Below are 144,179 nucleotides of genomic sequence, written 5' to 3'. Positions count from 1 at the left end.
ACTCTAAAATAACAATCTCATTCATTTGGTGGCTTCTTTCCGCAGCAAAAATACATCCGTTTGGTGTACTTTCAGCCTATATTCATTATGTCGTACTTCTGCAGTTTTAGGTATAAATGGAGTTTTTCACCCCTTATTAATACCATGTTCCTCTACAAAGCTAGCCAGCTGATGTGCTATTTATATGTTACCGATGGTTCCCAAATTTGGAGTTCCTTTTACTAATACTTTTGGGTGTCGGTGACTAAGACTCAAATGAACCTTACAGTTACCAGCCATGTTATTTTGCTTTCTAAGCAGACACAGAAATTTGAACCCCTCAGTAAGGTAGCAATTAATGTCATTTCCCATTTAAACCACCACACACATTTTTGCTTACTTTTGGATGTAATTTTTTAAAGAGAGAGAAATTAAGATAATTTGCAACAGTTTTCAGTGTTGGTGATTTATAACTAATAAGAAAGTCATGATTCATTAGTCTTCACTGGTGACAACTCATTCATGTTGATGTGTTTAGAAGCCACAGTAATTCTGTTAGTAAAGTTGTTTTGTGTTGTTTTTGTTTGTATAATTGGAATTCTTACTCAGTCATCAAAGTGAGGATGGATGGAAAGAGCCAGATGTGGGGTCTGGCCCATAACATACATGTCACAGCTAATAATCACTAGCTATCAAATGCTCCCTGGCAATGAATAAAGCTATAATGATCTCCTTTGTTGACATCACAAATGGTTGCATTTCATCCGAGGTCATCATCACACAGGATAAGGATCATCCCCATGTGCTGTAAGTTGTGGAGGTAGCATGGGCTGGACCTGGAGTCAGGAAAAATCCACGTTCAAATCCTGACTCTGATGCTTCCTAGTTATGTGGCCCTTGAGCAGCTCTGACACTCAGTTTCTTTAACTGTAAAATGGGGGAAAGAATACGTGTTCTACCCCGTGGTAGTGGGTGGGAAAGATGGTGGCTGTTGTGAGCAGAGTACTTTACAAACCCTAAAATACTACAGAAGTGAGCTATGCTCGTTCCTAACCTACAATTACCCCCAGGAGTGGGGTAGAAGTACAAGCAGAAGCATGTTAGCAAGCTTACCAAATACCATTTTGCTATGCTAACAGCCTCTAGGAATCTCTGACTAATCTTTACTTTAAGACTTAAAGAGCAGAAATTTGCAATTGGGAGCCATAGAATTGGTCTTATTAAGGTCCAGCTGCTATTGACACATTCAGATGAGAAGATGGGGCTTCTCCACTGCCATCAATTAAGCAACAAGCTCTCAATGGGACCCTTGCCTTCCCTTGATCTCCTGATAACTTTGAACACTATTAGTCAGTCTCCTCTCCTGGCTTTGTCTGCTTTGGCCCTCCTCCCCCTGCCTATCTGACCATTCTTCCTCAGTCTCCTTTGCTGGATCACCATCCACACCCCATTAGCTAGGTCTGAGTAATTCCAAGACTCTCTGGGATCTTCTTTTTCTCCAATTATCTCACTTGCCCCTATGGGCAAAATGGTCATTTCTATATAAATATAAATAAATATAGAATTTCTGTCTCTGGTTATATCCGACCCTAATCTTTCTCTTGAGTATTATTCCTGCTTTTATTTCACCCCATAATTATCTGTCCTCCAGGCTTCCCTTTTATGCTGTGGCACCCCCATGTTAAAATCATCCAGCTTCACAACTTCCTACTCATTTGTGATTCTATCTCCAAGATCCAATCACTCACCAAATCCCGTCAATTCTACTTTCACAACATCTTTTACATCTGTTTCCTCTTCTCCCATTCACAAACACGACCCCAATCTTTTAACTTGTGTCCCTACTTCAAGTCTTTCCCTTCCCCAATCTGTCCTTCACCCAGCTTCTAAATCAATCAGTATATAGTTCTGATTACACTGGCTCATTCTTCAACAGCTCCCCATTGCCTTTAGAAGAAGATACAAGATCCTCAGCCTGACATTTGAAATCTTCTATAAACTAGCACCCATCTATCTTTTCAGATTTTTTCCCCAGTTACTCTTCTTCATACACTCAGTCTTCTGGTCCAACTGGTCCAATATCAACTCAAATCCAACAGTTCATCTTCCGCCACTGGGGGACAGACAGCCTGTCTGTCCCCACGCTGGCAATGCTGTCCCTTCTGAAATGTGCCTTTTAGGATATCTGACTTTCCTCAAGGCTCAGCTCAGGGCCATATCTGAGATCTTTCTCAGCCTCTGGCTCCAGTTGTTAGTACATTCTCCCTACTGAAATTATTTTGGAATTATATCCTTACCAGTAGATTATAAGCTCCCTGAGGGCTGAAAATGTTTCAGTTTTATTTTTGTATCTTGTGCTCATCGCAGTGCCATATAGAGTAGGCACTTGATAAACCTTTGTTGAAAACAGTTGGACTGAATTGGAAAAAAAATATGATCAGACCTTCTACTGGATAATCCTGACATCCATCCAAGTTTGAATTTTAGCTGTAGCATTTATATACATAGATGGTTCTTTTTCCTCTGGCTGAGCTATGGAAACCAACCTACATTACAAGATATAGATGCTCAGATGACATTACCAAGAAGAGATTTTTAAAGAATCGACTTAAGTTGAAGTGGTGTCCAAACTGTAGATAATATATACATTTTATCCGTCCTTCCAGGCCAGCTGGAACGCTACATCCTCCGAAAAGTCGGAAGTTATTTCTCTCTCACCACATCTCATAGCATTCCTACATGTTTCATGTAGTCCTCTTCCAATTTGTTTGGTATTCATCTACATTCATGTCTTGGGTGAGGATGGAGAGGGAGGGACTGTTTTCTACATCTCTTTAGATATGGAGAGAACTACAATTGATTTTCTAGCCCACCTCCTTGATTTTGGACAATATGGCAATCACCTTATTATTGAGTCACCCCAGACAGGGAAGGTGAGCACGTTGTATGAATTAGTCAATGAACGCGTGATTGATCGAATGAATGAATGTGGAGTGGCGAACCAGTGGGGAAGTGGCTAGAAACTCTGCTTGTGAAATCTGATCAGTTTTATGTGAGGAAATTCTCTAATGGGAGATTTTTTCCGGAAAGAAGGATTTCTCAAGTTAAAAAGGCTTTTCTGTCTCTCTCTGGTGGCTTCTGGGTATGTGGACTTTGACTCCTGTATCTACGTGCATAAACAAAATACATGGTATGCCCCATGATCACAAAGAAAATGGAAATGAACACCAACAGCCCAAATTGTTGAGGAGCTGGGGCCAGGATGACGAGGATGAAATGGATGAGGTCCATCAGGTAGTTCATGGAACACTGCACGCCATTCACGGTGCCGCGTTCCGAATCTGCGATGTTTTCCTGAAGGAGCTGAGTTACCGTGAGGTCAAAGGACCAGAGACCTGCAGGAGAAAGATTTGGAATAAATCAAAGAAATAAAGTGACTTACCATAACCCTTTCAGAACCTGTAATTTCATCTTACAAGATCCTCACTCCATTCCCTTCCCCTCCGATGATAGGGACGCAGGCTTATTAAGCCCTCAGTCCTTCAATAGTTCCAGTGGCCAAAATATTGATTGCCTCATCCTGATAAAGCTTTAGAAATTTAGCTGAGAGGGCCTAAGAAATGTTAGCTGTTGTTATGAAGCGTCTCTTAGGGAGGGCTTGAGGGGAGTCACAGGGACCCCTGAAAAAAGAAAAGGCCTGTCTGGGTGAGATGGCCGGGCTTGGGACAGAAAACAGTGAACTGGGTTCCTCATGGGCTCATCCAGTACTCCATCGAAACCCAGCTCTAACAAACCAGTCACTGGCCCGGTAGGGAGAAAAAGCATCACCTTTCCCTTCCCTGACTCCCAAGAATAACTGTTGTGGCTGCAGGCAACCTTCGGAGGAATAACTTCTTACCGATTCTGGCCAGGATCACCCCTGAGAAGAGCAAGATGATGGAGATGTAGGACTCGGGCTCGCTGCTCTCCTGGGCTCCATCCATCAGAACGGTATTGTTGGTCCAGTGGATGGTGGAGCGGCCAGGAAGGATAGGCTGGTTGATGTTCCTCTCAAAGGGGGAACCACGTACTGGGCTCCCTTTTAGCATCTTGTGACTTAGGGAAGAGTTCTGGCTTAGTGGAAGAGAGAAAATACCCAGATCAAAGGGACTCCCGGGGGCGAACACGGAGAAGACACAGAGCAGCAAACAGCCAATGTGGAGGCAGCTGGAGATGAGGCCCGTGTGCACCAAACCATAGGACCTCCTCAGCCTGGTGAAGAGGAGAGTGCCGACAAGGCCCGAAAAGGCGGAGATGGCCATGAGCAGGCTGAGCAGGGAGCCCCCGATGCCCTGTGTGTAGGCGTAGCCCGTGGTGATGCAGTCAAAGCCCAGCACGGTCGTGTACAGGAAGGCCAGACCCAGCCCCGCCAAGAAGACCGTCTGCCTGCAGTAGGTCTTCCAGCCCTCGCAGCACGTTCGCACTAATCTCTGCATCTTCCGCAGGCCCAGGGGAAAGCGGGAAGTCGTGTCCTGCTGGGCTTCCAGAGGAGACGGCTGGTCCTCCGGGGCTTCCGAAGTCTTGGGCACGTCGGCGAACTCGTCCATGGCTGGGCAAGAGTGAATTTCCCCTAAAAAAATCCAGAGATGAAATGGGTCACCTGAACTTGCCGCCTATTTTCCAGCCAGATGAAGGGGACAGCTGCTGACGGAGGATGCCGAGAACTTGTCTCCAGTCACCGTCCTTGCCTTAAGTCCCTGTCCTCGCCTTCTCTGCACAAAACGCTGGCACTGCGCTCCATTCGTGGCTCTCCTTTCCTCAGATTTCCAGTCATTTCCCAAGTTCCGTCCATTTTATGTCTAGCTTTTGTCCCCCTCTCTTCTCCTCAGACCGCCTTAATTACTCCTTGTCTGGTGATTATTGTGACATTCTATAAAAGGGTCTTCCTTGGATCGCTCTCATCTCCAATTCCTCGCCCACAGAACTAGAAAAAGAATTGGCCAAAGGCCCGGATCTGATCTTGTTACTACTCCGTCAGAGGTTTTAGTGATTTCCCATCATCTTGAACAGTGGTCTCCAAAGTGTTCTGATTGGCCATTTTATGGACCTATCATATATAAATCTCAGATCTAAATGTGGGTCAGGAATCGGGGCTGATGGGAAGAAAATTGGACATGTTTTAAAGACAAGATCCTACCTTAAAGGCAGGATCAAATACAATTTTTACATACATATGTATAAGCACTTTACACACACATATGGGTAGATGTATACATGTATATGTACCTATATATACCTGTTTACATATATACATCTACCCATATATGTATGTATAATGTTTTTCCTGTAGTGCGACATAGATGTAGTCTATTATAATGAATAATAAATTTCTTGAAGTCATAATGCTTGCTTACTTTTATGGTTTTTCATTAAGGTAAGATATGGATTTTTTTCAGAGATAATAGCCAAGAGAACAAAATCATGTGAGTAATCAAAAAAAAATAGATTTTTAAAAATATTTAAAAGGGAGTCCAAATAGTGGCCAATCCTGGAAGGAGCCATAAAGGACTATAAAGGAGAGATGAGTAGAATCTTATAAATGCATTCATTGGTTCATTCATAAAGCATTTATTAAGTGCTTATTGTGTGCCTTGTCCAAGAATCTGGGGACAAAACTGTCTAACATCTGATGTCACCTAGTCTAAACACTTCTCCAAATCCCATATCATTCTTCACAAGTGGTCTCAACTACAGTTCTTCCCGTGATAAACTCTCTACCCCTGGAGACAATGCATATTACTTTTGAACATAGAAAGCAGAGCTAGAGGAGGCAACCAGGATCAATAAAAAAACAGCATTTTGGGAAGGAAGGAAGGAAGGAGGGAAGAGAAGGAAGGAAAAGAAGGGAAGGAAGGAAGGGAGGAAGGAAGGAAGGAAGGAAGGGAGAGAAGGAAGGAAGGAAGGAGGGAAGGAGGGAAGAAGGATAGAGGAGGGAAGGAGAGAGGGAGGAAGGAAGGAAAGAAAAGAGGATAGGAAGAAAGAGAGAGAAAAGAAAGGAAGGAAGGAACACATTTTTTAAAATGGTGGTTACAGAAATGCCATTGCCCTTTTCTGTAAAAACACACTATTCCTGTTATAGAGACGGTATATTGCATTGTACTATATGAGGCTGGGCCTGGTGTCAGGAAGCATTCTCTTCCCAAGTTCAAATCTGGCCTCAGATACTTCCCAGCTGTGTGAACCCAGGCAAGTCACTTGACCGTGTTTGCCTCAGTTTTCTCAAGAGGGAAATTATAAACCACTCTAATATTTTGCCACAAATGAGCTCATGAAGAGTCAGACATGCATGGCTGAAAAAACTGAGCAACATCGTTTCCATTTTTTGGAAAAAATGTTTTGTACTGATGTCTTTGTCCACATATCTGGAATCCCCCACTTTATCTCTGCCTCAGAGAGTTTCTCTTTTCCTTTAAGATGCAACTCAAATACCATTTTAATTAAAAAAAAAAAGCTTTTCCTGATTCCTTATTGTTCTCTCCCCAAATCATCTTGTATTAAAATAGTCTGAATATACTTACTTAATATTTATTCTGTATATATTTTATATATACTTATTATCTTCCCCATTAAAAGTTGTCATGAGTAGAGATTAGGAAATTCTTCAATAAACTTAATTAACACTTAATAATTAATAATTAATTAAGACTGATTGATTGATAGATCCCTATCAAGTGGGAAAGGATTTGTTAGGTTTCGCTGGTACCCCATTGGGTAACTCTCTAAGCAAGCAGGTAGGGACATCGATCGAAAAAATTGCTCTCAACAGTTACAGTTTCTAAAGTGACTAAAATATCCATACTTTGACCCAGAGATCCCACTGCAAAGTATATGCTTCAGAAAGTCATTGGAAAAAAGGATCTCAGACCCAAAATAATGGCATTTTTTTGTGGTAGTGAAGACCTAGAGACAAACGTGTCCATATATTGGGGAATAGGAGAACAAATCATGGTCCATAATTATAATGGGTTTGTACTGTAAGAAACAATGGACATAATAAAAACAAAGAAGCATGGAAGGCTTATATGAACTGAAATAAACAGACTCAGGAAAATAGCATATACAGTAGCTTCAATTCTGAAGATGATAACAACCACAAAGCAATCTAAAGTGAGAATGCTCTTTGCAAAACTTCAAAGAATAAGCCTGATCCCAACAAAGAGACATGAGGAGTCCCCTCTGTAACTCTTTCACATGGGTGGAGGAGGGATATTAAATATCACATCAGCTTATTTTCAGTATATTGACTAGTTTTAATGAATTTTGTCTTCATTTTTTCTTTTTAAATTTTTTTAAAATAAAGGATGACATTAAAAGATTGAGAGAGAGGGATTCAAGGGAAATGTAGGTGATGGAAAAATAAAAGATATCCATAAAAATCTATTTATAAAATGTCACATTTTTAGATGAGAAGTTGAGAGGGAATATCTTTTAAGGGACAGAAAGTAAAAGCCATTGGAATGAGAAAACTCAGGGAAGAAGACCAAGTTGGGAACTACAATGAAGGGAAAATTACCTTGAGAGCTGACAAGTTCCAGTTGCCTTTTGAGAAAGCTGTCCCCTGTGCACCGCCGAGGTTTGACGGCCAGCTGAGGGACAAACTGATAAACCTTCGACAGAAAGAGGAACTCAACCAGCAGAGACACCAAGTTCCATCCCAGGATGAAGCCACAACCAATGACGTTAGATGCCCACGTCATCACCTGTCCCACAGAGAGAGGGGCAAAGATGTTGATGATTTGGTCCATTCTTCGAATCATTGCATTCATCCCTAGAAAGGAGAATAAAACAAATCATCTCGCTGCCTGGTGGTGGGAGATCTCTACACCTGACATCCAAGAAGATACTTTCTAGTGTTCAAAGTCTGTGGCCAAACTTATTCACCAGAGGCATGTAGGGCATGGAGATGCTCAAGTATTCTACAGTTTTTATTATAGCTTTCTATATACAAAACATATGCATAGGTAATTTTTCAACACTGACCCTTGTAACATTTTCTGTTTCAACTTTTCCCCTCTTTCCCCCCACTCCCCTAGATGGCAGGCAGTCCCATACATGTTAAATATGTTAAAGTATATGTTAAACACAATATATGTATACATATTTATACTGTTCTCTTGTTGCACAAGAAAGATCAGATTCTGAGAAGAAAAAAACAAAAAGCAAGCAAACGATAACAGAAAGAGTACAAATGCTATGTTGTGTCCACACTCACTTCCCAGTGTTCTTTCTCTGGGTGTAGCTGGTTCTCTTCATTACAGATCAATTGGAACTGATTTGGATCCTCTCATTGTTGAAGAGAGCCACGTCCATCTATTCGACATTTTTATGGAGAAGGAAACTCAGGCTCAGAAAGGAGAATCGATTGTGGAATTATTTAGTGGCAGAGCTGGGAGTGAATTCCAAGTGCCATGACCCCTGCTCAAAGGCTAAACATTACTTTGGTTGGCATGATGTGAAAATACAAATATAAGTGAGTTTAATATCCACAATCCAAGTGTTCATCACCTTAAGTGTGGTTTACAAGCCAAGACCAGAAATTAAGGGACAATCTTGCACTGTGGGAAATGCTTTGTATTTTAAAAAAATTTTTTTTCACAAGACAGTTGGGGTTAAGTGACTTGCTCAGAGTCACACAGCTAGCACGTGTTAAATGTCTGAGACCAGGTTTGAACTCAGGTCCTCCTGATTCCAAGACTCGCGCTCTATCCACTCCATCATCTAGCTGCCCCCAATGACTTGCATTTAGCCGGGAGTCTTAGACTCATAGATCGAGATCAGGATGGAACGTTAGAGATGAAGGCTGTTCAGTCCCTCTCCAATTCATCCTTCTCTTAAGGGAATGCCCGGGGACTTTCTAAGGAGAGGCTTTAATCATGTCATCCCTCTGCTTGATGGACTCCCTGTTACCTCTAGGATCAACTAACATTTAAAGTTCTTCATGACCTGGAACTTTGGTGCCTTCCCAGGTTTACGTCTTCCATAAACTGCAGCCCTCCACACTAGCCTATTTCCAGTTTCTCAAACACAACCCTTCACCTCCCATCTCCACGCACGGCATGTGCTCCACGCCTGCCATCCCCACCTCCTCCTTGCCAGCTCTGGTTCCTTCCAGACACAGCCCAAGCCCCCCTTTCTGCCCAAGTCTTTCCTGGTCCCCTGTTGCTCGTACCTTCCCTTGGAAACTACCGCCACCTATTTCCCTTTGATCTTGTAGGAACAGTTCTTTGCACAGCGTCTTTCTCATTAGAAGGTGAGTCCTTGAGAACAGGAACCGTGTCTGTACTTTTGCCTTTCTTTGTACCCCCAGCACTTGGCCTGGTGGCTGACACATAGTAAACACTCAGTGCTAGTTAGCTAAGCCTAAGTTAATGACCGCTTCTATTTCCTCATCTGTAAAATGGATGTGACGATGCTCATAATGCCCACCCCACAGGGCTACCAAAAGACTAGAGGACACAACGGACACCAGTGCTTTCAAGTTCTATAAAATGCCAGCTTGCCAGCCAGTCCAGACTGAGCAGAGCAGGATCAATGGCACCATTTATGGTTCTACATGAGATGGGTCCTCAGCTCCACAGAAAGCTGGCTAATGTGCAGCCCAGCCTCCAATCTAAAGGGGGAGCAGGTTCAAGCCAAGCTCCCCAGAAGCTGTACCATGTCTCCTCTGTCTGAGGGGTCCCTTCTTTCCCCTCCCCCACAACCTCCTCTTCTCACCTCCATCTGGGTACTGTCTTCCCCTCATCAGAACCATAATTGCTGAGTCCAAGGTAGGACAAGTAGCACAAGAGGGAACCTCAAATCAACTCTTCGAAACAAATTCAGTCGGGGGATGAGGAATAAACCTCGGGGAGAGAATTTGGGCCTTATGGCAGAGGGTCCCCTCCCTGTAGCACTTGGATTACCCTGGAATGAGGGAAGCCCCTTAAGAGCAGGAGTTGTCTATCTGGACCCAGAAATAAATGTTTCCTTCCTTTCAGTCTTTCAGGAGGAGCAGGGTAGGGCTAACTGAGAAGGAGAGCTAGGTTGTATGGGACAGGAAGCTGGTATCTTCTGATTACTTCCTATTTTCCTGAATTATTCTTGTTAACAAGGTGCTAGAGGGGTAGCATGGAGCAGCTGGGCTCAGAGCTGGGAAACCTGGGTTTGAGTGATTCAGTAACATACTAGCAAGGCCGCTCAGGATCCTAGGCAATTTTTTTTAGGGGCAAACCTGCATTAATGGAGGGAATTTTCTCCCAGATGAACTCTGTTCTTATTTTTCCTAGCTCATGAAAGTAAGTTCTTGCAGTTCAATTGGTATGGCTCTGGATAAGACTAATTTTGGTAGAATTGTCATAGGAGGGAATTTTTCGCCAGGAATTCCCTGTGATCAAGTCTGCCCCTTCTCTCCCCCATAACATGTCAGCATCCTGAGGAGAGGTCCAGTCACCCTGCACTAGTTATGGCTCTCACAGCCACAGTTATTCCTCATGGACCCCACTGAATTTACACATCATCCTTTTGAGATGATTCATTAAGATCCAGGGCATAAATAACTGTTTGGACATGTATACATATATTGTATTTAACTTATACTTTAATATATTTAACATGTATTGGTCAACCTGTCATCTGGGGGAGGTGGGGAAGGAGAGGAAAATTGGAACAAAATGTTTTACAAGGGTCAATGCTGAAAAATTACCCATACATATTTTTTTGTAAATAAATAGCTATAATTAAAAAAAAAAGATCCAGGGTATTCCTTAATCGCTCAGGGTGATAAAGTCATGGCGGCTTGTTCATAGGTGGAGCAATGGCTTGGACTTACCAGCAAGCTGGCTTCTGTTGTCCCCAGTGATGACCACAATCCAGTCTCTCTGGATGGTGATGGTCAGGGCTGTGCTGGCCAGGTTGGCCAGATCTGCTAAGATTATCACTGCCACGTAGCAGGCCACCTAAGGAGATGGGTTGGAAAGCAGAGTTTACCATCTGAGAACAGATTTTTCTATGGTTTTTTGATCCAACCCGGGATGAATAGCAAGGGACAGGTTCAACTTAGGGGAGGAGGAAAATACTATTCTGCTGACTTGAGTTTTCTTCCTACCCACTCCATCAGCCCAGATCTGATGCTAATTTTGGTCCTGCCAACGGGAGCCCCACAATTCTGTTGTCATTGCTTTGTCTGTGATTTAGGGTCTGATTTACAGCTTCAAGGTGAAAAGCAACATAGCTAGGTTTAAAAACCCCAAGTCCCCCAAACACTGCTGACCAGCAGGAAGATGCAACCCAGACTTCCGAGGATCATTCCCTTGTGCCAGAGAGAGAGAAGAGTCCACACGTACCATGAGCCAGCCCTGCCAAACGCCTTCGATCTCACTTTTGTAAGAGAACACCAGCATGAGGACCACACAGCAGGCAGTGACCGAGGAGTTCTGAAGGAACAGGGATGCGTGGGCAACTGGCAGTAAAGGAGATAATAATTCCCTGTCATGCAACATAGGCTCGTACGTTTAACCAGATCCCTGTGCCTGCCCCAAGTGATATTTCAATCCTTTATCTGCTACACTGTGATACAAAAGCAAGGTTACATTTCTGATCAAGCAGGTACAGCAGAAAAACAATGCAGTGGTTTGGAGCAGCATCTTATACCATGTACCATGATCCATTCTAAATGAACTAATAGCTAAATATAAAAGATGTTAGAGAAGAAGGGAAGCTCTTTTCTTTCAATACCATGGTTGGGACCAAATTCATAACCAGATGAAAGCTAGAGATGATCATGAAAGGCAAAATAGACCGGTTGGGTTATATAAATGGGAAGATATGCATGAACTTAGCCTGACTATGGAGGGGTATCAGCTAGTAATAACATTGGTCTTTCAGTGCCATGGTTAGGACCAAATTCATAACCAGATGAAGGCTAGAGGTGATTATGAAAGACAAAATAGACAACTTAGGTTATATAAATGGGAAGATATGCATAAACTTAGCCCGACTATAGAGGGATCTCATAGCTAGTAATTAAATTGGTGCTGAGGTGATCAATTCTTTGACCAAGAAACAAAGTAAAATTACAAAGTCATTTTCAGGCCTTCTGGATGGTGATCGTGTGCCAAGGAAAGAGGACAGAAGAAAGCAAAACTTTCTGACCCAATCAGATTGCAAATCAGCTAAGCATGAATGGACCAATGCTAGCTGTGTCCATCCTGGGGGACCCTGAAGTCACAGAACTGACTGGTCACCAGGAGGAAAAAATAAAGACTGAAGGTGCCCAGCATCTGACCACTCACAATCCCCCTCAAATCACTTTGCATGTATTTATATGTCTGAGTCTATCTGTTATTTCTACTAGAACATCATTTCCTTGAGGGCAGGTGCTAATTATCCTTTCACCTTGTATTCTAGTGCCTAGAAGGGCTTTGTGAAGGCTTGTTTTTTGAAACTGATGAATAGATTGACTAGACTATTTCAGAAGAAGGTGACAGAAGCTCTTAAATTGGCTAAGATACAGGAAAAGATAATGACAAATGTTGGAGAGGATGTGGAAAAACTGAGACACTAAACATGTTGGTGGAGTTGAATAGTGGGTTGGTGAAGCTGGTGGAGAGCAATCTGGAACTATGACCGAAGGCTATAACACTGTGCATACCCTTTGATCCAGCAGTATCTCTACTGGGTCCGTATCCCTAAGAGATCATAAAAGAGGGAAAAGGACCCACATGTGTGAAAATGTTTGTGGAAGCCCTCTTTGTAGTGGCAAGAAACTGGAAACTGGATGGATGCATCATCTGGGGAATGACTGAATAAGTTATGGTATATGAATGTTATAGAGTATTATTGTTCTATAAGAAATGATCAGGAGGATGATTTCTCAGAGAGTCCTGGAGAGACTGACAGGAACTGATGCTGAGTGAAATGAGCAGAACCAGGAGATCATTGTACACGGCAACAAGATTATGTGATGATCAAGTGTGATGAACTTGTCTCTTTTCAACAATGAGGTGATTCAGGCCAATTCCAATAAACTTGGGATGGAAAGAGCCATGGAACTATGGACTATGGAACTATGGAAACTGAATATGGATCAAAGCATAATATTTTCAGCTTTTTGTTGTTGTTTGTTTGCTTGTTTTTCTCCTTGTGTTTTTTCCCCTTTTGATCTGATATTTTTGCCCAGCATGACAAATATGGAAATTTATTTAAAAGAATTTTTTATTAATTTTTAAATTTAATATTAAAAAGAATTGCATGCTTAACCTAAATTGGATTGCATGCTGTCTTGGGGAGGGGAAGGGGGAAGGAGAGGAAGCAAAATTTGGAACATAAGGTTTTGCAAAAGTGAATGCAGAAAACTGTGTTTGCAAATATCTAGAAAAATAAAATACTATTTTAAAAAGAAAAAGAAGATGAAATAGTCAACTGCCAAAAGCTCTAGAAAGACCTGTGTTTAATTAGATATTAATTAATTAAATAGATATTAATTATATATAGTTAGATATATCCAGAAACAAACTGAGTTACCTGATGAGTTAACATAATAACATAAATACATATCTCAAATATTGGTGGTTCTAGGATATCCATGTGGGTATCCCATCCAAAGGTGCAAATAGTAGCCTATGCAAGTCTTTTCATCTCATGACTCTTGTCCAAGTCTTCCTGTAAGTGACATAGCCAACACATAGCAGGCCTTCTGTGGATACCAATGGAGTATCCAGACAATTCATCACTTGCTGGACGACCATTGCATTTTTTTCCAGTCTTTGGTCAGATGTGTCCTTGATATCTCTTACAATTCTTGTTGGTAATGAGTTACTCTCCATACTTTTCTCCATTGCTCTTTGGAAGACTTTGAGTTCTGTCTGACTGTGAATTCTTTGTTCTTTGCCTTTTTTATATCACCAGAACATACCACATAGTAGGCATTTAATAAAAAATAAATGTATTGGGTTAAATTGAATTGGAACCCAAAGTCATGGTATCCTAGACCTTCAGGTAGCTAAGGAGCATAGTGGATAGAATGTTGGACTAGGAATCAAGAAGATGTCACTTCATATGTCTCTGACACTTAGCTGCATGATCCTGAGCCATTCACACAATCTCAGCCTCAGTTTCCTGATCTGTAAAATTGTGAAGATCCAGTAAGAAAACATGAAAATCACTTTGCACCCCTTTGGGAGGTTTAGAAGTGCTGGTTATTATTATTATTATTATTATCAATCTTAACCTCAGTTAAGTCATGTATAAAATGTAGATAATAGTAACACCTGCTGGAGTTGAGATTCAAACACATTTTCAGGCATTAACTATTCTTGGTTCTACATCTGTTCTGGACAGGCACTGAGTGAGAATTAGAGAATGAATTACCTTTATTTCTTGGTTTTCTGTCAATCCAATCTCCAATTAAAACCCCAAACATCAACACTGAGCCGGCTACTACTAAGCCAAAAACTGCTGTCAGAAGAAGGTTGCGACCATATAACTCTATCAGGAACACAGACAGAGCAAAGTGCCACATCCGGTCTCCCTGCAAAGCAGCAATGGAAAAAGAGGCTGGGTTAGGGATTGTTCTTCCTATGGTCATCAATGAGATGAAATTGTGAATAAGACACATCAGCATTGGGGACAAACCATCTTTCTGCAATTTCCCAGAGCTATGAAGGAAGGATATTTTCCTACAATACAGCCAGCTCTCATTTATCCAGGGCAAAGAATTTGGAATCAGAGGACCTGGGTTCACTTTCCCTCCCTGGGCCTCAGTTTCTCCATCTGTAAAATGAAGGGGTCGGAGCAGGTGGCCTTGGAGGTCCCTTCTAGATCCTAAGTGCTAGAGCTATGGTTCTAGGTGGGGGCAAGATAGTTCCCTTCCTCAGTGTCTTCATCTATAAAGGGAAGGGGTTGGATTTGACCTCAAATCCTATTTACTCTAAATCTAAAATCCTGAAACACACAGAAATGGCCCAATATCACAATCTGTCCCTGAAACTCTGGTTGTTCTCAACCTCATAGCTCCCTTGACCATTTGAAACACAAGAAAAATGATTTGATTTCACCTTACCCATATAGAAAGCGCACAGCTGACATAGACCAAGAATCTTGGCCCCAGGCGGCAGGTCAAAGTGGCCCCTAAAACACACATAACCAAACCATGAACGACAGTCCCATGCAAACCTTGTCAAAGACACCCTTGGTTTATTTCCTCAATGCAAAGGAAAGCCCAGGAGGCTCCTGCCCAGTGGCGGGGAAGGATGATTTGAGAGCCCGGATGAGGGTGTTCTCGTGTGACTACTGAGGGCCTCCTGAAGGTCTGAAGCCGACTCCTCTGGATCCCAAGAAACGCCCTCAGGACCCTCCCCAAAGCCCACCAGATGTTGCTGGGGCCTCATCCTTTGGGCTTCCCAAGGCGGACTTTCCCTTCCAAGATCACAAATGGGCTCATTTAAGCATTTAAAAAATCCCCAGTTTTCCAGCAGGGGATATCGCTCAGGAGTCAGTATCTAGAAGACCTGAGTTCAGGTACTCTGACATTTCCTAGGTGCATTTGTTCCCAAGAAAGTCATTTATCAAACAATCAACACTCACTAAGCACATGTTTACTCTAGGCCAAGTACTGGGGAGCACTGAGGAGGCAGTTTCTTCCTCTGAAAACTGGGGACAATAATAATACTTGTACCATTTACCTCACAGGAGAGAATGTGGCTACAGTTCTCTGCAAACTTGGAGTTCTCATATAAATGTCAGTTATTCTCTCCTGGGAGACAATAAATGGAAATGAAGCTGATTCTGTCAGAGGCATCTGCCTCTTGTGCCTTCAGGAGAGCTGGAGGCACAAAGGGTGAGTTTCAAATTTGGGAACTCTGGCTCCCAAGAGGCTTTGCTCACAACAAGCCTGTGACACGGGGGTATGGCCATAATTCTTCCCATTTTACAGATGAGAAACTAAGGCTCATAGGGGTGAAGTGACCTAATCACAGTCAGAGGGCGAGTTAGCTGAAGCAAAAATCTGAATCCACATCTTCTCCCTCCAAGGACCGCGCTCTTTCCACCATGCCATACTATACTTCAAGATACCTTGTGACAACTGTAGAAAGACAGATTGTGGTACTATCATTTAATAGCACAGAACACTGCAAGTGGAGGAAGAGGCTGAATTTTGTAGATTATTTAAAGAGAGTTTCCCTTACACCAGGATAAACATATGTGGAAACTCTGTGGAGTCTACTCCCCGACAAGAGGGGAAGTGAAGACAATTTCTGGCAACTGGGATCTCTGCGTGTCTTTATGTGTGTGTGTGTTTGTATGTCTTTGTCTCTCTATCTCTCTGCTTCTCTGTCTCCCTCTGTCCTTTCTCTTTCTCTGCTTCTGCCGCTGTCTCTCTTTCCTTCTGTCTCTTTCTCTTTTTCTATCTCTGTCTCATTCTCTGTTTCTGTCTTTGTCTCTCTCCCTCTGTCTCTTTCTCTCCCTTTCTGTCTCTCTTTCTCTCTCTCCCTTTTTCTCCCTCTGTCTCTGTCTCCATCTGTGTCTCTCTCCTGTGGGTGTCTCTGTCTCTATCTCCCCATAGCCCTCCCCACACTCAGCCCTGTGTCAGGGGCTGTCAAGGACATAGCCCAGACCCAGGTAACAGGCTGGTTTTTAATTTAAAGGCATTTTCAGTTATGGAGTGAAAATAAACAGTTTGCCCCCGAGTGAAATAGGCAACAGAATCCACTTTGGCAGCTGGAGCCTTCCATTTAAATGGAAGTGATTGAATTGAGAGCTCACAGCATATTTTCGTTAATAATTAAGCAAAGGGGCTTTTTTTCTCCCTCCATTTCCTTGTGGCCACTAAGATCACGCTTCGCCCTCCACTTTCTCGAAACCCAACAGATCTTAAAAGAAAAGCCCCGGCTCTGAACTGCAGGGAGAGACCTGATTAAAGCATTAGCCTCGAAGGCCGCGGTCAGTCACCGAAGTGTCTCACCCATTTATCTCCCTGGGTGGGAGCCCTGCAGGAATTCACATTTGTAAAATTCCCCGGGATTGTCAACTGGAAAGTGCTTCTGTTGCCTTCGGTACCATTTGAAATCCATCATGGAGAGAAGCCTTCCCCCGTGAGCGACGGATGCTAGGCGGACTCTTCAGACATGCGAGACTCTTTGGATTGGGGATTTCGCTTCCCCCTAAACCCCGTGCTTTGCAATTTAATCTTACAAATGAAAGAAAGCAGGAGTCACTGGTGAAAACAGAACAAGAGATGACATTTTACAGTCGTTACTCTAACTAGACACTAACAAGGTATTTTTAATATTCAATTCAATTAGGCAAGAAGAAACCACTCCAAGAGAGCCTTTGGAAAACAGGCCAAATTGCTTAGTGACATTTAAATTAGAGAAATTCTGTTTTTGCGGCACATCATTACCCAAAGAACAAATGCATGAAAAAAACACTATTCATTTTCCTTAATCAAATCCCCCCATGCCCAGTGGCGCTGTGTAATTTCAGACTGATGATGTTAACAGAGCAATATTTCCAACCCAGAGAGAGATCGCTTCTTTTCCCAACCGAGCTAGCTTCGGAGAGGGGAGCTTTATTGGCGACCTACCTAAAGGTCTCTTTTCTCTCCTAATTTGTCTGGTGCCTAGGATTTCACTCAATTTCTCTTTATTTCCACAGTCTTTGATATCGTTGCCTTCTCTCATCATTATTGCAGACTGTGAACGAGAGATTTGAGAGAATGACAGATTTATTCAGGGGACCGCGCATTGTCGTAAACTGTGAGAAATGAACAAGCTCTCCCCTTCATTCCGATTGGATTTCCCCTAAAAACCGCTCCCACTTGATTCTTTCAACTGGAATAAGTTAATTGTACAATCTATTATAAGGTCTACTGCATAGGAATAAAGTCGAACTACTTGTCAACAAACGAGGCATGTTAATAATGCCCCAAACCAATTACTCAGGGGAAATAAATCTCCGTCAGCAGCAATCAAAAGCCCTCCCAGTTTTAATTTAGAGAGAGAGAGAGAGAGAGAGAGAGAGAGAGAGAGAGAGAGAGAGAGAAATAGTTGAACAGTAAACAGCCCTTCATTAAACACATTATGTTTCCATTTTAATTATTCACCAGGGTAAATTGATTACATTTGCTATAATTAATGAAAGTTTTAAAATGAAAAGAAAACCACAAGTGCATTTACAAGAGCGCAGCCATGAGCCACAAATGTTTGCTCCCACCTGCTAAGAATTTTATTTAAAATAAGAAGCATCGGAAACTCTGTGAATTGTTTTACTCACCAAGTGCAGGCAGCAGGGAGGAGTTTTTCATGTGTTCCAGCTTGGAGTCTGATCTTGGTTTCCATTCACTCCCCAGAGACCACGTGCAAAGATGGAACTGGTCAGTGAAAGGGTTCTAAAACTTACATGTGCTCTTGTCCACACACATACCCCATTGTGCGAAAAGTGCTGGGTGTGCAAATGCTTCCTGCGGGTCATCAGATGAAAAGCCAGCAGTTTCTGCTCCCCGTGACAGACCAGCAGAACATAATAAAAACCGGGCTCGTCGGGCTCGTCGGCCCCGTCTCCATCTAAGTGCTGGGCCCAGGAGAGTCCCAAGGCCGGTCCCGCTCGTGCTGCGACCTCCTCAGGCAGAAAACCGGGGAAAGGCCGGCTCAGGCCCACAGGCCGCCTCGCCTTGGGTGTGTTCCCAAAACGTGCATGTGAAGCCCAGAGCAGAGACTGAAGGAATACCATTAATGTAGCATGGAATAAGACACCAGAAAGGAAGCGTTCCACAAAAGTTAGCTCTCAAGCAGGAGGCCACACAGACCGTTTCTCCAAGGTTGGCTGGGAGAGGAGAGGAGAGGAGAGGAGAGGGTACTTTCTGGGCACCCTCAGAACAGCTCTGTTGTTCATAAAGTGACACCTTTTTTATCTCTATTCTAGAGCTGAGAAATCAGGGTTAAGAGGGGTGAGGAGACTGACTGGTCCAAGATTATGCTACTAGACAAAGCCTGAAGTGGGATTGGACCCATCTTCTTAACTCCAACCTCAGTGCTCTCCCTGCAACCCCATGCGGGGAAGAACCTGGTCAATAAAGAGCATCCTCCTAGGCTGGAGGGCACGGAGGCTGCACCATTCAGTTGAGCCCAGAGTGGGGCTCCCTAGGAAGGTGTGGGATGGTTGGAACCTTGGCCTTTGCCATTGCACTGAGCCTCGTCCTTCCCACTACCCCGTACTCTCAGTGGCCCAGGACCGCATCAGGGCCCCCTTGTCAGACTTGGCACACACACTCTGCCCACTCTCCCCGGGATTCCCGCTTGCTTTCTCTGTACCTCATTTGCTGTGTTCTCTTGCTCCTTTCTGCTCAGTGTTGATTGAAAAGGTTTTAATAAAGGAACCCAGGCTAAAGTGTACACATCTTCATGGATCACCCCTCACAGGAGTATTTACTCTAAAAAGGGGTATTGCTCTAACTCAAGGGAACTGACAGTCAGAGACCACCCAAAGGCCACTCAGACCACCAATCGGAGACAGGCCATTGAGTTTGTCGGCGGGTGGGAAGCATCCCGGCCTCTCCCAGCTCACCCATCAGAGGCAGCGACTTTGGCTGGGCAGCTCCTCCCAAGGCCCGGATTATGAGTCTTACCCTCCAGGACTGAGACTTCATGGCTTGGCCAGGGTCACAAGGCCAGTGAACGTGCCTTCCCGGCTCTGTCTTCCTCTGGCCATTATGCAGGATGAGGGGAGAGAGGGAACCATACCTTGGATGGGAGCGTAACTATGTTCCCAAGGCAGCAACACTTCCCAAGCCCTTCCCACACTTCCCAAGCCATCAGGCTGGCCTGGGGAGAAGCAGGGAGCGGGGGGGGGGGGGTTCACTATGCAGGATCTAAAGACACTCACTGGGAACCCTGAAAAGAAGAGGTACAGGGGCCTGGAGGTGGAGGCAGCTCCTCCAGGAAGTGCATGCCTCTGCTGGATTAGAGAAGGAAAGGAGAGAGGGCGACTGATGGAACTGCTGTCCTCTACCCTGCTCAGGTCACGCCAGCCATCTGCCTCTTGGGGGACAGGGACCAGACATTGGGAAGCCCCCCTCCTCCGCTTCTGGCTGGGACTCACTCCACTTTACTTCGTTTGCATCTTCTCTGCTTCTGGGTTAGAAAGAGTGAAGGTCTGGAAGCCATGCTGAATTTTGCCTTTCTTTGTAGCCCCCATGCTCGGCGTGTTCCCCCACAAAAGATATCTTGGAGAATGCTTGTTGCCTTGGCCCGGAGTACTGAGATATGAAGTGACAGACCCGCTCCCCTGCATGATCTGAACCCAGGTTCTCCTGCCTACTTGGACAGGTGGGATTTTAGCTGAGCCGTGAAGGAAGCCAGGGAAGCCAGGAGGTGGAGAGGAAGAGGAAGAGCATTCTAGAGGAGAAAAGAGAAGAAGAAGAGAGGAGAGAAAAGAAGAAGACAGGAGAGGAGAGGAGAAGAAAAGAAAACATGGGGGAGAGAAGAAAGAGAAGGAAAGAGGAGATAAAGAAGAGAAAAAAGAAAAAAGAAAAGAAGAAAAGGGGGAAAGAAAAGAGAGGAGAAGAGAGAACAAAAGAAACAGAAGAAGGGAAGGGAAGAGAAGGGAAGGGAAGGGAAGGGAAGAGAGGAGGGAAGGGAAGAAGGAAGGGAAGAGAGAAGGGAAGAGGATAGGAAAGGGAAGAGGATAACAGAGGAGAGAAGGGAAGGGACAGGAGGAGAGGAGAGGAGAGAAGAAGAGGAGGAGAGAGGGGAGAAAAGAAGAGAAGAGAGAAGAGGAGAGGAGAGAAAAGAAGAGGGGAGGAGAGAAGAGGAGAAGAGAAGAGAAGAGAAGAGAAGAGAAGAGAAGAGAAGAGAAGAGAAGAGGAGAGGAGAGGAGAGGGGACAGTGGAGTTTTGGGAAAGTAGAAGGGAGAAGAGAGGGGAGGAGGGAAGAGCAGCAAGATCATTGATAGGATGGGGGAGAGGGACTTGATGGAGGGAAGCAGCATAAAGTGGAATTGGTCAGGGGAGGAGAGTGATCAGTGCAGGAATGGTGCCAGTGTAGGAGCTGAAGAGTGGAGGGATGGGAGAGCACTGTGAGGACCCAGATAATCTCCCCAAGTTCTCCTCCCTTCTCCCTGGTCTCTGTGCCTCTAGGCTGTTCTTCTCAAAAGCTCTCCTTCACATAGCTGCCCAAGTCTACTTCTTAAAGCTCCCATCAGAACACACCTCTCCCTCCCTCAATTGCCTTCAATGGTTCCCCATTGTGTAAGATAAAATAAAAACTCTTACCTTGATATTCAAGGACTCGGGCTTCCACTTATAAATGCAGAGATTGAAAATCTTCCAAAGAAACCTAATTTTCCTATCACATTCTATTCTCACCTCAGTGTTAGAATACTTTTGTTATTCAATCATAGAGATCTTGGGCAAGCAACAACCCCTCTGTGCCTTAGTTCCCCCATCTGTAAAATGGAGATACAATTAGCACCTACCTTACAGAATTGTTCTGAAGATGGAGCAAATAAGGAAGACTCTGTAAAACACTTGGCTCACTGCCTGGCAGGTGTAGTGAGCACCTAAATACTCGTCCCTTTCCCCTTAGAAAGGCACTGATCCACAGAGTCCAGGAGAGAACTAAACAGGAGAAAAGGATCAAGAATATTCCACGTCTCCTTTGGCCACATGGATTCCTTACAGCGTTCCTCACTCTCTCTTGAACCTTTAAGGCTGGGCCCTCTCTTCCGATGGACCTTGTTTGTGGACAAGGAGAGAATGTCCTACCCTTTAGGAAATTTTTTTATAACTGTCCTACTTGGTAAATACCCTTTCTAAAAAGCTAATTGAATGATAATCCAATGGGAAGCACATTTATGGGGACCCTCCAATGGCTGTTCTCAAAACTCCATCCCCTCGGGGTTATCCCTAGAACTTAGATGGGAGTAGTTGGCTACCCTCCCGGGGATTCAGCCTGCCAGAGTAACCACAGAGGGGGTGTTACATACTCTTAAACTAAATCCCTTCCTTGCTAAATAAAATCTAAAACTTTCAAGGCCTGAGATAGCTTGTGGGATGGGGGTAGGGCTGGGGATGTTTCCACTGCCCGCGCCCCAACGTCTCTCTGCCTTAGCAAACGGGTTTTCCTGTTTCTGGGGCCAAGCCGATTTTGGCAGGTGGCTAATCTCTGTCCCTCTGATCTTCCCAGGCTTCTCTTTGGGCGATACAAACAAAGGGTCATTTCTGGGTCTTTTGCTTAGGAGGGCTTGCTCGGGCTTGGGGTCCATGGGCAAGCCCCCGAAACCCCTTTGAAGTCAGTCACTGCCATTGTGGCCCCTCCTGCAAAAAGCAGCCTTGGCCGTCACAGGGCTTGTTCAGTTTCTGAAATTTCAAGGCTCAGTTCTAGAAGACAGAACATAAGCCTTCTGGGTAATACTCTGGGTTGGAGCAGACTCCTTCAAGTTCTAGAGTAGGAGGGAGCTGATGATAAAACAGCCCCAGAAGAGCGTTTGGGAGCAGGGGGCCGGCAAGGCAGCCGCTTAGACTGTCCTGAACATCAGTACCAGGACAGGGTGCTGCTGTAGCCCAACGGTGACCAGCCACTAGGGCGTGAGCCCCTCCCACAGGCATTGAAGCAGCAGCTTGGGTCCTGCGGGACAAGGTCAGGGCATTTTGGTCCAAAGCACACGGGAGAGAGAAGAACAGGAGAGCTCTGTGGTGTGCCCCACCCCCCAGGGACCCAGACAAAATGGGCAAAAGTCATGGGGGGGGGAGCGTCATTTATTAGGAAGAGGAATGGGGTATTCTCTGTGACGACTGAGCAGCCCAAAGGGAATTCATTCTGTTCCTTATTGTTCTGGAGGACGTCACCAAACTTGCAGCTGCGCCCATTCTCAGCCCAAGAGTCACCCAGGTGCTTCTTTCATTGAATCAAGTCTTTGGATTCTGCCTTACTGCTCTTGATCCACCTTCTTCTCTCCAGTCACACAACCTCCAACCCACTTGATTTTCCCTGGACAATCGCTATAACCTAATCTTCCATTCTCTCTCCTTTTTAACCCCTCCATCCAATCCACACATCGGACAAACTGAAGCGAACTGGGATATGAATCTGACCAGGTCACCCCCATTCTCAAATATCCTCAATGACTCCCCCTCGCCTCTGAGATATAACAAAAGCCTCAGGCTCATACTTTGGATTGTCCTAGTCTGGACCCCATCTATTTTCGCAGTCTTATTTCATTTTCCTTCCTTTTCCCTATGGTCCCTATCATGGTGACCTTCCACGACATTTTGTCTCTTGTCCCTTTGTCTTTGAAAGGTAGCCCTTTCCCACAATTACCAGCTGCCCCCTTCCCACCTCTCCCTCTGGAATACTTCCTTTCCTTTAGAATACACGCACTGCATTAATTACCTGATTCATCCCCCATGATAAAAACAGAGAATTACTCTATTTTTCAAGTATGGTCTGGGCCAGATGGTTCATAACGTCTCACCCAGCCTCACCATTCTGTGATAAACCTTCTGGTCCAGCTTCTTTCTGAAGGTACCTAAATTTAAACTGATTTTCTTCTCCAGGATGGTCTTGAAACAGAGCCAATGTGAGCAGCAACATGATTCTCCCTCTGCAGGGTAAGATTCAAAGCTGTTCCATGCTACGTTCACCCTTCCTTTCTGTGACCTCCCTGTGGCGTCCCTCTGCCCTTCTTCCCCTCACCTCGGCCTACCCTCCCAGAGAGGTCCTATGGGCTCCAAAATGGTCCCCCCACCTCATCTTTGTCTCATCCGGGAAACACCACCGGTTAAGAACAGCACCCTGGGCACCCTGCTTAGGGCATCTGCTTCAGGAGGGAGGGTGCCCTTGGCATCTCCCTTGCTGTTTCTCCTCTAGACATACTCTACCTCCAATCCCTGACCATTTTCCCCGGCTGTCCCCCATTCATGGAACGCTCTCCCTTCTCGTCCCCATCTCCTCCCCTTCCCCGATTCCTGTCCCACTTAACATCCTGTCTTTCCCAATCCCCGAAACTCATGTCTTCTCTCTACTGGTTGTCTCCAATTTATCCTGAGTCTATCTGGTTGTCACAGAGATGTCTTTCCCCATTTGACCGGGAGTTCCTCGAAGGCAGAGGCTGCCTTTCGTCTCTCTTTGTATCCCCAGCCTATAGCCCAGTGCCTGGCACGTAGGAGCCATTAATTAATACATCTGGAACTGCTACCGGCCCTGTTCCAGATCACACCCATGTTTGACTCCTTAGAACCCATTTGGAGTTTCCGTGGCAGAGATACTGGAGCATTTTTGCCATTTTCTTCTCCAACTCATTGGGCAGATGAGGAAACTGAGGTAGACAGATGACTTGCCCAGGACCACACAGCTAGGAAGTGTCTGAGGTTGGATTTGAACTCAGCTCTCTATCCATTGTGCCATATAGCTGCCCTCCCCACCCCTTAGGATCCCTAATTTCTTTCAAAGCTCAGTTCAATGGGCCCCTCTATCCATGGACCTTTTCTGATCTTTCTTCTGGTTCCCAAGACCACTAGCAGATATTACACCTCTATTTACTCTGCATGGGTTTCTCTTTCTACTACTATGTGCACATACATATTGTTCCACCATCCTCCTACTCCCATAGAACCTAATTTCCCTAAGAGTAAGGATTTTTTTTCTCTCTGAATCCTTAATATGTGGTACATGGTAGGTGTTTAATAAATGCCTATGGAAGAAATGAATGAATGACCTTTCAGCCCCCTGCAAGAATCCCTTTTCAGAGTCTCTACCAGCCAAATATTCTACCTTTCTTCCTATTCTAATATGTGCATATGTTCCATTCCTCCAGTAGAATGGACTCCCCTAGAAGGCAGGGGCCACTTTGGTTTGTGTTTATGTATTCCCGGCATCCCACATGGCACCTAGTCCTCAGCAAGCACTTATTCAATGTTTGCTGACTACAGTGACCACTGAAAAGCTACCAGCTTCTCTTTTTTTCCTTGTAGGTCAGTGTCCTCTCAGCAGGAAGGGGCCCTCCTGACTCTCTTGACCGCTTCTTGGATCCTCCCCAACTCTCTTAGTCTTGCTGTCCCTCTCGCTAAAGAGTCCCTGAGAAAGAGCCCCAAACAGCAAGGCGGGGAGTTAGGGCTTTATTTTATCTTTCTATACAGACCATGATGACTAGCTGAGACAGCTCAAAATAACGAAGATTCAGTTTGGAACCTATCATTCCAAAGTGATTCCAGGTCCTTCCAACGTCTTTGTTCTTGCAGCTTCTACTCTTGAATATCTAATTTTAAGGAAAGATCTTCTAACTAGAAAGATCAGATTTAAGCTTGTTTTGTAAAATGCAGCAAGATATCGACTCCACGTCGTACTCCATTCTAATCTGCCGGGCTCCCCTGGCTGGCCCTGGCCAAAAAGAGAAGCCATTGTTCATAGTTTACAGTCAGTATGTCTCCAAGAATAGAAATCAACAATTTGCAAATAAGGTAGAACACCCTAGACTTACTGGGAGTAATACATGAGAAGGGAAAGGGAACTGATTTAAAAACAGTATGAAAACCAATTCATGTGTACCATTAAAACAGTTATATGGAGCACCATGTTGGTTAGCTTTGTATCTTAGGCTGTTTTCTTGGACTCGTAACCAATTTTTCAGTGCCTCATTTTCTCCATTTGTATATACTTTATGGAGCTATTTTAAGGGGAGATGGCAAACTTTGAAGGTGAAGTGCCTTCCATTTAGCAATTTGATTAGGGGGCTATGATTAGGGGATTGTGAAATGGAGTCCATCTCAAACACAACTTTCAACTGTTTCAAATTTCAACTTGAAAAATACCTGGAAATCTTCATTTTTATCACAAAAGAGGAAGCATGAGATGCTGAGGCATTTTATTCTTGGGAACAAAAGATTTGCTTTTGAATCCCATCCTGCTACTAATGAGGTGGGGGGTGAGTTTGGACATGGTGCCCAAAGATCCGCTTCCTCGGCAATAAAATCAAGAAAGTGTGCCCGCATGATGGGGGAACAGGGAGGAGAAGGTTTGCCCTTGATGACTAATGTGTTCAAATCCTACTTTTGAAACTTCCTAGTCCTATGACCTTGGACAAGTCATTTTTCTCTCCATAGTCTCACTTTCCCCATCTTTATAATGAGGATAATCCTCGTACTCTTTCTCCTATGGGGCTATTCCAAAGAAAGTACTTGCTTACTTTCAAGATCCCTTAGAAATGAGACTTTTTATTATTTAACCCAAAAGTCATATGGACTTTAAACTCATGACTGTATATATCACCATTAAAAAGCAAAAACAATAACAACAACAAACCTTTGTAAGGTAACACAACAGAAATTGGTGTAGAGTTGTAGAAAGCTGGACTACTTTAGAGTTGTAGCTTAGAAATGCTCTATTTCTAGTCATTTTAACCCTTTCCAAGGATCCCATCATAAAGAGAAAGGTTTTTGTTGGTTCTAAGGATCTTCAGTTACTATTCGGGTCTTTTTCCATTTATTTTGGGCATCACTCCTGCAGTTCATGATAATAAATGTTTCAAGAATATACAGCCCATGGGAGAATAATGTCTTCGGCAATGGCATAGAAATGACTTTTTTTTCCAAATGAATTTGATTTTGTCCCTCATGCCTGAGCAACCACAGTGGGAAAGTTTAGCTATGAAAGAACAAATTTAATTGATCCGACACTGCCTGCCATTCTTACAGACAGGACAGAGTTGCCCAATGCACATGTGTTTTATACTCAAGAGAGAAACAAGGTAATTTTGGCCCAAATGTTAATGTGAAAAAGGGGTGAAAGCAGAGGTCATTGATCAGGAAAAAGGGATAAAAGCAAAGGTCATTGATTAGGAAAGAAAGCACAAGAAAGTGTCCATTGATGCTAATTACTCTTGCTTTTCCGAGTTTTCCATTAAAATCATGATGACTAATATTATCTACTTGGATTTATCTGAAGCTGGCAGAGCCATCAAATTTTGACATTATTCCATAATGTTCTCCTTTTGTTTTTCTCTTTCAGAATTTCACTCATCATATAAAGGTCTCTGGTTACATGGGCTCCACTTTAAAGGAAGTACTAGAACAATACAGAAACTACCTCTTCCTTGTTATTGTCTAAAACTTTTAAGACTCACTAGCTATAATATTAGGGGAGCCTCGTAAATTAGAAATGTCTCCACAGGCTCCAAAGAGCTTATGGATAGAAGGGATGGAATCACTGATTTCATAGGAAAGGATCAGAGAGCCGAGCACCAGCTTTGAAAAGTAGGGGTGAGGGAAAGCGGGAGACAACTAGACTTGGAGCCAGAACACTCATGTAGCTTCAAGCCTATAGCCTTAGTCATTTAGCAATCACATCAGGAGTTTTGGGGATTATAAAATGGAGTCTATTGATTTCAAACCCAAAATGTAAATGTGTTTCAAGTTTTAACTTGAACAATCACTGCAAATCTTTATTTCTTATCACAGCAGGAAGCAGAAGACAGTGGGGGTATTTTATCATAAGTTCCTTAACTTCTTGGGGTCCCAGTTAACTCATCTGTAAAGTAGGGGTGATAGCACATAAAAGTCTATTTTAAGTCTCAGATGGAAGGTCCATGATCAACCTCAAGGCATTAGACCCTACTGTTAGGATAGTTTGGGTGGGAATACAAACACATACATGCAATGCAGAAGCTGTTGTTTCTAGGGATAAACAAGCTTTATTTCTGATCATTCCTATTTACTTCTGCTCCCTCTATCAACAAGGTTGAACATTAGATGAGTAAGAATAAAAAACAAATGGTCAACAGGAAACTAGAAGCCAAGATATATAGGGAGTAAAGTGAGGAATAAACTAGTTGCCTTCATGATGTTGGGGCCACACTCAGAGAGAAGTGCCCATTTCTACCCTTCCTCTTCTTGGGTAGGAATGGGGAGGCACAGGGAAGCATGCAGGTAAAAACATAGATAAATAAAAGTGCCGTGCATCTATTTTTTTTTTGAGAGGGTGAAGAGTGGAAAGGGGACTAATCTGGAGTCAGATCGGACTATGGAGGGGCTAGTATGCCAGAAGGGTTTGAATTAATGTGATGACCACGGGGAGCCACTGAAGATTCTTAAACAGAGGAGGGGGCAGGGCTAGATCAATGTGTGAGAAATATTATTCTGGCAACATTTCAAACAATGAAATGGAGTTAGAGTAGGGGTAGGAGAAAAGAGGAAAGAAGAGGCAGGAAAAGTAGAAATAACTCAGGGGAAGGATAATGAGAGTTTATATATAGTATAGCATGGGACCAGCAGGAGCAGCAGGAAAGGGATGGATTAGAGAAATGCTCAACTTTCCTGAGTGCTCAGTGGTTGGCAAAACACTTTCTCCCGCTGCCCCGTAAGATAAGTCATACATAAGTTTTTATATCCTTTTTTATGGACAAAGAAACAGAGAAGCGGAATTGAGGTTCTTCCCCACAATTGAGGTTGTTGCTAGTAAGTACCAAAGCTAAGCACCTAATTCGGGTCATGAGATTTATATCTGGGGTCCTCTCTACCACTTTGTGCCTTTCAACAATGCCAGATGTAGTTCTACCATTTTATTTTATTTTAGTTTAACTAAAACTTTTTAATTTTCAAAAGATATGCATTTTTCAACATCAACCCTTGCAAAACCTTTTGTTCCAATTCCCTGCCTTTCCCCCATCCCTTTCCCTAGATAGCAAGCAATCCAATATATGTTAAACATGGCAAAAATATATGTCAAATCCAATATGTGCACATATATTTACACAATTATCTTGATGCACAAGAAAAATCAAATCAAAAAGGAAATAAATGAGAAATAAAATAAAATGCAAGCAAACAACAACAAAAAGAGTGAGAATGTTAAGTTGTGATCCACACTCAGTTCCTATAGTCCTCTCTCTGGGTGTGGATGGCTCTCTTCATCTGAATTGTGTCGTTATTGAGAAGTGCCACGTCCATCAGAATTGATCACCGTATAATCCTGCTGTTGCTATGTACAATGAAATCCTGGTTCTGCTCACTTCACTCAGCATCAGTTCATGTAAGTCTCCCCAGACCTCTCTGAAATCATCCTGCTGGTCGTTTCTCATAGAACAATAATATCCCATAACATTCATATCCCATAATTTACTCAGTCATTCTCCAACTGATGAGCATCCACTCAGTTTCCAGTTTCTAGACATTATAAAGAGGGCTGCCCAAACATTTTTGCACATGTAGGTCCCTTTCCCTCTTTTAAGATCTCTTTGGGATATAAGCCCACTAGAATCACTGCTGGATCAGAGGGGATGTACAGTTTAATAGACCTTTGGGCATAGTTCCAAATTGCTCTCCAGAAGGGTTGGATCCTTTCATAGTTCCACCAACAATTCATCAGTGTCCTAGTTTTCCCACATCCCCTCCAACATTCATCATTATCTTTTCCTGTCATTTTAGCCAATCTGAGAGATGTGTAGTGGTACCTCAGAATTGTCTTAATTTGCATTTTTCTGATCAACAGTGATTTAGAGAACCTTTCCATATGACTAGAAATGGTTTAAATTTCTTCATCTAAAAATAATCTGTTCATATCCTTTGACCATTTATCAATTGGAGAATGGCTTGAATTCTTATGAATTTGAATTAATTCTTTATATATTTTAGAAATGAGGCTTTTATCATCACAACCTTTGAATGTAAAAATGTTTTCCCAGTTTATTGCTTCCCTTCTAATCTTGTCTGCAATAGTTTTGTTTGTACAAACTTAATATAATCAAAATTATCTGTTTTTTGTTTAGTAATGATTTCCTGTTCTTCTTTGACCACAAATTCCTTCCTTCTCTACAGATCTGAGAGATAAATTATACTTTGTTCTCCTAATTCGCTTATAATATCAATCTTTATGTCTAAATCATGAATCCATATTGATCTTAGCTTAGTATATGGTGTTAGGTATGGGTCAATGCCTAGTTTTTGCCATACTAATTTCCAATTTACCCAGAAGTTTTTGTCAAATAGTTTTATTATATTAACTCAGCCTACCCATGAGCACTTGATGTTTTTCCAACTTATTAGATCTGACTTATGTGGAAAGTGTTTTATAATTGTGTTCATATAGTTCCTGACTTTGCCTTGGCAGGCAGAATCCCAAATATTTTATATCATTGTCAGTTATTTTAAATGGAATTTCTCTTTGTATCTCTTGTTAGACTTTATTGGTAACATATAAAAATCTGATGATTTATGCGGATTTATTCTGTATCCTGCAACTTTACTTAAGTTGTGAATTGTTTCTAGTAGTTTTTTAGTTGACTCTCTAGGGTTCTCTAAGTATACCATCATATCATCTGCAAAGAGTGATAATTTGGTTTCCTCATTACCTACTCTAATTCCTTTAATCTCTTTTTCTTCCCTTATTACCAAAGCTAACATTTCTAGTACAATATTGAATAGTAATGGTGAGTAACCTTGTTTCATCCTTGATCTTATTGGGAATGGTTCTAGTTTGTCCCCATTACATATGATGCTTGCTGATGATTTTAAATAGATGCTATTGACTCCATTTATTCCTATACTCTAGTGTTTTTAATAGGAATGGATGTTGGATTTTATCAAATGCGTTTTCTGCATCTACTGAGATGATGATATGATTTTTGCTAGTTTGATTATTGATATAGTCAATTATGCTAAGAGTTTTCCTAATATTGAACCAGCCCTGCATTCCTGGTATAAATCCTACTTGGTCATAGTTATTATCCTAGGGATGACTTTCTGTAATCTCTTTGCTAATATTTTATTTAAGATTTTTGCATTAATATTCATTAGGGAAATTAGTCTTCTTTCTCTATTTTCACCCTACCTGATTTAGGTACCAGAACTATATCTGTGTCATAAAAGGAATTTGGCAGTACTTCTTTCCCTATTTTTTCAAATAGTCTGTATAGTCTTAGAATTAATTGTTCTTTAAATGTTTGGTAGAATTTACATGTAAATCCATCTGGCCCTGGAGATTTTTTCTTAGGAAGCTGATTAATAGCTTGTTCTTTCTTTTTCTAAAAACTAAGTAATTTATTTCCTCTTCTGTTTATCTGGGAAATCCATTATTTTTGAGGTATTCCTCTATTTCACTTAGATTATCATATTTATTGACATACAGTTGAGCAAAATAACTCCTAATTATTGCTCTAATTTCCTCTTCATTGGTGAAAAGTTCTCCTTTTTCATTTTTGAGATTAACAATTTGATTTTCTTCTTTCCTTTTTCTAATCATATTAACTAAAGGTTTATCTATTTTGTTGGTTTTTTCATAAAACCAATTCATAGTTTTATTTATTAATTCAATAATTTTCTTTCAATAGTTCTACCATTTTAAAGTTCTCTTGTCAATATGAATAATAATCAATGTGATCCTAAGAACACAAAGTTAGAAGAGACTTTCTAGATCCAGTATTCTTAATGGGGAGAGGGGAAAGGAATGGTCAACTTTTTTTTAATGTTTAATAATTGTTATTTCAATATAATTGGTTTCCTTTGTAATCTCGTGGATTTTATTTTATGGATTTAAAACAATATCATTCTGAGAAGGAGTCTATAGACTTTCCCAGATTGCACAAAGGACCCATTACACAGAAAAGTTAAGAACCTCTGCTATAGAAGAGATGAAGGAAAGGAAATAAGCATTTATAGAGCATCTACTATGTGCCAGGCACTATTCTAAGCACTTTGTGAACATTATTTCATTTAAGCTTCACAGCAACCCTGAGAGGGGGATGTTGTTATTATCCTCATTTTAAATGAAAAAAAAAAACTAAGGTGAAGTGATTTGACTTAATCAGTTTAGTTAATTGATCTAAATCATCTGCTCCAATTCTCTCAATTTTATAGGTGGGGAAACTGAGGCCCAGAGAGGCCCACAATCAAATCGGTAATCTCTCTGGTAGATAACTCAAATACCACTTTCAGGAGCAACCAATAGGAAACATGGTTATCATCCTAGGAATATTTCCAAATGTCTTCTTGACATCCAAATTCAACATACTTTGGCAATTCTGAGGTTAAGAAGACTTGTTCTTGAAGTTCTGCTGTCTGAGGAAAATGCCCATTTTGCTCATATGTAAATCCAAATATAAGTAACTTCCATTTCTACACAGACCCCATTCTTTTAGTCTAGATTCAGATCTTGAAAGGTAATATATCCCATTGATTAAAACACTAATTTGCTCGTCAAATTCTGTCAAATGGGAATAAGGGAATTTTAGTTAAATTAATTTTAAGAAATTAATTTTAAATCTCTTAAAATTTGAGAATTAAATGTAAGACAAATAAAAGGTGTTACTTCAAATTGTAAATAGATGACTCAGTAGATGGAGGGTGAGACCTGAAGCCAAGAAGTCAAATCCAGTTTCCAATCCTTAAATATTATTTGCCTCAGTTTCCTCATCTAAAAAAATGGGGATAATAATAATAATAGCCTCTCCCTTCTATGTTTGTTGTGAGAATAAAGTGAGATACTTATAAAAATGATTTGCTAATCTGAAAAATGCTATATAAATGCTAGCTTTTATTATGATGATGATTGTCATTCTCCTATTCAATCAATTCCTGCAGTCTCTAGGATAAATATAAACTCCTCTATAGTCATTTAAAGGCTATCTCAATATGGCTCCACTCAATCTTTCTATTCCCTTTGAATCTTATTCCCCTTTCCCAAACTCCAAAATCCAAACGGACTGACCTTCCCTCTGTTCCTCACATACTGCATTGCATCTGCATCTGCAACTCTTCATACCTAAAATGTCCTTCTTTCCTTCCTTCAGGATGAGCCTCAGCCCCATCAGCTGCATAAAGCCTTTCCTGAGTCCCAACTGCTTATTTTCCATTCCCATCCCCAGCTTGCAATGAACTGGTTTGCATTTATTACACACACACACACCCCTCCATTAGAAAGTAAGCTAATTAAGAGTAGGAATTGTTCATTCATTGTACATGGATCCCTAGCATCTAGGTAGCACAGGTCTTGGTACATAGTATACCATATATGCTTATCGATTGATTAATTAAATTAATTACCTCCAAGAAATACTATAGACTAGAAATATGAATAATTTTAGAAATGATTCAGAGAAAATAATCAACAACAGAATCACAGCTTATTGGAGAATTAAGATATTTTGAAGCACTCACCTAAGATTTTAGGGAAAATGATAAATGGGTGGCCATTTTCTTTCACAGTCTACCAAGATAGAAGAACTTCATTCTTGGACCCACAGGTCTTAGTATGGGAATTTTCATGTTTTGATTTGTGGATTGGACAGAATTTGGAAAGTTGTATGATCTCATTCTGGCCCTTGCATAAAAACCCATCTTTAAAAATTTTTTTTTGAAAATTAAACAAATATTTCCCTAATAATGTTCTATTACATAATGTATATGTATATGTATGTGTGTGTGTGTGTGTGTGGTTGGAAGGAGCAAAATAGTGGGTGACCCTAAAGGTGATGTGAAAATTCATGGTAGGCATGAGTAGATCATAAAATACTCTCAGTGATGATTAATACATAAGAAGATCCTGAGGGATAATTTCATAGAAATGTTTGATTAAGAAGGGAAATGAACAAATTATATAGCAATGGAGGGAATCTTAAATAATAATATAAATAATATAATATTGTATATCATAATAACATTCTTACCTATTACATATAATATATATAATAATAGATAGCTCGGATGTTGTATGGGAGCCCACAGAATGTAAAAAGATCTTGAAGGCCTCAAGCACATGGCAGATGCTCTGTGAAAGACCTGATAGAATCCTAGATCCACTGAAGTAGAGATGTATAAGTACTATTTATTCAAGTATTTGTCTTTAAAAAGTTTCTGACTTTGGTTGCCCCTAACAGTGACTTGATTTATTTCACTTGTAGATTTATGCACAGAAATAGACATTTGTTTAAAATATGATTTTAAAAACTTGATAACTACAATGAATAAAAACAATCCCTCAATTACAGAGGTTCTTAACTTTTTGTATGTTTGTATCATGCACCCTTCTAGCATTCCAGTGAAGCCTATGAACCCCTTTTCAAAATCATGTTTTAAATAATTGGAAAAAATGCTAGAAGTTAGGAAAAATAAAGATGTGATTATTTTCCCATCCACATTTACAAGTCCCAAGTTAAGAACTTCTGTTCTCAGATGTTCATCAACATCTGAGAATGATGATTTGTTGTTGTTGGTTTGAAAAATGACAAACATGGATCTTTGGGGCATCAGGGAAAAAAATAAGGTTAGCACTCAGTCTCTCCAGTTTTTCTGGCCAGGGAAGGATTTCTGTCCCAACTACACGGGTGATTGTTTCAATACTATCTCTTCTTAGTGTGTGATGACCTTGTCTTTCATCACCTTATCAATCTGAATTTCTACTGGTTAAGGTCATGATTGACACCTGCCACACTTTCAGGTGAGGAAGTGATCCCTTGAAAGAGATGGTTCAAAGACACAGGATAAATCTCCAAACCTTTAATGGCGGGCATGATTCATATCTCCTTATCAGGAATTTGGTTAGGCTCTTCTGGCAGAATGCACAGAGCTCATTCATCAGTGTTAATAGATCTAAAAATGAAAGGAACCCCAAAAGCTGAACCTAATCCCATCATTTTATAAAAGGGAAAACAGGTACAGAGCAATTTAAGTGACTTACTCAGGGTCACAAACTAGAGAAAGAGAATTATAGGAGATGGCTCTAGATGGATTTAAAGACAGTAATGATAAGAAGAATGACTTGAAGGTGGGGTTGAGAGAGAGTAGACATGCAATTGATCTGGGCTAAAAAAAGAAATTTTGGTTAAATATTTTGAAGAAAAACTACATTAAATAAAATGATTTGTGCTTCCATTTAGTTGTAGAAGACCCTAAATGTGAGGGTGAAAACAATTTAAATTTGATGCAAAAGGAACCCAGGGAAGTAGCCAAGAAAGTAAAAGAGAAAATGCCCTGAATTGAGGCAGGATTTTTCCTAGAACACTTTTTATGAGGATTTGAGGATTCCTTAGTTGAATTTAATTCAACCAGTGCTGTCCATGTGTTAGAGTGACAGATGCCATGGATGGATTTTAGAGAATAAAAAGAAAAAGCAGGAAAGGAAATGCTAAGTCGCCGCCACCACCACCACCACCACCACCACCATCATCATCATTATCATCCTCCTCCTCCTCATCATCATCATCATCCTTATCCACATTTATCTATTGCCCCAACATCTTCAGAGTGCTTTGCAGTCTTCTCTGATTTGAGCTTCACAATGACCCCCACAACAAGGGAGGTGCCATCTTTAGCTGGATTTTACAGAGAAGGAAACTGAAACTGAGTGACCCATGGCGTGTCAGAAGCAGGATTCAAACTCGGGTCCTCCTAAGTCTCGGTCCCTCGTCCTACCCATCATGACACACTGCCCCTGAAGTCATCCCAGAGAGTTTTAGGGCCGGAGGATCTTGTGACAAAGTACACAAAAGTGGGGATCACAGGGTCCCCGGATCTGCAATGAGAAGGCTGGGCTCTGAGCTCTGAATTTCCCATTTCGGAATCGAAGGGCTGAGACTAAGGTTCCTTCTACCTCGAAATCTGGTTAAAGCAAGTGGACAAACATCATTGTGCGTCAGGTGCCATCTTGCCCGATGAAGCCCGCCAAGCGCCTCAGTTTCACTGGCAAGAGCAACCTCAATCCACAGAACGGGAAAATTTGGGGACAGGCCTCATGGCACGAGGAGGTCACACCTGTGTGGGGTAAAGTGGCAGCTCGGAAATGGGGGGCCAGCTGTGCCATTCCCCACACTCCCCTATCTCTAAGCCGTCACCAATTAACCCCATATTGTTTAAAATATGATTTTAAAAACTTGATAACTACAATGACTAAAAACAATCCCTCTATTACAGGGTTTCTTAACTTGTTCCTAAACAAGGCTGTGTTCCTAAAGGACTTACAATGGAGGGCCTGCTTTTTGAAACACACACACACACACACACATACACACACACACACATTTAAGGATGACCTGCTCCGAAGTGTTTAAGTGGATCGCTCTTTGAAAACCCGCTTGTGGGCCCGAGGTTTGGCCTCCAAAGCTCTTTCTCCCCGGTTTCTCGGGTTCATTTGCTGCGCGGGTTTTCCTCTATGGGGATGGATGCCATGGGTGCCCAGGGCCGTGGTTCTCCGGCCGGCTGCTTCCTCTCTCTGGCCCAGCGAGCGAGCGCCCCGAAGGCGGCTGCTTCCCGCGTGATGGATGGCGGGTCCCTCGCTTGTCCCCCGGGCTTGGCGCTGCTCCGGAAGACCGGCCCTCTCATCCCATCTTGCCGGGGGTCCCCGGTGCTCAGCCGGTGCTCGGGAGGCGCTGCACGGAGCACGCCCTGCTTTGAGCCTCACTGGCTGGGATCACGTCCAGCCTCGGACCCGCTTGCCTCGGTTTCCTCCTCTGTAAAATGGGGATAACCGCAGGCACTAACTCCAATCCGGGGCTCACATCTACGCGAGGGCGCAAGGGAGTGCAGCCTGCCGGGACACCCCGTGAGATAGCCACGGCCAGAGCCAGCCCGCGATGCTGCTCCCGCATCCAGAGACAAGGAAGCCAGAGACCCACCTGAGCGGCAAAGCCAAGAGACCCCCACGGGGGGCCGGCCCTACCTCCCTGACCCTCGGCAGGAAGCGCTCCGGCTGCCCCGGGCAGAACCGAACCCACGGTCACGGTTAAGCAGCTTCTGGGACTCAAAAACAGTGGCTGCCTGAAGTCCTATGATATTAGAAGGGAACTCAACAGGACTCTGCCCGCGCATCACGGGGAAGCTTCAGGGCGACTTCTAGCCTATTATTTTACACCAGCGCTCGTCTAGACGGCTGTGAGTCTGAACGATTCAATTATTTATTAACTTCCAATAAACCCCCATTGTAGGAAATTGACTTCGAGTTTTCCTTCTTATAAAGTTCGCAGAGCCAGAAAATCCAAACTTCCTTTAAAAGCTGCAGAGATCATTGCGCATTTGAAAATCCTCTTTAACAGATTTCCCATACAGCCTTTTGGGGTTTTGTCTATAGCAGTGGTTCTCAAACTTTTGTTTTCAGTATCTTTATCCTATTAAAAATGAATGAGAATCTCTCCAAAATGTTTTTGTTTATCTGGGTTATATTTATAGACATTTACCATATTGGAAATAAAAACTGTTTTGGAATTTGTAGACCCTCTAAAAGGTTTCAGAGACCCCCAGGATTCTCCAGACCATACTTTGAGAACCACTGATCTATAGTATCTTGTAGATCCTTTATGGTGGGGGAGGGGGCAGGGCAGACCATAATGGTTGATTGCCCTATGACAGGCCTGCTCCCCCTCCCCAGCCTCCACGCCAGCTGTGACGGCCCTTCTGACGCTCCTTTGTGCAAAGGCAGATCACTGTTGGAAATGGCCTTCAGTCTACTGACATCCACTATGTATTCTCTGTCATCTCTGCCACTGGAATCCCTCATGATTCTGCATCCTTAGGAGACAAACCTATGGCGTCCCCAGTAGAAAGGAGCCTTATTGCTGGATCGGGCCATTTCCCTTCTATCTTGGGGTATCCGGCCTGACCAATACAGTTCCAGCACACAGTAGGCATCATATGGCTATCGGTTAGATGACCTGTCGTAGGAAATGTCTTAGTTTGCCTATTTTCTTCTCCTTTTCAACAAGAATGCCTTTGCTATCTGTGAAGACCCTTTAAGAAACAAGAACTTGGTCATGTGTGTGGATTGCTAGTGGCTGATAAGTTTTTCTTAGGTGTCTTTTTTCCATTCTTGTAATTATCTTCTTCCCTTGAGAGATCCAGAAAACTGATTCCTCAATGGGTTTTAAATTGTGTCACCAAGGAGTTTTTCTATTTGTTTTTGGTCTGGTCTAGTCACCCTTTCCAATGTTATGCTCCTAGGTGCCATTTCTGCTTCCTCATAGAGCACAAATGTGATTCTAATATTACAAATAGGGAGGATAGTTCAAGAGAGAAATGTTACCAAATCAATTCCATTTTAAATTTCTAAGGCTCTCGGGACAAGCTGGCTTGGATGGTCTCACACCAAGTTTTTATCAGGCGTGTTTTTGCTTTCACTATTTAAGACTATATTCTATAAGTTTCAATGATCTTCCTCCTCAGTATGTTATAGATAAGCCTAAACTATAAACAACTACTGTTCTTGTCTACAAGACTATTTGGTGAGACTGAGGATTTGTTGAAAAAGATAGTTCTGGGCTTGTTTTGGACTCATTGTGGTGATTGTCTTAATACTGCATTAAATTCTCTTAAAAATTATAATAATCAAAAATTTTACCTTTATCCATTGCCTATTTTTCAGTGCTAAAAACTTACATAGGTTGTTTTTAGAGCTGTTTTAATTAAAGTTCTATTTTCTAATTATTATCTGTTCCTTAATATTTTGATTTGTCCTAATTAGCCAATCATCTGACTGCAAAAAGTCAGCTTATTCTGAAGTGACACATGCTGATAACTGTTTCCCTCTGAGATAGACAGCCAATTTCATGTGTTTGTGTGTGTGAGAGACAGATAGACAGACAGACACAGAGTGACAGAGACACAGAGATAGACAGACAGAGACAAAGAGACAAAGAGACAGACACAGAGAGAGGGGAAGGGAGAAAGGAAGGAAGGGAGAGAGAAGAAACAGAGAGACAGACAGAGAGACAGAGAAAGAAAGTTTGAGAGTCTATGTCCACCAGGTCTAGAAGTTTTTGATTCTCTTCTTTCATAAAGTATTCATGATAAACAGATGATAAAATTTCTGAGTAATATATAATTTTAGTTTGGGCCTCCTTTATTTTTTAATCTTGAATCATTATTTTCCAATCTGTTCTTTGCCATCTTCCCATGTGCCTACTTGCTTAACTCAAATCAATAGATCCATTTGTACTACATCTGAGGATTCTGCCCAATCCTTGTAGGATTTTCTGTACTGCACCGACCACAACAGGTGTTGATACATATCCTGAAGATGTCTTCATGTTGGTCTTTTTAAGATCAGCCTGAACCATACCACAAAGCGATATTGTTGCTTTAGGGTGTTTGAAGCAAACAGCTTATTCCCTCTTGGAGACCCTATGAACCATCCTTCCATTTCGCTTTAGCTTCTTTATGCCTTTTCATTTAAGTTAGACAGACCATAAAGCTAGTGCTGAAGGGAACTTGGTGCTGATCGAGTCCAGCTTCATCGTGTTACAGATGAGGAAGCCGAGGCCCCTGGGTGCAAATTAACCTGCCCAAGGCCACTTAGAAAGTAAGTAGCAGAGAAAAGATTCGGAGCCAGGGCATCCAGAGCCAACACTGTTTCTGCTCTTCCACGGTGCCTTCCAATGTTATTACTGATAGTCTTAAGTCTCCCATTGGACTAGTAATAGTTAAATTCATGCTTAGTGATGATCTAGGAACTGTATGATTCTTAGTCCCCCCTTTTCCACAGCTCTAACTGATCCTAAAGAAACAAAAGGACGCTACATCTGAGGTGTCATTTTGTATCTTTCTTGTCCAGTAGTCAAAGAATTCATCATTTAGGAAGTGGTTTGCTGGGGATAGTTTCTGAGTATTTAGCTTGGCTGGTCCTTGGGAAATAAACAGGACAACCACATAGGTCTGTCTGTCCAGCTACACATTTATCTCTTCAGCTTGGTAGAAACTACCAGAATTTGCTCTACTGTAAAAACCTCCAGGAATTTATGATCATTTCTGGGTCACGATTAGGCAAGAGAGTTAAGCCTATCATGCAGCTTAAAAATATAATTTCTGTTTGTATAGCTCCTACCACATTTCTAAAGTAGAACTACTTAATGAAAAATAAACAATTTTTATTCTGGGTGAAATCTAGTCGAGCTAGTTAGAAAAGGAAGAAAAAGACACGGCTTCCTTCCCTACCTCTTTCCATTGTTTTTGCCTGGAAAAATGATATGTGGTTTGCATATATTGATGTTTAGATGTTGAGGACAGATCGATTAATCAGACCCCCTCAGGTGATTTCCTCTACACATTCATGTTAGTTAAAGCCATTACAAGAAATATTTCAGCTGACCAGTATGACCCTTACTAAATAAATTATACTTGGGAGTTATTTCCAGAATAAATACATTAGTTATAAAAACACTTCTAATTCTTTGGATAAAAGATAATTTTTTAAAATGGAGTTTTACAATATAATTAACAAAGTACTGTTATGGTGCCTAGTTAGAAGTTTCCAGTTGTCTCCAGATATACACATTCATTTCTACATAAGAATAAGACTGTTAGTAGCATACGAGACCCAGGTCCAAAGATGACATTTTAAAAGAATTTCTATTCCCAATAAACTGCAAAATACTGGCTCACACGTCTGCTTGCAACCACCCAAAAAGAATGCATCGAGTCCCTGTAATTTGTAAAGCACCATGTGTGCCGAGTAAAAATGGGAATATAAATCATCAATTATGGTCCCTGCCCTCTAAGAATTTACAGTACTCTTAGGGGAAAAAGATCCTTGCAGCAGAATTAAGACAAGACAGAAAACACAATTACTCTACATGTGTTTTTCTAATACAACTTGTCAAGCTTTTAATATTGTCAAGTACTAACAAATGTCCCAGGGATCATTCAGTTCACTTCCTTTTTCTGAATCAAGGCCCTGACTGACACATTAAGTATGACTCCTTACAGTACATGTCTCCTAGGGTGGAACATCAGTTCAGCCATCTGTCTTATCCCAAAGACCATCCAATGAATGGCTTACCCCGGGAACTAATTCTCCACGTTAACTCAACTCATCTAGATTCCCTTCCTTTCTTTCCACTTTCCTTAAATTCGACTAATTTTCAGTAATGGGGATTTTTATAATTAATACATGATCTGGAAGCAAGATTTTAGTTCAACTTTTATTTTATTAAAACCTATTTATTCGCAGCAACATTCTGCTATAGAAAGGACTATGGATGGAAAACATACAATATACAAAACTTCAAAAAACTAAACTCCAGTTTATTTTCATTGCCATAAAAAGGTAAGTAGCACATAAAAAGTATTTAAACTTGTGATTGATTCTTGATATACAATTGAAAACAAAATCTTTACTAAGAAAAGGTTAGTATCACTACATGATCAGAAGAGGTAACAAGGGAAGTGGTGCACAACAAAAATGATATGAGAAAGCAATTTAAAGAAATAAGATCTTAGATCTGACTTATTAAAAAAAAAAACCAAACTTCACATCAATGTATATATACTCTTACACTAACTGGTCCTCTACTATTTAAAAAAGTAACAATACATTTTCCACTTTGTCCAGTGACGTATCGTAGTCTCTGTAGATATGGAGTCGTAATAAAATACAAGAGAGTTACATAGTACAAAAAGACAAAATATATTTTATATCTCTAATGGGGAATTCCAATGTACTTATAACACTGATATGAATAATGGACAGTACTGAGAGTAATTTTACTAAGGAAACCTGGAAAAAAATCCATCCCAATCAAAAGTCATCTTCCTTTTTCCCACAACTGGGGAGGTTCCATCATACAATCTTTATAAACTACGATCTTTAGTAAGAGTATCTAAAGGGCAACAGATTATTTTCTCTTCAGAATCAAAAGACCACAGAATAAAACACCTATCTACATAAATGGTGAGATTTTTAAGCCACAAAAAAAGGTTGAGCAATTTAAAAGTTACAGATTTTTGCGGACTCTCAATGGTAATGTATCTCTCAAAGTCTTGCCCTTCCACAAAGTGGAACTTGGGGTCAGCTTCCTAAATTTGAGTGTCAAGACTCCATCACTTTCCCAAGTCTTTATAACTGCAACACGCCTTCTGCTCCAGATTACTAATAAAACTGACCACAGTGCTACTGCTCTCATTTTGATTTTCCAAAGAATCTGTAATCCCTTAAAACTCGGATGGATTCCAACTGCTTAGGTTCAAATATATATTTCCTTTTACTTAAAACATTTCAAATAATGTTTAAGAATGAGTACTATCTGATGAAAGTTTCAAATGAAAAAAGGATAAAGAAAATATTCCTTCTCCAAAAGGACCTTCAGCCAGGCTTTCAAGGTGAAGGGTCCCTAGGAATCAGCCCTCTTCCTTAAGCCTTGGCTTAAACTCTCATTTCCTTCTGCCTGAGAGCTCCTGGTTTCTCTGGGATGGCATATAGATCCTGTTCTTCCTACCACCTCCGAGAACCTGCATGATGCTCTCTTGAATCTCCCACTCAAGAGAGAACTGCTTTATTCTCATACTCTCATGCATCCTCTAAGCTGAAGTGGAAGGAGAGTAGCAGGGTGGGAGGGATATTCCTGGAGCCCCTATAGACTGGAACCAGAAATGTCCTTAAGTCCTTCTGGGTGATGAGTGCAAGATCAGAATCTTGACCAGTATCTCCGCTAGTTGTCAGAGACCATTACTGTAGCCTGGAGATAGAGTCCTGTAACTATATCCCCATGTCAAGATAACCATAGCCCAGCTGTCATGTTTTATGTCAACTTGCCAAGAATGAGATCTAGGGGACTATTATCTGTTATTTTACTGCTGTAGTTGTTATCATTATATGCTAAGGTAATGTCAAACAAATGTAACGTATATGAAACTACTCTAAAATTTTCCTATGTTTTACTCTCAAGTAATTTTTCCATGATAGAGCATGAGAATAATGGGATGAAAATACTGAGAATTCTAAAGTGAAAGAGCTCTAATCATTAGCCTACTGACTGCTCTGCATTATTATTCCCAATACCAAAATAAGGCTTCATAACAGTGTGAGAATGATGTCAGGCCTACAATTTGCACCTCCTCAATATCAGTGCTTTCTGAGAGTCTGCAGCCTGGGGCACCAACCACCAAAACGTCCTTAATCTGCATGAATTTCCCTTATGAGACTCCAGCAAAGTAATAAACTGCTTGAGATTAAGACTAAAGCTATGAAATCATTAAGGAAACAACCATGACAATTATGGAAAAAGCCCTGCAACTCTTTGTTTTCCTTACAGAGGAGGAATAGGGAGGGAATCCCCAGTGCTTGGTCAAGCACTTGTAATAGCCCCCAGCTCTCCTTGCCGAGGGATACAAATGCCTCCTTGGCCCCAGGAGCTTTCCCCCCCTGGACCTCTTCTGTTCATTAGCTGCTCTACAGGCCTAAGAGCTCACCCCAAGTTTAACACCTGAACCTAAAGAAAAGAAATCTCCATAATATTCCCAATTCAATGGTATTCAGGGCTGAAAGTCACCGGTTTGTGCTTTGGTTTTTATAAATTTACTTCTGACCTAGGCTTTATTAAATCAATACTTTAATGGACACTCCCCCCTTCCACAACATGTTCTTCTCATGCTTTTGACCCAGGCCTAAAGAAAGACTGATACAGGAAATATCTGAAATCATCATTATTTTTCTTTGTAAATGACATTTTACTTTTAGTAGAAGAGGCTCCAGAGAGGAGCAGGTAAAAAGCTAGAGGGGGAAGCCCATCCTTTTGGTCATATTTTCCCCAAATAAATATAAGGACTATTTAAACTATAAACAATCCATAAAATGAAGCAGGAACAAACACAAAGCCACCACTTGTCCCTATGTGGTGATTTTAAATTTATGGGCCCAAAGCAGGAAAATGATAAAGCTCAGTTAGTCACCATGTAAATACCTCTTGTTCTTTTATACTTTTTTTTTGTTCTTTATTCTTTTCATGAAACTGTGCAATTGTAAAACTTTTAACATCTAAATTCCTTTATTTGCATAGAAACTTCACACTGTACAAGAGTAAAAATGGACAGTTATCTTGCCATTTAAAAATCTTTTTTTTCTTTCTTTTTTTATGTTTTTTTTTGTTTTGTTTTTGTTTTTTGCTGGAATGATATTCAGAGATTTACAGTGATTTTCCAGCCATCTCCAGAAGGGCATTTTCCTAACTAGAGGATCAAACTAACAGGAATTTCCAAAGTAGAAGAGCTGGACAAACGTCCTCCTCTTCAGCTCCAGGGCCTACTACAACACGAAGGAAACCATGAAAAGAAGGTTGACCTGCTCGACCGCAGCAGCAAACACAACAAAGCAATGGGCCCTCAGGCAGGTGCTCTAGGGCTCCAGCTGGTGCCCACTATGGCTACATCCTTCCTTCACCTTCTGGGGCCCAACCTCCAACAATACAGCCAGTCCCTAGGCTTCTGATCAAACTCTGGTCCCAACTGAGGGAGAGACTTTCCTGTAGGCCAGAGGCCCCCGAGCCCCACGCTTGCTCCTAGGCCTGACGCTTCTGCCCAACAGACGCACTAAGAGGGAGGTAGGATTCCTGGTGTTTCACTACTGCTTCCCCTTTTCATCACCAGTAAAAAGCATGGGGAGAAGCCTTCCCTCCTCAATGAAGGTCACAATCCAACTAATGAACAGTCAGCCTCAGTCAGGCTGTGGCCAAAGTCATCAGACAACCCGCCAGAACTGCTCCCCAACTTCCTTCCTCAAGCCGGGGGGCCAGGGAGAAAGGGGAGCCGTCCGGGAAAAGCTAAATAAACTAGGCTGTAACGCAAGGCAGAGGAGACACCGCTGGCCATTCTAGCTGACTTCCAGAATTTTCGACAGCTGTGACTTCTTGTCAGAAACAGGATGAAGGACACAGAAGGGAAGGAAACCACCCAATTCGCTGCCTGGCGGGCACGTGTCCCAGACGCTAGTCACTTGACAGGGTGATGCTGATGCTGGGAGGTCTCGGCTGACTGGGCGGGTGTTTGAGTGGAGCTTGAGGCTCGGCTCTTTCCGAGATGTAAATCAGCTTTTCCTCCTGCAGACTGCAAGCAGAAAACCTATTGGCATCTGTCCCCGACCCTCCACTGCCCATGGCACCCGGGTGGGGGGCAGTGCCCCCACTGACTTGTTCAAAGGACTTGCTGAAGACGGTGGCGGCGGTCCTGGCCAGGCTGTGGCTGCCAGGCTTGGGCAGAGATTGGCTGGTGGTCAGAGTGAGCCTCTTCAGAGACAGCAGCTCGAGGTTCTCACTCAGGGCTCTTGGGTTTTGTTTCCGAGCTGAGTGCTCTCTGCCCGATTCCTCCTTTTCCTTTCCTCCAGTTCTGCTTCCTCCCGACCTCCGTGGATTCTTTCCTAAACTGGTCTTGCTGGTGGTGGTGATATTTGATAAGGCAGCCTGGCTGGTGCTAGATGCAGCCCTGGAATAAAATCCTTCATCTACTTCAGATATTTCCATTAGCTCCTCTTGGCCTGTTAAATCTGTATTACCTAAACAAAGAAACAACATTAAAAAAAAAAAAAAACCATTAGCATTCAGTAATTCACATAGGATGATTGGTTTTTTGAAATCATAGTAGATTTGAGGGGTTTTAGTGAAAATCCCTAAAGCAACAGACTACAACAGAGCAAATTTCAGAGAATGAATCAAAACAAGCACTATTCTACTACATTGTGGAAATGTTCCTATGTGATTCAAATGGCAGCGATTAAAGATGTATTGAACACAAAAGCAAAAAAGGCATGCTATTATCACACTCCATGGTATTTTGAGAAAGATCTCTCCTACAATTCATGCAAAAGATTAGAAAAATATCATGAGTAAAACTAGGGGCAAAAACCCTATTAATGTATATACTCTGATTAGCAAATCTTCAAAATACCCAATCTCCATTCTTAAACTCTTAGTAAATACTTTAATCAAAGACTGAAAAAATGGGAAAGTCTCTTTCTCGGTTAGGCTTGGCTGTGTCAATAGATTGGTATTTCAAATATAATCTGGCCTATGAAAATCAGAGTCATATTTACTTGTTTTTGTTTTTTTCATTTCCCTCCATTATTGAAGGTAGATCCTACCTTAAAAAGTACTTTGAAGTTTTATCTGTCATAATTTGAAATAGACAGCCTTCCCAGCAATGGTGATCGGTAATATTCTCGAAAACCGAAAGCAGAAAATGCCTGCTTCCCTGTCACTTTCTGCCTGTGTTTTTCCAGATCGGACCCTTCCAAGAACTGTGCAGAATCAGGGGAAGGTGCTGCCTCTAACCCATGCAATTCATGTTTAGTGAAGACATGCAAGGTGTCTGTGCCTGTGCCAACGCTCTCCAGCATGCAGCAGTGCCCTCGCCACCGGGCGGGTACCTGGGAGGGCAGCTACACAGAGCTCTGCTAAAGCGGCCCTCTGCCGGGCGGGGTCAGTCCATCCTCCATCACTCTCCTCACAGACTTTTGCCTCCTGAGCTCTGGCAAGCCTTTGCTCTCGGCTCTAGGGTCTGGGGCTGGGTCCTGCACCCCCTGCACATGCTGGGCATCATTCTCTCCCAGGGTTTTGCTTTTTTCCCCATTCCCCGGTCTCTCTCCGGCCACCTTTGTGACACTAAGCTCAGGTATGACCAGGATGCCTGGGTCAGCAGAGTCCTGACTGTTGTCATCTTGCTCTAGAATTGAAGATGATAAGACAAAATGATGGCTGCAAACAAACAAAACAAAAACGCAGAACGAAAAAAACAAAAGGGACCAAACGGAAGCCGGATGCCTGCAGACGGATGGACTGAGCTTCTATGATTCACAGACTTTGTCACCATCCAACCAGAGGGGGGAGTTTGGACACAGAGTCACACTCACGCAGCTGTCAGACACGCTTAAGGGAGAAACCCACATTGCACACGAAGAGGGGTTCTTAGTGAAAGCCCAGAAGGAGTTTTGAGCCTATTGGGGCCCTTGGACTGCCCTGGTCTGCTCTAGGAAACATGCCTTCGTGCATCAGCCTTGAAAAACAGAGCCACAGGGACCACGTAGAAACGGAGACCTTGGGGGTCACCCCATTCAGGGCGTCTCCCTCTGACACGGGAGGAACCTGGGACCCTGGCCCAAGCCTCTCCCAGGCTTCCCACACAGCCTCCCTAGGAAGGTTAGTGATGTTTATGGCTCAAGGTACTTGAGCCTACCTTGCTGCCTCACCTCTCAGATTTTCTGCTAGCTCACAGAAACATTCTATTTACCTCATATGTAGATTAAGTGTTTTGAAAAAAAAGACAAAGCAGGTTAGAGGGTCTGTTCCCTATTTTAATCTACTTTAATAATCACTGTTTTCACTTAAGAAGAATGTCAAGTAGGTTCAGTGGAAGAGTTCTAAGAGATTCACTGACCAATGGAGCGAAAGTCCGACAAAATTAAGTTTCATAATAGAACCGCTTCACTGCTACATATTTCGGTCCAGCTCAACATACAAACTTTTTCTGCTTAAAATCATCCTTCCAGGATGCTGGCAAACCTCTCCATTAGCTTGTGTAGCACAAGCCCAAAGCTTCTTTCTTCTACCCCCCATGTTTGCCAGCACCTTGAGTCGGTTATGGTTTTTCTTTATCGTAGGAATTCTAAAACCATCTCAACATAAATTCATTTTGTTTGTTTTCCAACACAAATGGACAACCTTTGCTCAGGAACTATGTTAAAACTCCACTAACTGCCTCTGCCATGCTCCCTGTTAAGGGGTTCATTGCATTTTCTTTAAGAGTATAATTTCAGAAAGGCCTGGAGAGACTTACATGAACTGATGCTGAGTGAAATGAGCAGGACCAGGAGATCATTATATACTTCAACAACAATACTATATGATGACCAGTTCTGATGGATCAGGCCATCCTCAGCAACGAGATCAACCAAATCATTTCTAATGGAGCAGTAATGAACTGAACTAGCTATGCCCAGAAAAAGAACTCTGGGAGATGACTAAAAACCATTACATTGAATTCCCAATCCCTATATTTATGCACACATGCATTTTTGATTTCCTTCACAAGCTAATTGTACAATATTTCAGAGTCTGATTCTTTTTGTACAGCAAAATAACGTTTTGGTCAGGTATACTTATTGTGTATCTAATTTATATTTTAATATATTTAACATCTACTGGTCATCCTGCCATCTAGGGGAGGGGGTGGGGGGGTAAGAGGTGAAAAATTTGGAACAAGAGGTTTGGCAATTGTTAATGCTGTAAAGTTACCCATGTATAAATCCTGTAAATAAAAGGCTATTAAATTAAAAAAAAAAAGAGTATAAACATCTCTGTTGGGAGCCACACAGCTGCCCCCTAAGAGTGTGTATAGGAATGATGGAGGCCCTATAGTCCACAATCTGATGAGTAATGATGAGAAAGTCCACTCCCACTGGGTCAGCATTGTCAAGTCCATAGTGCTTCCCACTGACCTTTATGCTGACCCCCAGAGCCACATCGGGTCACAGTCAAGGCTGTCTACTGGCACATGCTCTCCCACCTAAGTTACAACAGCAAATTAACCAAACATAATGAACTTAAAGTGGACATGAGGTGAGTTAAGATCAAGACTATATTGTAGAAATACTAATCACATCAAATCATATCATTTAAAACAGTTAAACATTTACATTCTCTTCTCACCATACCTAATCAAATTGCTTAGATAGATTTCAATAGTACTGTTCAGCTGTTTTTTTAGTTGAAATAGAAAATTTAAGTATTATATTTATTTTTTGTAGATTATAATAGGAGAGATTTCATTTTATTTTTAGCAAGGCAATTGGGATTAAAAGACGTGCCCAGGGTCATGTATGTCAACAGTCTGAGGCTGGATTTAAACTCAGGTTCTGCTGACTCTAGGGCTGGGGCTCTATCCACTGTTCTATCTAGCTGCTCTATTAGGTCTTTCTTAAAAAAACAACTAAGGCAGTTGATTAAATAGGCTGTGAGGTCAAAGTTTGTGTAAGGCACAGAAATGAGTATTATTTAAAAATTGATCCAAAAACTATTTCTACAAAATATGAGTTATAGATGATATTTTGAAAATGAGCTTTGAGGTGAAAATGTTCAATTTTTAACAAATTCTAATGAGAGATGGACAAGAGTATTACCAAATAATTTAATTTTAACTACAGTTATCTGTGTAGAGATAAAAAGATCAGGAAAAATAAGAGAGAAGCATCCTTATTAAAAATGAAGCTAATTTATAAATAGAAATATAAGAATTCCTATGTTTTTCTATAAACATACATTTAATTAAATGAAAAAAATGTACATGGGAAATAGTGAAGTAGGGGGATACAAAGTAGGTACTTGATTTTTTTTTTGGAAATGGTAGTGCCTTTTTAAAAAATATTTTTCAATTTATTTTTTATTTTAAAAATGTTTTTCTTTTTTAGATTCTGAATTCCAAATTCTCTTCCTTCTTCTCATTCCCTGCCCTATCCACTGAAAAGGCAACCAATATGATCTCAATTATACCTGTGAAATCATGCCAAAAAAAATTCCCTATTAACCATTTTTTAAAAAGCAAGAAAAACAAAGAAAATTATATTCAATTTATATTTAGACTGAGGAGTTTTTTTCTCTGAAGGTGAATAACATTTTTTCATCATGGGTCCTTTGGAATTGTCTTGGATCATTGTACTGATCAGAGTAGTCAAGTCTTTCACAGTTGAACATCATTACAACATTGCTGTTACTGTGCAAAATGATCTCCTGGTTCTTCTTATTTCACTTTGCATCAATTAATATAGGTCTTGACATTATTTTTTTGAAACCAAATCCCTTATCATTCCCCACAGCAAAAGAATATTGTAATCATATACCACAACTTGTTCAGTCATTTCTCAACTAATGAGCTTTCTCTCAATTTCCAATTCTTTACTACCACAAAAAAAGCTTCCATAAAAGTCTCTGTACAATTAGGTCTTTTCCTTTTTTCTTCTTCTTTTTTTTTTTTTTTTTTTTTTTTTTTTTTTTTTTTTTTTTTTTTTTTTTTTTTTTTGTTCTCTTGGGGATATAGACCTAGTAGTGGTCCATATTACATCAAAGAATATGAACTGTTTTATAGTCCTTTAGGCACAATTCCAAATTGTTTTCCATAATGGTGAGACCAGTTTACTATTCTACCAACAACTTATTAGTGTACCTATTTTTTCCTCATCTCCATCTATCATTTGTCATTTCTAATAGCTATAAAGTGGTACCTGAGAATTATTTTAATTTGCCTTTCTATAATTAATACTTATAACATTTTTTTCACATGATTTTAGATATCTAGCTTTAATTTCTTCATCTGAAAATTATCCATTTATATCCTTTGACCATTCATCAATTGGGGAATGGTTTATTTTTATAAATTTGATTTAGTTCTATACTCCATATATATTTGAGAAATACGGCCTTGAGTCAGAAAACCTAACTTTTTTGTAACATTGCCTATGGTATCTTTTAGCAAAATGTAATTTCCCTGATTATTCCTTTTAATTAGGTCTATTTTTACTTTTGCTTTATCTGAGATCAAAATTTCTGTCTTTTTTTTTTTAACTTTAGCTGAAACATAAGAGATACTGCTCAGGCCCTTTATGTGTATCTTTTTTTTAAGTACGTCTCTTGTAAGCAGCATATTGTTAAGATTGAGTTTCTAATCCATATACTATCCACTTGCATTTTATGGGTGAATTAAACTGGTTCACATGCAGAGTTGTGATTACTAGCTGTATATTTCCCTATGTCCAATTTACTTTTGTTACTTCTCTCCTCTTTTTATGCTGTCCTTCCTCAAAAGTCTATTTTTCTTCTAACTACTGCCTCCCTTAATCTGTCTTTTTTATTGTTACCACCAATCCTCTTCTTTCTCTTATCCTCCTCTCCTCCCCTCCCTACTTCCCTATTAGGTAAATTACATTTTTAAACACAAGTGAGTGTGTATGTATATATATATATATATATATATGTGTGTGTGTGTGTGTGCGTGTACATATATGTACACGCACACACACACACACACACACACACACACACACACACACATATATAGTCTTCCCTCTTTGAACTAATTCATATGTGAGGTTCAAGATACCTCACCCCCCATTTTTCCCTTCATTGTAAAAGGTCTTCCTTGTGTACCTCCTTTATGTGAAAAAAATTTTCCTCCTTGGACTTCTCTTCCCCTTTTTCCTAGTACTATTTCTTTCTCATCCCTTCATTTTTGGAGAGGAAAGAGGGAAGATATCATTCCAGCATAATCAACTTAAACTCATGCCTTCTATGTAAATTCCTTTTAATTGCCCTAATGATGATGACATTCTTGGAGGAGTTACGTGTATCATTTTCCCATGTAGAAATGTCAATAGTTTAACTTTTATCAAGATCCTTAAAATTATTCTTTCATGTTTATCTTTTTTTATGTGTCTCCCGAGTCTTGTGTTTGTATATCAAAATTTCTATTCAGCTTGGGTCTTTTCATCAGAAATTCTTGAAAGTCCTCTATTTGATTAAATATTCATTTTTGCCCTGAAAGATTACACTCAATTTTGTGGAATAGGGTATTCTTGGTTGTAATTCTAGCTTCTCTGCCTTCTGGAATATCACATTTCAAGCTCTCTGATCCTTTAATGTGGAAGCTGCTAAATACTGTGCGATCCTGACTAAAATACTTCCACAATATTTGAATTACATTTTTCTGGCTCCTTGAAATATTCTATGTGACCTGGAAACTCTAGAATTGGGTTTAATAGTCCTGGGAGTTTGCATTTAGGGATCTCTTTCAGAAGATAATAGGTAGATTCTTTCATGTTTACCCTCTAGAACAAAGATATCAGAATACCTTTCTATGATAATTTCTGGAAATATGATGTCTTGGGTCTTTCTTTTATGACAATTTTCAGGTACAATTTTCAGGTATAATATATTAATCAATAAAATATCTCTCTTTGATCTATTTTCTAGGTCAGTTATTTTTACAATGAGATATTTCACATTTTCTTATTTTTTCATTCTTTTGACTTGGTTTTATTGTTTCCTGAAATTTCACTGAATTATTCGTTTTTATTTGCTCATTCTAATTTTTAAGGAATTATTTTCTTCAGTAAATGTTTCTTTTTATCATTAGGCTAATTCTGCTTTTTAAGGTTCTATTTTCTTTAATATTTTTATGCCAAGATGTTTTTCCCCATAATTTTTTTTGCATTATTCTCATCCCCCTCCCCAATTTTTTTTTCTCTACCAGTCTTATCTTTTTCTTTAATTCTATAGGAATTCTTGTTGGGCTTGACTTCAATTAGCATTTTTCTTTGAGGCTTTGTTTATAGCTGCTTTCACAGTTGTCTTTCTGAGTTTATGTCTTGGTGCTTCCCTGAGCAACTTTTTTATGCTCAAATTATTTGGCTGTTTGTTCATTTTTTTCAACCTATTTTTTGACTTTGAACTACATGTGAAAATTGAGCTCTGCCCCTTTGGGATATCCCAAGCTTTAGGCTTTTTCATGCTGCTGTTTTCAGAACCACTTCAAAGGGCTACAAGTTTTTAGTGCTTCCTTACTTGCATTCTGGCCTTTATTCAGAAAGGGTCCCTGGTCCTCTGAAGTCACAAGCACTAATGCTCTCCTTGACTTGGAACTGTGAACAGTACTCCTGCTTCCTTGTGCTCAAACCCAGCCAGTATTCCTTTCTGCCCTGAAAATGAGACTCAGAACTGCATATGGCTACAGAATTACCAATCAGTGTCAGCTGTACCTAGTTCCAGTGCAATCTCTTTCTGACCAGTTGTCCAACCCCCTTACCAGCTCTGGGCTGAGATTTCCCAAAGGTACTGCGGCTGCTCTTATTGATGCTATATGTATAGGCTTTGTACAGGCCTTTACCCTGGTCTCATAAACTTCTCCTGCCCCTCTTGGATTTTCTTTGGGCTGGAAAAATAGCTCACTCTGACCCTCTGTTGGTTCTGCTGCTCTTAAATTTGGTGTGAACTAGTATGTTAAAATTGTTTGGAGGGGAATGATGAGAGAGTTCAGCTGGACTGCCTCTATTCTGCCATCTTGGCTCCATACTCCCTCCCAAATAGGTACTTAATAAATGACTGTTGAGTTGAATCAGAAAAAATAACAACTTTCTTCAAGGGAAAGAAGCATTGATTTTAGTTATGAAAAGGGAACAGAAATAGATGCAAGAACTTCCAAACAGCACTTTTTGTTATAGCAAAGGATTGGAACCAAAGTAAATTCCTATAAGTTGGATTACAGCTAAAGTGTCAGTCAACAAGCATTTATTAAGTACCTTCTGTGTACCAGGTTATGTTCAAAGTGCTAGAAATAGGAATTCACAGACTATTGAGGGAAACAACAAGCAAACTGAAGTATAAACTAGCTACAGAGGGGGTAAATAGGAAATAATCAACAAAGACAGGCACTAGGATTAAGGAGGATTGGGGAAGATTTTGTGTAGAATAAATTGTGGCATATGAATGGCATATAGAAAGCACTAAAGAAATGTTCATTGACTTGTTTTTCTGCAGCATAAGAAATAATGAAATTGATAGACTTAGAAATAATGGAAAGACCTGGTTTGACTTGTGTGAACCTAATACAGAGTGGAATAAGCTAAACCAAACAACAAATTGAGCAATGATCACAATAATAATGTGAAGAAAAATAACTCCGAAGGATTTTAGAACTCAGGTCACAGCAGTGATCCATCTTAATTTCCAAAGAGCAAATTAATACAGAGGTAGAGAAGGGAAGATCTGGAGGCATGCCATAAGACATATTTTTTCAGACATGGCCAATGGGCTAATTTATTTTGTTTGGTATATATATATATGTCTGTTATAATAGAAAGCTTTTATTTGGTGGAGGGAAAAAGCAGATGTTATGTTAGTGGATAGTGACAGGAGAAAAGGACATCAATAATTTTTTTAAACCACCAAAGAAAACAAAAAGTATAGAAGAGGACACAGAATAATTCTGTTACTATCTTGTTAACTTACTACATATTATATATATATATATATATTTTTTTTTTTAGCTTCATTTTTATAAGATTTTTCATTCCAAATTTTTCTCCTTCCCCTCGCTCCTCCCTAAAGTGGAAGGCAATTTGATATAAGTTATATATGTGATATTATTATGTAAAAGATAATTCTGTATTAATAACAATTATAAAAGAAGAAACAAACCAAAAGGAGGGAAAAAAATACAGTGAAAAATATATGTTTCAATTTGCATTCAGAGTCCATCAGAGTTCTTTATTTGGACATGAATAACATTTTCTTTCATGAGTCCTTTGTATTTTTCTTGGATCATTTTGTTGCTGAGAAAAGCCAAGTCACTCATATTGATAATTACACAATATTGCTGATACTGTCTACAATGTTTTCCTGGCTCTGTCATTTCACTTTGCATCAGTTCATACAAGTCTTTCCAGGTTTTTCTGAAATTTCCCAATTCATCATTTCTTATTACACAATAGTATTCCATTACATACATTTATACTATAGTTTGTTTAGCCATTCATCAATTGATGAGCATCCCTTCAATTTCCAATATTTTGCCACCATGAAAAGGGTTCTATAAATGCTTTGCAAAACATATGTTTTTTCCCCCTTTTTATAATCTCTTTGGGATCCAGACATAGTATGTGTAATTTGGTGCCCTTTAGGCATAGTTCCATACTGCTCTCCAGAATGATTGATTCAGTTTACAAATCTACCAGTAGTCCATTAGTGTCCCAATTTTCCCACATCCTCTCCAACATTTATCATTCTCTGTTTTTGTCATATTGGCCAATTTGATAGGTATGAGGTGGCTCCTAAGAGTTTTTTTTTTAATTTACATTTCTCTAATCAAAAGTGATTTAACCTACTTCTTCATATGACTATAGATAGCTTTGATTTCTTCATCTGAAAATGGTCTCTTCACATCCTTTGGACATTTATCAACTGGGGAATGGGTTGTATTCTTATAAATTTGACTGTTTTCTATCTATTTGAGAAATGAGGCCTTTGTCAGAGGTCCTTACTGTAAAGACTGTTTCCTTGATTTCTGCTTTCTGCCTAATCTTGGTTGCATTTATGCAAAACCTTTCAATTTAATCAGAATTATCTATTTTATATTTCATAACACTCTCTATCTCTTGTTTGGACATGAACCTGTAATTCTATACCACTTAGTGCATGTATGTTTAGTACTGATATTATTTCATTGTCTTTGGTACTCTTTAGCAAGATGTAATTTTCCTTCCTCATCTGCTTTAATTAGGTCTATTTTTGTTTTTGCTTTGTCTGAGATCAGGACTGCTACCCCTGTATTTTTTTTTTAATTTCAGCTGAAGCACAATAGATTCTGCTTCAACCCCTTACTCTTTACTCTATGGGGTGTGTGTGTGTATGTGTGTGTGTGTGCTTCAAGTATGTTGCTTGTAAACAATATAATGTAGGATTCTGATTTTTGACCCACTTTGCTATCTGTTTCCATTTTATGGGAGAGTTCATCTCATTCACATCCACAGTTATGATTACTGTGTATTTATTACTGTGTATTTCCCATCATCCTCTTTTTTCTCCTATTTGTCCTCTCTTCTTTCACCCTTTCCCTCCTTCTGTCTACTACCTTCTCAGTCTCCCCCACTCCCCACCCTTTATGCAATCTCCTCCTTTCCTAGTTTCCTGTTGGGATAAGATAGATTTATATGTTCAATCTATTGTGTATATTGTTCCCCCTTTGAGCCAATTCTGATGAAAGTAAAGTTTAAGTGATGCCCATCCAACCACCTTTGCTTTCACTGTAATAGGTTTTTTTGTACTTCCTTCATGAGAAACAATTTATCCCACTCCACCTTTCCCTTCTGCACACAGTGTACTCCTCTTTCTCATCCCTTAATTATTTTTATGTCATTCCCTCAAATTTACCACATACCCATACCCTCTATTTATGTATAATCTTTCTAGCCATACTATAAAATGGTAAAATTATTAAGAATTACAAGTATCATCTTCCCTTGTAGGGATGTAAACAGTTTAGCTCTACTGAATCCCTTATGTTTTCTTTTCCTTTTTTCCCTTCTTAGGTTTCGCGTGGGTCTTGATATTAGAGATCAATTATTTTTTTCCACAGTATATCAAGTTCTTTATTAATACAGCCAGTGAATAGATTCATTTGGAGACAGAGGATAGAAATGGTTATGTCCAGTAGTCCTCCTGCCCACCCACATTCTTTCTCCATAGTCCCTTTCAACTCTAGTCCTCAGAGTCCAATAGACCCAATAAGAATTCCCAAGATGTATACCTAGAAGTTGGAGGAAGCCAAAAATCAATGAGATTTCCAAGACTGTTAGCAAGAAATCCATTCATACTCTACATAGTGTTCTGGTTAGGATCTATTTTCTTTCTTTTCTTTCTTTTTTTTTAGATTTATACAGGTGCAGTTATGTAGTCATGCAAAACATTTCCATTTGCATAATATTTATGATCTCTATCTATCTATCTATATATACATATAAACATATATATGTATATCTACATAAAAACCAAAAATAGAAAGAATTCCACCAGTTCTTTTTTTGGGGATGGATAGCATTCCTGATCATAAATCTTTCAAAGTAATTCTGAATCACTGATTAGTGAGAATAGCCAAGTTGTTCACAGCTGGTCTCTTACCATATTGCTGTTACTTTGCATATTACCTCATGGAAGTCTTACCAGGTTTTTCTGAGAGCATCCTGATCATCATTTCTCATAACCCAATAGTATTCTATCACAATCACATACCTCAATTTGTTCAGCTATTCCCCAATTGATAGGGATTCTATAATTCTTTGTCCCAGAAAAGAGTTGCTATGAAAATTTTTTCATAGAAGTTCTTTACCTTTTTTTAATCTATAATCTTTAATCACTACCTAGTAGTGGTATAGTTTTATAGCTCTTTGAGCATAGTTCTAAATTGCTCTACAGAATTGTTAAACCAGTTCACAACTCCACCACCAATACAATAAATATATCATTTTCCCCCCACACACTCTGTCCAGCATTTATCATTTCCCTTTTCTGTCCTATTAACCAGTCTGATGGGTAGGAGATAGCACCTCAGAATTGTTTTAATTTGCATTTCCCCCAATCAATAGTGAGTTAAAGCATTTTTTCATGACAATAGATAGCTTTGATTACTTCATCTGAAAACTTCATACCTTTTGATCATTTGTCAAATTGGCCATGGTGTTATTTTTATAAATTTGACTCAGCTCTCTACATATTTGAGAAATGAGGTATTTATCAGAGAAACTTCAATTTTTTTCACAATTACTATTGCTAATTATATTTCTCCTCCTATTTATTCTATTCTCTCTCCCCTTCCCCAATCTGCCTTCCTTTCTATAACACTCCCCTTTTCTTATCCCCTTTCCCTATATATTCCTATAGGGTAAGATAGATTTCTATATCCAATTGAATGTGCACGTTATTTCCTCTTTTGAGTCAATTCTGATGAGAATAAGGTTTGGTTACTTCCCCTTAAATTCCCCCTCTTCCCTTCCACTGTAAAATCTTTCCTGCCTCTTTTATGTAAGAAAATTTATCCATTCTACCTGTCCCATTTTAGTCCTTTCACCCCTTAATTTTATGTTTTTAGATATTATCTTTTTCTACTCAACTCACATCTGTGCCCTCTGTCTATATATACATCGTCTAATTCCCCTAATAATGAGACAGTTCTTATGAGTGGCATCTTCCCAAGTAGGAATGTAAACAGTTTAACCTTATTAAGCTCCTTATGATTTCCTTTTTTTTATTTAACTTTTTATATTTCTCGAGTCTTATCTGAAAGTCAAATTTTCTATTTAGCTCCAATCTTTTCATCAAGAATGCTTTTTTCATTGAATATCTATTTTTCCCCTGAAAGATTATACTGAGTTGTTGGATGGGTGATTCTTGGTTGTAATTCTAGCCCCTTTGCCCTCCGGAGTATCATATTGCAAGCCTTCCAATCCTTTAATGTTGAAGCTGCTAAATTTTGTATTATCCTGACTATGATGCCATGAAATATGAATTATTTTCTTCTGGATGTTTGCAATATTTTCTCCTTGATCTGAGAACTCTGGAATTTGGCTATGATAATCCTGGAATTTTCATTTGTAGGAACTTTCAGGAAATGTTCTGTTTTGTCCTTCAATTTCTATTTTATTATTTGGTTCTAGAATACTGGTCTAGTTTTCCTCGACAATTTCTTGAAAGATGATATCTAGGTTCTTTCTTCCTCCCCCACCCCTTTTTTTTAAAGTCATGACTTTCACAGGAAGTTCAAAGAATTTTAAATTATCTCTCCCAGATCTGTTTTCCAGGTCAGTTGTTTTTCCAGTGAGATATTTCATATTGTCTTCTTTTTTTTCTCATTCTTTTCATTTTGTTTTATTGTTTCTTGAGTTCTCATAAAGTTATTAACTTCCATTTACTCAATTCTAATTTTTGAGGAATTATTTTCTTCATTGAACTTTTCTACCTTCTTTTCCATTTGTCCAATGTTAATTTTAAAAGTTTTTTTCTCCAGTGAATTTTTGTCCTTTTTCCATTTGGCCAATTCTGTTGTTTAAAGCATTCTTCTCTCCTTATTGGATTTTTGTACCTCCTTTACCATTTGGTCCCCACTCTCCACAGCTTGGCTACAAGCTCTGTCATGCTAGTACTCCTCTTCACCTATCACCCAGGACTGTGATCTGGATCTGAACACAAGTAAAACAACACAATCCTACCTTAGTGCTAATAAGAGATCCCTGTAATCTCTTTTTGACCAGCTGTTCAATCCCCTTACCATATGTGGGATGAGAGCTCCTGAAAGTCACTGCTATTGCTAATTCAGTGGCTGCCAAGATCTGCTCCTGGTATGCTAGGGCAGGAGCTGTGGTGACATGGTCTGTACTGGACTATGCTCCACTCTTACCCAGGTGTGACAGACCTTTCCTACTGAACTTCTAAGTTGTCTTTGAAGACTGCACTTGAAAGGTCTGCCACTGATTAAGTCACCCCAAGGCCTACTCCCGGTCCACAGTATTCTGGTCTATGCAGATGCAGCCTGCAGCTTCTTTCTCCCCTGGTACAAAAGAGCCCTGCTGCCCTTCTAAGTTGTCTTAGGCTAGAAAATTCACTCCATCTTTTTCTGGAGTTCTGCCAGTGAAGAATTTGTCCAGAGTCATTTACTTAATGGTATTTGGAGGGGCTTGGGGGAGACTTCAGGCAAATACCTGCTTTACTCTACCATCTTCAGAGATGGAATTTTTTTTATGTTTGTTTAATTCTGTTCTCCTTATGAAAGCTTGAGATCTATTTCATCAAGTGACCATTTTTTTCCCTTGGAGTATGATGCTTAATTTTGCCAGGTAGATGATTCTTGGTTATAGTCCTAGCTCCTTTGCCTTCTGGAATATCATGTTCCATGGTCTCTGATCTTTAAAAGTTGCAGTTGCTGAGTCTTGTTTAGTACCCTGATATTTGAATTGTTTCTTTTTGGCCATTTCAGTATTTATAGTTCTGTAACTTGGCTATAATATTCCCTTAAGTTTTTATTTTGGGATCTCTTTCCTGAGATGATTGGTGGATTATTTCAATAACTATTTTACCCTCTAGCTTCTAGGGTATCAGGGCAGTTTTCCTCAATAATTTTTTGAAAGATACTGTCCAGATCCTCTTATTGATTATGGCTTTTAGGTAATACAATGATTCTGACACTGTCTTCTCAGTCAGTTGTTTTTCCAGTGAGGTATTTTACATTTTTTTCTATGTTTTTTATTCTTTTGAATTTATTTGATTGATTCTTGATGGCTCAGGAGTCATTATAGTCTACATGTCCAACTATAACTTTTAAGGAGTTGTTTTCCTCAGTTAGCTTTTATACTTCCTCTTCCATTTGGCCAATTGTTCTTTTTAAGGAGATGTTTTCTCTTCAGTGGATTTTCCATTTGGCCAATTCTACTTTTTAAGTAGTTGTTTTCTTTTTCTAAGCTATTGACTTTGTTTTCATAATTATCTTTTATCATTTTTATCTTTTTCTAATTTGTCTTCTTTAGCTATAATATCACATATGTTCATTTGAAAAACTGTAACTTGCATGTGAAGGACATTTATTCAGTCTACATCTAATCTATTTATTCACTATAGACTCTGTCCCCCATCCTAGGTTTATAGGCCCTACCTCCTCTAGAAGATATCCTGCAACCAATGAGGAAGAGGCCCTAAAGGTTTTCTCAAAAAGGAAAATTACCTGCATATACCTATGCAATGTGTCTGGGGGTACTTTAGGATAGAGACCTGACCTACTAGGAGCAAAAGTTGTGAGTCCAGTAGAATAATGAAGATGAGAAAATGAATGAAGGGGCTGAGCAAGGGCAATGGGTGGAAGATGTTTGCAAGAAAAAACTTAAAGAGAATTTTTAGTTTTTAGAGCAGTTCTAAATTCATTTCAGCTGCTTGGAAAAATTGGGGTACCAAAGCAAGGTGTCTGTAACATAGAAAATATTCTCTAAAGTTCTCAACCGACTAGAAAAAAATGGGTACAAAACTTGAATCAAAAAAATTGTGTTGCACCAATTTAACTCCAAATTCCCCTCCATCCTTAAAAGACTGCCTATATTAGGGCCACGGTCACCACCTGCCTAAACAAAGCCAAGTCTGGTAATGGCTTTGCAGCCTGAAGGGCAACTGTGCAGCCAAGGGACCAAATGGATTCAGGGACTAAGGCTAACAGAGTCTAACAGAAATGAATCCAGTTTGCTCCTCTTGCTGCTTTCTTCTTTAGTTCCATAATCCAGTTAATGTTTAAGTCCAGGTAGGGTGTGTGTGTGTGTGTGTGTGTGTTTGTGTATGGTGTGTATGCATATATACATGTGTATACTTATCTCTGTGTATATATATATATATATATATATATATATATATATATATATATAATATGCATGTACATGTGTGTGAATGGAAATTAAAGTATTTTATGTTAACTCTATTCTTGTCCCTCAAAACTATACTAACCTATTGCCTAGGTAAATAGCAAGTCATCACTAATTATAGTTTGTAAATGGGGAAACTGAAGTACTGAAAGCAAATTTTTTTTCTAAAAATCACATAAATACCAGTCAAGATAAATTAAGACTGATATGTCTTTATTCACTAGAACCTGCTATTCTTTAATTAATATTTTAAATAATGTTTCTAAGCCTGTTTTAGAATATATTTAATACAAATAATTCTATTTGATTTTATAAATAAATCGCAGCAGTCATTACAGCTTCACATAACAAAAACAAAACAAAGCAATTACAAAGTAGGTTCAAATTTTTCTAGAATAATAACTTTACATAAGTGCCCAGTTTGACCAGAGCTTATTAATTAGCATGAGAATTATGATTTTGCACACATTCATTTTTTTCTATAAAAAGTTAAGGAAAGTTTTTTAAAAATTAAGAATTATAGTGGTCCATATCAACTCCCTGAACAGTACTGAGTTACATTGGTCCTATAAAAACAGATGTCAGATGTGGAAAGCATCCCCATCAAGATCCTGAGGTTGTCTTAAGCCTAAACATCACCAAGTAGGAGTCCCTTAGGAGCCTTAGCCTTTGCTCCTAGGAGGCAGAGGCAGAAATGGACTAAGCAGCTTTTTTCATTTGCTGTTTGAAGTTCTAATTCAAATGTTTTCCTCCAACAACATTTCTTCCTGCCACCAAGACCTACTCTCAGTGCAAACCCAAGATCCTTGTATCTTTCAGGGTCTTTTCTCATTTCTTCACTCTTCCAAGTCTGTGCTTTTTCACATTTAGAAGTGTTCACTTCTTTAATAAAGATGCTTTCTGTTCATTATTAGTTCTTTTTATTTTTTAGTTGTTTTTTTTTTTTTGGCAGACAATGGTTAAGTGATTTGCACAGAGTTATATAGCTAGTGAGTGTGAAGTATCTGAAGTCAAGTTTGAACTCAGATCCTCCTGACATTTGCCATCACTGCCCCCTTATTAGTTCTTGTGACTGTAAACAACTGGCCATCCACTGATCATTATGCAGGAGGCAGAGACTTGGAACTGCCTTTAGATCCAGAAGCTCTTTTGATCTGATTGAAATGGTTTTGCTTGTTTTTTTGAACTTCCAACATCCCAGGAAATTAAGCATCCTAAAACTCAGAGAGCTTAGACTGAACTGTCAAATTGGAACACACCAAAAGAGTAGATTTCTTACCTTTGGATTGCTTTTCCCTAACTGCAGCAATGACAATAGATTCCACAACTGTGGTTCAGGCTCCTGAGGTTGTCTAAACCTAAACATTCTCCTCCTCTCTCTTCAAAACAACTCAGTTGCACTGAGTATAACCGTCAAAGAACAGGATAAAATTCCATATCCAATCATTGAAAAAAGGGCCTCTTTTCCATCTAACTCTGCTCCTGCAGTGAATCCTGCTCCCAGATCCAGACTGCATTTCCTATAGACAAGTCCTGTGCAGGCTTATGTTCTTGTGCAAGCATGTCACTCACTTCCCCAAAAATGAAGTAATAGATAGGAAAGGCTTCTGAAAAGTCATGTGCATAATGCTTTGCATTATAACAAATATTAGATAATCAAATTAATAGAATGATCTCTTCTACAGCTGCAAACATATCACTACTTAAATCTAAAAGATCACTACTTAAATGATAATCCTAGTCTCATGGATAGTACTGGGCTAGATGATCCTTATGTGTGCCCTTCTTTAAGCAAATTCAACATATACACATCCAAAATTACAGAGGGGGTGTATTGAATTTTTTTGGTCTTAAAAAAGAATTTACTATAAAATCACTTTGAAAAGTAAGCTCCCCCAATGATTTCAAAATGAGACTTGATTTCTGAACACCTAATTCATAGACCATCTCACAGAAATAACTATACTGTGAAAAACAAAAACAAAAACAAGGCATACCTAAGCAAAATCAGTGAAACACAGTCTATACTCTAGAGCAAGGATGAGGAACCTTTTTTCTGCCAATGGCCATTTGGATATTTATAATACCATTTGCAGGCCATACAAAATTATCACCTTATAGAACTCAAGCAATGAGAGGTTTTTGTACTTAGTTTTCAGTTCATCATTGCCTGCAGTTGCCTTAGCAAATGATTTCATGGGCCTTATACTGCTCACAGGCCAGATGGTCCCACCCCTGCCCTAGAGGCACTGATACACCACAACCACAATACAGATATTAGCATCCAAATTACAAAAAAGACTGAATAATAATCAAGACTTGGGGTCCCATTTATTTCTTATGTGAATCTTTTGGCTGGAGAATAATCTGGTAAATAAACATATACCAATCTTTTCTAAATATACCTTAACTAAGGCAAACCATAATTTTGACATTCAAATATTTCTTGAAAATACTTTAAAAAACACAAAGGAAGATATTTAGAACATTAGAGGCATAGAGAGCAGGATTAGGAAAAAAAAATGACTGAACAGGAAAGAGACAGAGAGCACAGAAATGAACAATACAGGTTTAGGAGTATGAGGGAGCAGAAGATGAATGAGGATGACTTTATCTAGATAGTGCTCAAATTGGGAGGCATTTAGGATTAATGCTTCTTTTCTTCTATTTTTACCCTTTTCTCAACCCTTTTGTACCTTCATAATCTGTCTTTCCTGCTACTAGCCTCCCTTCCATCTAGAGCTGCCTTGAAAAGCTAGTTGGGTATTTCCCTCTCTCAGAAAAGTTTTTTCTCTCCCCCAATCCCTCTTCTCCACTCTTGAAGAAATAAAATAAACAGAAAAGTGTTAATAATAAAGATAACTCTTAAACTGTCATTTAGAGGTAAAAAAAAAATGACCATTCTATGTTCTAATGCTATTCTGCAAACATCTGCACTGAAAGAGAATTATTTCATTTTAAATAACTTCTCAAACCTTCAAATTAAGAAAAGCTTTAAAAATCAAGATTGAATAGTTATATCTAAACTACATTGTTTGAAAAGTGAAAAACTCTGATGATGAGTTCAATTTCCTGACACATGGTTCCCAACCCCCCAAAAATTGCTAGTCTGGCTATTTCCCTCTCTCAGAAAAGTTTTTCCCTCCCCCAATCCCTCTTCTCCACCCTTGAAGAAATAAAATAAACAGAAAAGTGTTAATAACTCTTAAACTGTCATTTAGAGGTAAAAAAAAAAATAAAATAAAATGACCATTCCATGTTCTAATGCTATTCTGCAAACATCTGCACTGAAAGAGAATTATTTCATTTTAAATAACTTCTCAAACCTTCAAATTAAGAAAAGCTTTAAAAATCAAGATTGAATAGTTATATCTAAACGACATTGTTTGAAAAGTGAAAAACTCTGATGATGGGTTCAATTTCCTGACACATGGCCCCCAACCCCTCAAAAACTATCTCTCGGAAATAAATACATGAATGCACCCTCATACATATGCACATACACCCGCACACGTGCACACACACATAATGCAGCAGCAAGCTTCAGTTAATGCTGAGAAGACCTGTGAGAACATAGGACACACAAATATATGTTTAGCCAGATGGTGCCTACTGCATCTAATGCCACTTGCCCGGCAGTTGGGACTGGAAAGGGAGAGATAGGGTATACATGGTCAGAGAATGGAGTAAGGCAAAATGTAATATTAAGGGAGTGAAATGCAGAGACATAACAACTACCCCAAGAAGTAGGAGCTATAAAACAACATGAGCACTCCAACACTTCTTGAAATCTGCTGTAAAAAAGGCTTTTGGGGAATGATAGATGTGCTTTCCTCTCAGAGATACTGTTTAAATGGTTAAATTCCTAAAGATGCTTGGGTCCTGAGTTCCAGAATACATTTTTAAATAGTCATGGATTAAAGTAATTCATAGGAATATAGTTTAGAAGGTTAAGACTGAAGTACATTTTCAGAAGCCACAATAATAAATGGCTTTTCAGTCCCTGAAAATCACATGTCCTCTAATTCATGGACCCACGTGTATGACAATCTTTTGTGGTCCTCCAATCTCAGACACAGGGCCAAGGCCTCTTTTCAGAGGAAAATCACCTTTTCTCCCTCCTTTCTTTCCCCTTGCTCTCTTCTGGCTGGAATTTTTGTCCTGGCTATCTCCCTATCTCTTTCACGCACTTCTCCCTTTAAATCAGCAAATGTACAGCAATGGGTAGTCTGTGAAAAGAGGGAGGATGGTAGAGAGGGGAAGGGAAAGAAGGAGAAGAAATGAGAAGTGGAAAAAGTGGCAGAAGGGTTTGAAGAAAGGGCGAAAAAATGGAAAGAAGTGAGGAGAGGGAATCCTTTAACTTCCTGAATAGGGAATCCTTTAACTTCCTGAATAGTCATCACAGCTCCCAGAGGCTGGAGTTTAGCGGCCCTATCCTTCAGACCACAGAGATAAAGACCATAATAGGGTCAACTTTTGTAGTTCAGCAAAACTTGAAGACCAAAAGTGACAAAGGAAGCTCAAAAAAGGGAAATAAGGTTAAAACTCTACCCAAAAAGGAACAGCACAAGGTGCTTGGGGAATCAGGAGAAAAGGTCCTGGGTACAACAGAGCAGAGGCTCCAAGAGAAGGAGCTGGACCTCAAGGCCAAACAGGCCCTCATTGCTGAAGAGCTTCCTGTGCTCCAAAGGCTAAGCTAGCCTGGACAATGGACGTATTCTGTGGGACCAAAATCCCTTTAACTGTATACAAGATGAGTCCTCACAGGTCTTTACCAGTAGGACTGTTACACTTCAGAAGACCAGCCTCTGTGCTTTGGCTGGAGGGAATGACCAATTAAAAGCAAGAGGGATGTGGGAGAAAAACCACAGCCATTTTTCTTAAGCCACACAATAAGAAAGAGCCCCACAAGAACTAGCAATGATGACAAGGCACTTACTGCCCCTAAAACGGGATCTGTACAAATCTGATAGATAAAAACAAAAAATACATGGAAGAGGTGACTGATAAAGCAATCTCTTCTCTCTTGAAAAAATTTAGGCTTGGAAATAATATTTAATTCTCATTTACTGTGAATAAATGTTTTCTACATATGTGGCTGGGTTTAAATTCTCCGGGGAGAGGAGGGGACTTTTTTTTTAAATGAAGATGTTTAGTCTAGAAAAGATTTCCCTTAGCAGGGAAATAGAATGATAACTCAGAAATGCCAGAAGGGATGACGTGGAGAAAAAGAACCAGTCTTATTTTACTTGATCCCAGAGAAAAAGAGCAGAACCAAAAGGAGCAAGCTTCAGTGAGGTCAGCCACTCCCACAATGGCACCGGGTACCTCGAAAGGTAGGGAGCGGGAGCTCCCCGTCACCAGGGGAGCCCAGACATGGGCTTGCTGAGCACAGGTCAGGAATGTTAAACCTCTGACCAGGTCACTTCTGGGTCTCTTTCAATACTGAGGTTCCAGGTACTGGTTTCTAGCACCTGGGAAAATTTCACTTGCAATATGATTTCTCTCTCTTCGTCTTGGCAAGATGATAAAGCAGAAAGGAAAGGCAACATTCCTCCTGCGGGTTTCTTTGGTAGAATTTCCAGCTAATCTCCTGGAAAATGAGGCACTTGTGGATCCTGGGGTGGGCAGCTCACCATCGCTGACTCAGACTAGATGGAATCTACAGCCATACTTGCCAATGATTACATCAACATGCAAGCCAATGTGCAATGTGATATCCCCAATAATCAAGTGGGTTTCCATCTTTTATTCTGTTTCCTGGGTTTAAGACAATAGCATTGTTTTCTAAAATGACAAATGCTTGCAAGGAAGTATCAAAGTTATCTCTAAGAGTATCTGCTGTTTTAGAATCAAGAGCCTCATCTGACTTGGGTGGTTTAAATCACCAGATGATGTCTTACTAATGGGATATATTACCGTTTTTATACCTTTCTTGAAGTGCTTTCAAAAATCTGGGGCACTATTTTAAATTGTGGAAGAATTCATTTAAAAGAGAAAACTTCTTTACTTCAATAGTCATTTAATCAAGCTACACAGTTTTATCCATTGATCACTGTCCACCTCCTCACTCACACCCTCCCCCCCAGGGGCAGTCCTTATTTTCCATTTATCAGCACACTCTCTTTTGTCTTCTTTGCCTATTTTCCTTCAGCCCCAGAAAACAAGACAGCAGCTGAAATCAGATTCACCACCAAGAAGAGGAGCAGCTACTGTTACCATCTTGGTCAATAGAAAGAGGTTGGGAAATAGATTATTTCATTTTTTTCTGTCTCCAAATAAGCCCTTTCATAGTGCAATCTGGTCCCTAGGAAGGTCTTGTTCCTTCCTCTAATCTGGGATCATTCTTTGAAGAAGGGGGAGGGGTATAATGATGAAGAGGAAGAGGAGGAAGAAGATGATGGGATGAGAAAGAGAAAGAGGAAGCAGAAAAGGAGGAGACCCACTAAGGAAAATGAAGAAAGGTAGAGAAGAGAGCCCTAAGAAAGACTGTGGCAAACACCAGCAAAATATAAAATAAAAGTTATGAACTACTGAAACAATGATAGATTTTACAAAGAAAAATCTCCTTCCAAAGAAACAGAAAGGCTCAAAGCTACTAATATATTGTGATATTCTTTAACTGCAAAAAGGAAAAAAAAATCTCAAAACCACTGCTATTTGTTCTGTCTTAACCCCTATGTCTACCTGCAGGTGTGGCTATTTAGCAATCAAAATCATTATTAAGCAACATTGAGTGTGTAGTCATTCACAGAAGCACAAAAGCCAAAATATATAATGAGAGCAATTACATTTTTCCATTTGAATTACATCTCTTCCATTTGAAGTAAAAATATTTGTAAAATAAATCAAAGCTAATTTTCCTTCCCAAACATGTTATGCAGAACACACGTATGCACAAGGCGTGTGAATTCTCCCTGGTGCCTCAGGCATGTTCTGGTCAGAAAGTAAGTAGATACTCAGAGCATCATTAACACTTTCCAGGTCTCTAAGGTGCCATTTATTTACATAGTAACAATATATAAGGAAAAGCTAACTGGGCTTATGAATATTTTGCAATTAATAATACTCCTGTTAGAGCACATGTTTCTCACCATGTCTTTTCCATCTATGCCCTCTTATTGACATGCTGGTTACGGCATTTCTGGATATTCTCGATGAAGTCTGGGTAATTTCAACCTGAATGCTTCTTTTACCCTCCTTACTAGATTTCATGGCAACTGCAGGCAACGAAGTCTTTATTGCATTAGCAACCTGAGGAGGAAAAAAATGACTTCAAATTATCAGTATCAAATAAATAAACAAACAGGGATATAATTTCAAGCCCATTACACTATTAAGGAAATGCACGTGTGAATAAATATTCTCCAGAAAACATGAGCATTCAAAGATGATGCTAAAATTTCTATATGTTAATTAGCTGTCAGTACTTGTGGACAACCACACATACACACACATGCGCCCGTAGAAAATGTAATGACTTATTACAGAGTCAGGAGGGCCCTCAGTGACAGGCTCAGGACACTTTTAATAATGATGGAGTTTCTTTTCATGAATAATAATGCATTGCCCTATAAGCCAAGGTGCTAAATATCTGAGAATTAATTAACAGTGTATTTCATACTTTGTGAACACTGGCTCCACTGCTTATCATAATTCAAAGTGAAAAAGTCCCTGTGTCCAGTTAGACTCAACCAAGTCACGAAGCACGTACCAGCAGTGGTTCAGGATACAACTCCAACTGGGCTCTGTACAGGACATCTTCCAGGGCCGTCTGAGCCATATCCCATTCTCCATTATAACTACAAAAATTAAATCCAAAGAATGTAACTTTCTTCATTAATTCTCTCTATACCAACAAAATCACAATTAGCCATTTAGCGTTAATCTTCCGTGAGAGTGATGACTAGCAGAGTGGTTGTACTGCCTCTCCATTCCATTCCCTGAAATAGTTTTAAACCTTTGAATTCCTTTCTACCGCAGTAAGAAGCCTGATGTTCTCTTTTTTCTCCAATGTTTTTCTATTTATAGAAGGAAAAGTCAGATAAACAAGGTACAACTTCCAAATGGTCCAAAATGTAGTGGATTACATATCTTTTGAATGAGCATTCAGAACACTGTGTGGTGCCATCATTTCCCATAGCCTTTAGTAGGATATGACCTGTAAAATTTTGACTTTTTGTTCCTATTTTGACAAAATCCTGAGGAAGTGCACAAGGATACCTTTTAACTGATATAGTAATTATTCCAACTAAATACAAGCTGCAAGTTTTACAAAGATATAAGGGAAAGTCCACCAACAGTAGACATGAGAGGACCACCTTCTGCACCTGAGTCCGAGGGAGCAGGCTGGCCTGGGAGCAGAAGGGAACATCCATTTTATGCCCCCCTTTCTATGGCCATGTGCTGTTCAGGGGCAGCACTGGCAAAGGGAACCATTAGTCACCCACTTAGATTCACTAGGCAGTCCCTGGGTGCCATGCACTGGGCAAGCCCATAAGGACAGAAAGACAAACATAAAAGAATCCTCCCCTCATGAATCTTCCATTCTGTTGGAGACAAAAACGATCTACACACAGAAAAGTAAAACCTAATTTTGGAGATCGGGGGAGGCAGCAGAGATGGGAGGCAGCAGAGATGGAAGGCAGCAATGCAGAAAGGCCTCCTGGAGGAAGGGATGCTTGGGGAAGGGGGATGCAGACCTCGGGCCAGGAAGAGAGGCCGGAAAGAAGGCTGCACATGGGGAAGGGGAAGGGCAAGGGGGCCAGCAGAACCAGAAAGCAGAGCTTGTAAAGGGCAGGAGTGGGCACTAAACCTGAAAGCAGAGGCTGGAGGCAGAGACTGAAGGCAGGATGGAGAGGGCTTTAAACGCCCAACTTAAGAAATGAGATTGAATCCCAGAGGGAGCCAATTAAGCTTCTGAGTGGGAGGATGAGGTGGCTGGCCTTGGCTTTAGGGCTGGCAAATTGGCAGCCATGTGAAGGATGAAGTTTTTAACAAAAAGACTTTTAAAAACACATTCTCCAATCCTCAAGTGGGGATTGGAAGAGCTCTAGGTGACAGGTGGGGAGGAAGGGGGACCCCACAAGAAAATCTAGAAGATGATATGGCTCCAGGTGATGAACAGTTTCAGAATTTGTCCATGGGCCTGGCCCAGGAGCATCAGCCACTTCTATAGCAGAGTTTTCCCAAACTTTTCTGAGAAACGGGTTGAAGGGGAGGGTCTGTGAAAGAATGTTGACCCTGAGTGTGCTTTTCCTGCTAAACAATGAAGCACATCTCTGCCTCCCCTGGCTTCCCGCCAGGCTCAGGCCAAATCCCTCTGGGAAGCCTTTCCCCAACCACCTTTATGCTAGCACCTTCCTCCATGGGACTCATTCTCCATTTATGCTGTGTATGGCTTGTTCCATGTTGTCTCCCCCATTGTCGGTGCCTGTCTAATTAGACTCCCTGAAATCAGGGCCTGGTTTTTTATTTTCTTTGAGACCCTGGGTGCCTAGCACAGTGCCTGGTACTTAATAAACCCTTTACAAATACTTGGTGACTGACAAATTATGTACCAAAGTACTACAAACAACCAACAATCTGAGAATACAAAACAGGTTTAATTTCCTCTGTTTGACTTTAAAATTTCTGACTTCCTTTAAGCTCAGGTTATTATGTAGCAAGATCCCCTGGGTAGGCATTTTTGGATGTGAAATAAACTGGACTGGCAGAACTCCATGTGCTTGGTGGTCAGGTTTGTTTGTAGCCGGAAGGGAAACTAGGAACAGTAAGAAGGGGACGAAGGATGGCCAAAGGTGAGGGGGAGGGGGAGGAAAAGAAGGGAGGCAGGACCCAAGGATGGCCATGGCAGGGAAGGAAGAAGGAAGGCAGGGACCAAGGAGGTAACTTCAGTTGTGACAATGGTAAGAATGGTTTAGGGTATTCAGGCTTTGGGGACCTCATGGCTTTATGAGAAGAGGAGCAGACAACCTTTCACACTTTTCATCAGCATCTTTCAATCAGGAAGCCCAAGGTTTGTGCCCATTATTGTGGGGAGTCAGGGCAGATAAGACTTAGGAAGGACAGGAGAGAGTCAGGGTCCTTAGGAAGGACCCTCCTTTTGAAAGTCTGAAACCTCTGGATGAGACTTACTCTGCCTGGCTCTAGGGTAGAGAGACAGGAATGGGGGGAGGGAGTGCTGAAGGGTGGCAGGTCCTCCTTCCCCAGAGGTCTTTGAGCTGAAATTGGACAGACATTGTGGGGGAGACTGCCAGAATGCAGCCTTATTCAGATGTGGGCTTGGCCATCTCTGGTTCTGGGAGGTCAGGCAAGGTCCTGTGTCTTGGAGGCCTTCACTTCTAAGAACCTGAGAGGCAGAACTGATGGAAGGCTGAGAAGGACCCTGTGGGTGGGAGTGCTGGAAGTAGGAATAGGTAAGACAGGGGACTACCTAGGGTGTATACTCCTATATGAGGAGGGTCACTTTGGAAGACAATTCTTAAAATAATTGCATGTGCTATAAGGATAGAAAATTCTTCTCTCTATATCATGTATAGACCTCATAGGTAATTGATAAATACTGGATTGAGGGGAAGCTAGGTGGTGCAGTGGATAGACTGCCCTGAAGTCAAGAGGACCTGAGTTCAAATCTGACCTCAAGCACTTAATATTTCCCAGCTGTGTGAGCTTGGGCAAGTCACTTAATCCCAAATACCTCAGCAGCAAAAAATAAATAAATAAATACTGGATTGACTGATATAGGTTATGTTTGTATATATGTTCCAATAAAGATTCAAAGCTCCAAGTGAACAGTAACATAAATGAGGTATAAGTTTTCAAAATCTTGTCTGGGGCAAACAAAGGCCTCATCTTGGTTCTGATGGCTGAGTGCTCTAAATACACAGCTCTCAGGGAAGGTAAGAATAATTATAAATGACACCTGTCATATCTTGGGGAGGATCAGAAGATACTTCTACAAATCACATGAAATATGTAAATAAATAAGGTTTGCGGTATTCCCAAATTGCAGAAATATGAAGCAAGTGCTCGTTAGCCCAAGTAAATATTGCTCTCAGTAAATCAATGAAGACTTTTTTTTGCAGAACTAACAGCAGTACTTTTTTTTCCCTTAAGCCCTGTCCAGACTTAAATGTGATTTCAATGACAGATCTTCCTAGATATAGCAGGATGAAAGGAATAAAGAGACAAAAGAGAATAAGATTTTTCACTTCCACTGCCATACTAATGGTACAATATCTCATTTCCTCCTGCTGGCCAAATGTCCCTTTGTTCAACAAACATTTATGAAGCATTTCTAGGAGGGATAAATTCCAACTAACTAGAAATTCACTTATGTTATATAATCATGACAAACAATGGGCTATAAGCATACTGAGCTATTTATGCTCTTAATTTGTTACATAATCAAGAGAGGTTTTGGAAAGCTATAGAAAAGATTATAAAGAGATCCTTGTAAAAAGCAAGGTACCTTTGTGAAAAACTTGTAAAATAAATGAGAGATAGAAAAGAAGAAAAGAGTTGTATGGGTATTTAACTAACCCTTAATAAGACTTATGTTATCCCTGAATGGTGCAAGATGGCTTAAAATTCACATCACAAAATATATTAATATTGCTATAATCTATTTCTTGGTGAGATATGTAATCTTTCAAACATCTTTAAAAAGTTCACTGAAGCAAGCTTTGTCAAGAGTTCAATTCTATATTCTTCTATACAAAAATACTTAAAATGTAAATTGAAGAAGACTAATTGAGTCCTTCGACCTTACTAGTGTAATCTAACTTAATATAGATTATATTACGTGAGAACATTTTTTCTAAAAGATCAAAAGTTGTATAATTTGTACATGGGATAAACTTACAAGGCAAAATAAACTCCTGTTAACAGTTGCACCATGAATTCTGAAGAAACTGGAATCCTGCTGTTTATACCTTTGTATTTTCTTACATGTTGTCGAGGGTATCCACAAATGCAAATTCTAGAAAAAATAAAATATCATGTTCACAAAATTGACCAATTAGTTCATGCATTCTTTAACATTTATAAGATAATATACTTAGTATATTTCTATCAGAAATTTAAAATTTATGACCTTTTCCAAAAAAGTTTATTTCTTAAATGAATTCAATTGTATACATACCCACACATGTGCATATGTACATGTGTGTATAACCATATGCTTTTATAGATGTGCCAGCTAAGGCCATCTTAACATATTCGAGGGGACCCAGCCTTTGGTATGACTGATCATTTTGATGGACTCAAATAATCAATATTCCTGGCTGCAAATAAATCAACTGAATGGGGATCAATAATTAATGGATCAATTGAGCCATGACTCAGTTCCCATGAGTGGGCAGAAAAGTGACTTCTGCTGGGAAACTCAACATCTTCTGTTCCACATTAGGTCCTGCTCTCAGAAGAAAACTTAGACAAAGGAGATTATCATGAAGTCTAACATGCAGGCCTTCCCCAGAATAAGATCTTTTCCTAACAAGCTCCTGCAGAAGGAGGAAGAGGAAGAGAGAAGAAGAAGGGTAATGTATGTATTCTCCATTCTCAGTGTCACTAGGACACATTAATGGAATCCTTAAGTCTTCATTTATTTCCATTTTCTTAGCTTTTGGCACTCATTAAATATGAATAAAAATGTACAGACTATCTAAAGCCTTTCTTCAGAAATGCAGTCATGAATTTTGTTTACATGATCTATAATATTATATATGCTAAGCAAACTACAGCAGGTAACACTTGGAATTTTTTGTTTCTCAAAAAAAAAAAAAACAACCCTTTAAAATCAATGTTAATTTATTTCTTTAAATGATCCCATCTTGCTTCCTAGAGGCATTATTAAACAAACCCTAAGCTTCCTCTTTCTGTACTTCTCCTTTCTAGTTCTTAAGAATTCTAGAATCTCTTCCTTGTATCCCACTTGCATCTTTCTTGGGGATTTTCCTAGGAATCTGTCCGGCCCCTCTGGTTCCAGATTCTCCATTTCTTCAATGTTTTCACAAAATATCATAGCCACTTGATTTCTGTGTTAAATTCCCATATGAGGTTCCCAAAATAAAGCCTGAAATCATGGAGTGAAATAAGGCTTTTGGAAAGAGATTTCAGTGGCCCTGCCAGCAAACTCCAAAAAGGAACTTTGGGGGGAATTTGTGCCTCCACAGAAGAAGGGACTCTTCTGGTGATCATTGTCAGCAACTTACCAGCTCTTGGAGCAAGCTAGCAAAGACTGCCTAACTGAGTTTTCTATTTGTATATTTGACAAACTCATTTAGAATTAAGATACATTCCATTCATTTGTGACACAGATAAGAGAAATAGAGCTCATTGAGACACCAAGATAATGCATTTTCAAAGCAAAAACTGCCTCTTTCTTTTTTGCTTCCCTAGTCTTTATTCTCTCCCCTACTCCAAAAGAGCTCCTACCCAAACTACCCCATGGGAGTTAGTAAGACTTCCTCTTTCCATTTCTCGACTTCCTCTTTCTATTTCTCCTCTTCCTGCATTAAATGAGCAGTTTTCAATCAATTCCATTCTACAAACCATTTCTCAAGAGACAGATACAGCCATAGGCCTAAGGCGCACAAAGATGCTGCTGAGCCAAGCCTGATACCTAATGTCATCTCCCTGGGACTTGCCAGATATAAAAGACTGGGCTGCTGTGTGCAGAAAAACAGCAACGCCCGCCAAAAAGGTCTCCTTTATTGTGGGTTCATGTTAAAGTGGCCTGATTCTGAACCTGAGACCAAAAAGCCATTCCAAAGGAGTCAGTCCTGCCTGCACCTCTTTGGAGATCTCAGACTCCCAGAGCAGAATCCAGGCTCTTTTCTCAGAACAAACCAGAGGATCAGCACAGGCTATCCAGCCCCAAGCCAGACCTCACAAAGGAGTGGGCTGAGCTTGCCAGATTCGGGGAGAGCAAAGTAGCCTCGAGCTGTGACTTCAGGGAAGCCTTTCAGGCAGGAGGCTGGCAAAGGCACTGGGGCAATAGTCGGGACATACTTTGGGAGCAGAGAGGAAAACTGCTGAGGGTTTGGGCCCAGACTGGAACACCTGCGTCCTTAACAGTGGAAGAAGCAGAAGAGGACAGACTCATCCTTTGTGGCCTGCTTTCATCTTATAAGCACAGCATTCTCCCAGGACAGAGTAAAGCATATGGAGGCAAGGGAGCTGAATTCAAAACCTGTCCTGTGACCACAGAAAGGACTCTACTGGGTTAGAGGTGATGATGAGAGGAAAGTTCATGCTGATGGAACCATGGGTCCTGGAAAAACTGGCATCCACATATTTGGTAAAGAAATACAAAGGATGTAATTTCATATCATTTTAAGAAGAGGAAACATTATTACATTCTATTAAGGAATCATAAAAGTTAAGGCATGAATCGAAAAACATGGTGAAATTTTCCCAAGAGTTTTCAGTTGTTCTTGGCTGCTGACTTCCTGCTCTGCCTTCTCCTCTGATCCTCCCATTCCTCGTCCGCTTTCTCTGGATTTGAGTGCTGGCCAACGCTTTCTCCCTCTGGCTAGCGTCCAACGCTCCACAGCCTCCACAAGAATTCCCAAGATCCAAATTATCTGCTCACTCCTTAAACTGACTTTCACCGGTGCCAGGTTAAGACAAATCAAGAAGCTTTTGTGAAGGCTCCATTAGGACACTGTGCTAAGCACAGCTGCCAGTGTCCTCCCCACTCTCACCCTACAGCTCTCTAATTGGCAGGAGAGTTTAAAAAACAAAACAAATACCAGTCATCACCCATCTTCTCACTTCTATCATGGTTCCTAACAAGCACAAATTGGATCCAAAAACATTACTAAGGGAATACAGCAATAACTCAATTGAATCAACATTTGTTAAGAGAGCCTTCTATGTGCTAGGCACAGGGCTAAGTACTACCAACCATATATATTTGGTATGTTTTCTTTATTTAGCTAAATTTATGCCTCTTTTTTTGGAATTTTTAAAATGTTGGAAAAAGTTTAACAAGGAAGTTATCATTGCAAACAGTGAATAAGCATAACATGTAAAAACTGATATTTAGTTTTACCTTGAACAAATTTGACACAGCGATTGAAGAGAAACACTGGGCATATAGGTTAAGGCAGCATTGTAACACAATAAAAGGAATGTCAACACTTCAAACCTAGAGAAAACAAAAAAGATTTCACAAAATGTTAATTCCAATGTAATAAGAAGAAGAATAGCTAGCATTTATATAGTGTTTTACATCTGTGTTCAAAACTAAAAGGAAGGAGCAGAATAGTATACAAATACTATATTGAAACTCTTCAAAATTCATGCTAACTTTCTGAAGAGAATGAACAATATGACAATTTTTTAAATTAATTTTTTCCAGATGAATTCTGAAACAAGAGCACAATGATTTAAGATGAATTTTCTCTTACAATTTTCCCTTACAAATTTCCCTTACAAATACAATCATATTTAAATTGTTCAAATTAATAGCATGCAATGGACAAATTGTAAGTGTGATGAAAAATAATTTTCTGATTTTTATACAACAAATTCTATTGCTTAATCTTACTTATTCTGAGCTGTTAACATCTCTCTTTGAGGATGAGGTCCACTGTAAACAACTTTTGATAAACCATGCTGGCTTAAAGCACTCTCTGTCAGAGCCATGGAACCAATGCTGGAAGGCTAAAGAAAAAACATATTTGAATAAAGTAATCATAACAAATGCTTTTGGAAAATATGTTATTAAAGAAAAATAATATAATAGGCATATTGTGTACTGAAAATAAGCACATAGTTTAATAATCAATGTTTTACTTTTAAATTTTCTTTGATATTGACTAATAAATACAAACTAAGACAATAAAAATTCCAGGTTGATAAAATTCGATTGCTTCAAAATATAAAACTATCAACTTGACAGAAGATAAAAGAAGATCAAAAACGTCATCTAGTGTGTGAGCTATTCTTCTCTTAAGCTTTGGCTCATCTGTGAACTGGGTAAATATGACACCTTTGTGAGATATTTTCCTAAAGGCCAGAAGACTTGTGCATGCTATGCTAAATGACTCTCCTTAGGCTCCAGCCATTCAAAACTCTTCTAAATCTGTCTCAATGTACTCTCATCTCACCCATATTCATTCATGTTTTCTGGAAGGTGAGCTTTATAAAGAAAGATTTTATAAAATATTCCACTAAAAATATGGGGCAGCTCTCCCATTCTCCTGACCCACCTCCAACACAGATGATTCTACTGTGACCTGTTCAGAAAATCTTGCTGGCCCTTTATAGCAACTTTTTTCCTTTGATGTTCTCTGACTATCTCTGAATAGTTTCTTATAGAATTTGGCAAGGAATTAAAGTCAGCGCTCCCTGTGCGTATCTTGTGATGTCTGAAAACTCATGGGGAACATGAGGATGTTCCCAAAATGGAAGGCCAATGTTCCAACCAAAGAGACAATGTCTGCCTTTTTCTCCGTCTGCAGTCTCTCTCCAGTTGCCCATGATCTTTCCCATATCCCTGGGAAATCCAACAATCACATCTGCCAGTGCTGGGTGGGCTAAGGTGGGCTAGCTGACTTGAACTCAATAAGGGAAAACTCCTCTTGGGTGTCGGCTCCCTACCAGTCACTTTGCCCATTTTTTCCAGTGACAGAGTCTCCTCTCTGGCATTGGTCAGCACTGTTTCATTCACTCTCTCTTTCCAATGTGGGATAGTGGTTATGGCTGCTGCTGCTGCTGTTTTGGATGCTTAGCTTTCCTCCCCTCCCTCAGATCATTCTGACCTTTGTATTATTCATTATGTTCACATAGGATTATGATGTACAGCTCTTTAACTTCTAAATTGGTTGTGTTCAGTCAATTCATATTAATCTCTTTAGATAAATAACTTAATCTTTTCTTCTTTAGTGGAACTGTTTCCTTTTTTTTTTAAGGTCTTCAGAATTTAATTCTTAAAAACTTCTCATTCATTCTACACTGACTTCCCCTATAGAATTTTGACCCTGGCATTCTATGTATCCTAATCACTTTGAGATCTACTTTACTAAAATTCATAGGGTACATCACTCTATTTTCAAATTTCTTTTCCTACTCTATTAAAAGTTCTAAGAAGGAGTAGTGACTTTCCTCCAGGATTTCTATCATTTCTATCTCTAGCAGGTAATCCCCCCTGACTGATGAGAATCAGATCCAAAATAGAATTTCACCAGTTGGAGGCTTTCTGAAGACAACATTTCACCTGACTCTCAATAGGTAGACTGACTTTTAATAGTAACAATGAGAAGATGACAATTCCAAGCATAAAGAATTGCTAGAGCAAAGGCGCAGAGGCCAAACAAACACATGGCCTATTCATGAACTGATAAGTAATTTGGTTTCTTTCAGGTGGAGAATATGTTTGAGGGATACGTAGGATAGAGTTGGAAGCACGATTGGAATGATATCACATAGAGCCTTCAATGCCAGGCTAAATCAAGAACACTGAGCAGAAGCCATCATACAAGCAAGAGCAAGAGATGACAGAAGCATATCTGGATATAGAAAGAGGTAATCGGTGAGCAGATACACAGAAGAGATTGGGAGGAGACATAGTAAGAAAGTTCATCTATGCTTGGAAAGCATTTAACTCTGGGCAAAGCCCAAACATCAGGACCTTCCTATCATGCCAAACCTGGTGAGTCCCTCTTTTCTGCCCTATCCTGGCCATAGCAATGGAATGGAAAACTTCAGAGGCCAGAAAAGCTACATTATCTTGGATCAAAGTCACTTACTTCATGATATATTGATGGCTTAGATAAAGATGGGATTGTAAAACTCAACACTTTATTATGTCCCTGTTTGTCAACTATTTCCTATAGAAAAGAAGAGAAAAAAAAAGATATGTAGATTAAAGTCTATAAGACAAATATACATATACAGACACATATAATTTCTACTTTGTTGGCCTAAATAATTAAAATTATCTAAAAACTTAAAATGCCTTTCCACTTATTGAACCAGAAAAATAAAGCTGCTAAGAACTTGCATGTGTATACATACATTCTTTAAGTATCATAAATAATCACTTGATTTGTTTAAATTTTCCTGATTTAATACATGTAACGTGTTTACAATTGTTTTCCCCCTTAAATTGGTTAAAATAAAGTAGCTAATGCACAAATTAGAGAAACCTGACAAGCTAATCACCTGCCTTGAAAAATAGTAATAACCTACATTCCTTTAAAGGAAGGAGATAGATTGGAAGCCTTTTTAATTTCCTTACAAATAACTTAGCTGTAGAAAACCAAAACCACAAAATTTAATCTGCTCAAATAATTCATGCAAAATTCAGAAGTAACCCAGAGTTTAAGGAATCTGGGAAAGTGTGATACAATATGTAAAGAATTCATAAATATTCACTTCCCTAGAAAGAATCTCAAATACCCACAACCCATGGATCTTTTATTCATGAATTTCATTTGTGAACAAAAAAGGGGAAAGACAAAAATCACAACAGAAAGTCAAAGGCTTCCCAGATGGAAATATCCAGTTACCCTATAACCCTTTAACATCTGATGTGCTCTTTTCTTCTAATGATGCACGTTGTATGCCTTCACATCACCGGCAGTTTTCATCCATTTTGTCTAATTCATCTTCACAAAGGATGTCTCCAATGTGCAGGAATCACAGATGTGTGAGGGGTAGATGGAACTTCCAAGGCTCCCAATATGTTGCTTGAAGAGTCCAGTGAGGACACACAGCCCAAACACTGAGAGGAGGTATCCAGGTGCCTCAGGCCTTAGCAAGCCTCTGCAGCCAGATTGCTTAGTGTGCTACTGCCAGAGGACAAGCAAAACAGGTTGAAGGCTTCTTCTAGGTGACAAACCAGGCTTCCCTGGGTCAAGCATCCCCACCTCCTTCCTTTTTTGGCAAAAAAAAAATCAAAATTCATTTCCATCTTCTGGTCTCTTTCTAGTTTATCAATGATATTTCTCAAATGTGACGTGCAGCTAGGGCAAGGCAGGGCAGGACAGGGCAGGACACAGCAGCTACTCTCTGGCCAGTGCTCTCCTTAGTCCAATCTCTGAAGGGAAGCTTCTCAAGGCAATCTGGGATCACCTTTGCCTTTCTGGCTCCCCGACACACAACTGATTCATATGAAGTTGAAGTCCACAAAAGTCCAGGCTCACTGTCTTCCTTTAGGGTCCAGCTCCTGCCCTCATAATAGCTAAGATATTGATGCTGATATTGAACACCCTGAAGCCCACGACCTCCTCTTCTATTCTACTGGAGTCACACACAGGGACAGTCACCCCTTACATCTGCCCATTACCTACAAGTGTTTTACTTCCATAGCCAAAAGTTCTGACATTTCTCAAACTGATCACAACCTCTGAGCATCCATTTCTCCCTACGTCTTACCTCTCTACATCCTCATCATGACCCCAATCATTTCACACCTCAGAGTTTTTCCAGAGGTCATCACCCCTCCCAATCTTGACCCTAGAGTTATTCCTATTTGACTATATGTCTTCTACTTTCAAATTCTTTGTCCCCTTATTCTATCATTACTCATACTTTGCCAAAACCCAAACTTGGGTTTCTCCCACCAGTTGCCTCCTTTATGCTACTTCCATGCTACTAAACAGAACTAAAGAAGTTATAAAGGGGCTGACTGGATCTAATCCTAATTTTGCTAGACATTCTTAACTGGGTCCTCCTCAAAAATGCAAGGCTATCCTTTTACTCCTAATTGATTCTCTACCGCATCCCTCAAAAAGGCCATTCCAAGCCTTTTATTCCTTCTCAAACCTCTCACACATCCAATTTTTTGACCCTATAGTCTGACAATCTTGACTGAGATTGTCAAGAAATCTCAGAAAATTTCTGAGAAATTTTGATTTCTCAGAGAAATATGATTCCCAATGAACTGGTTTATTGTGCCTTTTTTATCTCACAATCTCCTGACATCATCCCCCATTTTCTGTATTTTACCCTCCTTGACAAAGCCAACATCTTTAAGTGCCCTCAGTGCCCTCCCCTTCATTTTTCCAGTAGTTCGTCCTTTCCCCCTCTCACCATATGCTGGGTTATTTCCTGCTGCTTACCAATAAAAATATCTAAATCTTCATCTTTAAAAAAAGATCTTGATTGAATTCTGCCATTTCCTTCAAGCTATCATTCTCTATTTCTCAACCAAGATCCTAGAGGAAAAAACAAATTGCCTCCACTCTTGCTACCACTTCCATTCATCTCACTACTCCTGGTACTTTTCAATCTGATTTCTAACCGTATCACTTGGCAGTCAGATTGAATGGCCTTTTCTCAGGCTTCATCCTTTACCGTTTTGCTGGTCACTTCTCTTGCATCATCTCTCTTCTCTACCCCTTTCCACTGTCTGTTCCTCTTGCTAGAAGATTCTCCCTCTTTACCTCTACTTTCTGGCTTCTTTGCAGACTTGGCTCCAATCCTGCCTCTTATAAGAAGTTCTTCCTGGTCTCCACCAAGGCAAGTACTTTCTTCTAAGGTTATTTCCAAATGACTCTATACATCATATATACCCCACATTAGAATGTGAATTCTTTTGAATGCTCATCAGTTGGAGAATGGCTGAATAAGTTATGGGATATTATTGTCCTGTAAGAAATGACCAGCAGGATGATTTCAAAGAGACCTGGAGAGACTTAATGAACTGATGCTAAATGAAATGAGCAGAACTAGGAGATCGATCATTATACATGCCAACAATACCACCAACAACAAGATTACACAATGATCAATTCTGATCTCTTCTCAAAAATTGGACGATTCAGTCCAGTTCCAATGATCTTATGATGAAGAGAGGCATCTTTACCCAGAGAGAGGACTATGGGAAATGAGTGTGGATCACAACATAGAATTCTCACTCTTTTTGTTGTTTCCTTACATTTTGTTTTCTTTCTCATTTTTTTTCCTTATTGATCTGATATTTCTTGTGCAGCATGATAACTGTGGAAATATGTATAGAAGAATTGCACATGTTTAACACATATTGAATTACTTGCCATTTAGGGGAGGGGGCACGGGGAAGGGGATGGAAAAATTTGGAATGCAATGTTTTGCAAAGATGAATGTTAAAACTTATCCATGAATGTTTTGAAAATAAAAGACTTTAATGAAAAAAAAATTTTTAAAAGAATGAGAAGTCTTTGAGGATATGGATAATTTTTGCTTTTCTTTTCACTCACACATTTAGTCTTCCATTTCATGCAGGGCCATAATCATATCTCTATCTGGCCACTGGACTCCAAAGGAGAAAGTGAGGCAGGAGACCTAGCACAGCCTCCCTGACTTCAGTCCAATTCACTCGCAAGTATGGCATCACCTCCCTGATGTCTTTGAGAATGAAAGACAAACAACAGCTCTCACACTTAGTAGAGCTCCTGGCATACAGTAAGCACTTAATAAATACTTGTTGATTTAATTTGGCTTTTGCAACTCTATTTCCTGCTCAGTCACAACTTTAGTGTCTTTTTTACTGGCTCTTGCTCATAGCAAACATGCTAAGGGTGAGTAACTGTCCAAGGCTCCATTTTGGGCCTCTGGTTGCTCATTTCCTCAGTACCAGGAGTTGCATGATAAGCTCAGGGGCAATGACTCCCAGCTACATCAAACTGCCGCCAGTCTCCCTCCAAAGCTTGAGTCCCACAATGCCATAGCACCTTTCAAACATCTTCAACTCGGCATGTCCAAAACAAAGTTATTCTCTTCCCCCAGAACTTAGTCTTTTGGGAATGTCTCCAATTCCATTAAGGGCTCTCATCTCCTAGGCTCAGGGTTACCCCATCACCTCCGCTATCTAATCGGTTGCCAACATCTCCTCAGCTCTCTTTGGCAGCTTGCCTCTCTCTCTTCTCAGCCGAAACCCTGGAAAAGATTCTCTACGGCTGCAATGCCCGCTTTCTTTCACTCACATTGCATCCTGTGCTTCTGCCTTCTGACTGAGTCCCCCCAGCCAGAACTGTTCTTGTCAAAGGTAACCCCAACTTCTTGGTGACCAGGCTTGGGGTCCTTTCTTGAGCCTCATCCTTCTTGACCGTCTGAAGCACATGATTCTGAGGGTCCCCATCCCCTCCTTTCCCCTCACTCTCTCACCACTACGGTGGTGTCCTCTCAGTCTCCTCCGATGTGGGGCTCTTTCCAGGGCACACTTTCCTTCTTGACTCAGCTCTTTCTTTGGTGATCTGCAGGGTTGAACTACCTCTGTGCAGAAGACTCCCAGACCTTGATCTGTCTCTCTGTTCCCTGATCCCTGCTGAGTCCCAAAAGAAGCAAAGGAAAAGAAGCAGAAACCAGCTGGGCCCAGAGCGCCATGGCCGAGGAAGAGCAAGGGCAGACGGGTAGCACAGACTCCCCATTCAGTATAACTGCAGTTAGGTTCATGTTTTGAGACTATCAGCCAATGGGAATTCTTGGCAGTCTGTGGACACTTCACTACCACCGTACTTCTCCCTGCAGAAACAAAGGGGACTGAGGGCTTTCCAAATACCAATAGCTTACAATTTGCATTAGAACATGAAGTTTCAATGTGCTCAGAAAAGAAAAAGCAAAAGATGAGTGGAAACTAATTCTTGCATGTAACAGAAAGTGAAACAAAAGAAAATATGCGATATGTTCATGTAAATAAAGCTGCTCTCAAAACAAGAAGGAAAAAATGGACACCAAACTCAGAGAAAAAGGGAGCCATCGGGAGCAGGGATGGCCACAGACTTTGCAGGCGGGCCCTCCCCGTCATACAAACCAAGTTGTAAACGCCTAAAAGGAGAGCTTCGACACAGCCCGTGCTCTGCCGCTTCCAGGCAGTGGACATGGTCAGGTAGCACCACATCAGCTCCGGGAGAAACTGCAGAGTGAAGAGGAGGAGCTTCTTCTCCCCACTTCTGTAGAACTCAAAGAGCTGGTGACACACGGGTTCGAGTAACTGAGGAGAAAGAGGAGCGTGGTCAGGGACAGTCAGAGCTAACAGATTGAGTGACAGAACAAAGAACTTTCCCTGCTGGAGCAAGACCCTACAAGAAAAAGGGGGACATTCAGAAGCAGACCCTGGGGAATTTTCGTGGCAAGAGCAGAAGCCAGGCCACCAGGTCTTTTCCCTCTTTCCTGTAGAAAAGTGCCCAGCATTCCCCTTCAAAAATAAAACAAAACAAAATTGAGACCACAAAGCCCATAATTACTCTCTTAAGCCAATGAAACACCCAAGCCCTCAGTGAGTGCAGACTGAAGGGGAGCACCCCCACCTATGGGCTGGGCCCCCCAAGTCTTGGATACTCGGTGGGTTGGCGACCCTAAACTTTAACTTTGCCAGCTCTTACCAGGGCACTTACCTGTCAGATAGATCAGCTCAGAATAAAAACACTGCTAATGGTGGGTCAACAAGCCCAGTTAGTCCATTCCAAGTCAGTCAAACACAACATAAATATATTAAGCACTTATTGTATGCTCAGCACAGTGCTGATCATGGAGGATATAAAAAGGATCAAAAATGCTCTGTCCTCAAAAAAGCTTACATTCAGATAGGGAGGTATCATGTAAATAGGTACATTCAAGATACCTAGAGAGTAGTTGAAAGGAAATTTGAGAGGAGAAGTTAACTTTAACTGAGCAGCTAGGGGAAGGTCTACAACCAAAGAGCAGATTTGAACTGAGCTTCAAAAAAAGCCAGAGTAACTATGATGCAGCATAGAAACCAGGAACAGATAGGGAGTGACAGCAAGAACATCTATAAACATTAATTTAACTATTTTTACTTTTAATATGCAATCACTGCCTAAGGACTTCATGTCCTACTCTAAACTAGACAAGTTGATGTTCATCTTAGAAAATAAATCCGAATTGACTAAGAAGACAAGAAAAAGTAATGATAAATGCTGGAGAGAATGTGGGAAAACTGGGACATTAATACACTGTTGGTGGAGTTGTGAAATGATCCAACCCTTCTGGAAAGCAATTTGGAACTATGTCCAAAGGGTTATCAAACTGTGCCTACCCTTTGATCCAGCAGTCTCTCTTCTGGGCCTATAACCCAAAGAGATCATAAAAGAAGGAAAGGACATTTATGTGCAAAAATGTTTGTAAGCAGCCCTTTTTAGAGTGTAAGAGAACTGGAAACTGAGTGTTTGACCATCAGCTGGCAAATGGCTGACTAAGTTATGACATATCAATGTTATGAAATATTATTGTTTTACAAGAAATGATCAGCAGGATGATTTCAGAAAGGCCTGGAAAAAGTTACATGAACTAATGCTAAATGAAGTGAGTAGAGCCAGGAGAACACTGTATACAGTAACAACAAGATTATGTGATGATTGGTTTTGAGGGATGTGGCTGTTTTCAACAGCGAGATGATTCAGGCCAATTACAATGGACTTGAGATGGAGAGAAACATTTGCTTTTGGAGAGAGAACTATGGGGATTGAATGTGGATCAAAGCACAGTATTTTCACCTTTGTTGTTGTTGTTTATTTTTTTCTTTCTCATTTTTTTTCCTCTTTGATCTGATTTTTCTTGCATGTTTAACCTATATTGGATTACTTGCTACCTAGGGAAGGGGAGAACTGGGGAAGGAGGGAGAAAAATTTGGAGCATAAGGTTTTACAAGGGTGGATGTTGAAAACTATCTTTGCATATATTTACAAAAATAAAAAGCTATTATTATTTTAGAAAAGAAAAGAAATCCAAAAATATAAAGAAATTGTGGATAAAGAAAAGAATGACTACAGAAGAACTGATAACAGTATGAGTCTCTTAGAGAGAGAAAAGGATTCTCAAGTTAGATATTTAGAGCTTTCAAGGTCAAGGCTAGTCCAGAGCTCCTCTTGTCCGATCCTTCATTTTTAAATGAAGCACTCAAAGTCCTGGGAGGCCAAATGATTTGCCCAACTCCAGAGCCCTTTCCACTGTTGTGATCTCCCAAAGCTTTTGACTAGACAAAAAGGTCACACAGGCAATTTTACCATATGACCAAAGACAATAAAAAACACTTAATAGAGTCCTGGATCATCTTACCTATTTTACATTCACAGTAAGGATAAACAGTATAAACTGTTATATAAACAGCTCATGACTGTTCATGACAAGTCTGTGACAGGTACCAACAATGGCTGCAGAGAATGAAATTCTACAAAGAATTTAACAAGATTCTTAAGTCCCCATACATACATCCTTATACTCAGGGAGACTTTAATTCTAAGTACAAGGGATGAGGTCTAAAAAGATGATGAAAAATAATCATGGGCATTTAATTGTAAAAAACTCAGAGTCTGTCCACATAGCTCTTATTGAATGTTTTCAGGAGAGTCTGGGCAGCACAACAGATAAGAAAAATGGGAAAGCAGCAAAAGCCTAAACAACCCCCACAAAAGAACCTCAGAGAGGGGGAGGGGTTCTGAGTACCAAACAAGAAACCACCAGTCATAGTCAATGCATCGATCTAGTTTGATTCATTGTATTGTTACAAAGGGATGTTAGAGTGCCCTGTCAGCATGGAGTATGACAATGACATTTTTTTTTAAATGAGGCAGCATGGTAAAGTGGAGGTTCTCGGCTCTGGGCTCTGGAGCCTGGGTTCCAATCTCTCTCTAGGAACCTTGGCTAAGCCACTCCCCATCAGTGGCTCTCTACTTTCTCCTCTATAAAATGAAAAGGGAGAAGGAAATGGCCTCCAAATTTTCATCCAGCTTTTGATCAGTGATGTTAAAATGAGAAAAAAAATGTACTTTTAATGAAACTGTCTAGAGACCAACTGGGTGGTTCAGTGGATAGAGCTGAGCCTGGGGTCAGGAAGTCCTGAGTTCCAATGTAGCCTCAGATGTTTCCTAGCTATGGGACTCTGGGCAAATCACTTAATCCCTGTAAGCCTCAGTTTAGGAAAATCTGTAAAATGGAGATAAAAACAGTACCTATATCCCAGCGTTACCATGATGATCAAATGAGATAATAATTGTAAAGGGTTTAGCATATATGCAAATAATTTTGAGGTTTATAAGTAATCACTTAGGTGAGAAGTAATTAAAATCCAAATTAAATTACTGGAATTGAAACAGAAATAAGAGAATGGAGGAGCTTTGTCCCTGCCTCTGATGTGGCCAAATGCAGCTGTGGCTGTCTGCAGCCCTTGGAAAAGAACACACAGTCAGAGCCAAACTCAGTCACAGGATTGTCAAGCGTTACTTAAGCACCTACTATGGAACAGGCACATTCTAGGGACTGAGAAGGCAGACAAAGATGAGACAATCCTTGACCAAAAGGAGTCTTTGGATAAGAGAAAAAGGCAGCAAAGGGAATCAAGTAAGGTTCTCTTCAAAAGTTAAATTTTATCAGCTTCTAAACAAAATCAGTTTAAAAACTAACCCCAATGTACAACATTATGGACACAACTTTCTAAAGAAATCCAATCACCTACCTCACTTTGTGGCTCCTGGATAACTTTATATAAAGATGAAACCAAAGTACTCTTATCTTTCAAATTTCTGGCATACTCTGATATAGATGTTTCTGGTAGTGTCTAGAAACAAAACAAAAGCACATTTGAATTGATGATATCACCCCATTATTTCCATTGTCAGTGTGGATGTAAATCAACTGAGTGATAAAAATAATCTAAATGCCACCAGCAGTCAACTTTTATGTTCACTTAGGCAACTAAAATGAGAAGAGAAGATTAATAATTGTATACAACATGGAAAGCTGCAAGTTCTATTATTTTTATTTTTTATTGAAGTTTATTTTCAAAATATATTCAAGGATAATTTTTCAACATTGGCCCTTGAAAAACCCTATGTTCCAATTTCCCCCCCCCATTTTTCCCACTCCTTCCCCTAGATGGCATGTAATCTAATATATGTTAAACATGGTAAAAATATGTTAAATCCAATATAAGCATACATATTTATACAATAATCTTGCTGCACAAGAAAAATCAGATCAAAAAGTTAAAAAAAAAATGAGAAAGAAAATAAAATTCAAACAAACCACAACAAAAAGAGTGAAAATGTTATGTTGTGATCCACCCTCAGTTCCCACAGTCTTCTCTCTGGATGTAAATGGCTCTCATCATTATGAGATCATTGGAACTGGCTTGAATTATCTCATTAGTTCTATTATTTTTAAACTGAAGAGATTCAACTGCTATAATTCATGGTATTTAATTTCTGATAATTTTGTAAACATAAAAGTTAGGACTTCAGTTTATTGATACAACTAATATACTTAGAATGTCATATATAAGAAATTTTAAGTTTAAACTCAACGAAAATATCAGATTCTCTATATTTTAGAGAGAATAAGCATTACAATAGTTATGTCAATTACTCTTCTAGTATCAAATATACAGACTGGTTAATAAATCAGGATGTTCATTCATTTCAATTGTATACAGCTCTTTGTGATCCCATTTGAGGTTTCCTTGTCAAAAATACTGGAATCGCTTGTTACTTTCTCCTGCAGATCATTTTACAGATGCGGAAATTGAGGCAAGCAGGGTTAAGTGACTTGCTCAGGGTCACACAGCTAGGAAGTATCAGAATCCCTCTGAATCCAGTCCAGTGGCACTCTATCCACTTTGCCATCTACTCTCAAGGAAACTTCAAAGCAGGAAAAGGTCCTTCTGTCACTAGTACATCTTTGGTAGAGCTATGAAATGGCATAACCAAGTGACTAAAATTTCGCTCAAAGAGGCTATCAATTAAGAAAAAAGTCCTTATATAAACTAAAATATTTATAGCAGCACTTTTTGTGGTAGTTCACTACTGGACTGGAAACAAAGTTTGATTACCCCTAGACTGGAGAATGACTAGCTAAATTGTGGCAGATGAATGAAATGGAAGATGATTGTACTATAAAAATGTCATATGATGAATACAAAGAATCCTGGAAAGATCCCTATGAACTGATGCAGAGGTGAGCAGAGCAATAAAAACAATCTACAACAATGTAAAGGGAAAGAAAAAAATCACAAGTAAATGGAATACAATTATGTTCCTTCAGGGAAGACTAAACTAGAATATTCTTTATTTTTCTAAATTTTAATAGTATTTTATTTTTTCAATTATGTTAAGATAGTTTTCAACATTCATTTTTGTAAGATATTGAATTCTAAATTTTTTTTTCTCCTTCCCTTCCTCACCTCCTCCTTCTCTAGACAGCAAGCAATCCGATACATATACAATCATTTTAAACATATTTACATATGAATCATGTTGGGGGGAAAAATCAAGACAAAAAGGGAAAACCACAAGAAAAAAAACATCCCCCCTCCCAAAAAAAGGTGAAAATAGTATGCTTCAATCTGCATTAAGTCTCCTTAGTTCTTTTTTTACAGGTAGATGGTATTTTCTGTTAAGGACCATGCCTAAGTGAAGGGGCAGATCAGTTCTCCAAGAGCCTCCACAGCTCTGAATCATAACACTTGAAGGAGCTGCAAAGTAGCCCTCACAGATGTTGCCTATGGATTGGAAATGAAATAAATTGGAGGCAAGAGGAGAAAGGTCAGAGAACCCAACTGCCTCGCAGTGTCCTTTTATCATTATCATCATCATCATCATCATCATCATCATCATCATCATCCTCTCACATGACAAGATCCATTAAAGAGGTCTGAGTTAGACCTCCAGCAGCCATTGGCAGGTGGCTCATATAACACAACAATTTTCCATTCAAGGACTATTGGAATTATCTTGTATCACTATATTGCTGAAAAGAGCTAGATCTATCATAGTTGATCATCACACAATCTTGATGTTACCGTTTATGATGTTCTCTTGGTTCTGCTCACTTCAAGCAGCATCAGTTCATGTAAGTTCATGAAGTTCAGTCTCTCCATTATCTCTTACAGAACAACAGTATTTCATTAACATTATTTGATGGGACACCACTCAATTTCTAATTCCTTGTCACAACAACAACAACAAAAAAAGCTGTTACAAACATTTGTGGGTCCTTTCCCCTTTTTTATGATTACTTTGCTATACAGACCCAGGAGTGACAGTGCTGAATCAAAGGCTGTGCACAATTTGATAGCCTTTTGGGTACTGTTCCATATTGCTCTGCAGAATGGTTGGATCAGTTCACAACTCTACTAACAATGATTAGTGTCCCAGTTTTTCCCACATCCCCTCTAAATTATTATTATCTTATCCTGTCATCTTAGCCAATCTGAGAGGTATGAGATGGTAAATCAGAGTTGATTTATTTGCATTTCTCTAATTAATAGAGATTTAGAACTTTTTCATGACTAGAGATGATGGCTTTAATTTCTTCATCTGAAAATTGTTCATATCCTTTGACCATTATTATTTGAGGAATGACTTTTATTCTTATAAATTTGACTCAGGTCTTTATATTTTAGAAATGAGACCTTTATCAGAAACACTCAACCTAGAATATTCTTAATAGTCATTCTGAAACACTACCATGTAGCACTTCCCCTTTCTTGATACTGCATTGATGGGTTTAATCTAATTGAGAAATTAAATGTCCAAACAGAGATAGATGAAATGACACAACTGGGAATTTTGTCATAAAGATATTCAATCATTTCTCATTAAAGATAAATAGAACAAGAACTTGGTCAAGGAAACTATAAGTATCTACTTTCAAAAGATGATTTAGAAATCCTTTTTTTCACATAACAAAATCAATTCCTGTCTCCCATTCCTAAGACAGGCATTTCTTTACCAGAATGCTAAGTAAATGTGAATTAGTTAAGGACCTTCTGCCTTTCTCCAAAGAAGAGAAAATTGTTTGTTCTGAAACTATTTACATAAAGACAAATTAGGACATTCGTCAATATTTCAAAAGCATGTAACAAAAGATCTCTAGGCAACATTCCATTTAAGTCATTTGATCAACAGTAACCTAATAAAGGAGGAATTTATATAAAAGGAAATGGTTATCAAAAAAGAAAACCAGAATGGTTGGATCAGTTCAACCAAGGTTGGAAGCCTCAGTCTGATCCTCGATCCTTGAGCCTAAAAATATATCTAAATTAAGACTACCAAAAAAAAAAAAAAAAACCTGTTACCAATCATAATCATAATTTTAAAAAAACTATAAAATAGATTACACAAAAATTCAAAAAATATTAGAGAAACTAAAATTTTCTGTTTGTAAAAAACAGAAAAGATCTTGAAATTAAATTACTTTCTGAAAAAATTCAAAGTTATAATCTCTAGGAAATATTTTTAGCCCAGAATTTATTATCATTAATAAGAGGAAAAGTACTCTAAAATAGATAAATGAATACAGTCAATACTTCCAGATTTCTTGCCCAATTCTGTTATTAATTTACTTTATGAATATGGAAAAAAGATGCTATGAAAAATGAGAAAAGATGCCTGCCCTGATTATACAGTTTTCAGAATAATGAAAATCTTAAAATGTCATTACATTTAAATATTATAATAATATTACAAAACTTTAAAGCAATAAAGCATATCAAAATTTGTTTCACCAAGTAATTATTATCAACTATCTAGTAGGAGCAAAGCCCTACCCAGAGAGAGTGGCCTTTCATATGAAAGAGGTACTTATCAAGATTCAGAAAACCCAATCAGAAACCTAAAAGTAATGATGGAAAACCATGCTGTAGAAATTAATGCTTGGCAAGATCTGAAAAAGAAGCCAGATGCTCCACAGAAGCATCATTTGGCAGATGGTTAAGAAGCAGACTTAGAATTAATTGCAAGGATGGGGGGGATAGGGGGCATGGTGCAAAGGGTATAGAAAAGAGGAATATGGTAAAGACTGAACAACAACCAAAAAAAAAAAAAAAAAAAACAACCCTTGTCAATCAATCACATATATGATAGGACAAGATTGTTGAGTCTTGCCATATCATCGGCCACCAAGAAACAAGGACAAATTAGAGGGACGAAAACAAGTTAGATGAAATTATACAGTGCATTCAAAAGAGCACAAGCTAATCTGAAAGACAATAATTTAAAAATAGATTTTCAAAAAGCAATCACTTTACAAGCTGGAAATGAAATACAAAAACAAATTATGAAGACCTATTTATATAAAAATTTCACTCACTCATGCTGTGAATGCTTAATGGTTTTCCCATTAAGATAATCTATACTTTTTGAGCTATTTTTCATGTAATGGAAATGTTTCAGTAGTGATCCATCCACTTTAGCCCTTCAGAGATCCTCCTTGGAACTAAAGGCATGCCTTTCCAAAACAGAGACTGACACAAGTCTGATGGTTCCGAACAGGAAAATGGAATCCTTTACCGCTTATTAGCACCAGAACTCCATGGCTCATTAGCACTACACTTGTCCTAACTAAGCTACCCAGTTCAAGATGTCCCTATTATAGGACCCTGAAGGGTAAACGCTCCAGTCAAAGGCTAGGTTTTTTTTGTTCTAAGGCTAACAAACTGGGTCTTTCACACATGCAATGACAGCCATGGGCAAAAATCCTCTTTTTTGCCCCACCCTCTTCCCTATATCCTTCCCTCTGGCACCTGATTCTGCTCTATATCCTCTTTTTCATCTTAGACTTCTTCCTATTAAAATCTTGCCATTTTCTTGCAAACATGGCCCATCTGGAAACTAACTATATCCTTTGCTACCATCTCCTGAATTGGGCACATAAACTTATTCCTTGCTTCCCATTGCTATTACCGGACTTCTCTCTGTGCTGTGATAATTAGGAACTTATCCTCTTACACGATTCGCTCCAACTCAGTCAGAGTCAATCAACATGAAGTGCCTACTAAGTGCCAGGCACCATATTAAATGTTGAGGATATAAAAAAGAGGTAAAGATGTCGATTAATAACTAAAGAACTACTCAATATATTTGGTTGAGTTTTCCTCTTAGAACTTTGGGATTCTCACACACACATCCGTGATAAGCTAAAATCTATAAAAATACTAGAGCTAAGTAGCACTTCATGACCCCATGTGGGGTCACATAACAATGTGAGGGCTGCAAAATTATGATTTATTATCAGTAAATGTTTGATTTGTATACTTAGTTCATATACCTATATACCCAAGGTGGCGTAAAATTTCTGATAAAAAGGATTGAAAGGGGGAACAAGTTTAAGAATCCCTGAACTGATTTTTACCAGTGGCCAGCAACTAATGGCATCACTGGCAAGGCCCACAAGATTCTGGGGGCTATTTACTATGCAAGTCCAGTTTCTCCTATCCTGAACAAAATGGAATTAAAGTATAATTTATATGTGCTATCCTTTCTAACAAACCATGATGAAATTAAAGTCTGATTTTAATATTTTGCAGCACTGATAATGAAGTGAATTTAATTTTCATGACTCCCTTCTTAAAATTATCCAAAAATGAATGTCTTTTTACATTTTTATCGCCTTTCAACTTTCCTTAAAGCATCAGTAAGAATTTCTTCCTCTCCCCCTTTCTCTTACCTCAGTTTCTTCTGAGGGAAAAATAAACTACTAGGCCTAAGGAGAGAAAGAAGTGCTAAAAAAGTAATTCACATCCTCCAGAAGTGATCACCACAAAATGACCTCAACCTAGAAATAACTGCAGGAACAGCCCTACTGGGCTCTTGGGGCAGGGGAATATTGACATCCATGACCATTTAACTGTCCAGGATTAGGATAGGGCCAGCTCCCCTGAGAAATGAGGTCATGTTGTACAACTGTAGCCAGAGCATATCACAGCCCATATAAGTATCCATCAGACATGAGTAAGCTCAATAAGAAAAAGAAAGAATAAAGACTAAACTACACTTCAATTTTATATGAGACTTCCATTTTTTAACAGCTTATTAACATGCAACAATAGTTTGCTGTCTATAAAGAAAGAACTTCTGAACTAAAAATCACTGCAAATGCAAAACTTCCAATTCAAATTTCTAAAAAAAAGATGATATATGACTTCTGAAAGGTTGTAAATCCATATCATCATCATCCATTTGAGTGTGGTTTTAGGTACCCAGTATCCACTAGAAAATACTCTGATTCTTTTCCTTGAAATTTTCAAGCCTCCTTATGCCATCCCAGGAAAAGGAAATCATACACAGAACTATTGCAGCCTGAAGGACGTGAAAGCAGTCCAATTCTGCCCTGCAGAATGGAGAGAATTCTGTTTCCTGAGATAAATGAGCATATAACCTTGCTCATTCTGATGATTACAGGCAGATGGGTAGTGTCTGAGAATCAAAGAAATGAATTATTCCTAGTTTTCAATTATTTGCATTAATGGTTGCTTCTGTTATTATGAAAATAGATGACCATATTTAAGTTTTAAGTTTCACCATTGCAATAAATAGGAAAATAGTCTAAGTAGGATGACATTCCATTGAGCAAACATAACACTTGCAGGCAATCTGCACCACTTCAGCTACTGCCAAGAACTCATGATTCTGTTACAAATGAAGCATTCCTGAAGTGGAAAATAAAGACTAATCATACTTTTAACACAGAGTGCAAATATGTAGACACACATACACACAATGTAAAAATAAAGGGGAGGCACGTATATGATTTTGCTGAGCAATTAAAAATAGACAAACTTCACTCCAGGATAGTGTATGACATTCTAGACTACTGGACCATAAGCAGGGGCACAGCTCAGGAACTGGAATGAGTCTGTGGTCTTAATCATAAGACTCAGAGAGTGACCTGCCCAGCCCTGGGGCACATCCTCCCAGAAATCCTCCAAAGGAGCACCACCCAATGTTGCAGATCCTTGCTCTAGTATCTGTGGAGCCAAACTCAAATAGAAACGGGGGATACTACCTCATTAAGATAGATCCCTTCAGACACACTGACTTAGGAAGCCACACATTAACATATCTATGTTTTATTGTATTTTTTTATATTGGGAGTCATGGGTAGATTACTGAGGTACCAACAGAAGCACATGGGCTGCCCATCAATCATCTGTCTGGTAATGACATGTTCAGCCCATTTTCTCCTCTCTATCGAATGAGATCCTTTCTCCTGTTTCTCCACGTGCAGTGTGCTCATGCCTACCATGTACCTCTCCACTGCTCCTTGAGCAACCCTCAACTTTAATTCTTGGGAGACTGTAACTTCATGTTCAAAGACATGTGTCCCTGGAAGATGGAAGCCCAAGGTGACCAAACAACTCAGTTTTCTGGAAACAATCCAGCCCAGTCTCCTCCTGCTGCTCAATTCTGGTCCCAGCTCTTTTCCTGACTGTACTATTCATGCAAGATCCACATAGCATTGGACAAATGTTCTAAGGAATATTTATCACAGACTAGACAACAAGACCCTCTGCATGCACTGGTGCTTTTCTCTGTGGCTAGAGGTAGGTGAGCCTAATCCCCATAATAGGACTTTGTAAATTTTTAGAGCTTCATGCAAACAACACAATGAATCTGCAAACAGGAGGAAATGGAAAACCTCACACTTCAGAGGGAATCTCACTTCTGAATACTGTTTGGCCATCCATCATGAAAAGGGAAAATACTTTTTCCAAACTGTGTCTCATTTAATATTACTAATTGGAGGATGAACAGGTACTTTTGTTGATATATCTTCCAAGGATTCTTATTTATTTTGGCACATGCACAAGCTAGAAAAGAACTTAAAAGCTAGAAAAGAACCTGTTTTGATTTGAATTAGATGGATTTTTTTTTAATATAAGAACAGAGATAAAATTTTCTATACTTTAAATTATGTGACTATAAAATTGAAGTTTGCTGTATGAATGAATGAAAAAAGCATTGAATAAATACTTATTAGATAGTAAGCAATGGAAATATAAATATGAAAGTCCCTGCCCAGAAGGACAGTCCCCAGATATAGGAGAGAGACAGTCCAGAAGAATTTTTGGATCTTAGAAGTTACAAAGGTGGTGATCAAAACAGGGCAACCTAGACAACGGTCATATTGGCTTGATTACAGTTCTCAGAGCAAGAGTGGACAGGCAAGATACAGTAACAGTGAAGAAATGGCAGGTTCAAGATGAGGATGCCTGGTCCCATGGAGGGCACCACAGGGTAGCTTGTGTCTGAAGTCCAATTTATCTCTGAAGGTCCAATTTGGAGCAGATTAAGCAGTGGGGGGGGGGGGGGGGGGGGGGGGGGGGGGGGGGGGTTGGAAGAGAACATTTAGAACATTTGCAAAAGTCTGTCTATTCTCTTTTTATGTCTTCATCAACTTTTTTTTTTAAGATGGTAAAGGGGCATATGAATTTGTAGTAATTGACATTTTCTTCATTGCCTTTTTGTATAATATTAAGATCTAATATTTTGGGGAATCTTTCACCTCTTTCGAATACCTTAAGAATCAAATTTTCCATGATCTTGACATTGTGTTCTCCTGCAATGAGCTCCTCTGTAAATTTTGAATCTGGCCAGCTGTTCTTCCTAAATTTATTTTCTTCAGGGACATTTTTTGTTTCCCTTATATAACACAACCAGGATTATGATACTAGCATGCAGAGTTTTTAATGCTAGAATCACTTATAAATTTATAGGGATCATTCATTTTTTGCCTGTTAATCTTCTTTTAGTTTCATCCATAAATATTCTTGGAACAACAGCTTAGTTGGAAGTCTTGCCAAGTTTTCTATCTATGCAAATCTATGCAGTCTATCTATGTAAATATTGATTACAGTTCTCAGAGCAAGAGTGGACAGGCAAGATACGGTAACAGTGAAGAAATGGCAGGTTCAAGATGAGGATGTCTGGTCCCATGGAGGGCACCACAGGGTAGCTTATGTCTGAAGTCCAATTTATCTCTGAAGGTCCAATTTGGAGCACATTAAGCAGTAGGGTGGGGGGGAAAACTTTTCTCCACTGTTTCATCTTATTCTTCTAGTTTTTATTGAGATTTTGTTACTTATTTCACTACAGTTATCCTAAATATTCCTCCCCCCTCCATGAGAGCCATCCTATATGACAAATTGTATTTTTTAAGAGAGAAAAATAGGCACAATTGATTGATTCATTGAAAAAGTCTGAAAACATAGGTTCATATGAATTTCCCTACACAAAAGTGTAGACTGAAGGTGTCTTTTTATTTCTCTTCATTGGAGTCCTTGTGATTTTTTAGTGGGTCACTGTTCTCTCCATTTACATTATTGTAGTCACTGTGCAGACTGCTTTTGTAGCTTGGATCACCTCTACATCAGTTCACAGAGATTTTTCTAGGCTTCTTTGTATTCATCACACATATTCGTTCTTATAGCATAATCAATCATCTTCCTTTCTATCACATGTATCACAATTTTTCCATTCATTCTCCCAATCAAGAGTATCAAACTTTGCTTCCAATTCTTCACTATCACAAAAAGTGCTGCTATATATCTTTTGGGATGATATAGAGACTTTTTTCTTATTTCCAACTTCTTTGAGATATAAGCCCAGTTAAAGGATATGGATATTTTACTTTAATTGCATAATTCTAAACTGCTTTCTAAAATGATTGCACCATTTCACAGCTCCAACAAAGATGCATTAGTGTGCCTATCCTTTGAAAACCTTAGTAATTTGATTGGCATAGTTTTTTTTTTAAGTATAAGTCAAATCCAGCATTATTGTCATTTTTATTAAATTGCCATAGCCTACCCATAAATAGTGAATATTCCTCTACCTATTTAGGATGTTCTTTATTTAAGAAGCACGTTGTACCTGAATCTACATGAATCTTTTAGGTGCTATGGGAGGTGGATCCCCATATAGTTTATTCATTTTGTAGAGATTTGTATTATATAGATATTTGGAATTTGTCCTTTTTATTACTGCTTCTTGTGTTTTCTTATAATTACATAGAAATACTATTGATTTTTGAGAATTTAATTTTTAGCCTGAAATTTTGTTGAATGTGGGAGTGGATTATGTGTGTGTTGTGTCCTTTGGTCTGCTAGTACAGCCCCACTGCCAGTAGCCTGGAAGGTAATGAGCAAGCATCAGTTCATAAGTTTGATGGGGTATTTTAAAATATGAGTTCTGCATATCCTAGACCACAGAGATAGTTGAAGTTGCTTCAACTTTGGTGCATAATTTCTTTTTTTTTTTTTTGCAAGGCAATTAGGGTTAAGTGAGTTGCTCAGGGTCACACAGTTAGTATGTGTTAAGTGTCTGAGCCTAGATTTGAATTCAGGTCCTTCTGACTTCAGGGCCAGTGCTCTATCCATTGTGCTATCTACCTGCCTCAGTGCATTATTTCTTTACTGGAATAGGTTTGATATGTTGGAGGTTACAGGGAAAAGATCTATCCCAGTATCTTGTTTCTCACATGACTCAGAAATTGCAATAATCTTCTAATTGGTCTCTCTTCTATAACATTCATTTTTGTAAGATTTTGAGTTCCAAAGTTTTCTCCCTTCCTCCTTTCCCTCCACCTTCCCCAAGATAGCAAACAACTTGACAAAGGCTGTATATGTGCAATCATGTTAAACATAGTCTTTCTTCTTCTTGTTTTATGATACGGATCATAACTACCCACCATTCTCCTCCATATGATTTTAAAACAAATGTATATTCTGAACTGGTATTATCCTCAGCTGACAGATGTTTCCATTTGGCAAAGAGATGAAGCATTTCTTTACTGAGAATTTCTAGATAATTTTGTTCTACTCTTTATGTCAAGTGGTTTACCCTGGTTAAAGTTCTTTAGGAAATCATGATAATATGTATTGGTCTCATTTTTTGGCATCAATAGCTCATTTAAAGCTCAAGACACAGTTTTCTCAATTGAATGCCTTATCTTCTTATTCTTAATCTTTCTTCTAACTTGCTTATTGATTTTGATTTTTTTTGCTACCAAAAGTCACAATTTTTTCCTCATTTTCTACTGACTGCATTCTTGGACTTCATCATTATCTCAAGAAATTCATCATTCTGCAAAACTCTGAAACTTCTACCTCTTCCATGATACTCACACCTCCTCCCCCTCACTCCCTGACCCATTTTCCATTTAGAAAGGTCACAGGAGTAAATCATCTCCTCATTTTTCTGCCTCATTAAACTCCTTTGGACTTCATTGTGCCTAGCTTCCCTCCCCTCTTACCCACCTTGTTTTTTGGTGTTGTTTTCTCCCATTAGCTTGTTCCCTCTCTAAAGGAGTAGGACTTCCTTTATATCTCCAACACTTGGTATAGTACTTGGCACATGGTTAGTGCTTAATAAATGCATATTGACTACTAGTGATTGCTGACTGACTTCTGAAGATCTGTGTTGCAATTACAGGTGATACATGTCCACAGTTGATTCCACTCATACATCATTGTGTTTATTATACAGGCACAGCAATTAGGCTTAGTGAAGATGAGAAAGAGGCTAAGTTCAAGTATCAGAGAGAAAGCAGGCAATAGGAAGAAAGAACTAGTTCTTTCTATTGGTATATGGTTAGTCACATCACCAGAGTATAACTACAGAATTAACCAAACTTAGATGAAGACTTTCTTATTCTTGTTGATTACTTCTAGCATCAGCATAATACTGTTATGAGTGGGAGAAAAGTGAAGCAAATCAACTTATTTTCAACCAGAAGGGAGGGAAAAACAATTGTTCATAGCAATTTTCTAGGCACCCACTCTCATGATTTAGACAGATTCAATTTGCTGGCGTCACAAGCAAAATGATTAGCATTTATTTGGAAATGAACTTTATCTAGTATGTTTATATTATTGAACAGTGAACATTACCTTGAATTCTGACAACCATTCCTCCACAACTCCTTTTTCTGTCGTCAACATTTTTTCACATCTGTTCAAAGCCTTTCACCTAAAATGGACAAAATTGTTAAAACTGAGTGTTTTTCTTATAGCCAACTGACAGAAACTATACAATTTAAGTTATCTAATTCCAATAATTATATCATGTTATGAAGCATAAATTATTTAATCTTTATTGATTTCTTCTCAGTCAAAAATTTTACCCTGGAGATTTTAATGCCCTTTAATCTCCTGAACTTTGGCTTTCCTCTACTATTCCCATCTCAGCTAGTGACTATGTCACCTGGCAGGTTTTTTCAAGCAGGTTCCAGTCATGTGTTACTTTATTACCTACTTCCTTTCTGTTTATCTTTTCCATAGTGTCATCAACAATCTTGTCATCTCACTTATACTCCTTTCTAGTCTCTCCATTCCCTCCAGTTTGAGAACCATGACCACATCAACTCTGCTACTTATCATAGAGAGTATGTCAAACTATTCTCCACATACACAGGATCTCTTGAACTTTCGATCAATCCTCCAATACAGGCTCTATTTCCTTATGCATGTGGTTTCCCACATTATTAAAATGCAAATTATTTTAGAGTAGAAACTATCTTTACTGTCATAATTGTATCATCACAGCTTAGTGTAGTACTTGGCACACAATAATAGTTAAGACGAGTTTTTTCATGCATTCACTATAGATGGATAGTCTTTTTATAGAGTATTTGTAAAATGTATTTCACTGCCACAAAAGACTAAAATATTGTTTTTAAAATAGTTTAAATTTCATTAGTATTTGGTTCAAAATCAATTTTGGATGAATGTTTTTCTTTTTATACATTTGTATTTTCAGTGTTTCCCCTCAACCAATTCCATTAAATTTCCAATTAATTCTGGAATTTTAAAATTGTTATCAAGGGAACACACACACACACACACACACACACACACACACACACACAAGATGGAACTTGTTAGGATCCTAACAAAAGCACCAGTCACCATGCATAAACTGATCCCAAAATTTTTTAGTAAGCTTCAGTAATAACAGCTGAATGGATATTAGACATTTGTTTTCCCTTGATAACAAGTTTTAAATTCCAGAATTCCAGAATTAATTGAAAATTTAATGGAATTGGTTGGGGGAAAACAATGAAAGTACAAATGTATAAAAAGAAAAGCATTCATCCAAAGTTGATTTTGAACCAAGTACTAATGAAATTTAATCTATTTTAAAAGCAATATTTTAGCCTTTTGTGGCAGTGAAAAGCATTTTATAAAAAAAAAGAAAGAAAGAAAGAAAAGAAAAGCATTTTACAAATACTCTACAAAAAGACAAAGGACTTCTAGTACCAGAAGTTATGAGTTATCTTTTGCCATGCATGTACCTCATTACAACTATACCCTATATTGGAATCCATCTTTCCATAGACATCATATTTGAGGGACAATGTAGTCCATGATTTGGGGGAGGTCTTGTACCAACTGGAGCACAAGCTCAGGAGTAGAGTGCAAATTCTAAAAATAACCCAGAGAGAGTTGTTAAATAGTTAAAACTCTGAAGAAAGACTGCTAAAGGCAGAAGCTCACTCTATGAGTGTCTAAAAATACTAAACCCAAGACAGAAAGAATGGCAATAGCCTCTGATAGCAGGCACCTATCAGGAACCACTGTCATAGTTCAGGCCTAAAAGTGATAAGGGTCTGCACCAGGATAGGTCTACATCAGATATGAGAGAGGGAATACACCAGATATGCTACAAAAGTAACAACAAAAATTTAGGAGCAAAAAAGAATAAGCAGTTGAGGATGATACCTAGGCTGGGAGCCTAGTGACTGAAAAGATGCCCATGTCCTTGACAGGAATGGGAAAATCAGAAGGAAGAAAAGGTTTGAGGGGGAACATAACAAGTACATTTTTGGCAATGCTGAGTTTAAAATGTATATGGGCAACTATTTGGTACAGTGATAGATCAGAGTTCTTGGAGTCAGGAAGATCTGAATTGAAATCCAGCCTCAGAAACTTACTGTATGAGCCTAGGTAAGTCTTTTAAACTCCGATTGTCTCAACTTCTTCATCTATAAAATGGAGACACACTGGAGAAGGAAATAACAAAACCACTTCAGTAATTTTGCCAAAAAAATTCCACGGATATGAGTCACATAGAGTCGGACATGACTGAACAATAAATGGGATGTTCCATTTCAGATAGCCAATAAGCAGTTGGAGATGTAAAACAGAAGCCCAAAAGAGGTTAGAGTGGATAAATGGATATGGGACTAAGGATAAAGATGATCACTGAATTCACAGGAGCTGATGAAATCATGAAACACAGAGAGAGAAGAGGCCGTGGACAGAGCCTTGTGCAACCTCCATGGTCAGTGGGCACGAAAATGCAGCAAAGGAGAATGAAAAAGTTAGGACTGAGAATGGGAAGTAGAGCTTAAGAGACAGACATGTCATGAAAAGCTAGAGGAGAATATATACTGAAGATATAATGAGGGGGTCAAAGGCGAAAAAAAGGTTGAGGAGGAGGAGGACTGAGAAGAAGCCAGACAACTGGACTATAAAGAGCTCACCAGTGCCTGGAAAGTGCAGGTTTCCAGGACTGAGGTCAGAAGCCAGATCACTGAGAATAAAGACATAGGGAAGGAAAGGGCCTGAAGGCCACAGCTGTGAAGGACCCACCCAAAGGGGCCTGGCTCAGCCCAAGGAGGGAGGAGGGAGCCAGGGAGAGGCTGGTCAAGCCAAAAGGAGGCCTTGTACTCCAGTGTCTTCAACATGAGCAGCCAAGTGTTTTCCTTAACCCAAAATTAAGCAAACAAAGGTGCCCCCATTTTGTGACACCCTTTTCTAGTACATCCTATAATTTGACTAGGTACAGAATTTCACTGCATCAAAGAATTTAAAACATGGAACGTTGTCAATGGTCATTCCATCTTAAAGCTTTATGATCCAGCTGCTGTCTTAAATAGCATAGGTGAAGACCCTTTTCAAAATGTCTGACTTCTAACCAACGATGTGGCTCTACAAGACTTTGAGAAAGCTGATTTTTCTCTTCCCCTATCCCCCATTGTTAGGCTTTTTTGAAACTGCTATGCTGTGAAAATTCTTTAAAGATAATGACAGTAAGACATAATGACAGTAAGAGCTGCAAGTTTCTATACTTAAATGACTTGTCATTAAAAAACAAAGCTAAGCTCTTGCAGGGCGAGGGCGCAGGGAAGGAGAGGGGAGAGAGAAGAGAGGAGCCTATTACACCCCCAAAACTTTCTTCATACAGGATTTTAATTCTTACAGGATTAGTTAACTATATTACTATATGTCATCTTTCATTTTCAAATACTATGCTGTGGACATCAACTATTATATCTCTAAAACAAAGATGTGCCTGAGAAGACAAGACCAACTAGAGTTAGTAAAGTACATTCTGGTTAAGTGAATGTAGGAGAATGGAGAGAAGAGAATGTTGAAGGAGACAGGAATGGGATTAAAGTTTTTCTTTTTTTTATTAATATTCATTGAAAGGATTTAATTTTTGCTGAGATAGTCAATGTGTTTCTACTCTTCCCCAGTCACAGCCACTATAAAAATGGCAGAATGACTAAAGAGAAGTGGTATATTACCTAGCCATCTAAGAGAAAGGGAGCAAAAAGAAAGGATGGAAGCCAAAGATACGGGATAGGGTATATAAGGAACAAAATATGCAAAGAGGTAATGATGATAACCTCACAGTTAACTAGTATGAAATATGACAAATTCTAATTCCATACATATGATTATTTTAAGTCAACATTCCCTAGTCATTTAAATAATTTCAAAATGAGAATGGTTTCTCCAAAATGACAGCAAATAACTATTCCTAAAGGGCTATAAAACTGCATAAAGTTTGACTTATTAATACCATGATTAGATCTATATCCCAATGAGATCAAAGAAAAGGGAAAAGGACCAATATGTACAAAAATATTTATAGCAGCTTTTTAGTGGTGGCAAAGATTGGAAATTGAAAGAATGCCCATTAATTGGGGAATGGCTAAACAACTTCTAAACTTGTAGTATATGGCTGTGATGGAACATGTGGTATAAGAACTGAAGAAGGGGATGGTTTCAGAAAAACCTGAGAAGACTTAAATGATGAACTCTAAGTGTAGATTAAGGCATCTTTATTTTTCTTTTCTTTTTCTGCAACATAGTTAATACAGAAGTATGTTTTATGTGATACACACACATATACATACTGAGTATTGTATTGCTTTTTTTTCTCAATAGGTGAGGGAGAGTCCTGAAACACAGCCCGGCTCTGAAGGCACTCCCGTTCTAGAAAGAGACAGACATGAAAATAAGATATCACCAGGAAGGAGGAATTGTTCTGTCCCACAGCCTTGCTGCCAGTCTGTCCCCAACAGGTATAAGGGGCTTTCCCATCACCACCAATATCCACTGCCCACCAAAAGAGCAGGAAAACTCACGAGCTTCAGGCTGTGTTGGTGTCCCCAGATCGCTTCCGAAGATGTGGCTTAGTGACTATTTCCATAGATACTTCCTATGGTACAGCTACCCAAGATCCAAAAGGGTCTCCATTTGCCAAGTTCTCTATTACCAAATCCCATGGCCCTACCAAATGGTTCAATGTCAGAAACTGATATGATTTTATTAATGAAAGTGATATTAAAGAAAAAGCCTGACCATCTGCTTTGTTGCTATGCTCTAAGACTATGGGACCTTTCCATTTGACTTAGTGTTACCTCCTCTATTTGAAGCTGAGTTTTTAAAAGGACTGTCTTCCTTTCCATTTATTCTCAGCACTTAACAGAGTACTTTCTGAATTTTTTGTTCATTTATGTCTGATTTTTCATGGTCCTGTGCTTCACAGCACACCAAGACTGACCCCACTGCTTTCCTGGCAAAGAATCTGGAGTGGTTTGCCATTTCCTTCTCCAGTGGATTAAAACATCTGCTTTATAAAAAGTAAAAACTTAATTAACTGCTTTTTCATTCACTCATCTCATCTGAACCTCAAACAATCCTCTGACATAGGTGCTATTACTTTCCCTTTTGACAGAGGGGGAAATAGTTTTCAAGAGGTTAAGTGCCCAGAGTCACAAAGTGTCTGAGGTATAATTCTAACTTGGGTCTTCCTAAATCCAGTGCCTTAATTATTAGGACACCTCATTTCCTCCCCTTAAAATCTCAGTTAAACTATACTTTAGAGCATTGTGCTCATTTTTTATCTGCTATAAAGAGAGTCATAGCCCATTCAGATTTGGTCTAACAGATCAAAGGTAGAGCAGTCAGAATTAATAACTACCTAATTAGGAATCTCTCTTTAAAAACAAACACCCAAACCAACCTTTATTTGACCTTGCTGCGTCCTTACTCCATCATGCTATATCTCTTCTCTCAGCTCAAGTTCTAAAAAGGTGGCTATGTGCACCCAACCCAGTGCACCTCTCAACGGTGCAGTCAGGTTTCTAAACCCACCATGAGACCACATGTGTTGGCAGTTAGCAAGGGGTCCTTCACCTTCCTTTGACTTATTTCTCTTACACCTTCTGACACACCACCAACCTCTCTGCTGCACAGTTTCTTCCTTGGCTTCCATGAGACTGTCACTTCCATTTTCCATCAGGATGGAAGTTCCTTGAAGGTAAACACTCATTTTGGTCTTTGTGTCTGTCACCAGAATACACAGATGGTGCTTAATAAATACTGATTCTGTCTACATGTCTGATGATTACTTCTTAGTCTTTTTTACTGGATTGTTGGGACTCTTGAAGCACCTAGAGTGAACCCTGAGTCACCTTTCTCTTCCCTCCATGCTCTCTCCCCTGATTACTTCAGCAGGGAAGAGGGTCACTTATTTTTATACAAATGATTCCCAGTTCTCTCTGTTTATGGTAGAAAAGGTAGAAGTCAGCAAAATAATCTGATTTGGGTGTGCTCAAGAAACTGAAAGAGACCCAGGGCTTAAGACCTGACCTCATGTTCTAAACTGAGGCAAATGCTAGAATCTTGCTGCTATTTAATGTCCTTAAATATGAAATTAGGATAATATAATAACTACCTTAGTCCAGTAAGAAAATAAATCTGAAAGCATTCTAAAAGAGTCAGTTACAGGGAGTCATGGATACAGAGCTGGGCCTGTGAAGAGATGAGTTTATATCCAGCCTCAGATGCTGGATTCAAGTCATTTCACTTCCCTCCCCAGTTTTCTCATTTATATAATGGGAATAATAATATCACTACCTCCCAAGGTTATTGAGGATCAAATGAGATTACATTTTTAAAGTACTTTGCAAACCTTAAAAACTCTATCCTATTACACTATGAGTTCCTTGAGAGCAGGGACCAATTTTTGCCTAGACACATATATCTGGCATATATTTAAGAAATGATTACTGGCTGACTTATCAATAAAATATAAAGTCTTATACAAGTGTTAGCTTAAAAATGATGGTTATTGTTCTCCTAAAAATCAATGCATCATAAACCAAAAGTTCTTTAAATAAGTGACTAAGTTTCTATCGTCATAATTTTACCTCAGATTCCCATAAAAATAATATCCCAAACTGACATCTATATAATATCTTAAGGTTTGTTAAAAAAAAAAAAACTTTCCATACTTTATCTCACATTTCAAAACGTTCCTGTCAAAAGCATTACAGTTATTTTTGCCCCCTCTTTACTGATGAGGACATTGACATTCAGAGAGGTACAGGTATCCCTCCATCCACTCACCCAACATTTAGTGAGCCCCACTGAGTAGACAGATAATAGGGGCACGAGCAGGGGCATTGGGCTTGCAGTGAAGAGCCAGGCTTTCATTCTGGCCCTTCCATTAGCAGGCTATATTCCTCAATGGAGCTCTTCATTCTAATTTCATCATCCTATCCTGACAGGGCTGTTAGTGGAAAGCAGTTCTAAAATTCTTAACAATGCATCTTTATGTCGCCTTTTATTATTGTGGTGGTTATCATCCTCACTGAATAATATAGTTTTAATATATTTAATTATTAGCTAATAGCACCTTTATATAACACTATCAAAAGAAATAAAATGTTTTACTCTCTAGCAGTTCAAGTCTGCTAAATATTGACTACAAAGGTTAGGCCAAAACAAGAAAAAGGTTAGAATTTTCATTTCTGATATATTTTGGTTTTAAAAACTAAGTTAGTGAACAACATAAAATATTCACAAAGCACATTATTTCCACATAGCTATAAGTATTTTATTAATGTTTCAAACAATAAAAATTGCTACAGTTAAGTTAGCATTACTATTTGAAAAACTGTTACAAAATGGTTAAATTGTAATAGTTTCACAATTGAATCAAAGGAAAAATTGTAAATCTCTCAAATTCTTTGACTCAAATGACTGTTCTTGGTCAGCAATATGAATGTCAATTCCAAAATGATTTCAATTTAAATTTTTAAATAATTCTTTGGGAAGACATAGAAAAATGGCAGACCTAGGGGGGAAAAAAGTCATTTTAAGAGAATGTCATGGGTTCCAAATGAAAATCAGATGTAAAAATTAGCTAAACCTACTATGCAAATCATAGTTATATTAAATTCTCATTTAATTTTTCATGTCCCCAATGTAGGACAAGCCACCAAAACTCCCCAACTTCTACACCCACCTTTCCACTTACCAACCAAGATTCAATTCAATCAGCAAACATTTGTCAAATGGTTACTTTGTGCCACATACTGAATAGCTTGCTTATGATCCCTCCAAACTTCTTTCAACAAATGAATCCACTAAATCTATCCTTGGATAGCTTCAGTGCTTCCAAGAATCCAAATTAGAAGAGATTGAGTTGAAGCAGAAGTATCTACTACAACTTTCCTCACAATAAGTCCTACAAACCCCACTTAAAACTCTCCAGCCCCTAACAGAGAAACACATAACTTCCACTGAAGCTACCCATTTTATTTTTGGACAGCTTTAATTACAAGAAATTTTTTCCTTATCTTCAATTAAAACATGCTGCAGAATTTCCTCTCAAGGCAAAAAATATTCATTTAAAGTCACTAGTTCAGTACTTTAGAATAAGATTTAAATAGTCTAAAAGACAGCATTTAGAATTATAATAAAAATATAAAAATTATTGTCCAAAACACACACAGAGACAGAGTGGAAAAGGAACTAACTGGGTTTGGTGCAAAAGAACTTGATCAAAATCCCTATTCTACTATTTACTAAATTCTATCTCTCGGGTTACATCCCCTTACCTGTAGTTGGAGCAAATGATTTCTAAGGTTCCTTCTAGCTCTAAAACTATAAGCCTTTGAAATAACTCAGCTAGAGCTGCCTGAGACAAGAACTACATATAACAAGATGCTTACGGCTCTTGAACAATCAACTTTTTAAAATTTAAAGTGTTGAGAAGATACAGATGTAAAAAAATGGAATATAAAATATGAATGCATCATGGGGAAAAAATGGAAACTTCATGTGAGACTTTTCAAGACCTCTGTAAGGATGGCAAGGCACAAAATGGTAGGTGATCTACACATTACATTTTTGCACCTGAAACTTGCCTTCTGGTGAACCTGTCCTGTTCCATTCCAGATGAGTAATAGTGACTAAACTGATCACTGGGAGGGACAAAAACAACATTACCAGAATAAACCATATGCTCAATACAAAATAGAAATAAGGATTAATAAACTCTTTGTAATATCTATCAATACTCATAAAGAGACTTCTATGACTGCCAAGTACAAGCCTACAAATTCATCTACATATGTTTTCTTAATCCATTAATATACATGAAAAACCAAAGTATAAATTGGTTCTGCAATTTTGGAGCATTTATAAATGTCAGTTAAGCAAACTAAGCAACTTAAACTACTGCTTCATGTGAAAAAAAAAAATTGGGAAATGAATGTTTTCTTCCTGGGAACAAAGAAGACATGAAGAAGGGTGCCTGCTTTTCACTGTGTGATCTACTTTCTATTTCCTTTTTCTGTTCTTTTAGGGTACAGTTTTTCCAGCTGTTAAAAAGCTTCTTGGGTTTCTGATGAGGTACTACTATGAAGTTAATGATTTTTTTCCTGTATTTTTAAATTCAGATGAAAATATTTCTATATCCATCTTTAAATCACAACCATCTTTATTTAATGCTACATCTATTCAATCAACCAACAAGCATTTATTAAATATTTATGAGATATCCAGGTATTCTAAGCAAATAAAACAGTTCCTGTTCTCCCAGCATTAGCAAGAAACAAACAATTCCTGCCAACAAGAAATTTACATTCTAATCCAGAAGTGATGTATAAAAACACGTGAAGCATAAAAATAAAGTGAATATAAACAAATATGTCACCCAAGGTCACCTAAGGGTGAGAGAGAGATGGCTCTCTCCATCAAGTCTAAAATAGTTCTTTTCAGCTTACAGTAATGAGACTGAAATCAGTCTTACAAGCTTTGTAATGTTTCTTGGAGAGAGCCATCTCCATCCAGAGAGAGAACTATGGGAACTGAATGTGGATCACAACATAAGTATTTTCACCTTTTTTTATTGTTTGCTTTTTGTTTTCTTTCTCAATTTTTTTTCCTTTCTGATCTGATTTTTCTTGCACAGCACAATAAATGTGGAAATATGTTTAGAAGAATTGCATATGTTTAACCTATATTGGATTACTTGCTGTTTAGGGCAGGGGATGAGGGAAGAGAGGGAGAAAAATTTGGATAATAAGGTTTTGCAAGGGTGAATGTTGAAAACTATTTTTCCATATATTTTGAAAATAAAAGGATATTACTTTAAAAAGAAAAGAAAGTTCTACTTTATAATTTAAAAATTATAGTTTTAAAAATGTAATCCTTTTGAGTAAATAAAGAAATAGGTAATGACACTGATTACCCAGAATCTGAAAAGCTACCAAGAAGCCAGTTTATTTCCTTTCAAACAAGAAATAATTAAAGTACTGATTTTTAAATTAGTACTGTTAAACTATATACAACACTCATTTGAATTTCAATTATCAATCACAAGTAAGATTTGTTTATTTGGTGAAAATGTAATGACTTAAAGCTGTCACTCCTCATCTCAAATTCAGTTTTCATGCTGTAAAAAGTATTCCTACGTCTGTAATATAAAAATCCAAATGTAATGATAATTCATAATTTATATTAAGGAAGTTTAAAATCATTAATCAGTCATAATTTCATCGCTTTTTTTTAACAAAAGGTATAGTTGTTTGACATAGCCTTATAGAAAATGATTTTTCAGATAAAGATTTCATTTTAGAAGATAAATCTATATTTCAGAACAGTGTGTTTTAATTTTTAAAAAATTGTTATGTGATAAAATCAGAAAGTAAGTAAAACGTAGGTTCATTTCTAAAGCAAGTTGGGGCAGATACCCCTTGGCAGAAGTCCTTGGGAAAGAAAGGATCCTAGATTTAAAGATTACAATGACCTTTAGCAGTCATTTCTGAAGTAACCTCCTGATCACTAGAGTGATCATTAGAGGGAACTAGTTAAATCCCCTCATTTTATAAGATGAGCAAAGGGCAGGTGAAAGAGGTAAAGTATCTTTCACTAGCTGCTCCCCTCCCCTTCACCCCCAGTCAGGTCCTCTGCCTCCAAATCCAGCCTTTTTTCTACTCTAACACTGGCTCTCAATTGAACATGTTAGATAAAAATTATGGAACATTTTCCCTACTCTGCATAGGGCTGATATCACTAATAAAAATATTCATATTGTTTATTAGTTAAATAAAACTAAATTTTAAAAGTTCAGTTCTAAATGTTAGATGTTTTTCTTCAGCACAAAAATTATTTTAACAAAATAACCCTGTTTCAAAATATTATTAAAATAAAATGTTTTACATTAAAAATGAGAACATTTTAATCAAGGAGAGTTTAAAATGCCTTTCAAATTCCAAAGTAGATAATGTCTAGCAGACAGTCGCTAAGGCTCAGAAGAGACATTAGGACTAGAGATAAAGATTGAGCTGTCATCTGCAGAGAGATGTGCATTGAATTTATGGAAGCTAATGAGATGACCAAGAACACACAGAGAATGAGGAGAGCCCTGACCAGAGTTCAGGTGTGTACTTACTCCTATAGGCTGGCATATGGATGATGAACCAGAATTGAATAATAGATCAGCCAGAGAAACAGCAGAAGACAGCAGGAAACATTGCTTTTAACAACTAAAAAAATGCCTGGTAACTATAATTGAAAGCAGTCTCAGTCTAGGAGGAGAGTCAGAAGCCAGATCCCAAAAGAAAATAATGAGAGATGAGGAAAAAAATTTTCTTATTTTGGACCATATCCTGTTTACCACAACAGCTATTCAATCATTAAGACCTTCCCCCCCTCCTTAGGGAAAAAGACCTATTTGTACAAAAATATTTATAGCAACTGTTTTTGGGGTGACTTAGAACTAGGAATTGAGAGGATGCCCATCAACTGGGAAATGGCTGAACAAGTTGGGGTATATAATTGTGATGGAATATCATTGTGCTATAAGAAATGATAAGCAAAATGGTTTCAGAAAAACCTAAAAAAAACTTACATGAACTGATGCAAAGTGAAATAAGCAGAACTAGGAAAACATTGAGCACAGTAACAATATCACTGTACAATGAAGAACTGTGAATTACTTAATTTCAGCAATACAATGACCCAAAACATTCCCAAAGGACTGATGAAGCATCAGTGCTTCCAGAGAAAGAATTGATAGTTTGAATATAGACTTGCAACATGCTATTTTTTTTTCCACTTTCATTCTTTTTTAATTTTCTGTGTTCTTATACAAAATGACTAACATAAGGAAATGTTTTACAGGACTGCACATGTATAAATTATATTAGATTGCTTACTCTCTTGGGGGGGGGGAGAGAAGGCTACAATTTGGAACCCAAAACTTTTTTAATGTTAGAAAACTATTTTAACATGAAAGTGAGAAAAATAAAACATTTAAAAAATATTAAGGACCATGTCTAGGTGAAGGAGCAGATCAATTCTCCGAGCTTCCACACTGGAAGGAGTTGCAAAGCAGCCTTTACTAATGCAGATGTTCCTTGTGGATTGGGAATGAAATAAATTGGAGGCAGAGGGAAGAGAAGAGAGGTCAGACCTCTCAGTAGAAAGATCAGAGCACAACAACTGCCTCTCAGTCTCCTTGTAAAAAGTCAATCATTCTCTCACATGAAGAGATCCATCTTACATTCTCTTCTGTAGTAATTCTCTTGTTTATTGTGTTTTAGTAATTTCAGTCATGTCCAATTCTTTATGACCGCATTTTGGGATTTTCTTAGCATAGATGCTGCAGTGGTTTGCCATTTCCTTCTCCAGCTCATTTTACAGATAAGGAGACTAAGGCAAATAGGGTGAAGTGACTTCCCCAAGGTCAGTGTCTGAGGTCACATTTGAATTCAGTGTCTACCCGATTCCAGACCCAGTGCTCTATTCACTGTGCCACTTTGCTGCCCCAATTCTGAGCTTACTTCTTCCCTTTCATCTCTACTCTCCTTTACCCACCTGTTCTGTTGTGCTCTCTGCAGTCCCCACACTATTGTTAATAAAAGTCTTTCCTCTTCATCTCATCTTCTGGCTTTAACTTTAGAATGGTATTTCCTTAAAGACTATATATCCCTCATCATCACCTTCAGCACTGGCCACTTCCATCATGACCCTCAAATCACAGCAAGAGTCTGCATACTTCTCATTACCACTGTCCAACAATCCCTCTGTCACCCACAAAGAGCAATGGAAGGCTCAGACAACAGAGTACAGGCCTCTATAGTCTGTAGTATGACTTTCTTTTTTTAGTAACTTTTTATTGACAGAATCCATGCCTGGGTAATTTTTTTTTTACAACATTATCCCTTGCACTCACTTCTGTTCTGATTTTTCCCTCCCACCCTCCACCCCCTCCCCTAGATGGCAAGCAGTCCTATATATGTTGAATATGTCCTAGTATATCCTAGATACAATGTATGTGTGCAGATCCAAACAGTTTTCTTGTTGCACAGGGAGAATTGGATTCAGAAGGTAGAAGTAACCCGGGAAGAAAAACAAAAATGCAAATAGTTTACATTCATTTCCCAGTGTTTTTTTTTTCCTTTGGGTGTAGCTGCTTCTGTCCATCATTGAACAATTAAAACTGAATTAGGTCTCTTTGTCAAAGAAATCCGCTTTCATCAAATTACATCTTCATACAGTATCATTGTTGACGTATATAATGATCTCTTGGTTCTGCTCATTTCACTTAGCATCAGTTCATGTAATTCTCTCCAAGCTTCTCTGTATTCATCTTGCTGGTCATTTCTTACAGAACAATAATATTCCATAACATTCATATACCACAATTTACCCAACCATTCTCCAATTGATGGGCATCCACTCAGTTTCCAGCTTCTAGCCACTACAAACAGGGCTGCCACAAACATTTTGGCACATACTGGTCCCTTTCCCTTCTTTAGTATCTCCTTGGGGTATAAGCCCAGTAGAAACACTGCTGGATCAAAGGGTATGCACAGTTTGATAACTTTTTGGGCATAATTCCAGATTGCTCTCCAGAATGGTTGGATTCGTTCACAGCTCCACCAACAATGTATCAGTGTCCCAGTTTTCCCACATCCCCTCCAACACTCATCATTATTTTTTCCTGTCATCTTAGCCAATCTGACAGGTGTGTAGTGGTATCTCAGAGTTGTCTTAATTTGCATTTCTCTGATTAATAATGATTTGGAACACTCTTTCATATGAGTGGTAATGATTTTAATTTCATCATCTGAAAATTGTCTGTTCATATCCTTTGACCATTTATCAATTGGAGAATGGCTTGATTTCTTATAAATTAGAGTCAGCTCTCTATATATTTTGGAAATGAGGCCTTTATCAGAACCTTTCACTGTGAAGATGTTTTCCCAGTTTGTTGCTTCCCTTCTAATCTTGTTTACATTAGTTTTGTTTGTACAGAAGCTTTTTAATTTGATGTAATCAAAATTTTCTATTTTGTGATCAATAATGGTCTCTAGTTCGTCTTTAGTCACAAATTTCTTCCTCTTCCACAAGTCTGAGAGATAAACTATCCTGTGTTCCTCCAATTTGTTTATAATCTCATTCTTTATGTCTAAATCATGGACCCATTTTGATCTTATCTTGGTATATGGTGTTAAGTGTGGGTCCATGCCTAATTTCTGCCATACTAATTTCCAGTTATCCCAACAGTTTTTGTCAAATAATGAATTCTTATCCCAAAAGTGAGGATCTTTGGGTTGTAGTCCCAGAAGACAAGTTCAGTATTTTTTCAAGCTCTAAGTCTATGAATCTATTTCACTGAGTAGCTTAGTTCTCTTGAAATACAAGTCTGAACAACAACTAAGAGAGAACATCAAATTCACTCTGCTGCAAGAACTATAAGATATTATTTCCAAAATGGAAGAAAGGACTTAGTTCAGATGAACATTTTTTTCCTTTGAAGGAAACTGGTTCTCAGATACTAATTTAGAGAGTTCTAACAGATTGAGTGGCCCTCTCCACTACCAGGCCAACATTTAATGATAGTATTTGTATAAAACAGAACATTCATTTTCACCTGTTCCCCTATCTTCTCTTTAAAGTCCATCATTTTCTCAAAAGACATGAAACACAGCTGGATGGCACTCTTATCTATTGAAATACAGAATTTTCGAGCTAGAAGGCACTTCACACTTCATCAAGGTCAGCCCCTGAATTGCACAAGTTCATAAATGAAGTCCATTTAGATAAAGGCACGGATAAGTCACAGAGCTCATTAGCAGCAGAACCTGAACTAGACAGGTTTTGTGACTCCCAGGCCACTGCTGTTTCCTCTAAGACATACTGTCTCCAACACTATATTTTTATAAAATTCCCTTTTTGCCTTCATCCAGAATTTAATTGAATCCAGATTAGACTGATTTAAAAGGATGAAAATAAAATATCTGAACTTATTAAAGCATGTACAACTTATTATTAAAGCATGTACAACTTAACAACCAGAAGCTAATAGTTTTATTTTCTAATCAGATTTGAATTTCTCTATAAAATGAATATACTTTTAAGCAATTAAAAAAAAATTTAAGTGCAACATATCCATGCATTTCTGTATCAGTTTTTTAAGCACTCAAGTTTCTTAGTTAAACTTCTGAAACTGCAGGACAAGTAACACCGCATGATGTTATTTCTAGAATAAGTTATTGCTTATCACTGACTACAATACTAAGAGGGAAAAATACCCCACATAGCAAAAGTCTTTTTCCCCACCCTGGCCACCTTTTTAACTGACATGAGAGCTTTACAGAAAGAAAGTGATAGAAACAAGCTTTCATTTTTCTGCCACTCAGATGGGAAGGACAATTCTTAATGTTTCAGTCACTTTCTGCCTCTAAAAATGCTCTTTAAATACAGTAGTTTACATTGTAATTGTTTACCAAATCATAGGAATTAGAGCTAAAAGGAAGTTTTAAGATCATCTAGTGCAACTCCATCCATTTTCAAGTTAAAAAAAAAAAAGAGAGAGAGAAAGAGATTTGCCTGAGGTCATTCAATGAATAAGTGGTAGAGTTGGCATTTAAACCAAGGTGCTTTGCCACAAAGTTCACTGTTCTTTCAAAGTCTTTTTCGACTTTGGTTTCTTCCCTTTTACCCATTTGAAAGCCTCAGATATTTGCTCTGATTTCCCTTTTCACTAAGTTTTTCCTGGTTGTCCCCTCCTTTCCCAGCACAGAGGTTTCCAGCAAGTCAGAAATCTTTCTTAAAATTCCCCAGAAAATATCAACAATTAAATCAGGGCAACAGAGTCAGTCCCATCCTTTCCTGCTCATTGAGAACAAGAGGTGGCTTATGTTTCCTTTGCCATATTAATCCATATAGTATAACAGAAAAGCTCTACCAGGCTATAAAAATTGTGTAGCAAAGAGAGAAAGAATAATACATGGGAAATCAGAATGCCTCAGTTAAATCCTTCCAGTTAGGAGACTAGGGAAAAGGAAAAAGAAAAACAGACAAATCTCCTAGACAATATCAGCCTTACTAATAATTAGTATAAGCTTTTTTCTTTCCTTCAGAGTAGTAAGTTCTTCCCTAAAATTTCTTCACTGTTTTGTCAATATTTTCCTAGGCTCCAATACCAATGTCTAATTTTAAAGAAATTTTTTAAACAGATTTTTACTATCTGTGTACTACTTAGTCATCTCAGAGTTGTAGATAAACATTTTATAGTCTTTAACATTCAAGCATCAACAACAATAATGATAATAAATGCTCATTTATATTTTAAAACCATATTAACATAACTAAATAAATGATACTTATATAAGACTGTAATAAATTACTCTTTAAGACTTCTTAATGATCCAAAATTCCACTATGAATATTTTATGAAGTGTATCATTCATTTATGATGCTGGCCAATTCAATAACAGGTCTAAGTTGTTGACATCTTATTAAGGAACATAAATATCTATCCATTTATTCTTACAGCAGGAATCTCAAAAAAACAGCATGCTCTTCAACAATAAAATGGGATAAATTGTAGTGTATCCAGCTTTAAGTTAAACTATCATTTTAATTTAAAAGGTACTTTTGCTCTAGCAATAAAAGCTCCCAGGATTAGGCATATAGACCATCCTCTCTGCAACCAAAGTCCAATGGAAACAGGAGCCTGGATTCCTAAAACTCCCAAAGCTTCTATGTATTAAAACTGGTTGTCTGGAACTCAGGCTCAAGCTTTCTAGAAGAATAATGCTGTGGTACTGGGGTTCCCAAACCAGCCCACCAAAGCTTATCTAACACATATTACATACAGACATAGTACATACAGGCACAGCTGCACAGTTGGATACATTTCACTCAATGGGAAAACAGGAGGAAAAAAGTAGAAAAGGGAATTAAAAGAAAGGTAGGGATTAATCCTAAGCAAAACAATTTCTAAACATGTACAAAAATATTTGTAGCTCTTTTTATCTTAGGTGGTAAAGAATAAAAATCTAAAGAGTTGCCCACAAATTGGGGAACAGCTAAAAAAATAGGATATATAAATGTGACAATACTATTGGGCTGTAAGAAATGATAGAGATGATTTCAGAAAAATATGGGAAGATTCGGATAAACTGATTCAAAGTGAAATGAGAACCAAAATAATTTATACAATGATAAAAATATTAAATATTCTGAAAGAATTAGAAATTCTGATAAGCACAATATCCAACCATGACTCCAGAGGACTAATTATTAAACATACTGCCTACATCCTGATAGAGAGGTGAAGGACTCAGTACAAAATGAAGCATTTGTAGGGGATGAGTGCAGGAGGCCAATGTGGACGTTTGTTTTGATTATAAAAGAGGTTTTGTTTTTCTTTCATTTTCAATTTGGGCAGGATTGGAGGAGAGAGAAATGATAGTTTTTTGCTGTTTGAGAATATATATATATATATATGCACATATATATAATTTTTTAAAAAGAAAATGAGTTCAGTTTGGGACATATTGCATTTAAGATGTCTACAGGATTTAACATTCAAGATGTCTAATGGGTAATTGGAAATATAAGTCTGGAGGTCAGGAGAGAGGTCCCCTAGAGTTAGATAAATAGACCTGAGAATCATATGCAAAGAGGTGATAATTAAACAAATAGGATCCGATGAAATCTCCAAATAAAATAGTATAGAGGGAGAAAAGGGCTTAGGACCTGCCTTGGAAGGCACTCATATTTAGCATCTACAAACTAGATGAAGATTCAACAAAGAGAAATGGTCAGATAGGTGAAGATTTATTATCTGAAGGTGCAGGGTGACATGTGGGGATGGGTAGGGAAAGACACAGGGAACTTTGGCTGCTGAGGTCAGAGCAAAGTTTAAAGTCCGAGTGAAATAGGTACAAGTACTAGATATCAGGGACTCAACTGGTCCTGAAGGTTTTCTTATAATTATCAAACAAATTGGATTAGAATTACTGACATCTAGCTGATGAAGTAGAGAATTTTGGTGAGAGCAAAGGCTTTGATATGGTGACAGATTCAGATGATATTCCACAGTAAATCATAAAATTTGGTTTTAAGGACAAGAACAGACAATGCAAGACAACTTGGAAAAACAACATGATTAGAGGACGAATTTTCTTGGCTGCTATCCATTATACCAAGAGATATAATAATGTTCCTCAGCTTATACAGTAGCAGTTATATATTTCCCACATCCTGTACCACACGCAAACACACATACACATATCCCTACGTGTATATAAGCATATACACCCCACACAAATTTTCACTTTATCTACTTTGAAATATAAATTTGCTGTTGTTAACAGAGCCTCCTCCGGGGCTTCAAGAGCATAAACAGAAAATGCTTTCTCATGCCAGGTTGGAGCTGGGGGGACCATGGAAGAAACAGCCTGCTTCCACTAAGAGCTAAAGCAGAGAGAGTAAAGATACTTCAAAACCCTCCTGACTCCCTACCTGCATGCCAGGTACTGGCCTGGCCACTCAGGGTACAGAGAAGGCTAAAATAACATTCCCTGTGACAGCGAGGATCTCTCGGACTCATTTCTATTTCTCCTGCACCATAGTGACACAATCCTCAGCCTCAGAAGAGCACAGTGGTCCCCCAGACTAAGAAGATGTCACTTCCAAGCCTAAAGGAGCTGCCAGCTTTTCCTGAGCTACAGATTCTTCAGTCCCATACCAACAACTATGAAGGAGAGCCTGACTATACACTCCACCTGTCAATCATTTGGTACATCTTTTACTCATCCTTCACAAACATGCTGGCATATACACATATTCTCTATTCAAATACAAAAGGCTTTCAACAAAAATACAAGCAGTCATTTTCAGTGCCAGTTTGGGACAAAGGAAAAAAAAATATTAGGAGATCTAAATTCCAATTAAAGTTTCCATTAGGGTGAGTCATTCTTCCAAAAAAGTAGAATCTCAAAAGGGCTCAGATGCACAAATAACACTGTCACATACACTTTTACAAAATAAAAATGATAAATTTAGTGTATGGTGGTGGGGATGGGGGAGAGGCAGGGCATTAAACAGGGAAATCTAGTAAATGACTTAATGCTAATTATAACCTCCCAATTTATGGTTATTTGAAAAAATGCATACAAGAATAGGAGGAAGAAAGGAGGCTTAAGAAAGGTTTCATACAGGAGGTAGCACCTGATCTAAAGCCTAAAAGAAACTAGGGATTGTCAATAAAGGAAGGAAGGAGGATAATCTAAGCAAAGAACAAAGATAACTTGGATAGTTAACTACAAACAGGGGGAAACCAACCACAGACTGCTGAGACATTTTATGCACACATGAAAACCGCTGCTGATCTTGGGGACACAGTAGCAGTCCAATTTGACTAGAATACAGAGTCTGTGAAGGCTGAAAAGAGAGGAACACAGGATCATAGAGAAAGACTCAGAAGGGTGTCTGCCATAAATGCCATCCTAGAATAGACTTCTTTTTATTTTTTTACAGTATAGATCTTATTTTTTTTCTTAATAGTATTTTATTTTTCCAATTACATGTAAAGATAGTTTTCAACATTCATTTTTATAAGATTTCAAGTTACAGATTTTTTCTCCCCACTCCCTTACACAAGACAACAAGCAATCTAATATGTTATATATGTACAATAATTTTAAACATATTTCCATATTTGTCATTGCAAAAGAAAGGGAAAAACTATAAGAAAAAGCTAACAAACCAAAAAAAAAAAAAAAGAAAAGGTGAAAATATTATGCTTCAAACTGCATTCATTCTCCACAGTTCTCTCTCTGGATGCAGATGACATTTTCCATTCCAAGACTATTGGAATTGTCTCAGATAACCACATTGCTGAGAAGAGCTAAGTCTATCACAGCTGATCATTATACAGTATTGCTGTTAATGGGTACAATATTCCCTTGGATCTACTCACTTCACTCAGCAGCAGTTCATGTGTCTCCGGGTCTCTCTGAAATCATCCTGCTGATCATTTCTTATAGAACAATAATATTCCATTAACTTCATATACCATAACTTATTCAGCCATTCCCCAGCTGATGGACAGCCACTTAGTTTCCATGTTCCTTGCCACTACACAAAGGACTGCTACAAACATATATATCCTTTACCCTCTTTCATGATCTCTTTGGGAAATAAGACACAGTAATGACACTGCTGGATCAATAGGTATGAACAGTTTTATAGCCTTGTGGGTACAGTGGAATAGGACTTCTTAAAGTTTTTCACACATGAACCCTTTTCATCTGAGAAATTTTTACACAACCCTGGGTATAAAAGTATTTTAAATATTTATGCAAATCAAAACATTTATTGATAATAAATCATAATTTTACAACCCCTACATTTAGTTCCATGACCCCATAATGAAGACCCATAGTTTAAGACATTTCTACCTAGAAAAATGTTCACTTTACACTTAAGGAAATTGAGGGTAAGAGTCATTTAAGTGACTAACCCACTTAGGTCAGGACTTAACTTCAAATCTTCTGACTTTAAACCTAATACTCCTTCCTTTATAATATGCTGGCAAATGAAATCCACCTTGGAACCATTGAGGGCTGTAAGCAGGAATGTACCATGAGTGAAGATTTTGGCAGCTATGTATGTGCAAGAAAAATTGGAAAAGAGAGCGACTAGAAGCTGGGAGGCCAATTAGGAGGCTATTAGAGTGATCTAGCCAAAAAGTGAGATGAGCCAGAACTAAGATGGAGGCTTTTTGAAAGAAGGGAATTTATGTAACAAATATTTTAGAGAAAAAACCTGCATAACTCAGCACCTGATTGAATATGAGAGAATGGGAAAAATCAAGGGTCATTCTGAGATTATATAAACCTAGATGGCTGGAAAGATAGTGGTATCTTCAGAAGAAGCAGATTTAGAAGTGAAGGTATCATGGACTGCATTTTTGAAAAAGTGAGTTTGAGATGCAGGCAGTGTACCTGCAGAACTGAAATTCAGGAAGTAAAACTAGGATTGAATATAGAAGTGGGAATAGCATACATAGAGATGGAAACAGATGAGGTAACCGAGAGGAAAGAATGAAATGGCATGGGGAAGCAGAACAAACCCTAAGGGAACACCAAGTGATAGATAATGCTCTAACAAAGGAGACTGAGAAAGAATAGTCATATGGATATGAGAAGAAATAGGAGAATACAGGGTTATGAAAGCCCAGAGAAATATTCTGAAAGAATGGTAGTCAACAAGAGTACAAGGATGAGGACTCTGCAAACAGTCCTAGAAGCTTCAGAGGAGACAAGTGATCAGAAGGCAGGGGAAAGAAATCAGAAGAGACTGTACCAAAGGGAAGACACTGAAAAAAGCAATTAAGGCTAAACAGAAATGGGTTGGGAGAGGTGGACATAAGTACCAAAGAAAGCTGATGAGGGAGGAAGGCAGTCTAGGTGAAAAGCATAAATAGAAATAAGGAAATGGAAACATTTCTAATATATTCAAATTAACTAAAGCACAGAGAAGGGGTAAGGGAATAGGGAAAGCAAGCTGAGGCAATCACAAATGCCAGACAGGGGAGTCTTGATTTTGTTTTACAAGTAAATTGAAAGCCACAGGTTTTTTAGCCAATTGACCTAAAATAAAGGTCTGATCATGTCAATCTGATAGTGATGTAAAGTATAAATTGGCAAATAAGATTGGTAATCATAGAGAAACTAGTTAGGAGGTTCTCATTGACACAAAGCCTAATAATGGTCTGAAGGTGATACATGGCTGGGGGAAACTGGTTCACAAATTCCAATGCAGGGGAAAAAAAAGGTTCAATAAAATCTCACTGAATTGTTGATTGAGATATGTGGCACAGAAGGTACTCAAATATAGAAAGTAATCTGTTAAAGATAACATTATTTCCAACTAACTTGGGGAAAGTTAATTTTAGTAAAAAGTCCAAATTAGAGAACAATAAAAGGAATGCATTTTTAAAAATTATTTTTAAGCATTTAAAGCAATTTTTAAAAGAGCATGTAAAATAATTTATAATTAACAATAACAACAACAACAAAAAGGTGTATAGTGAAAGAAGGAACACTAGGGAGCCACAGAAAAAGCATAAAACTGCTGGACAGAAAAGCTGGGTTCCAATCTTGTCTCTGACACTTACACCCTGTACGCCCATAAATAAGTCACTCAGCTACTCGGTCTGTTTGCTCACTTGAAAAATGTAGATAACAAAACCTATAGTATTTGCCTCCCAGTGTCGTGGCAAAACTCAAATGAGAAAATTTATAAAAAATACTTTGTAAACCTAAAAATGCTATTTAAAAAAAAATCAGTTGTTATTCTCTTAGGCTGTTTTAATGAATATACAAAAGTTAACTTGTAGTTATCAAAGTAATTTTTTCTGTTAACACAAATAAAGTGCAAAAATATGTAGTTTAATAATCTTTAAATGATTATAAACATTTCTCTTACACCTTGTTTATTAATTAATTAATATTAAGTTGTGTTATCTTCAGAATACTTGTGTTCTGGGGCAGATGGTGGTACAGTGGATAGAGCACCAGCCCTGAAGTCAGGAGGACCTGAGTTCAAATTTGACCTCAGACACTTAACACTTACTAGCTGTGTGACCCTGGGCAAGTCACTTAACTTCAATTGCCCCGGGGGGAAGAGGGGACTTGTATACTTTTCATATCATTGTCTTTTGCTTCTCTTCTGGAAAAATTTTCTCCACTTCAGTATTTTTGTGTTCCGGATTCATTTTTTCTCTCAAAGTTACTACTTCTCTGGACAGATTTTTCCATCATGTATTCAATAGTCACTGTATGGTGACAATTTCTTTGATCTTCAATCTCCTCAACAGTAAAATGGGGGTGATACTGTGAGGAAAATGTTTTGTAAAATTCAGAGTGCATACAGAGCCATTACCCCAAATTCCTGTTTTGTTGCTGTTTTGTTCAATCATTTTCACTCATGTCCAACTCTTTGTAACCTCATTTGGTGTTTTCTTGACAAAAATACTAAAGGAGTTTGCCATTGTCTTCCCTCACTTCTTTTACAGTTGAGGAAACTGAGGCAAAGTTAAGTGACTTGCCCAGAGTCACACAACTAGTAAGGGTCTGAAACCAAATTTAAACTGAGGAAAATGCATCTTCTTGACTCCAGGCCTACACTTTATACTTTATACATTATGTCATCCAGTTGCCCATTTCCTGTTTATCAGAGTACAAATTAACTGGGACAATCCAATATTGCACAAATCTATTCTTGGCTTTCAATCTTTTGTCTTCCTGCTTTTCAGCTTGGAGATAGTCAGGAAGAACTTCTCATTCATAACACGTCTGCTGGCAGACCTCTTATAATTCTTTTTAAAAAATCCTAGCATCTACCTACTAAGAGAAAGCCAGGGAATTATATGAACACAATTACAAAACATTTTCCACACAAAGAGAGTCAGATCTAAACAATTAGAAGAATATCAAGTACTCATGAGTAGGCTAAGCTAACAGAATAAAAATGACAATTCTACCTAAATTAGTCTACTTATTCAGTGCCATAACAATCAAACTGCCAAGAAATTGTTTTACAGAGCCAGAAAGAATAACAAAATCATCTATAAGAACAAAAGGTCAAGAATCTCCAGGGAATTAATGGAGAAAAAGATACAAAGGGAAGTGGCCTACCTGTATTAGACCTAAAACTATATTATAAAGCAGCCGTCATCAAAACCTTTTGGTACAAGCTAACAGAGTGGTAGATCAGAGTAACAAGCTAGGTTCACAAGACACAATAGTCAGTGACTATAGTGATTGAGTGTTTGATAAACCCAAAGATCCTAGTTTCTGGGATAAGAACTCCCGATTTGACAAAAATTTCTGGGAAAATTGGAAAATAGTATAACAAAAACTAGGCATTGATTAATTTCTAATACCCTATACCATGATAAGGTCAAATTTAGATATAAAGAGAGATACTATAAGCAAATGAGAAGAGCAAAGGATAGGCTACCTCTCAGATTTATGAAGAAGGAAGGAATTTTTGGCCAAAGAAGAACTAGAGAACATTATGAAATGAAAAATTGATAATTTTGTTTATATTAAACTAAAAAGCTTTTGTACAAACAAAAGCAATGCAGTCAAAATTAGAAGGGAAGCAGAAAACTGAGAAAAACTTTTATATCAAAGGTTTCTAACAAAGGCCTCATTTCTAAAAACATATTGGGAACTGGCTCAAATTTATAAGAATACAAGCCATTTCCCAGTTGATAAATGGTCAAAGGATATGAACAGACAATTTTCAGATGAAGAAATTAAAGCCATTTTTAGCCATATTAAAAAAAAATGCTCTAAATCACTACTAATCAAAGAAATGCAAATTAAGACAAGTCTAAGGTACCACTTCATACCTCTCAGATTGGCTAAGATGACAGGAAAAGATAATGATAAATGTGGGAGGAGATGTGGGAAAACTGGGACATTAATACACTATTGATGGAGTTGTAAACTGATCCAACTATTTTAGAGAGCAATTTGGAACTATGCCCAAAGGGTTCTCAAACTATGCTCAAAGGGTTGATCCAGCAGTATTGCTACTGGGCCTATATCCCAAAGAGATTTTTAAAGAAGGGAAAGGGACCCCCATGTGCAAAAATGTTTGTGGCAGCCCTTTTTGTAGTTGCAAGGAATTGGAAAGTGAGTGGATGCCCATCAGATGGAGAATGGCTGAAGAAGTTATTATCTATGAATGTAATGGAATATTATTGTTTTATAAGAAACGATTCAGAGAGGCCTGGAGAGACTTACATGATGTGATGCTAAGTGAAGGGAACAAAACCAAGAAAACATTGTACACAGCAACAAGATCATTATATGATGATCAACTGTGATAGACGTGGCTCTTTTCAACAATAAGGTAATTCAGGACAATTCCAATAAACTTCTGATGGAGAGAGCCAACTGCAACCAGAGAGAAGACTGTAGGGAATGAAAGTGGCTCACAGCATAGTATTTTCACCTTTTTGTTGTTTGCTTATTTTTTTTCTCATTTTTTTCTTTTGATCTAATTTTTCTTTTGCAGCATGATAAATGTGGAAATATGTGTAGAAGAACTGCACATGTTTAATCTATATTGGATTACTTGCTGTCTAGGAGAGATGGAAGGTGGAAGGGAGGGAGAAAAATTTGGAATGCAAGGTTTTGCAAGGGTGAATGTTGAAAACTTACCTTTGCATGTATTTTGAAAAATAAAAAGTTATTATTTTAAAAAATTTAAAATCCCTAAAATCATAGAAGGATCATCGTCTGCTAAGCAAAATTCTCAGCTAATTTATGAGAGCCTAAGCCAGTGCCTGAGTTAAGTTTTACTCTTCTTTCTCTGCCCTTCTATTCCTGTGCAGTGTGGTTCAGAAAATATACAATAAAAATAACAACAATTAACTTTTTTAAATAGAACAGTCTTAAAGGGAAAGAGGAAGGTGCTGGTTTCATTCCTTTGAATCAAGGAGATACTGAGCTTGAAATACCACTTCTGAAGCTTGACTAGATGAGCCTGGGTAAGTCACTTCCCTTCTCTCAGGCTGTTTCCTATCTAGAAAATGGGGATAAGCAATGGTCATTTCCTATCTCCCAGAGTTGTTGTGAGGAAAGTCGTCTGTAAGCACAAAAGGCTTCCTCTGGGAGATGGCCAGGAACAAGATGATCTAGAAGTGAGACCCTAAGCCGGGGCTGCCATCTCTACTTGACTTGGGCTACCTGGGCACTTCCTCACAGGAGCTACTTGTGGCTGGCATTTCCAAGCAAACTCATCTTCCTAAATCAAAGGTCTGCTGATGTACATTGGAGTTGTGACACTGTGGGGAGGGGAGGAGACAGGTGTGTTTCCCTCCAGGTGAGGAGCCTTCATGCAGCTGGCACTCCTGTAGGCAAAGCCAGCACTGAGGTTGAAGAAGCCAGCCCCAGTTCTGAGAGGGAAAGAAGAAATCCGGAGGATTTTCACTCCTTTTCTTTCCATTTCTCCACCTCCCCTGACAATACAAACACTGGATTTTTTTTTTGCCTTTTGGGTCAAGTCAGAGGGGAGATCTGGTTAGGAGCCAGACAACTAGTGGAGAAAAGGAATAAGAGGGAAATCTGAAGCAACAGCAGGAAGGAAATGAAAACTCCCGGGATCATTCATTGGTCATTTAAGCTGGGAAATCGTTTGTAACCTAAACGAGACTACAAAAGAAGCCCGATGGGGGAAGATCCTGTTCTCCAGATTTCTGGTCCTACAGTTTCTCCACTAGAACCCTCAGCTTCAACGACACTCCTGGAAATCCCAGTGCTGAGATAACATTGAATCCAGCCTGACCCAACAACAAACCCCAAAGGCTGGCTTTTCATAAACCCCTGCTATGTGTTCCATTTGTTCCCTATTTCACTAAAATAAACAAATTTAAAACTCCAGTTACTTGAGAACAAAACAGCCCGATTCCCACACATATTCCAGAAAAGATAAAATGAAAAACTGATTAAGACACAACATAAGTACCCTCACCTAAGCCAGGTGAGCAAAGGGGGCTGCCCAGAAGCTTCTGACACTAACAAGAGGCCCAGCTGCATGAAAAAGGCAAGCACAGCCCTTGGAGGCCTCCTATTCCAACCAGGAAGCTCCAGGGAAGTGAAGTACTCACAGAGGTCTGGGTCTGGGGGAAGAGAGGGGATGTAAGCCCCTAAACCCACCAAGCTCCTCAACTCCTATCTAGAGAGCAGTCATAAATCCTCCAATGTTAGGGACTCTGAAAGTTGCCAATCAAGCTAAAAGGAGCCACCTTGAATGGTCCAGAAGACCAGTATCCTTTGATCTGTAAAAGTCTAAGACCTATCAGCATTCATCTGCAAAAGGAGAGCCAAGGGCAGGACATCAGACAATACACCTGGGGAACAAAAAAAAATGTTCCTATCATCCCATCCAATGTGCAAGAACAGTTAAAACCCAGTCCTGGCCAAAAAAGAAGTGCAAATTCAGGTGTGAAAGCCAGAAATATGAATAAACAAAAGACACTAAATTTCACTGATTCAGAAACATTCAAGACACAAGGATAGAGGAAAAGAACACTGTGATTATGGGCAAAACCTCAAATAAAAGTATAATTTGGCTATCAGGTCTATTAGAATTTCTTGAAGAGGTAAAATGAGAAATAAAGATATTATAAAATAAATAAGAACACTATAGGAAAGAATTAGAAGGAAAATAAACAACTCAGTACAGGAGACAACCACCAAAAAAGCCAAACTAATCACTAAGATAAAAGTTTTGAATATCAAAGAAAAGATTAATATAATTGAAAGCAAGAAACATCACTGAACTGATACATGAAAACTAGGAGCTGCGCTTTTTTGAGGAAAAACAACTATTAAGAGATAAAGACAATCTGATTTTTTTAAAGGAGAGAGAAAAATTAAATTTCCACTAAGAAAAAAATGAAAAGAATTAACAACAAAGATAAAGAAAATTATCAAGAATTATTTTACTCAATTATATGGTAACAAAATGGATAACTCATGAAACAGATGAATACTCACATCAAATAACAGGACTTTCAAATCAAAAAATAAAAAAATTAATAATTCAGTTTCCTAAAAAGAAATTGAGCAAACCCACATATGAAATGTATAAGAAAAAACTCCAAAACCAAGTTTTACAAGTTAATTTCACCAAATATTAGAGTACACTATTATATATTTTATTATTATCATATTATATATTATTATATTATATTAAATATACTTATATTATTATATATTATATAAACTGTTTGTTTATATTATATAAACTGTTTGTAAAAATAGAAAAAGATGGGATGCTTTTAAACTCTATCACATAAATATGGTCTTGATACTGAAATCAAGGAAGAGACAAAGTAGAGAAAGACAACTAAAGACCAATGTCCTTAAAGCATATAAGAGCAGAAACAGCAAGTAAATTACTAGCTCAAAGCTTACAACATATTAAAAATATAATATACTATAACCACTTTGCATTTATACAAATAATGAAAAACTGTTTCAAATAAGGAAAACTATAAGCATAATGAACTATAACTAACAATAACAATAAAATGATTTTATCATAATCAATAGATGCTGGAAAAGATTTTGTCAAAATAAAACACCCATGTCTTTTTTTTTTTAATTACAAAGCATAAAAATAAATAGAACTCTCCTTAAAATATAGTATCTATCTAAAATCCAGGCTCCACATTATATGTAATAGAGTAAAGTTAAAGGCCCTTCTAACACTGGGATAAAGCAAGTATGTCCATTATCACTCCCACAATTTGACATACTGTAGTAATGCTAGTTGTTGCACTGAGATAAGAAAAAGAAGTTGCAGAAATAAGCACGATCAAAGAGGAACCAAAGCTATCACTTTTTGCAGATGCCTTTTTTTAGAGAACCCCACAAAGCCTAACTTCACCACTCCAAAATTCTGATCACTGTGGCTGATCAATATATCACAATTTAGTTTGGAGACCCTTTTGTTATTACTGTCAAGGAGGTAATAATATTGCAGGTTACCCTGTAGGTATTGGCCTTGGCAAGTGGGCACTTAAAACTTGAACATACCAAGTTTACGATATTAGTGATCCAGAAGTTGAGTAGGTTTCTTCCCTATGAGATGACAAAGAAAAGCAGGCTCTGAAGGTCATTTAAAAAAAATAAAATCAAAAGTTCTAGGTGCCATGAGGAAGGGTATTGACAAAAAAGGATTAACCTTCACTACCACCTCCTTAATAAAGAACTGACAACTGGGGGTTGGGGAGTAGCTGTCCATTTGACAGTGGAAACCCAACCCTTTGATAACTATTGAGCTGGGCATTAATCCTGGCCCATTCCTACTCATCAGTTCCAAAGAGCTCTGGTTGTTTATAGGTCTGTGTACCAGAGATCACATTATCAAAGGTGAAATTTTTTTTGAAAGTAAGCCAAATATATATGGAGGACAAACCTTCTAGTAGAAGCAACCAATACTTCCGAAATGCCCTCAGTACCCTCCAAAAGAAAGTTGCCAAAAGACAAATCAGGAAACTCAGAGAATGATATCAGGCAAAATAATTGATTAGGACCTGACTTACAAAGAGTCAATCCTGACTAATCAATTACTGGAACACTTCTTGAGTCTTCTACCTGCTTGAGTCAAGGCCTCAATTACTTGCATGGGCTGAGCCCACGTGGGTGAACCAAAGCTTATTTCTCCTCATGGCCAGGCTTATTCAATTCCCTCATCCCCATGGCTACCTTCCTATTTTCATTAGCCCACTATGCTTTACTATAGAAACTAACTCTAATTGACCCTCCTTGTATCCTCAAGAATCATTTCAACAATTACATAATACAAAAAAATGTGGCACTAGCTTGCTGATTGACTCTCAAGGCTGTAGATACAAAGGACAGCAAGGCGAAAACCTCACAAGGGTAGAATATTCAACTCTAATGACTTGGGGTTTGATAAAGTTGTTTTTAAAATCCATTTTAATAGTATTAAACAATTCTACCTGCCCAAGGATGATGTGGGTGATTGAAAATTCACTTACTGTGATGGTGATGAACTCAACCTTGAACCTTCTTTACATTAAAATGCATACCCTAATCAGAAGTGATGATACAGAGGTGTCCATGAGGAAGAAAGACATTGTCTAAAACATCTTTGACAAAAGCTGCTGCAGTTGTAGACTTAATCCCATACCCTGAATAAACATTCGTCAAAGTTAGGACAAAGCTCTCAGTAAATAAGTATTTCTATGGCACTTTAAGGTTTACAGAGCACTTTACACGTCCCACTTGATCCTCCAAATAATCCTATAAGGTGGGTTCTATTATGAACCCCATTTTACAGATGAGGAAACAGAAGAGAAATTAAGGGGTGTGCCAGGGGCACACAGCTAAATCTAAGGAAGGATTATCCCAAATCTTTCAGACTCCCCCCCCAATGGTCTATCCACTGTGCCATTGAGCAGTTACCCTGAGATGGCGAAAGAAGGCCATTCAGAGGCAGGTCTAGAACCATGCAGGACTCACCCTACTGACCCTCCAAAAGCAGATGCTCCACTGGACATGAGGAAATGTTAAAGCACTCTCCTTGCTAGAGGGGATGGAGCCACTTTGTAATGTTTCCTGGTTGTTACGGTCAGCAGGTGGTGTGTGATGGCTCTTAAACAGCTCCTGATCCCAAAGTGGAGCAATGGCTTGTAATGGTCCAGGCTCTAAGTTCAGCCAGGCTCACAAGCTTATAAGCCAACCTCAACTCCTCCTCTCTCTCACCCCACAAATGCCATCAGTTGCCAAGTCCTGCTGATTTGATCTTCGCAACATCTTTCATCTCCACCCCTTCTCTCCCTTCTGACATTGTACCACCTATCTTGCAATGGCTGCTGGAAGTCTGCCCCCTCAACTGTCAAAAAGATTTCATAAAACCTAGATATGACCATGTCATTTTCCCAAGCAATAAACTCCATTGACTCCTTATCACCTCCAGCATCAAATAGAAAATCTTCTGGCATTTAACGCCCTTCCTAATTTGGCCCCTTCTTACCTTTCTCATCTTTTAACACCTGATCCCTACCCCCACTCAATGTACTCTTTGATCCAATGGCCATATCTACCATCCCCTTACGTATCTGATGCTGTCCCTCCTGGGCAAGCCACAGGGACTTGGGTGTTCCTCCAGTTAGAACCTTGGCTCTTTTAAGGGGAATCACACCAACAGCACCTCCATTTTGGATGCAAAGGCTTAGGTGGTTCTGAAAGAGATGATGGGATGAAAGAAGTCCAAGAATCCAAAGCTTTTAGGAGATATTCAGGGTCTGAATGGACCTTCATTGCTCTAGTCAAAGACGTCATGATAGTATTTTACTCACGCCCCAAAAGGCTGACCTTCAATCAATCATCTTGTTTACCTTGTGTTTCAAAAGCCTTTACCCAAAACTCCTTACCGGGAAAAATATCATCTTCCACCCACTTAACATGACAACACTCTGAGACTGTCCGTGTGTGAATAGTCTTGATTACTGGAGCAGCTGCTGGAGCTGCCCCAAGGTCCTGCTCAAACTTAACCAGCCCATACAGTGGTGTGGTAGGAAAGCCTAACGGCACTCAGGTGGGACTCTGCCCAGAAACAGGATAGCCATGAAAAACAGAGAAAGGACAGAAATCCAATCCACCAGATCCATTTCTTTAAAAAAATATAAATAAACCCTTCCTTGCCATCCCCCATGGTAACTGGCTGCAAATAGAATTCATCTCTGTATGGTCAAATACGCTGAACTTCCCATTTTAGCTATCTAAAAAGGGATGAAGGCCACCGCATTTGAGGCCTCTACCTGATGCAACTGTCCTTGAATCAAGAGCAAATTCTCAGAAAACTCTCCAAGACTCTTTCTTCTCCTGACAAAAACTCTGAGTTGCCTCTATTAGACCAGAGATATCAAACATGTAGCTGTGGCACATTACTTTCATGATCAAGTTTAGAAGCAACTAAATTAAGGAACCGCTCCCAAATATATATAGATATGTAGATATATAAACCAGATTAAAAAATTGAAAATATTTAACAAAGTCAGTAAACATGCAGTGAAACCTTTTAAAATAAAGCCACAGGTGGTCCCCAGGGTGCCTTGCACATGGCTTGGTGGCCCAGGCCTCTCCCTGCTACCCATGCTCTGACTTCCCTAGGGAACCAGTCCCCACCAGCCCAGATTCTGATTCCTCCTCTTCACCTCTGCTCTTAGCTTCCTCTCCTTCATCCATCTGGGGTTTAATCTAATACTGGCCAGCTGCAACCCCTGGGTCAGAGATCCCACTTGCGACCTGCAGCATCAGTCCCTCCTCCAATTGCCTTTTTACTGCCACTCCTCAGCTTTCCAGAGACTGGTCTTCAGAGATCACTTCCCTCTACTTCTCATTAGCTAATGTTCAAAGACAACTTTTCTTCATTCTCTTGATCCCGGCGATCCAGTTTTTCTAAAGAACAAGAACCCAGATCACAGCATAGTATTTTTTCTTTTGTTGTTGTTTGCTTGTTTTGTTCCTCTGATTTTTGTTTTTTGTCTTTTTTGTGTGATATATGATAAGAGATGTGAAGATATGTCTGGAAGAACTGCACCTTTTTAACCTATAGTGGATTGCTTGCTGTCTGAGGGAGGAGGAGGGTTTGTTTGTTTGTTTGTTTTTGGGGGGGAGAAGGTGAATGCTGAAGATTATTACATGTGTTTGAAAGCTAAGGAGCTATTTAAAAAAAAAAACTATCTTTGCATGGAATTGGAAAAAATAAAATGCTATTAATTAAGAAAACTTACATGCTGGATACCGTTGACATACCCATACCATCACAGTTACACTGTGCAATGGCCCAAGATAAAGCCTTTCCAAATCTCAGTTTTTATCTAGTCTCAGGCCCTGCCCATTTAATGAGGATTTATATGTTTGTTTCAACACAGGGTTGGGAAATAAAAACTTTTGCAAAATGAAAAAAAAAAAAAAAGAACCAAAGAAAAATTGATTTTTAGAAATATTACAACCCCAGTGGATGCCATTTCTTCTACACAATCCTTCACTAATTTCACCAATGAAATTAAGCAGAAAATCTCCACCAGCCACACCAAATACTCTGCGCCAGGCCTAATTCAGGTGGGCCACAAAAGGTAATGACAGTACTAATAATAAAAGATAATTTCTAACATTATATGATAGTCATTTAGATAAAATGGCTTTTTCCCTTCACCTCTGCATTTACCACAGCAACTGACTGGGTAGTTAGTAAGACAATAAGGGTATTCCTACAGGTGAATGGGAATTCTGCTAAAACTTCTGATACCAATTCCCCATTAATTTGGCTTTTTAATGGCTCAAACAGCAGGGAAGTCAATCTAACGATCCTGAGAACACCCTTCCTCTTAAAGGGAAATCTGTCTATGCAACCTATCCATGAGGTGCTGGTGGTATTTTTGTGGTGGTAGAAACTATCTGTTCTCCTCCTCCAGTTAAAAGCTACAAACCAAGAGGGGCCATTTTTATCAGTATGTCTAAACCAGCAGCCTTTAAGATCTACTCTAAAAATCAGGTACTCACTGCAATCTTCCCTTACTGCTCCCTAACTGGTTGATCAGTGTCTATCCAGAAGAATTATATAGTCTAGGAAAATGAGTTCCTTTTCCATCACAGAAAGACCTGACAGCATTATGTAGTGAAGTCTAACTGTATTTAAAAACTGACCCCAATAAGATCAAGTCCTCTGGGCTCTCCAGAAGCCAGGGCAAGACAAATGGTTCTGAGTCCAGTTTTCTAGTCAACTAACTTCTTGATCAAGTTTAGAACCAGCTAAATTAAGGCCTTTTTTTAGAAAGCTAAATTATATGGAATCCATTGGATTTAGGAAGGATAAGTAATTGTGTTTTAGATATGTTGAGCTGGCAATGGTAACACAAATCTAGCAGACACTTAAAAGACACTAAGAGATTCAAACAGTGCAACAAGAAGTGAAAGGTCAATGTACAAGTCCTGCTGAAACCTGAAATGCCTCTTCCCCTATCCTCCTTCCTCCTCCTCCACATAGTCTTCAGTAACTTTCATGTTTTCATTCTTTTCTCTGATTCTACAGTGAGTTTCTCAAAGGCAGAGAGGCCAGATCAGTATTACAAGCTTCTCTAAGACGCAGTAATTAGAACATTAATAGTTTGGAGTCAAGAAGACCAAAGTTCAAATCCTACTTCAGATACTCACTAATATACTACCCTGAGCAATTAGTCCGTTTCCTCATCTGCAAAATGTAGAAATTAGTAACACTTGCCTCAAGGGGGTAATGTAAAAATGTCACGGTCCCTAGTTAGTGGTAGCACTAAATTTCCTCTAAAGCACCTGGTATGTAGATGCTAAATAAAATACATGTATTGTTGATTTAGTACCTTAGTACTTAGACTCTAAGAGCCTTAAAATTTAGGCTTAATAAAATATTCATTGACTTTTGGGCCTCTCCAAATAGTACCACTCATATAAATGGAAAAATTAGACTAGTAAAACAAAAACACAATAGAGAAAGTCCAAACTGCTCACCCAATTTCAGTATTTCTAACGTATATCTATTTTAGTCAGGTGTTCACTTATAAGGAAGTTAACTTAAAATTTGCAAAAGCTGAGTTTTGCAGTAATACTTCAGAGTTCAGAATGTGAACACACAGGTATATATGCATATATACACACACATAAATACATACATATGTTACTTCCATTAAACCTTGTGACAATTACAAAATTAAATCCCAATCCATTTACATAGGCAGGAAGCAGATCCTCAAGTAATTTGGCCTGAGTGAGTCTAAAAGTCCCTTTCTAGTTCTCAAAATTTTGCAGTTTCTAGGAGATAAAAAAAAACTTAATGTGAAGTCATTAAGACAATGTTCAAGAAGGTCTTTTGAGCAAAAGAATCTAAGCTCATTTGTTTTTTTTTATTTCACCAGTGCCAAGTACTAAATGGTAGGCATTAATAAATTCTTAATATAGTAATACATTTTTTTCCAATAAAACACAAATTTCAACAAATAAACCACTTTTAATATCTGCCATAAAGAGACTGAAAAGCAGCATGGCCTGGGAGATGGGTTGATTGCTAGACTTGGCACCTTTCCTACATCTGACACAAGAGTTGTGTGACCAGGCCTCCAGGTTCTCCACTTTAGATACATTCTTATCTAGGAGCTTCCATACCAGGGTAAACTATAGGAATTTGACCTACTGGGCTCAGCAAAGAGAAATCTTTTAACCTGTGTCCCTTAAATTCCTCACTCTTCAATAAAGGGAACATTTATAAAGAACATATTTAGCAAAAAGTCTTTGGAACTGGAAGTAACCTCAGATATCAACTAGTCCACCAACTAACTTCACTTTACAGAACATGAAGCCCAGAGCGGGGAAATGAGATGCCCAAGATCAGGGCCAGAAATTGAACCCAACTCCTTCCTGATTCCAGCCCTCTTTGCATCCCATACACCATGAGGCCTCCCTGTACCAGACCAACATGACCAAGGGCCTCTCATAAACTGAGGTTCTATAAGTATGTTGTGTAAACATCCCCCGGAGATTGTTTCTCCTGGCTCTCCTTACCATAAACATTCTGTGGAGACTGCTAGTTCTTAGAGCGTGACTTCAATGATGTGTTAAATGCCTGTGAGATCCCAGGGAAGACACCAAGGGGAGCCTGGGCCCTCCTCTGCCACACTCCACTCCAGCTGGGCAGAGAGGTGACAGCCACCCAGTCATCTTCCCCAAAGCCAGCTCCAAAAAGAGACCTCTGAGAGCTCAGTGCCAAGGCCTGCAAAGGAATGGGTCCCTCAGTTACCCTCATGGGGAAGGAAACCCCCTCTGCAAGCCGCTGCTTTCCTGAGGGGCTCAAACAGTGACTGCTACAACTGCTGCCTGGGGAGGTTTTTTTTCAGAGCTCCAGTTTGATCATGTCACCCTCCTCCGTCAGCTCCTGGGGCTCCCTAATCCCTTGGGAAGCTATGATCTGGCTCAGCCTCCACCTGGGCCCTTTGTGTGGGAGGCCTCTCCCAGGGCCTCCAGGAGCCAGGCACCCTTCCAGTGATACCCAGAGGGCTGATAATACAAAGTCATTTACATGGTGTTTCCTCCCTTATCTCCCAGAAGATAAGGACCAGATTTTTGCCTTCCTTTGTCACTTGTGTTTATCTTATTGGCTGGCACACCAGGGATCTCCTGTGGTAAAGCAGGTAAGCTGGGCCCTTCTCGGGGGTCTCGTTTGTATAGCTATAAGGACACTTTACGTCTTAGAACTTTATAACTGCACGTGCCATCTTCCCTCTGGGAGACATAAATGAGTAGGTATGGCTTGCTTACTAGCTAAACTTTCCACCTCTTTGAGGGCGACCCAGGGCACAATGGATATAGAATGCCAGGCCTGGAGTCAGGGAGACTCCTCTTCCCAACTCCAAACCCAGCCTTAGAGACTTCCAGCTGTGTGATCCTGGCCAAATGCCTTCATCCTGTGCAACTCAGTTTCCTCATCTGTGAAATGAGCTGGAGAAGGAAATGGCCAACCATCCAGTATCTCTGCTGAGAAAACCCCAAATGAGGTCACAAAGATTCAGACGTGACTGAATAATGTCTTAACAAGATCTTGGTAGGCTGGAAGTTGATTCTCAAAAGTTTACTGTCCTAAAGGAAAGACACAGCCTTGGAAGAGTGGATAAAGAGCTGGGCCAGCTGTGTCTGAGTCTGGCCGATGACGCATGCTGGCCTGACTGTGGGACCCTGAACAACTCCCAGCCTCCAACTTAATAAGACTTTTAATTGCAGAGAAAGGAATGCAGGCCTCCACATCTGGTAAAGGAACTTCTAAGCCTTGAAATCCAAAGTCCAACCCCCAGCCCCACAGGACATCACAAAGGGAAATGCCCAGGCCCCTTCCTGAAGTCTTTGATCGGCTCAGCAAACAGGGGCTGGTTCCCCTGTACCCCCACCTAGCACCCCTCCTACACCGGCTTCCATCTTTGCTCCCAGAGCCCAAAAGGCTTCCCTGGCCTTCAAAGTAAACTGTATCATAGCCCTTGCCTTTGTGGAGCAGCCCCCCACACTCCATCCCCCCAGTCCGGCTGCAGACCTGAAGCCCCTCCAGCTCCTCTAGCCATCAGCTCCAAGGACTGTCCTTCCATTAACCTCTTCGGAACACTGACCATAGTCACCGGCTTGCTGCGATCACCCAGATGGAAGAGGAATTAATGGGACTAGAAGACACTCCTCCATCCCATGGCTGCTGTGAGAGACCCTCCTTCACAAATGTCCCTTCTAACGCTGAATCAATGATCTTGTCCTTCATTTAAGGAACTGATTGAGGTCTTATAGTTTATAAGTGAAACTGTGCCGGCCCTTACCTCTCTCCCGACCTCCAGTCTCACATGACCAGCAGCTTCTCAGCCATCCCAAAGGAGGGGCACCTACCGTAGACCTCTGAACTCAAAGCAGAACTTGTCATTCTCCTGCCAAAATTCTCTCCCTTTCAGAGCTCCCTTATTGTCAATGAAGGCGTCTCCATCTCCTCACTCACCTGGGGTCAGCCCATTAGAACGTAAGCCCTTGAGGACAGGTACTGTGTTTGCTTTTCTTTGTAGCCCTGACTCTTCACACAGTGGCTGGAACACCAAAGTGTGATATCCACTGCTTGGATTTTCAAATAATTACAACATTAAGTATACTTTAATGTTGTATACTAAAAGTAGTTTAAGATAAGTTTAAATTGTTTTTAAATTAATAATAGCTCGCTCACATTTACATAATAGTTTGCAAAATATTTTCCACAAACTTGCAGGGGCCTAAATAAAACCTAAGCCTAAAGATACATATCTCAGTAAAATTGAGTGGTCATGAACTATGCTAAAACTTAGATTTCTAAAATTAAACTTTTCCAAAAATAGCTATTTCCATCAAAATGCCACACCCTCAATAACAACAAAAAAACCCCATTCAGTACATCATGAATAAATCATAATCATAAAATCATAAATAAATCATAATCAGAAGTAATTAATAGCTCTCATGATACTGTAAGCTCTTTGAGGGCAAGTCTCATTGGGCCTCTAGGCATAAGTTACTGAATTATAAATGAAAAAGTACCTCTGTTTCATATACAATGGCTAGCATGTCCTTGATAGGCTCCATATAAATTTCCTGATATTAATAAGGAGGAAATTTTTTTAAATCCCTCTTCCAATAAAAATGACAAATATGAGATGAAGAAAAAATTCAGGTGTGATCAGATTTTTTTCCATAAATAGGCCAGTGCCTCCTGCCCCCAATGGGTTTTTTCTTAAGAGCATGTCAATTAGTTTAACAAATTGACTTCCAACAATCTATTAATCTATCAAAACACCAACATCAGTTTTCTTCGTTTGCTACTTTTCCCTTAAACTTAAGAAGTCCCTTGTTTTGGGCTATTTGCTATAAATTCTAAAAATTAGTATGCAGTTTCTTTGGGAGAAGGGGAGTGTTGTTAAACTCTTGGTAAATTCTTCCTAATGATGAGGGAATCTCCCAGGAATGTCAAGACATAGTCAGTGAACTCCACCAATGTCAGGACAACTATCCTCCCTCAAAGTTAGCTCCATCTTTATATCCTTACTCAGACCAAGATTCCAAAACCTCTTTATTCATGACCAATTACTACATGACCAAACGTTTCCTGGAACTTTCAGCACTACAATTGAGCACTAAGTCAACCAAGTTTGGCACGAAGTTTCTTGAGGCCTCGGGGCCCTTGCTCCCCATCGGGAAGGGTCTCCAAGACCCAGGAAGGTGGGGGGGGGGGGGGGGGGGGGGGGGGGGGGGGCCTCGGGCGCACTGGCAGGGTTCTTGCTGTGGATTACCCGAGGGCTCATGTCATACTGCGCTTCTTTCTCCAAGTAGAAGACATCAAGTACAGAAGTTGGTCTGAATTCAATGGACTCAGATGCAATTCTGAAATACTGGCAACCCGTTAAAATCTTCAAGTTAAAATCCCGAAACACCCACAAAAATAGTACTGATAGTACTGAAAATAGCCCCGAGTCTGAGGATGGCAGTTCCCGATGAAAGCACACGCTGGGGACTAAAGCTGCCGACGGAGGGATTCCGAGGCCCCTTTGGGCCATTTACTGCCTTCCTTGCCCTCAACTTGTCCCTTCAGTAAAACGAGGGGCTGGGCCGGAAGGTGCCCCGGACGTGGCCTGTGCCCGGGAGGGCAGTCGCCGGGTGTTTGGGAAAACCCAGAGCCCAGCTGCCCCCGGCACAGTGCGGGCCTCCGGGGGCCTCTCGGGGGCCCGGTCGGCAGAAGCCCCAGCAGCAGAAGCCCCCTGGGGGTCTCAGGCCGCCAGGAAAGCCCAAGGCAGTCCCATGAGGGGGCACCTCCGCCTCCAAGGCTGCTGCTCAGGAGAAAAAGGCCAGAGGCTGGGCAGAGGCCACTCAAAGAAGGGCAAGGGTCACACGAAGGCTCTTTTCTCACTGGGGGGTCTCAATGTGGAGACTGGATGAGGAAGCATGGGGGGATGATAGGAGGAAGGTCATGGGGAAGAGGTCAAAGAAAACAAGGGTGGGGCCAAAAGAGGTCAAGAGAAGCATGGGGTCAAGAAAGGTCAAGGGAAGGGGTCAAGCTAGGCAAGGGTGGGTGAGGAGGTCAACAGAGGTCAAAGGAAAGAGGTCCAGTAAGGCTGGAGTTTAAGCAGGAGTCTGGGGAAGACAAGTGGAGTCAAAGGAGGTCAAGGGAACATGGGGTCAAGAAAATTCAAGGGAAGGGTCAAGTGAAGGTCAAGGGAAAGGTCAAGCTGGGAAATCAAAGGGGTCAAGGAAGATCAAAGGAAAAGGATCCCACAAGGCTGGAGTTTAGGTAGGGGTCTGGGGAAGACATGTGAGGTCAAGGGAATTATGGAGTCAAGGCAGAGGTCAGATGTGGGGTCAAAGGAGGCCCCATGGGGTCATGGGGTCAAGGAAGGTCAAAAGAAGGGGTCAAGCTAGGTGGGAGGTCAAAAAAGTCAACAAAGGTCAAGAGAAAGGAGTCCACCAAGGCTGGGGTTTAGGCATGGATCTGGGAAAGACAAGTGGGGCCAAAGGAGGCCAAGGGGGTTATGGGATCAAAGAAGGGGTCTACCAAGGCAGGGGTCAGGGGTGGGGCCAAAGAAGGTCAAAGGGGCCAAGCAAGGTCAAAGGTAAAGCTAAGGTTGGGTGGGGAGGCGAGGCCGGGCAGGGTCAGGAGGAAGAGGGGAGGTGGGGTTGGGGTCCGGGGAGGACTGGGGGGCTGACCCAGCCTCGGTCCGGACAGATGGGGGCGCTCACCCCCTGGCTTGGCCCCGCCCCCAGTCCAGGCTCGCACCGTGCCTGGGCCCCGCCCCCTGGCCCTGGCCCCGCCCCGCCAGCTCCGCCCCCTGGCCCCGGCCCCGCCCGTCCCGGCAGCCGTTAGTCACGGCTGGGCCCAGGGGCCTCGGGCCCCGCGCGCCCCCCTCACCAGAGCAGTGCCCCGAGCCGGGGGTTCTCCGTCGCAGCGGCTCCGACCCGCCCTCCTCCCCGACTCTTCCTCCTCCTCCTCCTCCTCCTCCTCCTCCTCTTCCTCCTCCTCCTCCTCCTCCGGCGGCTCCCCCAGCCCGCTCGCTACCAGAACTCCCCGCAAGCCATCGTCCCCGCTCCGCTGACTGACAGACAAGCCGGCCGAGGAGCCGCCACGGCCGCCAGCCGCTCTGACAGGCACGACCGGGAACCCGTCGCCGGGCAGCCAACCACCGCCGCTTCACGGAGCCCGGACCTATCGCCTTCTAGGGGGCGGGACCAGAACAACTTCTAGACCTATAGGAACGTCCCATTGTTTGGCCTGAGGGCGGAGTCTAGAGGAGAGGCGGGAGGCGCTGGAATAGAGCGCGAGCTGGGGGCGGGGCGGGACCTCCCTTGGGGCGGGGCCATGCAGAGACCGAGGAAGTGATTGACAACTGGATCTGATGGGGCGGGGCGGGGTGGAAGAAGTTCTCTTAGTCCTGAGCTGGCCCCCCCCCGCCCCCCCCCCCGCATGGAGGATTTCTGCTTTGAGAGCTCAAATTCACCTTAATCCCGTAGGAAACAAATGAGTCTTCTAATCCCTAGATCTGGAGACTTAATCCCGGGCACTGCCCTTCTTAAAGACCCAATTCGGGCGCTCAGTCTCACCAGTATAAAATTCCCAAAGGAACAAAGTCTGGAGATTGACAAACTCCCAGTTCCCACGGCTGGGGGCGGGGTCAAAGGTGCGGATCCGGAGCAAGAGCGGGCAGAACCCCCCCCAGGCCTGCTCTGACTTCCCGCGCCTCGGCCTCTCCTCTGTTAGAGGGGTCTTTGTAAAGGACGCGACTCACGTGCGCGCAATTAGCAGGCCTTAAGGGCCAGAGAAAGGTCCGTGTGTCACCCACTCGGCCTCCCTCGCTAGCCGTTAGAAAAATCTAGAAAGAAACCATGCCGTCGGCTGCTCAGAGCAGCTCCTCGAAGCCACTTCCGCGGTCCCCGGACCCCTTCGCCGGGGCACTTGTGAACGCTTCGTTCCTTGGGGGTGGCCGAACTTGGCGGCGTCGAGGCCCCGAGAGATCTCCTTGTCCGAGGTCTCCCCCAAGTCAGAGCAGCACCTGACCGTTAAGGACGACGCGGACTTCCCGGGCTGAGCCCTGGGACACGGGGGAGGGGAGGGGGGGAGGGGGGGACGAGCTCACCTGCCCCCAAAGGCGAGAGCGAGCAGCTCCGGACGCACAGAGGGAAGGGGCCGCACAGGGCTCGGGGAAGACCCTGCGGAAGGCGGGGGAGCGCAGCCGTCTCGGAAAAGCAGGAGAGCAGGGCCGGGACGGAAAGAGTTCTCGAGAATGGGTGCAGGGCTCTGAGCTGGGGGACGGCGCGCACAGGCGGAGGCCGGCGGGCCGGTGGGGCGGGTTCCTGCGGTGCCCGAGGCCGCGAAAAGCGCGGGGAGACTGGAAGTGCAGGAGGCGAGCAGGTGGAACCGGGCTTTATGCATGCCAAACACCCCCCCCAGGCAATAAGCAGCCCCGGGGGTTGCGAGTGAAGGGCTGAGGGGCACTTCGCTTGTAAGGAACCGCTTTGGGCGCCGCTGGGGCCTGGAGAGCGGGGGCAGGGAAGGGGCGAGGCCTGGGCTACAGAGCAGACAGGCCGCGATGTCGGGGGAGAAGGGGACGGGCCGGATGTTTCCGGGGAGAGCGGGGGCAGGAGACGGCTCAGGGCAGAGCGAGAAGCCGAGGGAGACCCGGGGGCCGGGGATGACTGGATGGTAAAAGGAGAGTTCCGAAGAAAGAGGGCGGGGCGAGGGGGGAGAACGCCCAGCATGAGACGTCCAGCTTTAAGTCCGTGGGGCTCTCAGCGTGAGGCGTGCCGAGGCGCTGCTGGCGAGGTGAGACTCCGGAGTCCGGTTATAATCTTCCGGGAAGAGGATCCGGTTTGAAGGCTGTGAAGTCGCACGCGGAGCGGAAAGATTCCTTGGCGCATCCGGCACCCCGGCGGGAACGAGGCCCTCGCTGCCGCGTCGCTGCTGCTCACGGGGCCGGGAGAGCGGGCGCGCAGGAGCGATGGAGCCGAGCGTCCTGTGTGCGGACCCGGCCGCTGCCCCCGTGGGAGCCGAGGAGGTCCCGAGCAGCAGGCTCCGGGCCTCGGCACCGCGCGGCCCGGAAGAAGGGCCCGACGGAAGGCGCCCGCGGGGCGCGCCCTCCGCACCAGAAGAGAGCGAGGCCATGCGCGGCCTGCGGGAAGGCGGGCTTCCTGATTCCAAGCGCGCCCCGCCGCCAGACCTCGTCAGGGGTTCCCGGGCCTGTTCGAGCTGCCCCGTCGCCGTGCGCCGCTCTGAGGCTGCACCAGCCTCGCCCCTCTGGTGACGTACGAGGTTCTCGGCAGCAGCGGAGCACTTGGGCGCTCTAGGAAGCCGCTTTCTCCCCTCGCCGTCTTTGTTCCATCAGCCTGGGAAAGGCGGCGCTCAGCCCGTTCTGGGAAGACAAGTCTCGCTTCGTGGGAGCACAGCTTCGTCCCAGGAAGGGAACACGTGAAGGAGCCGAAACCTGGGGACGCAAAGCGACTCCTGAACTTAGGGAATTTCGAAATATTCTATACACGTGGGTGGTTCTTGATGCCCTTGTTATCGGATCAGTGTGGATCTGGGAACGTTGAAGAGGCTGGGAAGCCTCCCTCCCAGAATAAAGGGGAAGCCGGCTCAGAGCAAGCTGGAGTCCCCGGCGCAACCAAGATGGGGGAGGATGGATGCTCTGGAGCTAGTAAATGCCGGCAACCGTGTGTGTCGTTTACCCCTTTAGAAAATGGCTGTCTCAGGAGCCGGCGGCTTCGCTTCTGTATTCGCATCCTCGGCCCTTTGTTTGATGCCGTCATAGAGTCAGGATTTAAGAAATACTTTTTCGACGATTCTTTGTTTTTTTCTCCAAATATTTTCTTTGTGTGATGAGCAGAGCCACAGAGGTCTGAGCCCAAGCCTGACCTTTTAGATGCCCCCAATCGCGAAGGAAGGGGCTCTCTCCCAGGAGAACCCGCTTAAATCCAATTAGAATTGCCTTGACTGAAAGAAGGGGCAAATATTTGCAGGCTGGTGGGCTAGCTTCGCAGAGGGCTGGGAAGGGCTTAGGCATCTTTTCAACATCATTAACACACTTCTCTAGTGGCCCTGGAAACCGTATGAACTTGGGTCCCAGTGTACACAGAGCACATGCACTTGCAGACCGGTGTCTGTGTGACAGATGGACAGATCGTTTTAGAAAAGAGGAGCGCAAGGTACAGAGCCACAAGATACCTCAAAGGTCACCCCCGTTTCAGGGGATTTGAGGGAGTGTTGCTCAGTGGATATAGCCCTGGGCTTGAGGCACGACAACTGGACTCGTCCTCGTGGGTTCAGTGATGGATTAGACGCAATATCCTCCAAAGTCACTTCTGGCCCGTAATCTGTCTTCTATGATTGTGGGTCAGGGGAGCAGGAGCAGGAGCAGGACCAAAAATCACGCCCTTTGACTCTAAAATCAGAATGCTCCTGGCTTTTCACGTATGGGGTCTTACGCGCTTTCATTAAACAAATACGCGGCCCTTGCGTCCAGGGAAATTCCCTGTCTGGTGCCAGTTTGTTTTATCCTGCCAATGAGCGTTTTATCTAAAGCCAGGGAGGCAGGATCTGCAAGCCTTACGATTGGTTTTCCTGGAGGAAAGATATAAACTGAGGCCTGTCCGATGGAGGGGGTTTGATTCTCGGCATCGTGGTCTCAGAGTCACATTCCAGGGCAGAAATCTCAAGAGATGTTTCATCCCAGAAAGAGCAGAAGGCCAGGGGCAAAGGTACAGGTGAAATGGGGCTCAGGGACCCTCGAGGAGCACTCTCGGCACCCGGTCCGGGCCAGGAGCCAAAGCCATCCTCCTCCACCAAAAAATGTTGGTGCCACGAACTCTTATACAGAGGAAGCTGAGAATGGTCTCACGTCCCAAGGCAACAAAACCAGGGAAAGGGAACAGTTTCAAGAGAAGGAGGAAGAAGAGAAGGATGGGACATGGACTTGGGAGGATATTGGTAAGAAGCAGCAAATCAACACACTGAATACAAGGCTAGACATGGAGTCAGGAGGCCTTGAGGACAGATTCTGGACCCTGGGCAAATAATTTAATCTCTCTGTGATTCAGTTTCCGTAAGTGCAAAATGGTAATACAAGTACCTACCTCACAGGTTTGTTATGAGAACCAAATGATATAATAAAAGTAAAATGCTTATAAACTGCTACATAAAGACTAGTTATTACGGTTGTGATAGTTGCTGTTCTGAATCTTGAAGGAAACCAGGCATTTTCAAAGCCAGAGGCTGAGTGGGAGAGCTTCCCGAGCATGAGAACATCCAGGGCAAACCCATGGAATGTCTTCTGTGAGGAAGCACAAGAAAACTGGTAGAGGAGGATGTTAGAGTGAATCCAGAAGAGAAGAAGGGGAAAAGGATGGAAATGTAGGAGAGGGGCAGATTGTGAAGAGTTTTAAATGTCCCAAAGAGGAAATTATGTTTAATCTTGGAGGCAAGAGAGTGCCATTGGAATTTGCCGAGGAGGGGAGTGATCAAACACATATTTGAGGAACTGAGTGGAGAATGAACTGTAGTGTGAAGGAGGTGAGGCAGGAAGACCCATTAGAAGGCTATTGTCATGGTTCGGGTGAGAGATGATGAAGATCTGAACTAGATTAAGATCTCCATCATATTACACAAACATTTCAATCTCCCAAGTACTTTAGAGAGTGTGAAGTTCAGCCTCCTCATTGTACAGATGAGGACACAAAACAGAGAGAAAAGTGACATTTGTATAATTAAAGGAAGAAAGGAAATAAGCATTTATTAATTTTTTAATTTATTTATTTTTAGCATTTCTTTTTCAAAATTTTGAATTC

The 144,179-nt window shown here is 39.9% G+C and overlaps 2 protein-coding genes across 6 annotated transcripts in view; both read right to left on the bottom strand.

Moving 5' to 3' along the window:
• LOC100930201 (solute carrier family 40 member 1-like) overlaps nucleotides 1-17,219 on the bottom strand; it is a 17,369-nt gene extending 150 nt beyond the window's left edge. Inside the window, exons 1-8 of the mRNA XM_023505243.2 lie at nucleotides 16,958-17,219; nucleotides 15,056-15,123; nucleotides 14,365-14,524; nucleotides 11,340-11,455; nucleotides 10,826-10,952; nucleotides 7,532-7,786; nucleotides 3,878-4,588; nucleotides 1-3,374 (exon numbers count right to left, since the gene is read on the bottom strand). The exon at nucleotides 1-3,374 is cut by the window's left edge and continues 150 nt beyond it. Of these exons, the coding sequence (XP_023361011.2) occupies nucleotides 3,079-3,374; nucleotides 3,878-4,588; nucleotides 7,532-7,786; nucleotides 10,826-10,952; nucleotides 11,340-11,455; nucleotides 14,365-14,524; nucleotides 15,056-15,123; nucleotides 16,958-16,961 (1,737 nt within the window). The 5' untranslated portion in view covers nucleotides 16,962-17,219 and the 3' untranslated portion in view covers nucleotides 1-3,078. The remainder of the gene's footprint in view (nucleotides 3,375-3,877; nucleotides 4,589-7,531; nucleotides 7,787-10,825; nucleotides 10,953-11,339; nucleotides 11,456-14,364; nucleotides 14,525-15,055; nucleotides 15,124-16,957) is intronic.
• A 23,741-nt stretch (nucleotides 17,220-40,960) lies between these two features.
• On the bottom strand, nucleotides 40,961-139,489 carry FAM126A (family with sequence similarity 126 member A). 5 transcript variants are annotated; one of them, XM_031940628.1, is made up of 12 exons: nucleotides 139,255-139,489; nucleotides 99,271-99,349; nucleotides 87,061-87,162; nucleotides 83,401-83,580; nucleotides 78,413-78,493; nucleotides 76,210-76,325; nucleotides 75,712-75,807; nucleotides 72,517-72,633; nucleotides 68,365-68,452; nucleotides 67,745-67,904; nucleotides 46,089-46,384; nucleotides 45,132-45,218 (listed from the first exon to the last, which is right to left on the bottom strand). In XM_031940628.1, exons 2-11 carry the CDS (start codon nucleotides 99,319-99,321, stop codon nucleotides 46,116-46,118), a joined length of 1,260 nt encoding a protein of 419 aa, XP_031796488.1. In that variant the 5' UTR covers nucleotides 99,322-99,349; nucleotides 139,255-139,489; the 3' UTR covers nucleotides 45,132-45,218; nucleotides 46,089-46,115. The 5 variants fall into 5 exon arrangements, with proteins under 5 accessions (XP_031796484.1, XP_031796487.1, XP_031796486.1 ...); XM_031940624.1 differs by lacking the exon at nucleotides 46,089-46,384 and having other exon boundaries at nucleotides 40,961-45,218; XM_031940627.1 differs by lacking the exons at nucleotides 46,089-46,384; nucleotides 139,255-139,489 and adding an exon at nucleotides 134,370-134,577 and having other exon boundaries at nucleotides 40,961-45,218.
• Between the last annotated feature and the right edge of the window lie 4,690 nt (nucleotides 139,490-144,179).

The sequence above is a fragment of the Sarcophilus harrisii genome, chromosome 5 (assembly GCF_902635505.1).
Source record: "Sarcophilus harrisii chromosome 5, mSarHar1.11, whole genome shotgun sequence".
NCBI lineage: Eukaryota > Metazoa > Chordata > Mammalia > Dasyuromorphia > Dasyuridae > Sarcophilus > Sarcophilus harrisii.
This window is presented reverse-complemented; position numbering and strand designations above follow the sequence as displayed.

Excerpts from the sequence above, each read along its gene's own strand:
- FAM126A (XM_031940624.1), bottom strand. The coding sequence starts at position 99,321 with ATGTTGACGACAGAAAAAGGAGTTGTGGAGGAATGGTTGTCAGAATTC. Across the intron at positions 75,808-76,209 it reads ATGTTAACAGCTCAGAATAA|GTTTGAAGTGTTGACATTCC; the intron begins GTAAGATTAAGC and ends TGTTTTCTCTAG. Across the intron at positions 67,905-68,364 it reads TGTATCCTGAACCACTGCTG|GTTGCTAATGCAATAAAGAC; the intron begins GTACGTGCTTCG and ends TTTCCTCCTCAG.